We start from the raw sequence: 144,179 nt of genomic DNA, 5'->3' as shown, positions 1-144,179 counted from the left end.
GAATCCTACAAAATATTCAATGTGATTTATGCTTAATCAAAAGAGTTTGGAATAAAAAGGTAAGTCTATTATTCATTCTCCCTACTTCACACGAAAATACCTAGTTTAGCATAAGAGAAATTTTATATAAAACTCTCTAAAAATTTTAGAGAGAATTACATTCTTATTCATCGTATGGATCCCAAATGGCTTGAACTTTCTCAATATTTGCTTGAATGCCTCTGTTTGATACCATAAATCCTAAAAACTTTCCAGCTCCAACGAGAAGGCACATTTGGTGGAATTCAATCTCATGTTGTAACCACAAAGCAATTGAAAATTATTGGATTACCGAAACTCTTATTCCTACTTGTCAAAAGAGCCTTTTTCGGGTAGTTATAAAATTGGGATTTACCTTCCTTTTATTCAAAACTATTTTTGAATGGAAATCAATCACCAATAAAAAAAATAAGATGTATATCTTAAAACAAGATTTTCTCATTTACTTAAGAAAATATCGATTTAATTTAAATCCTACCTTTTTACCTTACCTAGTTTTATTAAATACAATATTTAATGAATTTCAAAAGATAAATTTATAAATTAAAATATGTGAAACATATTTTTACGTTATATTAATTTAATCATCTGTATATATGCACATCAAGTATGTGCAAATATTATGACTAATTTTAACATTGTCAAATTAAATTAATTATTAGAACATTTCTATAATCAATTTAACTTTTATAACATATTATATATAATCCCAACTTCTATTACATTTTGATTGTCCCACCAAAGGGTGTGACCTTATAGGATCTTGTAATGTTGGTAGTAACATTAAAACATTTCTAATGTTACAAGCAGTGAGTGAGATCTAGCAATGCATCACTATTACCCAAGTTGTAGGAAGTAGTGGTTCGACATGGTCTTTTAACGTTATTATGTATTATATCAGTTTTTTCCTTTATATCTAGATTAAACATAAGTCATGGAATAATCGCACTTGTATAGTCCAATATCTTGTTTCTTGATTCCCGAGTAGACTAAGATAAACAAATAGATATCTCATAACAACTAATTTGAGCTTAGTCATGCATTTCTAGTCTCACTCAACCAAGAGGCTTGAGATATTTCTCCCATTATGTAGGTGGGAAAAATCCTATCTTGATCAGTTATATCCTACTACACAGATTGTGGCACACCTATCATTAGTCTTTATAGTACAATCTTTTATGGAAGACGTTTGATTGTGTCAAAGCATACGACTCACAATTTTGGAATAATGATGATATCAAGTCTAAGGATCATACATATAATTATCACAATTAGAAATGTTGTGACTGTGCCATAATAATCCAAAAAAACATTCTCATGGCAGATCAGTCCAATACACTGTTCTCTATCATGTACTTATGCATTAACTTTGACATCATTATGTCAATGACAACAATTTGTCATCAATCAACTACATATCAATATCAATGCATTACTGTGGTCCAAGCCCACAATAATACTTGAATAAAGACATTTAAGAATAATCATATTATTCTTACAACTTTATTATTAAACACTTTATTTAATATATAGAAATAGAAACTAGAATAACAATGACAATGCCTTTTATTAATAAACTAGGTGAACAAGTATGTGATTACAATCATTTCATGATTGGTCTTTGGGCATACTCTAACAAAAACCACTTACTAATCTCACAAATGTTGTTCCATAAAATAAATATGTACTAACATATCATCTATATATGCTTACATGCTTAAATGCTTTGCCCAATCTAATCCTTAAATACTTTGTTAACCAAGTCTTAGTATGTGGCGCCAGTATTCTTAAAGTTAAATGGCATCAGTTGTAGCAAAATAAACCATCTTTAGTGTTAAAAAAATTCTTCTATTGATCTTCTAGAGATATCATGATTTCTTTGTTACCTAAAAGAACATCCATGAAACTTTAATATTTATGTCCAACAAATGCATCTATAAACTTGCGGATTGAGGAAAAAGGAAAACTATCTTTGGGACACATTTTGTTCAAATTGGTGAAGTCCACACATATTCTCCATTTCCCATTAGATTTCTTCACCATAAAAAAATTAGAAATATAATCATGATATGCCACCTCTTAGATAAAGCCTACATCTAACAATTTGTTGAATTCTTGTCTTATTCTTGTACTCTATTTGGGGTAAACCTTTTTTTTCTTATGCTTAATAGGCTTTATAAAAGGATCAATGTTAAAAAAAGTTCATAACTACTGATGAATAAATACCTGGCATGTCTATAGTTGACCCAAAAATTGTTAACATTACCCTTCAACAAACTTAGCACATCTTTTATTTATTGGCAAAACAACGAATATTTGTGTTGCCTTCGTTAGACCATCATAGTATATCTGTAAGTCTTCTATATATTTTTTTGGTTCTTGTTTATACAGATTCATCTTAGCTTTGGTATCTAATCTCTCCAAATTCATCATGCTCTTGTCATTTAAACTAACTCGAGCATCAATCATTTTTGTAATATAGCCTCTAATCTATATTATTTTTTTCCTAAAGGTCCTACTTAACTAGAATCCTTGTTTTTGTTAGTCAATTAGAGATGTAATATGGCATTGCCTTCTTGTTTGCTAATTATATTATATGTAACCAATTCCAATTGGTTCGGGGAATTTTACTTTCATGTAAATGTTTCTAAGGTCATTTCTGTCATGCTCATTATTTATCGACCAAAAATAACTTTATATACTAAATTCTGATAAACAACTAAGAAGCCCACCATCTCTTTGGTAGTTTGTTTCCATCTCCATTTGTAATTAGAAGATTGATTGGGCTTTTAACCTTAACAGGTTGAAGCCAAAAATAAGGCTTGCCTTCTTTAACACAGTTTCCTAAAGGATCATTTTCTTGAAAGCCTCCAAATGCAAGACTTTAATTGTGCTTCTATTATACAGTAGAATTCTTTTCAATTTCTATCCTGCTATAATGAAAATGACCACTAAAGGATCATTACAACTTACATCGATAATTTCATCTTCAACTCCTTCATCAAAATTAACCTACCATTTTTTGATTAGGTCAGATCTTTTTATTGAAGGATTTATTGACATTATACTTTTCAAATGATCCTTCCACCTAGAGGTAGAGGTCACCTACCATCCATTTGTATAAACAATCATATTTATTACTTCCTTAAGAGGTCATGTTCCAAGTGCCTTATCTTGTTTTTCCTTTCATAAAGTTCCATCTTCATTTGATTCTTTCTAACAAGGATTTCATACATTAAGCTATCTAATTTTCCCAAGTTTGATGTCTATTTCACTAGCACCTTTCAAGTAAATACAATATTTTACCAATATCACCATAAAATTAACATTTTTCAAATAACTATCTTTTGTGCTAACTCAACTTCATTAGAAGAGTGATTCAAGAATCCTTTGCCTTTCTAATTCAGTTAAAATGTACGTGAAACATTTGGAATAGTAAAACTATCAAACTTGTTCGTGGGTAGCTTGTCCAAGCTAGGGATTAAGAGGAATGTGAAAATGTTACCCTCCAAGCTTACTCTCATGTTGGGGTTTCATCTTTATTAATCTCTGCTAAAAGGTCACCCCATTTTGGGATGGTTAAATCTATGTTGTATTGAATCTAAATAATCCCTGGAAACTTTTGTACTAGACATCTTTATTTTTTTCACATATCTTTGAGCTTTCTCATAAAATGGTAGCAACTACTTAGGTTTAACACCAGTTAGTGCATATCTCAAATGTTTATGATCAACACAAGAAATAAATGCTTGGATATCCTAGTCATTTTTTATATATTTCTACTCTATTGTTGTTGAATAAAATGACGAATATTATCTCACAACAATTTATATGGTTTTTTCTTTATGGAATGAAGGATATCAAGTATTTATATGTTGTCGTATAACCTAGGAATTAGATAGATAGCTCTTCGAAATTATGAATAAAACCTTTTAGCAAGTTATATACCAATTTCTCACATTTCTTCTTAAAGTCAAAGAAAAAACTCTAGATTTTACTCCATCAATGGCTCCTAAAATTTCTATATATTTTTTAAATTGCATAACATGGTCGATCAAATCTTTGTTCTTATCATAATTTTTTTTATAGTTTGTACATTAGGTGTATGTATTCAACATCTACCTCAAGGGCAAGAGCATTATTTGAATAGGAGGTCCATTCAACATCATCAAACCTAGTTTTTCAAAGCGGTTATAATTCTTTTCTAAATGCCTCATTTGATCTTTAGAGGGAGTATTTGTTGCTAGAGTGGTACCATTTATGGGCAGTACTCTTCATTCACATTAAGGTTTCATGTTAGCCTAATGCAAAAAAGTTGGTTTTCTTATAATAGTTATTGATTTTGGGAAGGGAATTTTGATTCACTCAAAGTTCTTGAATGACCTAAGCATTTTAGTTAAAAAGATCTTATTGTTATTGATAGATTTCATGTTGTTATCGATGTTAGTCTTGCAAAGCCTTCTTTTGTTCTTGCAACTTAGTAAAGTATTAGAATTTGAGTTGGGGTTGTGTCTAGCTTTTGATCTCTAGAGTAAGATAAATATTAACTTTAGTGGTGGTTGTTGGTAATGCAAAATGGGTAATCCCATATTTTTTGAGGAAAGGCTTCTAAGAGGGTTTAAATATAGTCTTGCTTCTTACCCTCATTGAGTAATTGGGGGCTTAAGGCCCAAAACATGCATGTCATTGCTACTGCCTGGCCCAGTCTGTGTTTATGACACATATTGCGCGTGTGTTTTTGAATAAAATTTTTGTTCCTTTTCTCATAAATATGTTTTTGTTTTTAGAATATTTTTTCAACTGCAAAAAATATTCTGGTTGTTGCAGAATATTTTCAATTTAGGAAAATCCTCTCTTATTTTTGGAAACTAATGTTGCTATTTTACCATTTTTCCCTTTCAGAAAACAGTGAAATAGCAAGCCATTCTTCTAATTTTCTCACAACAATAAGCAAACAATAATCTTTTCTCTGCCTTTTTTAGCTCGCTTGTTTTCGGTTCAGAAAACTTTTTTGGTCAAATTTTCGACCAAGTTTCCAACTTTAGTTTCCAGCCTACTTTTTCAAATACTTTTGAGAAGAACAATACCAATTGTGTTCCACCTTCTTTATTCAGGTGTATGAATATTGAAGTATTGTGTTAACCTTGGGGGCGATATCCACTACACAATTACACCGATCAGGGCAAATTTGCTTCCAAGGTAGTGGTTCTTCCACGGCACAATGATTATTTTATTTCTTTATACTCAATTTATTTATCCTGTCAGTGCTAACTATTTTGTTTTACAGTAGTATATTTCCACAATTTAGAAGAGAAATTCTACTACTATTTGAACATGTCAATCGCAATTGTTGTGGTTTTCGAAGTGAACTTGGTTGAGAACAATGTTCAGTGGATTGTAGACATAGGTACTTCCAAACATCTCTGCACTAATAGATAAATGTCTACTGAGTTTGAAAGTATAGTTGAAGGTGAACAAGTCTATATGTGTCACACACGGATTTGTTAAGTCTTAAGTTGTACGGGAGATTTGCAAATTAAATTGAAAAGTTTTATATTCTCATAGGTCCTTTTTGTAAATAAGCGTTTTTAGCGGTTGGTTGAGAAAAAAAGTTAAATTTCAACTTTAGTCTGGTTACATAAGAACTAGATAGCTATTGGTGGGAGACATGATGATTAAAGTATTACCAAGTTGCTGTGAATTGGTTTTGGTGAAAAGAGGTCAGAAGGACTATATATATGTGATAGGCTTTCTTCTCTAGGGGTGATTCTTTTTTTTTTGTTCTTCTGTTCTCTGGTTTTCCATGAAAGAGAGAAAGTTTAAAGAGCATTTGTACCTGGAAGAAGGAATAGAGTTTTGAGACTTAGAAGCTAGGAATCTCGTAAGCTGGTAAGCTTCTTAACCTTTCTGTGTTAACAAATTTGAGAAAAGGAAAGAAGGTTAAGGATTTTAGTTACCCATCAAATTTTTTCTGTTAATTATTTAAATTACCTCTGCATGCAAGCAAAGTATGCTTCTTATGCTGATAAATTATCTTCACTGAAATTCTGACATGGTGGTTGTGTTTGTAAGTTAGAGGCTCGTGTGGCAAGGAGAAGCATAGTGGATGGATTCGACAGCAACTTACAGGTGATTTCTCGGACTCAGGTCTTAAATTGATGTATCTTGTATCCTTAATGTACTAAAATGTTGAATTAGTGTTTTACCAGTGGTGAATCAACTTGTGGCAAAGTGTTGATGTATTGTTTGTGCATGTACTATTGAGTGCAAATACAGTTTGGATGAGTTTGATCATGATTGAATAGATGAGTGGTTTGGTGTGATGTATGTTGTTTAATGAGATGCAATTGTATGACTGTGAGTAAATATGATTATCATGCATAAACGGTATGATTGGCGTACTATATGTCTCATGATAGATAATACATGTTGGCTAAATGTTTGTATATGCATGCATGATATGTATTTGGCTTTATGGAAGTTTGGATGGTCATGCATGGGATTGCATATGCATTCTATCTATGTTGCTTTGAAGGTGGTTTGTTTTGACTAATCCAATAAAGGAGATTTAAATGATACGGAGAACGGTGCACACCAGTATATAGAGCCCTTTAAGGGACGTTTGAGATCCCCTTATGTAGGACGCATGAGAGCCCTTTATGGGACGTATGGAAGACAATGTCCATGGTAATATATGATATGTGGGAAGTTCATCAGGACTATCTAAATGTGCGAAGCCCATCAAAACTGTCTAAATGTAGGAAGTCCTCAAGACGATCTTAAATGTGGAAGTCGTCCAAGACAATCTTAAATGAGGAAGTCCGTCTGAACGATCTTACAATGGAAATTCGTCTGGGCTATATTACAAATGGGATTCCAAAATAAAGGGATTCGTTTGAATGAGTTCGCCAAAAATGAATTTATTCTCTTGTGATCTATTATTGTGAGTAAGCTATCTACTTATGTATGTCGTATATGAGATATGACAGTCAGTTATGACTACCTCATATATATGATTCCACAATTATGGGATTAACTCTTAAGAATCCACCTATATGTTATTTGAGTCAAAGAGAATACCACCAAGAATGGGTTATCTGTTGTTGTGCAATAGAGGCAAGACGAGATTCGTTGTCCAATCTGTCTACTTGATTGAGGTGAGTAAACTTGATTGAGATTGGTTGTCCAATCTATCTTCTTTATGAATCCATTATTGTTTCAAAAAGCATAAATTCGCTTACGTGGGTCTAAAAAAAACTATGAGGTCCATAAAGCGAAACGGAGTTTGTTAGGACATACCGCCAATAACAGTCAGCAACAGGGACTATTCGCCAAGATCGATCTATGTAATGAAAGATTATATGGTTTATGGTCCACAAGTAAAAGTCCATAAAGTTTCCCTCTCATGAAAATAAATACATATCGAATCGAGAAGTCAACTGATGAAGAAAGAATCTGCAAAGGTTAATCCGCCAAGAAATCAATTGCTAATAAGATTGTATCTATGAGATCTTATCAGTGGAAGTTGTAGGTGTGCTAGGTTGTGTATAGTCATACATGAAATCTCTGATTTCAAGTTATTGAAATCAAACAAGTGACAGTATCATTAAGAGTGATGTGACAAATACAAGTAAGCTAATTTGTGTGAGGTAGATAGTATGCCAAAAAGATAGGTGAACTGTCCTATTATAGACTAATCAAAATTGGAATTCAAGCGTAACCGTGTTATGATTAAAAAGGTATGAAAACTCGTTAAGTTCTTTAGAACTTACACATGCATTGTTATGTATTATAGGTACATAGGGGATTTTGAGAGTTCGAGAAAGGATCAGGCCAGAGTTCGTTGCAGAATAACAATTTGTTTCTTAGTTGTAGTATACATATAGTGGGCCGAACCAGAGGCAGAGTCTCAAGGTCTTTGTTGTAAATGAAGTTAGGTGGTCAAAACACAAAAATTTCAATACTAAGTAATTATTTTAATAAGATAAATTTTACTTGGTAAAATTGTTGTATATTAAATTAAAGTTTTAACATCGACATAGATTCTTGAACATTTTGAATTTAACTAGTAGCAATATCAAATATACCGTTTGCTTTCTCCATTTATTGCAGAATATAATATTGAAAGTATTAGTTATGTTTTAAATTAGAATGTAGCATCCAATAGTCTGTACCCTGCGATCGGGTCAGGTATGGGGTGTTACAACATGGGTAATTTTAGTAGTTCAGAAGTACTCGATAAAGGAAATATCTTACTTATACTTACTTCTGGCAAAACATTAGCATTGACTAATGTTCTTTTATGTACCTGCCCTATGTAGAAATTTAATTAGTGATGGATTATTGAATAAGGACGACATTAAAATAGTCTTTGAATCTGATAAACTTGCACTTTCCTGTAATGGAGATTATGTTGGGAAAGGTTATCTGAGTGAAGGTTTATTTGTGATTGAGACCATGTTTCATGATAATAATAAAGCCACCACTTCTACTTATATTGCTGAATCCATTGACATGTGGCATGCTAGATTAAGGTTTATTTGTGATTGAGACCATGTTTAATGATAATAATACAGCCATCACTTCTACTTATATTGCTGAATCCATTGACATGTGGCATGCTAGATTAGGTCATGTGAATATTCATTCTCTAAAAAAAACTCAAAAATGAATCTACTCCCTAATCTAGATTATAGTAGCTTTAATAAATGTGAATTTTTTTGTTGAAGCTAAGCATGCTAGACCTTCTTTAAAAACTCTTACTGATAGGAAGACTGAACTTTTAGAGTTAGTTCATATTGTTCTAGCAAACTTTAGAAACATAGAGACTAAGATTGGAAAACGCTATTTTCTCACCTTTGTAGATGACTACTTTAGATATACAAAGGTTTATCTCCTAGATCAAAAGATGTTGATAAAACTTTTCTTCTTTATAAAGTAGAAGTAGAAAACCAATTCGATAGGAGAATAAAACGTCTTAGATATGATAAAGGTGGTGAATATGACACTAATTTCCTAAAAGAGGTCTATGAGAAATACAACATTATACATGAGCTTTCTACTCCTTATTTCTCACAACAGAATGGCATATCTAAAATAAAAAATAGAACTCTAAAAGAAATGATGAATGTTTTAGTACTTAGTTCTGGTTTACCTGACAGTATATGGGGGGAGGTCATACTTTCTGCAAAACATATTCTTAATAGAGTGCCTTATAAAAAATTAAACTATACCCTGTATGAATTGTGGAAAGGTTATGCCCCTAATCTACAATACTTGAAAGTGTGAGGGTGCTTAGCAAAAGTAAGCTTGCCTGCTTTTAAAAAAGATCATTATCAGATCTAAAATTGTTGATATTGTATTTGTTGGGTATGCTCTAAATAGTTTTTCATATAGATTCATGTCTTTGCATGATCATTCCATATATGAATCTAGAGATGCTTTTTTTCTTTTAGAATATGTTTCCTTTAAAGAAATCTAGCATAGTATTGATATACAGTTAGATGAGCATATTTCTTCCTCTAGTACACACAATAGAGACGTTCTTAATAATGATGTTGAACCCAGAATGAGTAAAAGACAAAGAACTGCCACTAGTTTCGAATCTGATTTCCTTACTTCCTTTGTAACTGAGATTAGTGATTTAGACTTGATAAGTGATTCTATCGCTCATACATTTTTTATAGATGAGGATCCAAAAACCTATGACGAAGCTATAAAATTAATAGATGCTAGGTTTTGGAAAGATGTCATTAATAATGAGCTAGAGTCTATTATGCATAATCACACTTGGGAACTGGTAGATTTGCCTAGAGGTTTTAGACCTATTAGTAATAAATGGGTCTTTAGAAAAAAACTTAGACCAGATAGGTCAATACAGAGATATAAGGCAAGACTAGTTGTAAAAGGATTCACTTAGAATTTTGGAGTAGATTGTTTTGATACATACTATCTTGTGACTAAGATCTCAACCATTCGTGGTTTTATTTTTAGCTTCTATTCAAAATTTGCTGGTACATTAGATGGATGTGAAGACAGCTTTCTTAAATAGTGATTTGGATGAGGAGATCTACATGGAGTAGCCTCCAAGATTAGTAGCACCTGGTATGGAAGATAAAATTTGCAAACTCAAAAAAAAAAATTTATATGGTCTCAAACAAGCTCCAAAATAATGGTACAAGAAATTTCGTAAGACTATTCTTAGTTTTGGTTTTATTGTTAATGGTGCAGATACATGTGTGTATTCTAAGATGTTTGGTTCTGATCGTGTCATCATAAGTCTGTATGTGGATGACATTTTAATTTTTAATACTAATATAAAAGCCATTAACAAAACCAAAAAATTCTCATCTACCAAGTTTGATATGAATGATTTGGGAGAGGTAGATGTAATCTTAGGGGTTAATGTTACTAAATCTAAAAAAGATTTGCTTTAAACCAATCTCACTATATAGATAAAATGTTAAAGAAGTTTAATAGTTTTGATGTAATCCCTATGAAAACTCCTTTTGGTTCTAGCATAAAACTAGTAAAGAACAAAAGAAATAGTGTTTCTCAATCAAAGTATGCTAAAATTATTGAAAGTCTTATGTTTTTTATGAACTACACTCGGTCTAATATTGCTTATGCAGTCAGTAGACTAAGTAGATATACTCATAATCCTAACAATAAGCATTGGAATGCTCTAAAGCATTTGCTTGAATACCTTAAAGGTACTATAACTTGGAAGTTGGAATTTTTTGGATACTCTACAGTTCAAGAGGGATATTGTGGTACAAACTGGGTAACTAATAATGATGAAGTTAGCTCTACAAGTGGGTATGTCTTTACTCTGGGATGAATAGCTATTTCTTGGAAGTATGCTAAACAGACGTGTATTGCTCGCTCCACGATCAAAGTTTATAGCTTTGGACTTAGTCAGGCAAGAGGTCAAGTGGCTTAGGAATCTACTTGTAGAGATTCATTTATAGGAAAAAATCAACACCTCTCGTATCTCTATTATGTGACTTACAAACTGTAATTTGCTTTGCTAAGAGCCAAGCTTACAATGGTAGAAAGAGGCATATCCGAATAAGACATGAATCTATGAAACATTTAATAAAGAATGAAGTACTTGATTTGGAGTATGTGAGGTCTAAAAGGAACCTAGTTGATCCACTAACCAAAATGTTAAGTGGAAAAATGGTTTTTAATTCATTAAGGGGGATGGATCTTAAGCCTAATGGTTGAGGAATACATGGCGGATACCCAACTTAGTTTTCTAAGTTCAATATGGTCAACAAAACCATGGAAAGACTCATAGTGTACATTTTACCTATCCCTATGGCAAATGATGTACATGCATAAGGTTAAGTTCTTACTCTTAATGAATTTAAATCCCAAGGTTTGGATGGTCCTATTCAAATGGACTTGATGAATTCATTGATATGTGAGGTTGAGTTTCTTACTCTTAATGAATTCATATACTAGAGTTTGGGCAGTCCTATTAAGATGAACTTAATGAATTTACCGAATTTAAATTTGAGAGGATGAGCTTAATAAATGCTCTTAATGGTTTTATATTCCTGACTCGGGTAGTATATATTGAGATAGATTTGATGAAATCACCTATGTAAGTGCAAATAACTAGCCATCTTCTATGAAAGACATTGGATAGTCTTTCTAAAGCACTTACCAGCATCCTAATGTGTATTGGCTAAAACTTTTTTATCTATTGTTGAACATCAATTGGATTTGAGATTAGTCGTGTGTCATGAGTTAGCCCCAATCTTAACAAGTTCAAGATTCGTTCACTTGTTAAAGAGAAGAGTCGTTCATTTCACTACATACTAGTTCAAATACACAAGATACTAGTACTTAAGTTGCTAATTTTGTTGTCGCTCTTCTCATGTTTTACATTTTCTCATGTTTACAAAAATTTACAATCTTTTGCATTAGTAGGGGAATGTTGATAATGCAAAGTGGGCAATCTCACATTGTTTGAGGAAAGGCTTCTAAGAGGGTTTAAATATAGTTTTACTTTTTACCCTCATTGAGTAACTGGGGGTTAAAGGCCTTACACACACACGCCACCAGCGTTCGACCCAGTTCGTGTTCGTGTACACGTTAACACGTGTCACACATACCGCGTACGTTTCTTTTTGAATAAATTTTTTGTTCATTTTATCATAAATATTTTTTATTTTCAGAATATTTTTTCAATTGTAGACAATCTTCTAGCTGTTGCAGAATATTTTTTGTTAAGGAAAATCCTCTACTATTTTTGAAAACTGACACTGCTATTTTACCATTTTGCCTCTTCAGAAAACAATATAAATAGTAGGCCAATCTTCTCATTTTTCACAACAAGCAAACAACAATATCTTTTCTGTTTTTCTTAGCTCGCCTGTTTCCTATTTAGAAAACTTTTCCGATCAAATTTTTGACCAAGCTTTCAACTTTAGTTTCCAGTCTACTTTTTCGAATACTTTTGAGAAAAGCAATACCAATTGTGTTCCACCTTCTTTATTCGGGTGTACAACTATTGAAGTATCGTGTTAACCTTGAAGGCGACGTCCACTATACGATTACATCGATCATGATGGATTTACTTCTAAGGCAGTAGTTCTTCTAAAGCATAGTGATTATTTTATTTATTTACTCAGTTTATTTATCCTGCCAGTGCTAACTATTTCATTTTGCAGTAGTATATTTCCAACGGTGATTGTACGAATGGTCATTGGTTTGGATAAGAATTGTAATATCTAGGAAGTGGATAATTTTATTGGTCATGATTCTACTGATGGTAAGGATTATAAGGATCATAATTATCATAAGGTTGCCTGTTATGATTCCCTTGTTCATATCGATTACTTTGACCAGCTTGATATCCTTACTCGTAACCTTGTTTCTTTTGAGTTGTTTAATGTTGGAAATGCTAGTTATATTTGTTTTTTTTTTTTATCTTCAAGAGATTTTCATTGGGATTAGTCATGTTTGGTCAATACTCACCGCACCAATTGTTGATACAATATGGTTTAGTGGTTGGAAATGGTTCACACAATTGTGTCAAGAGTTTTTGAAGGTGGTTTTTGATGAATCAGAGAATAAGGGTGGAGTTTATAGGTAGTTTAGCAGGGTAACAACATGGGAAGTATCTTGTAGTTCCTTGGTCGATAATAGATACTTATAGGTTCATGTGTCTTACGGAAAGTAGGTTGCTGTGCAATGGTGGGCCTTTTACTCATGTGCTTGGAGGCTATGGGAAATCTTGTCTTCATAAATTATCTTAGGTGAATTTTGATGTGACTTGATGAGGTCCATAAACATACAAGAAACAAATGTATGTACCTACGTAAGGCAAGATATTCTTTGTAAGTCAAGTCCTTACTCTTTATTGATCAAAATGATTGACATGACGAAATCTTCCAAACGAAGTAAAAATTCGTGACAAGCCCCCAAGATTTCCTATTCCTTTTTGTCCTTATTTTTTTGGATGATATGCACGTATGTAAAATTAACTAAAAAAATCGGATGAGTTACAAATATGTACATATTACTAGTAATAGCATAAAAAAGTTTTGTTTTTTTAAATCATGTTATATATTTTTAGAATATATTAAAAAGGTTATAATAAAAAACACTAAAAAATTAAGACAGATATATTAAAATTGATGTTTAATTGTATACGTTTTGAAGATATGTGGACTATTTGTACTCGATGGGTTGATAATTTTGACAAAAGTGTTCTCAACATGTATAATTCAATTATTTGGTTTGAACCTATAATCATCCATGAAAAAGATGGGTGAAATTTAGATTTTTGAATTGGAAACTTAAATAATAGTGGGAAATAGCCAAACCTACCCATTCCTTTACAACTCTCTCTCCATCATAATCAACAACACAAAATAATATTAGTAAATAAATAAATAATCCAACACCACACACTCTTATAAAAATAAAAACAAAGTTTCTCAATCAAAACCCCACTTTTCTCTCCTTCTCTCACTTTTAAACCCTTTCATATTTCCATTGTAGTTTTACCCTTTTGCTTCTTCTTCCTCATCTTCTTTCTTTCATCTATGTTTATATGTCTTCAAATGAAAAGAACGATCCACAACACAACTATGATCCTTTCCAAGGATTCAACCGATCCACCACCTTCCCATTCTTTGACGACAACAGCCCTTGCATTTACAACCAATCTGCAGCCGCTCCACCACCGGCCTTTGATCCTTCATATATGACCTTCACTGACTGCTTAAATGGCTCCAACGTCATCGACTACAACTCCTTCTCGAGAGCCTTCGACATGTCTTGTTCTTCATCTGATGTTGTCAGTCCCATGGATGACAATACGGCTACTGACAACTCCAAGAAAATCCCCACTTGTGCAGATAACAATAATAATATTTCTGAAAACCCATCAACCCCCAATTCCTCAGTGTCTTCTTCCTCTAACGAAGATGAAGATTCCAGCAAAGCCAAGAAAGATAAACAGCCAAAAGGGTGTGAAGACCATGGAGATGACAAGTCAAAGAAAGTGTAGGTTTTTATTTTTTCTGGGCTTTTTAGGCAACTTTATTTTCTCATTATTATCTAGTTTGGGGATTATTAATAGCGTTCATACTAGCTAGCTAGCATTTCTGATTTTGGATTTCTACGTTACTGATAAAATTTTCTCAGTAAATTGATTACGCGTTTCTTACTGACTTATAAAAGCCTTTGAAATGACTAATCTACATGGTATTTGTTTTTGGTAACTTTTTTTCTTCTTATTTTTCCTTTATTCTTTGTTCTGTATTTTTTTTCTCAAGCTACCAAAACCCTAATATATGATGATGATAGGACACAATTTGTATTGATTTTTAAAAAGGGTTAATATTGGGTGCAGGAACAAAGCAACAAAAAAGGAGAAACGGCAAAAAGAGCCCAGGTTTGCATTCCTCACAAAGAGTGAGATTGATCATCTTGAAGATGGCTATAGATGGAGGAAGTACGGACAAAAGGCTGTCAAGAACAGCCCTTATCCAAGGTCCATCCTTCTTTCTAATCCCTATGAATGTTTTTGTTTAGAAATGGATACCATTGATAAATGACAATCAAATTAATCCATCTCTCTCTTAACCCTAATTGCAAACATTGTCATTATCTTAAAACGTTTGTGAAACTTTGCAGAAGTTATTACAGATGCACAAGCCCAAAATGTGGTGTCAAGAAGCGAGTTGAGAGATCATTTGAGGACCCATCGGTGGTGATCACAACATATGAAGGAAAGCATAACCATCCCATTCCGGCAACTCTTCGAGGCCATGCTGCAGGGATGTTTTCCCCTCCGATCATGTCGGGGTCGATGGGTCCGACCTTCCCTCATGAATTCCTAACCCATTTCCTTCCATCATCGAGCAATAATCCAGCAGCACACGCCAACTCCATGCACCATCAAACCCAGCAGCAGCAGCTTCAAGTTCCTGATTATGGCTTATTACAAGACTTAGTTTCTTCCTTCACCCGTAGTCAGGCGCCATGAATGAACATTATAGTGATCTTTATACATATATCTAGCTGGAGTTGCTGTATTAATGGAGGGTTAATCCAAGTATGAAGTTAGGGGTCGGGCACTCCACTTCTTTTTGTTGTGCAAATTGCTACTCCTCTGATGCTTATTACCACTCTAGAGATGAAATTGTTGTAGTATTGGAGAGAAGAACATTGATTCTTCCTTAATTTGTCTCTTTTTGTATTATAAAATTTTCATAGTTAGCCTTTAAATTTAAATTCCATATAAACTCATGTGATTATCTGGTGGTTAAAAGTGTTTATCGTACTAGGTGTGACTTTGATTTGAGTCGTACTAATCGCGTTTCGATTTTACCTTTTGTAATTCACTAAAATATATAAAAGAATTTTGGTATTTAAAAATAAATGCTTTCATTTTTATAAGTTATTATTACTTATTTAAATGTCTTTTGTGATTTCTAATTTGTTGAGAGTTACACTTCATTATATTTTATTTGAATTAACTGTATTTTAAATATTATTTTTATTTTATAATCTTTTAAATACTCTAAGTTGTATTTTTAGTTATCTATAAACTCTAAATTGTTGAAACAACAATGATGATATAAACTAAAACTAGTCACCTGGTTTTCTTTTTGGAGTTAATTGAATGATTAATTAGGTGGATGTAAATAATCTAATTTTTTTAGGATTTATATTTGATGTATTATAGTATATAATTTTATGTATTGTTAATGAATTAAATTATGACACATCATCAGATTTTATTTGCCAATAAAATCTTAGCTGGATGATAAAGTTGGAACCTTAAATATTTCAAGATTTCAATTTTCAGTTTCTGGGTGTTAATTAATTAATTAGAGTAATCAAATCAATGCTCATAATTATTTATTTTATTGCAATTGTTGTAACTTCAAGATGATATGATGGTCTTATGAACATATAAAATTTTACAGCTCCATAGTGTTTTTTTTTTCTTTTCACGAAAGTCTTTGTATTAAAAATCGGGATGTATTTTATCTTATTTATTTAATTTGAATATTCATAAATTAACAGTTATGGAAGATTATTTATGCAACTTGAATAGCCTTAATTAATTTAGTGGTATTGATTCTTATATTATAATAATTAAGGCATACAATACTTACTTCTTTGGAGTGAGTAAAACTCGATTCGATTTTAAAAAATTGAAAAAAGAATTTTGAATTTCGACTTAATCGAATCGAGCTATTCGAGTCAACTCAAATAAATAATTCGAGTTTCAAGTTTGAGTCAAGTTGAATTTATAATTCAAATAACTCGAATAATAGATTGGTGTAAACACCCTTTTGGTCTCTGCCAATTTTGAAAATGGCCACATTGGTCTCTCTCTCAACAAATAAAAAATAAAAAATAATTCAAAATAATTTTCAAAAATTCAAAATAATTTTTGAAATTCCAAAATTTATATTTTAAAAAAAATTCTAAATAATATATAAAGAAAGTTAAAATTTTTAAAATTTTCTAAAATAATAATTTTGGAATCTAAATAATTAATTAACGATTCAAGTTTATCATACTAAAATATCTTATTTTTTTATTGTTTTACTTTTAAAAAGTTTTCAAATATATATAGTTTCAAACTTATGTGCTATAACATGGAAGCAGTTATATTATAATAAGATTTTAATTTGACATATTTAATTTTTTTTAATTTAACTCGAACAATTTCACTTGATTTAACTCGACTCAATTTGAAAAAGTTTCAAATCGAGTTAGAATGATAAAATATGACTCGTCAATTCGATTAACTCGAAATTCTTTCATTCGATTCTATCGAACGCTCACCTTAATAACTCCATTTTAAAGATAACTAAGGCTTTATGTTTAGTTTAGCATAAGTATGCTTAAATAATGAATGTATCTATGTATAGCACGCCTAATTCTTTTTATGTCAATTGTCTTTATAGGCTACATTTATAAACCTAGCTATAACAATATAATTTTAAATATGTTAAATTGTGTATTATATATAAACATATATACATGATAATGAAATTCATATTTTCAAAAAATAAAGTTTGAAATTCCACACAAAATATTAATATTTTAATTATGTTGTGAATTTTAAATATTGTTAGTTTGACAATACATAAAGAGATGACACCTTTGTCTATTATATTGAGGGGTGGTGGACTTTTTGGCAGTACTATCTCTTATTTTTTATTTATTTATATGTGAAAGGGGTTGATATACTGCTAATATTTTCCTAAATTCCCTCTATATTCATGTAGATTTAATATACTATTTTTTTAATAAATTATCAATTATTTGTTCGATATAAAAAATTAATTATCGTCGTTTGTGGATCACTCGAATAAATGTAGTAATTCGCTGAGTAGGCATATTCTATTGTTATAGTATAATACACAATCTGTACAAGAAACAGTTGCTTCTGAATCGTAAAATACTCGCACAAATAGCTATTTCAAATAGGTATTGTCTTTATATGATTTCCAACGAGAGATTAAAAAATAAGGAGATCAGAAGGAATCCAACGAAATGCTTTAAATGAAATAGGGCTCCCTAGAGAATGAACTAAGGAACGTAGAGTAAAAATTAATATGATAAAAAAAAAATTTGGATTCTATAAGGTCATCAAAACAAGACGAGCGAATACGCTCAATAAAAAAAAAGATTTTTTTTCTTCCCCAACCGGATTCGATTCTTTTATCTATTTTTTCTTACGACACGACAATTTTGGTTATCAGATTTTTTGACTAAAGCATCCGTCTACGTTTGAATATTTTGAATCAATTGAAGGGTAAGCCGATTTATTTCTGAATCTAAGAGCAGTAGTTTTAATGGTCGACTCACTTCTTTCAAACTATTTCTCATTATTAAAAAAGGATAATGAAGATAAAATACGAGCTTTCATATGTGATTATATTGTTAAATTATTTGGTTAGTTTTCTAAAATATTATTCCTATATAAAATAATAAAAATGTGTCTCTATAAATTCTGTAATGAGAGATTTGTTAAAGTCAAAGGGGGCACCTAACACAAATATAGAAATAAGATTTTTTTAATAAAAAAAAAAGCTTTCATATGCACCCTATTATATGTGTGTATTAAGAACAAAAATTAAGGTTTGGATTAAATTAATTGCATGAGAATCCAAACCAACTTTTAGTTAATGAACCAAACAACAAAAATTCTTAAACTGTTCACACTTTAGCTTGGTCTTGTTTTTGACTACTTCAATTTTATTTTAACTTTTTTTTTGTCATAAAAATTAAAGAAAAAAAAAACATTTTTTTAGGTATGACCTGTTTTGTAACCTGTTGGTGGATGTGGCAAATTCCAAACCCAGAAACTGCCAAATTGCCCTAAGTTAAACATCATAATATATATGGTTGACATTGATTTATATTTATATGAAAATTAATTAATTAACTATACATAGATTAAGTATGACCTTGAGAGTCTAACAATTAATCATACATGTCTATAACTACCATGTATTTAAGTTAATTAATTTGTATACATGCGATGCGTGATGAAGCCGGGAAATGGATCTTTGGTTTTAATAGATTTATAGGGAGTTGTTTTGTATTTAAAGTTGATATGTAAGGCATCTTAGATGGATTGGACATCTTGAGTGACCAAGATTATGATAACGTGCTAGTTTAAACGGATAGTCTTGAAGTGGCTACTGCCATACAAGAGGGACTAACAGGAGGATCAAATTCTGCTTTGGTTAAGAAAATCCTTCAGCGGGTTCCTCGGTTTAATTATTGGAGCATCTATCATATCCCCAGAGAAGTGAACTTGGAAGCTGATAGACTGGTCAAATTGACTCATTTGGATACTCAAGGATTACAAGTATTTGAATTATCCCCATTTGGAGGAATTGGGTTATGTGATGTAATTTGTCCTTTTTATTTTTTTTCTTTGCCACAAAAAAAAATTAAATTAGTTTTAATTGATCGGTAATAATTACACATTTGATATAATAAAATACATAAATGAAAAGTTATGAAATAAACAAATATAATTAGTGTTTTTTTAACACTTTAATATAAAAATAATAGCAAATAGAATTATAGAAATTTTATTTTGAAATGATATATTAAAATATTAATAAGGATTGAATTGAATTGAAATGAAAAATATAACGCTTAAAGTTAAAATAAAGGGTTAAAAGAGAGACATAAAATCAAATTACCAAATAAGTTTTTTTTATACAAGGTCTAAAACAACACATAACATCTTCCCACCCTTAAATAGGAGGATAAACGTGTTTTAGCACACTCAAACTCACATTCTCGAGAAATTATTTTATGATTCGTTTCCACCACATCATTCATTATCTCGTCCAATTAAAAGAAAAACACATCATCTTTTTTTTTCACGTCATATGTATATTTGAACTAAACTTTCAAACCAAAGATGATGTGTCTTCTTTAAATTAGGCGGGATCATAGATGATGTAGTAAAAATGTTTCATAAAATAATTTTTCCAGATCCTCTTACTCTGACAACAATGTTAATACTCAGTCGGCACCAAATAAGTTCTCTTTTGTTTTTTTTTTTTTTGAAAAAAAGTTTTCCTAAATGGGTTGGATGGCTAAAAAGTAACCCTGAAACAGTAAACTTATCCGTCACTTTTTATTGTCGTAGTGTAAGGTTCTCGAATCATCGTATACCACCATTTGTATAAAAAAATTTCTTTGCTTTTTGTTAACAATTAGGGTTTCACATACCCAAAACGAGAGGGGAAAATCCGATGATGGCAACAAAGTCAAGGGTTGATATTCTTCATTTTCTTAATTTTTTATAGAGCTAAAAAATCCATCTTGAGTGATTCTTTTAAAACTCGAAAAATGTTAAATATAACAAAAAAAGAACAAAGGTTGGGCCCTAAAACAAGAGATTCATTTGTAAAAAACAGGGAGATTACAAAGTAAAGGCTGCAGAGATATCTCTAGCATACAGCCAAATACCAATTGTTGCACAATGGACAAAACAAACAAGGCAACGAAGAGAGAAAACTAGCAATGAACATCCAAAAATGAAGAAATTATACAGAACAAGCGAAATTGCATCAAATTACCAGCAAGCAAAGAAAAGGCAGTGTCGATCAATTCCTGCCTTTGCCATTGCATCTGCCAAACAATTAATTTCTCTGTACGCGAAAGTAAATCTAACTTCCCCGATCTCCATGATGAGCCTATCAATAAATTCACGAACATCCCAATACACCCAGGGTTTAGAGCTTGGATCATTCACCCATTGAACAGCATTGGCAGAGTCGGATTTGATAATCAAATTAACTTTGTCAAACCAATCGGTTTTGGTGAATACCTCCAAGGCTGTTTTGATTGCTAATAATTCGGCCAAATTAGAGCAAATAACCTGAAGCGGATAAGAAAATGATGCGATAATAGAATCCTTGTCATTCCTGAGAACACCTCCACATCCGCCAAGCTCGACTGCAATTTTGACAGCTCCATCGACATTAAATTTTAAAGAGCCCGCGGGAGGGGGGCACCAAGCTTATTGCAATCTTGAAGATTTTGAAACCTCTGTCAGTCCGTTGGAATACAATTAATGGGGTATTCCCACCAAATAGCTTCCTAAATTTAAGGGCCAACCCAGTAAATATTTTAGGCCGAAATTAAATTGTATATTTTTACTATCGTAAACATATAAAATTATCATTTTAATAACATATATCTTTATTATTTTTAAAAGACTAAATTATTTTTTTATCATTTTTAGAGGGCAAAAGTATAATTTTATCATTATTAATTTAAAATTTTATAAACTATAAAGGGGTCTAAATGAAAATTTTTTATTTTAGGGGAGTTGATTCGCCACTATCATCTCGCCTTCTTTTGACACCTTCAACTAGTAGATAAATTCTAATTTTACCAAAACAACTCTTCTGAAATTTTTTTTTTTTTTACTTTTGGCTAACTAGAGTGACCATACTGTTGTTGCGCATGCAACCAGCCACCACGATTCATAACGAGTCGAAAGCCAGTGGTGTTGAAAAATGTAATTTCAGGACCCCGTTCACATAAATCGAACCCTTAAATATTTACAGAGTTATATTATAGGTGAATTAAATTTTAGATTGGTAATTTTATCAAATTAGTGATTAATTAAGGATTAGGGACAAATTGTAAAAGTGGTAAAAATTTAATTAATAGTGAATCTTTAATTAGAGTTTGTCAAGGGACTTATGTGGTAATTAAACTATTATAATTTTTATAGTGGACGGTGATGACCAGGGGTTAATGTTTTAAATTATAAAGTTTTATTAATTAAACTTTTAATAAGTAAAAGTTTAAAATATATGTTAGTTTAGTGGAAAGAAAGATAAATTATTTTCTCATCTTCCTCTTCATGCACGAAAACTCCATCGTTGGGGAGAAGAGGTTTGGCCTTGGGTCTTTAATTTTGGAGCTTCAATTTGTTAGTGCAACTTTATTTTTTTTGTTTTTTTGTAATTTTTATGTTTCTGAAATTTCGGGAGCTTAATTTAGTTGACTCGTGAGTTACTTTTTGAAACTATTAAAGTTTTAGATTGATGTCATTGATAAATTCTTGATGTTTTAGGTGTTAAATTGATAGGTTTCAAGCTTAGGAGTAAAAAGAGATTAAATTGTGAAGTTAATTTATAATTTTGTACTATAGGGACTAAAATGCACAAATTTTAAAATTGTGGCAGAATTGAGAAATTAGAGATACTAAATAGACTATAGTGAAAACAGATTGAAAATATGAGTTCTAGATTTAAAGTCATGTAAGTCTCGGATTTATGAACTAAATTGAATAAAATGTGAAATTTGTGTAACTTGACAATTGAATCTGATTTTTTATTGATTAACGATTATATTGTATGTTTATGTCAATCCATAGCTAACATCAACCTGGAATTCTCGAAAGAAAAAGGAAAAGCTAAAGTCGTCGATGAATAGCTCGGAGTTCTCAGTTTGTGTTTCTATATTTTAAACTACTTCGATAGTTGCATTTTTATATTGTTTTGCATGGTAAGACTATGAGGTGAGCTGAATTTGGTAAATTGAGTTGAACTGATACGATTTTGATTTGGTTAGAGATGTAGAGGACTAAATTGAAATGGATGAAAAATATTGATTTTCAATTAAATATATATATGAATGATGATTGGTTGATGAATTGAAATGATGTTGTACAATAAACTACATTCAGAAACTTGATAAATTGTTACTATATTGATTGTTCAGACAAGGTCAAATATAGTTGGCGGTGGATAACTTTAACAACAAACGCGACTAGCGCAACTCGAACTCAAACAACATTTAAGGCGATAAACACCTAAACCATTAGGCCATCACATGAGATTGTTAGGTCTTCTTTATTTTGAATAAAAGTTGATTATGTCATTTTATATCTTCTATAATGTTTTAATTGTTTCTTACAACATTAACTATGGTATGTTTTATGTAAAATAAGAGTTGGAAATCAATTGGAAATAGTTCACCAAATATAATTCCATTACTATAATTTAGAAAGTAGTTAAATGATTAAAAAAATCCGACATATAGTATCCAAATACATATTTCCTAAAATATTTAAAAACCTAAATGTAAATAATATATATGATTAAATTTGATCATGGGTCGGGTCAAATTCTGCTTGGGTTAGGTTGATGCAAAATTTTAGGATCGTTTTTTAGGCTTGGGTTTGGTCTGGCTTGAAAATTTGGCATAAATTCTACACAAGCCAAGCTTAGATTAATAATGCTAAACCTGAACCCAACCCAGTTCACCCGTATTAATTTTTTAGATTATTTTTTATATAAAAATAAATTTTAAAAATATAATACGTCAATTACACTAAAAATATTAAAATAAATGAATCTCAACAAATTGAAAATACATTAAAAAAATCGTTATACTTAGATAACACTAAGATGATTGCAACTTAGCAAGCAAATGCCTTTAAAATAATAGCAAAATTAACTATAAAACAAGAGTTATGTAATATCCAAACAATAACAATAAAATAGTAGCAATATAATAATGAAATGATAGCTAAACAACAATGAAACAATAACAAAATAGCTTATTCGAGTCGAGCCATGCTAGGGCCAAAAAATCCTACTCGAGGCCCGGCCCATTTAGAAAACAAATCTCATTTTTTATTCAAACTTATTTTTTTGGGAATATATTTTTTTCCAAACCCTTCCACTTAGCCCGGCTCATGATCAGGTCTATATATGATTACGTTCAATTAATTATATTTTTAAGTGATTAATCATGTATCATTTTAAAATATTAATCATGTTGATTGAGTCTTAACTCGATTGATATGGGTATTATTGTCAATGTAGGAGCACGTGAGTTCGAGTGCGCTGAAACGCATTATCCTCCTATTTATACGAGTTGGGGAGAGGCTATAGTTAGTTTTAGGCATTGTGTCAAAAAAATATATATGATCAAAACCTATAATGAAATTGTTCAATATATATATTAATCATATCTTAATTACATATATAACGGATTTTATTAGGATATGAATTACATTTATTACAGGAAAATATGCTTTGTGTTTATTTCATGAAACCGTTGCTAAAAATACTCAATTTAACTGCCTCTTGAAAAAAGGTCCAGAAAATAATACATTAGATAAAAAGTATCATAAAAGTTTTTCATTACGAATCATATAGCATTTTGTCTTCTTCACTCAAAATAGGTAAATTAGTTCTTATACATTAGATGAAAGAGTAAATTTATGTTTCTGTTAAAATTTTCATCTATTTATACGGTTAAAAGTTACTTCATATACGTCAAATTGAGGTACACATGACAAGTCACATGTAATTATCTAGTTAGTCGGTTAGTAACACCAGTTTTTAACAATAAAAATTGATAATTTTTTTACTAAAAATAATCAATTTACTCTTTAATCTAATTTATAAAGAATAATTTATTATTTTTTGAATAAAGATGATAAAATAGAGAATAGGAGTTTTACAGTACTTTTACCTATGCTATGCATTGTCATTATAAACGCCAAAAACACTACATAAAGACATCAGTGACGACAACACATTTTCCTGAATTCAATATCGACGACGGAAAAAAAGCAGAAATACTAAAACAACCATCATAACATCCATCCAACTCCAACTAAGATTGAAATTAAACCCAAAATATCATTATTGAATCCGTTACTAATCCAAGAGAAGAAACATGAACTGAGCAGCATCAAACAAACGTTTAGTTTGAACCATATAGCTCAGCAGCTCCGCCGGAACCGGAACATTGGCATACTTCCTAAACGCAAAAACGCATCGAAGCAGGTCCAAATGCGCCATCCTGGCCGAAACATGAGCGTTCTTATAATCCGAAACTTCCATCTTCGTCAATCCATCCCAGAGCGTGTTGGAAGCCGACAACATTGTGTCTCTACACACTCGGTACGTTGTTTTCAGACGGACCGCCGCGGTGTTTTGGTACAGATGATCCGCACATTGATGTGCGTACGTTGTCTGAGAATACATGCAAAAGAGGATTGAATATGTCATGTTGGAAACATTACTAGATTCTCGACCAGTGTCGGATAATATGCAGTTGAGACATACATCTGGTTCTAGGGTTTGGTCGCATAGTTTTCGGACAAACGTCTTATCATCTGCCTTGACTGGTTTAGAGGCTGACAGAAGAAAAACAAGTAAGAAAATCTGAGTAACAATGGTGAAAGTGGTGCCTTTGATATCCATTTTTTAGTTCTCTGTAAAATCTCAATGGTATTCAATTTTTTCTTACTTGGTTATAGCACTAATAAGGAAATAAAGGGTACCAACAAAATCCAATACATTAATTCAAATATAAAAGGGAATTAAATAGTACATTAATTACATTTTTTAAATAAAAATTCAAATTAATCTGATAATTATATCATAACTGTTGAAATTAATTTTTCAGTCAAATAAATAGTTAAGACTTTTTTTTATTTTAATGAATCATTCAACATGTGAATGTGACACTAATTATGGCAATTTAATTATTAAAAAAAAGCTATAAAAATGCATTAAAATTAATTTAAATCTAATTTATTGTAAATGAATTTTATGTATATTATTAATTTTTTCTCTTATTTCAATGGCGACTTGCTTGTTTGCGTCAAATGAGGGATCTGATTTAATGCCAACTTAATAATATCTGCAAATTCCCAATTTAAGTAAAAACACCTTCCAAACCTTTTCCATGCATTTAATGCACAACCAGTTGTCTTGCAATTGGTGGTTTCACGATTGCCATTAGTGAAAATTCATTACATTAATTCAAATATACAATTCGAAAAAAAAAATTTCTCTTGTTGATAATGAAAAACAAGTTCTACCAACACGATAAAAATTTCAGTTTTAGTATCAATAGATAGAACATTACGGGATATTAATAACTGATTTTGTTACAATTCAAGCATGATATATTTGGAGTGATTAGAAGCAATTATCATGATAAGAAAATTAACCCTGGATGCAAAATCGGTAAAGAAATCAAGCATTCACCAAACTGGAAAAGATTGTGAGAAAACTCTTAAAATCACTTGCAAAAGCAAAACTACATGCATAAGCAAGACTAAAAAACTTATAAAAACAAGACAAAAACTTTCAAAAGTAAAGACTTATTAAATAATGGAAAACAAATAAGACAACATATAAAACTTTAAAAAAAAGAATCCAAATCGGCCCATGAAATCATTTATTATTTCAAAACAAAAATAGATTAAGAAGTCAACAAATAGTCACTAATCACTATTTGAGTATCTACGGTCAACCCATTTTTCAAGAAAAACTATTGTTGGCCGGTGAAGGTTCAGCAACGACACCATCATCTGTCCATCATAATTTAGGAAGACAATAAGGATGTTCACAAAATAGACTTGTAAACTGAAAAGAGAGAAGGCACATGAAGTGAGTTGAGGCATAAAATATATTTACAAACTGAAAAGGGAGAATGCACAAAAAGTGAATGAAGAAAAAAATAGAAAATTAGTGGGAGGAAAAAAAACAAAGACTAACACCACCATTGAAAAAGAAGCAAACCCCTTGAAAGTTTTTCAAATAATATCTAACCTTAAAAAATAATTAATCAATGTTTATGTGTTCTAAGGTAAAGCATATACTTTTTTTTTAACTAAAATTGTATAATTGGTATAAACTAATCTTTACATTTTGTGAAAATTGAAAAACTAATCTAATTCTTTATTTATTTATTTCATTTTATGTTGATTTATTTTGAAATAAAAGTATATGTTGATTTTTTACATTAATTGTGATATTGTTATTTAATTCGATTAAGTTATGATATTAATTAAAGTAAGAGAATTACACGAATTAATTTTTCAATTTTCGTAAATTAAAAGAATGAAATTCAGAATTAGATTTTAAAAAATCATTACAAGATAAATTGAGTTAAAAAGAGAAAAATATTTTAACACATTAAATAAAAATAAAAGAAATAAAATTTAAATTTATACATAAATTTAATTCGATGTGTGATGTGATACATATCAATTTTGATTTGGTGTGATTATCCACATAAAACTTTGATTTTAATTCAATATATATATTTTAAAAATAAATATAACAATTTATTTTTTATGTTAAATAAATATAGTTATTTGTGCATGTAATATGTATATTTAAAAACATTACGATGATCATAAAAATGTTAGTGATTTACAAAATTGTATAAAATTGAATATTCATGTATATAACTATCTAAAACGAAAGTTCAGTATTACATTTCATGTTAACTCTAAATTTATGTGTAGTTTTAAAATTACGATAGAGGTTACCCAACTGTGAATTTTTTCTTTTATGATCACCTAACTATGAACCGTTAGAAAATGATCACCCAACTATTATTATTTTTTTATATACCTAAAAATCCAAGATAGATGGGTGATCAAAAAAGATAATTAAATAGTTGAGTGACCATTTTGAAACTTTTCATAGTTAGGTGACAAAAAAAACTTACTAATAGTTAGGTGACCATTTTATACTTTTTCGCAGTTGGTGACTAAAAAAGAAAAAAAAACCATAATTAGGTGACTACTAATGTAATTTACCGTTCAATAAAAAAGTAAGACTAGTACAAACTAAAAGATGGCACTGGGCTACAACCTTTCAAACCTTTTAAAATGGTCATATAAGACATAATCTTTACAAAAGTTCTCGAATAAGTGTTTTTCATGCACTTCAGCCCACTTTATAGTAAAAATTATGTGAATGCAGACAAGTTTGAAATGAAACACATAACAACTAAATCGGATATTGCTTAAAAAGAAAAAAATAAAAAAACATAATTTGAAACAAGATATACGACATATGATAAGCCCTTATTTGAGCACTTTCGAAAAGGTTTGGCCTTTGTTTGACCATTTTTAAATATTTGACTTTTATTTAAGTACTTTTTGTAGTAGTTAGATCCTTATATGATCACTTTAAAAAGTTTAATGTTTATGTGAGCAAACTCTAAAATGTTGAGCCCAAATTGAGCATTATCCTTATTTTTTTTAACGTTTTCATTAAATTTTTTGTGTTTAGTTGGACAAATGTTTATCGAAATTATAAAAAAATTGTTTTACCATATGAGTTTAATTGGTAAGAGTACGACAGAGGCATTTATATTAGAAATCAAATTACATTTTGCCCCCTCTAGTAAAAATAATGGGCAAATTAGTCCATGTACATTAGATAAAATAAGCAAACTAGCTTTTCTGTTAAAAAATTCATAAATTTCTATTATTAAAAATTGATCAATTTTTACCAGGTATGAAGTACACGTGACAGATCATATATAACTGTCTAGCTATTCTACCAACTGCACTAACTTTTAACAATAGAAATAGATGAAATATTTAACCAAAAGAACAAATTTACTTTTTAATTTAACATACAGTGATTAATTTATTCATTTTTTAGGTAAACTCTTAGTACAAATAACTTTATGATAGTTTTAGATAAGATAAGTGAAATAGAAAAGGTAAAAGTAGTGTAAATTATGATTATATATATCCTTATTAAAAATAAAAATAAAAAATACATAGCATCAAAATCTATTTATGAATTTTCTTTATATATTAATAAAATACCCCTAAACCTCTAGAAACTGCAAACGGCGGGTAGACCACTCAACTGAAAAAGTGTTACAAGGCCCGAATTACAAGTCAAACATTATTATTACACTTGACGATAGGAAATTCAGACAACTAATCTAAAACGTAAAATATACACTTAGATGACATTTTACCTGTAACCAACCAACCAAACATTCCATTTCTACTTTTACGTATAATTATGATTACTCTTGTATTTGCAACTTTACACTAGTAGCATGCATGTAGAGATTGTGATTTGGGAAGGTCATATGATGAAATCTGAAACAGGAAACTGATTACTGTGAGCTCTGAGGCGACACTAAATCATGAATCAAAACTGAAAAAGAAAGATTGAATACCCACACATGCAATCATTACAAAGTGCAAATCAAAATGATCATTATCATCCAAAGAACATTAATTGAATCCCCAAGAGGGGGGAAAACAAAGAAAAATATAAATAAAATAAATAATAATCATATCATATAGTAGCATAATAAAAGACAGCCCACCAATCCCAGAGACACACCTGTACAACAAGAACTATTTTATCTCTCTTTTTTTTTCCTTTTTGGATGTTAGCCTTTCATCTGCTTGAAAGCTGCCTTTCATCCCTCTGATTTGCCCAAGAAAACAGCTGATGATGCTCATGCCTGTAATTCAAAACCCCTAACGTGCTTTTTTTTCTTCATGCTGAGAGAGATTCATCTCTTCCAATGCACCAAATTTCTCCAACATACAAACAAACTTTGAGATGTACATGTATCAATGGGTAGCCGAAAAGCTTTAAATACTACACCAATTATTCACCATGTCATTGCTTTTTTGTCAGTAGTCCTATTACTCATGCGTCGTCTTGGTTACGCTGCTCTGTGATTCCCCGGCCTTGCTCTCCGCGTCCGTTGGTTCCTTCAATGATTCGATTTCCATGCTGGCTGTTCGGCTCTTTCTGTTCCTCCGGTCCTGAATGATAAGATTGAAGAAGACTGATATCAGGGTTTTGTCAACGGAGCTTGTAGGGTACAATGATCATGCAAAAACAAGCACAGGTGTAGGACAACATAACCATATATGAATGAAAATAAGTTTAAGGCCAAGTTGAGAATGGTATAAGGAGCTACAAGAAGCAAAACAAACTAGAATGAGATTCAGAAACTACAAAATACCGTTGTTGTAGGGCTAATAGAATTCAAGAAAAACCTCTGGTAAACGACCATCAACAATCGAGTGGTAGGAAGTAGAATGCTAAGACATTGAAAGCACTTTACAGTACTAGCTGTCTGGTTTATAGATGGACACGGGTTTTACAAGCCAAAAGAATAGTATTGTATGTATCGCAAGATAGATGCGCGGTAAGCACTAGGTCATAATGCATGTCATGTAAGAGCATGACAACAAACTTGAGCATCAGAAATTCAAATAATAACATCAAAAATACTTCAGAGACTTCATAATTCGTGATAAGCCTTTATATCGTAGTAATTAAAACAAATTAACTAGCATTGAGACATTCATCGGGATAGGTTTTCTGCCTAGTAGGATTCCCCACTGTTCTTTTCTTTTTCTCAGTGAATCGTTTAGAGTGAAGGAATAGCAGGAGATGCAACGGAGAAATACTCTACCAAAGATACCGAGTATCCGGCTCACTACCAAATATGCTGAAATTTGCAAACCGTAATTCAAAAGAAATGCACTACACCTAGTACATTAATAATTCATGAAAAAAAAAAACCCATACAGCATATACATGAAAATAACATTAAATTCCAAAAAACAGGGAACTTATACCTCACGAAATGGATATTCATCAGCTTCAAGCATTCGCACAACCTGAGTCATTTTGGGTCGCTTATTTGCATCAGGATCAACACACCTAAGTGCCACCAAAAGGGCACGTTTAAGAGCACGTGTGGCAGGTCTAGTTTCAAGATTTGGATCCACAACTTCCTCTGCTCTTCTCGTTCCAACCATCATCTTAAGCCACTCAACAAGGTTAACCTGCAGTAGGCATATGGTTTGCTTATGAGAAATTCTTGAAGAACTTAGCGATATACAATCAAACACAGTGAGGGGGCCAAGAGAGGAGAATTTGATGGAAAAAGTGTTAGCATGTATTAATTATCACCTCATTTGCTGGTCTGCCATAGTCAACAGGGTCTCTTCCAGTGACAGCTTCAAGCAGAAGAACACCGAAGCTGTAAATATCACTCTTCTCATTTAACAAGCCAGTGTTAGCATATTCTGGTGCCACATAACTGCAAGTCACATACAAAATTTTCAATCCGCAGATACTTGGAATTCAAATACGATAATAAATAATTGCTGGAGAGAGCAAGAACTTAAAAAAGAGTTACCCAAATGTCCCCATAACTCTAGTTGTGATATGACTCTCTCCTGAACCCAAGAGCTTGGCCAGTCCAAAATCAGAAACCTTGGCATTGAAATCATCATCAATCAAGATGTTACTTGATTTTATGTCCCGGTGAACAACTTTGGGTTCTATTGCTTCATGCAAATAAGCAAGCCTGCAACCAAAAACACCAGCTTTTTGTTACACTTCAACTTTTTAACTAACAAAAAGTAAACACAACAAGAAGCTTCAAGTTTGAATGGTGACTTACGCCTTGGCAGTACCAATAATAACCTTCATGCGAGCCTCCCAAGTAAGGGTACCATGCTGGCGCATTGCCCCGTGTAGCCATTGTTCCAAGTTACCATTATTCACATATTCGTATACCAGCATCCTATGATAATCAACCAATAATTACAGTTATAATCTCATTTGCAGCTAATCATACTCAAATAACTATGAAGACAGATAGGATGACAAAAGTCTAGCCTGCATTAACATATTAATAAACAATTACGGTTAAAAGTGAATCTGCAAGAAATTGACAAATAAACCGATGAAACATATTTGAGTTCACCTGTGAACTCCTTCTATGCAATAACCCAAAAGCCGCACAAGATTCTTATGACGAACATGACCAATGGCCTCCACTTCCACCCTAAATTCTTTTTCAGCCTGTCCCCTAGACATCCAAATGCGCAATTTAGTACAAAACATCCTTTTTAAGAACCAAGTAATAAAAGAAAATAAAAAGTGTCTCAAATATATCCTTACAGATTATTAAGAATTTTCTTAACTGCTACTTCAGTTCCATTGATCAGTCTACCCTTGTAAACCACCCCATATCCACCCTCTCCAAGCACATTCTCTGCGGCGAAGTGACTTGTGGCGAGATCGAGATCCCTAAGAGTAAACCAGTGACCCCACCCAAGATGTGAAATTTCTGGCAGACCAACTAAGGGAGAGGCCGTCACTAGTCCTCCATATGACAATGAAGACTGTTTTCGAACCGTTCCAGAGCTCCCTTCTTCTCCTGAATGAGAACTAAAACCTCTCTCGTGATGGTAAATTGAGCTGCATTGACTTGCATTATCAGGATCACTCAATTTGCTCATCCCCAGATGAGCTAACATTCTCTCAGAATTCTTATCATTCGATTTATCATTAACAGAAAGGAATAAGCTTTCTGGTTGATCATTGAATCTCTGAACTCCAACCTTGTCAACCTTGATTTCCTTTGAGACATTTGGTATCTGAGAAAGCGAGAACTTGTCTACCGATCGTCTGGATCTTCTCCGAAATGTAACCCAAACAGACAAAATACCAAGAATCAACACTATAAATGCCCCAACAGATATACCAATCAAAACCCAAAGTTTTAGACCCAAAAATGACGTCTTCTTTGATAACTCAGCATTTAAGGCACCCTGAGATGACATCTCTGATCTTCTGGATTTGAAGAGTCAAAAATTATATTCAGCCTCTTGTATACAATATCAGAATCTTAAGATATTCCTACCTGCATACCAGAAACATGTCATATAACACCAGAAATATCAAAATGTGACATGTTTAATCCTTTTAAAGATCCATAGACTCATTTTTGGAGAAATGCTATGGAGAACAAGCTAGATGTGATTGACATTTCATCCATTCTCATAAAACCCATCCTTGCATTCAAATCTAAAGACCCAAAAAAGTAAATAAATCCCATAAGATTCTTGGCTTAATCTTCACCCGCCGAAAAGAACAGAAAAAGATGAAAAGGAAAAGTAAAAAATAATAATAACAGGAGAATCTGATACCACATTTAATGAAGTTCATGAGTGAAAAAGAAAAAAAGAAAAGAAGAAAAAAACCCCACATTTTCTATGAACTTAAACAATCAAGAAAAATCATTCAATAAACAAGTCAGACCAATTAAAATTTTACAATAAACTTATATTCCGTGATTAAATACACCCAAACGAACTCCATTTCTCTTGAAAATGAATAAACTTGTAAAATAAAAACAAAAGAATCACTTATGATCCAAGTAAGAGACAGATAAAGTAAAATAAAAAGAGAAAGAAAGACAGAGCATTTACCTCGATCTTCTTCCTTGAGCATTCAAAGAAGCAAAGAAAAAACAAAACCCTTAAACTTTAGCATCCGAATGAGCAAAAAAGATAAGTCAAGGCAATGCAAAACAAAACAAAACAAAACCCCCCCAAATGCCTGAAAAAGGGTAAATCTGCTGTTGCAAAGGGAAAGAGTAGTTCACAAGTAGAGACCCTTTCTTTTGTTGTTGTAGTTGTTGTTCGCCTTCCAAGTGGGCAAAAAGAAAGAATTCAGCTTCAACCAAAAATGCATATATATTACATATATAAAGAGGGAAAAAGGCTAAATATATAATGAAAAGAAAAAAAAAGGGGGAGGAAAGAAAAGGAGAAGGGGTGGGTAAAATGGTTGGTGGGTCTTGGGTGTTTGAGGGGAAGAGAGGGACCTCAAAGAAAGCTGGAAAGGAAGCTTAGTTTGCAATGGAGGAAACCAGAGAGAGAGACAGAGAGGAAAAAGAAAAGGAAACAGTGAAGGAAAAGCAAAATTGAGGTGAACTCATGGAAGTGGGCACTTATATTTTGGGATAATAAAAAATTCAATCCAATCCTGTGTCAATGGATAATTTATATCATCACAGTTTGAATTTAATTTAATGAACAATTTAATTTCACTCCATAGATTTTGCTCTTTTCTTTTCAATTTTTTTATTAATTTAAATATAAAATATTTATTTTATTTTATAAAAATCCTAATTAATTTTAATTTCAAGTGTCATCTAATTATTAGTAAAATTCCTTAATTTATGAAAAGTTATAATGGTCATTTTCGATTTTTAATTATTTCTATAGAAAAAATAAAATTAAATAGTTAAATGATATTTAAGCAAAATATTCAAATAAAAAGAAAGTCAAACCCAAATCCAGCACCTAAAATCTACGGTTGCCTTCATGTTTACTTATTTAAGTTGTCTAAAATTATTTTTCAATTGAAAGAATTAATTCTTAAATTTCATTTTCAAGGAGTTAGCATGTCTTAATCTCTCATGAAAATGGCTTCGAAGATATGATTCAACCCTCTCATCCATAGACAACTCCACTGTACTTTAAAATAAATTTTATCATTTTTATTTATATAAATATAAATATAAATCTATATTTTTAATATTTTATAATAAAATTGATCGTTCGAGTGAATTGAGTTGAGACCAATTTGAATTTTAAAAAAAATTAGAATCACGATTTGACCTGACACATAACCTCCGCTCATAAAAGAATAATAATGGATATTAATATATTGATTAAAATATTAATTTAATCTCTGTATTATTAAAAGGAATTAAATAAGTCCAGAGAAATAACACGTATTGTCTTGAATTTTTCTTTTTTCAATTCCATACAAAAGATTGCATTTATAAGATTATAAAAACTAAGTCTGCTAAATAATAAGCGATAACGCTATTCCAATTTTACCGTAATTAATTCATTTAATAAAAATGAATGGGTATGTATTTACATATTTAATTCTTATTGATTTCATGCTTTATAAATGGTTGATTAAATTAAAGGAAGGGTGACTATCTTCAACCATTCAACTAAGACATCTTACTAAGATTTGGTAAGCACCCAATTAACCTATGATTGAACAGAAACAGATCACATTACTCACCTTCCTTTTTAAAACAAAACCAACCAATTTCCAAATATTTATGCTTCATGCAATTTCATTTTTATTATATATTATTCATATTTAAATATTTTTAAATTTTAACTAATTCAACTATTAAGTAAAAATTATCGACCCAAAAAAGAGTTTTGAAAATTAATTGATAAAAGTACCATGAAATATTAGGGCCAAATTGCATTTTGCCTCATCAGTTAAGAAAATGGGTAAATTAGTCTTTGTATGTTAAATCAAATAGTAAACTAGTCATTTTGTTAAAAATCTCATCAATTTCTACTATTATAAATTGGTCATTGTATCTCTGCATGAGGTACACGTAGCATGCCACGTGTTACTATTTGGTTATTCTATCAATCGCACATGTTTTAAACAATACAAATAGATTAATATTTTAACAAAAAAAATGACTAATTTTCTCTTTGATTTAACATATAGAAATTAATTTGTCCATCTTTTTAACAGAGAGGGACAAAAAACAATCTAACTCCTAGGACAAGGACCTCCACGATACTTTTATTTATTTATTTTTGCAATGATTCATGGGGGTAATAATGTCAATCAAAATTGGACCAAACATGAATACCTAATCTTGTGTTGATATTTTATTAGTTTTCCTAAGTGTATTGGGGATATAATTATGGGTTTAGGGGAAAAATAAAGCCCCTAATGGGGGAAGTTAATACAGACTTTGATCTGAAGCATAACTTTTTCCATAAAGTTTGTCTCAATTAAATCTAATCTCTTTTCTTTTTCCCCCAAATCTCCTCTTTTTCTTCTATCAGATTTACATTATTGAATTATTACAAAAAATAACAATAATAAAAAAAAGGGGGAAATGTAATAATAATAATGAGTTGCATTTGTCTTCTAGGTTAAGATTAACGAAAGCAGTCTTCTTCTTCTTCTTTTGTAGTTTCATATAATTCTGTCTTTTGTTCTAATGTTTGAAAACGGAACTATCAAGTTTTCATGAGTCTCAACCTTTTCTTTAATTTTCTAATAATTCGATAATATTTTTTAAATAATTATTTTATCTCGTAAATTGAGTTAAAAAGTATCGATTGAGCCTTAGCTCGGTTGACATGTGCATTGTTGTCAATGCAGAAAGACATGAATTCGAATGTATTAAAGCGTATTATCCTCCAATTTATGGGTTGTGGAGAGACTATGAGTAATGGTAAGTATTACATCAAAACCTGTGATAAATTTGTTGAAAAAAAAATACACTCTATAAACAGTATTCGAAAGCTCAAAATGTTATTAAATTTATATTAAAAAATAAAATTTTCATAAACACAATTACAAAGAATACAAGTGTTTAATTTATTTAATTTTTAGATTTTTAATTATGCTTAAAATATATAATTAGGTTGTCTTAATTAAAGGAGTAAATACTTTGCCAATGGACATTTTTCTATCAATTTATTTCGATGTACTGCTTCAAATTTATCATTATTTTTTAAAAAGATTTGATATATATATATATAATAAATATTTACAATTATTTCATGAATTAAATAATAAGATCATCTCATATTATGTATATGACAATCCATTATTCAATAAATTTAAAATAAATAATAAAAAATATATTATATTTTAAAATTCATTTTTTATGGGCAAAATCAACTAGTAAGCACTAGTACAGTTGATACCAATTGGAATTTGCATCAGAGAAAAACCTAAAGTTTATTGTTTCAATTTACTACCAAAAAGATCATTCAAGTCGGTACGGGAACGAAATTGACTACAAACTTTGTTTTTAATGTAATCACAACGTTTTCATTCGTTTTATAGTCTAAGACTACAAACTTGGTTCAAAATTTTGGAGAAGAAATCTGCTTTCACTCCTTCCAACCATTTGTTGATATTGACTCTCATGTTTTTAATCTATCATTGATACATGCGCAGGTGTGCTGAAATTTATTAATTCCAATCACCGAAGCTGTCAATTTTCAAGTTTGAAAAATCAATCAATCAACTTGTGACGACTTTTTAGATGAGATCCAAGCATTTCTAGGTTGAGATGTTTTCATAGCATTCGAAGATCTATCTCTTAGTTTTGAAACACACTTTGAACCACTCAATTTCAAGTTTGGGAGCTCAAGTTATGATCGTTTTAGTAAAGAATGCGCGAGAAAAATTTTTGAACGAGATTATTATGAAAATTACAAGTTTCGATTTTTTAATTCAAGTTTAAATAATATTGGCTTTGATTTTTAAGTTTAATTTTTATTATATATGAGCCCATATTGTATTTATTAGGTTTTACTATTTATTTATTCTGAATTTTAGATTTTTTTTTTACATATTAAAGTTATTTTTTTGTGCAAGATTGTTTTCTTGTGATTTTTAGAAACAAGTTTATTTAAAGAGTTGATTAGAGCCATTAATTGAATTTGTTGGGTTGATTAGATCCATCTTTCACTTTTTATTCTATATTTTCTTTATTTAGATATTATTTCGAACATTTATTCTTTATTCTTAAATTTTTTTTATTTGTTTTCTTAATTCAGGTTAGATCTGAATCTTTATTTATTAAATCGAACAACTTGAGTACGATCTTCTTCTGCTTGCTTGTTTGTCAGCCATTATATATAACAAATAATCCATATTTTAATTACTATTCCTTGAGTTTATATATATTTTTTATAAACCAGAATAAATGTATTTTTAAAAGGAAAAACATACGAAATATGAATAAAGATGATATGAAAATAAGAAAACAAACACAATTAATGGAGCATTTGTAATTAGGAAATTAAAAAAAAGGTGAAAATAGGAGATTAAGGCAAAGTAAAGGATGAATGTGATAATTATAAATCATGTGTGGACAAATCAAAAGTCTAGAATTACTCACATCATATGGGTTGCATGTGTTTTTGTGCATCAGAAACCTCACGAGTCACGTGCAGTGCAACTGAATTTCACTCCCTTTTTCAGTAACTTTTTTTATACATAAAAAGACCCCATACTTTGTAAATGCAACTGAAGTTCGAAATAACTAAAATCCATGAGTTTACTTTTTATTTACCTTTTCATTCCCTTTAATAAAATTTATTAAAGAGTTAGATTGCACCAAAACATTTTCAATTACATAATCTATTCATGCTCTATTTTATGTACTATAAGTATTTTAAAAAAAATGTAAAATACTATAGTTAACAATGGTGTCTATAAAAACATTAAACCCAGATTTTTACATACGTCTCATTTAACAGTTAAGTTAAACAATTTTAGGAAAAAAGTTTGAGGACCAATATTATATATATCGTTTTACAAGTTAATCTCTCCTTAAATACTATTCAATGCAATAATAACAAAGTTAAAACCCATATATCTTAGATCTTTAAATAAAGATCAAAATATTGGTTGTACTATTTTGACTAGTAAAATTGAAAACTTAATTATTGATAATATAAATCATGAAAATACAGGAAAATCAATTAGTAAAGATTTATTTGGATATAAAACAATACGTCCTAATACTCATCATAGGCATAAAAAGTAAAAATACTATAAATTAGTTAAAAGGAAATTAAGTAATAAAAAATTTTCTGGTTATATTAACAGTCGATCTTTTAGACGAAAAACTTCTAAAAAAATTAAAGGTCTTTTAAGTGCTAAGAAAGGTCATATAGTCATAAACTTTTGTTACAAAAGAAAAGATGCTAGAAAAATGATAAAAAAAAGTCTTGAAGAACAAGATTTAGAAATATGTTTTAAAAAGGAAACAAATCCTAATGAAATATCATATGAATTAATATCAGAATCTAAGACTAATATTGATGAAAATATATTTCTAATAGAAAATTCTAGAAACACTAGAATTGGAAAGTTAAAAACAATTATTCAACAAATGAAAATTGGAAAAAATGATATTATTACATTTTCAAATTTCCAACCCAGGAAATATTATACATATATTGAAATTACTTTTCAATTTAGAGAATATAAAAAAACTCTTTACATGCTTTACTTGGCACTGGAGCTACAACTAGTAGTTGTAGAAAAAATGCTATTCCTATAGAAAAATGAGAATTAATGAGAAATCCTATAAATGCTATTGGAATAGATGGTAAAGAAACTATAATCCAATATAAGGCTAGAAATATATCAATCTACATAAATAATGTTAGATTTATGATCCCTAAAATATTATGTTTTCTTGCTATGCATGGAGATATATTATTAAGAAATAATTTTATATATCAACATCTACCATTTTCTATTGATAAAAATTTAGTTATTTTATCTATAGAAAAATCTTCTGCGGAAATTCTACTGGTAGAAAATCATAAGTTTGTATGTGATAAAAACTTTACACCAACAAGAAAGAAACAAATTAAACAACTGAAACAAATCATTCGTTGTTTAAAATCCTTGAAGATAATTTTAATGAAGAACCATTAAAATTATGAAAAAGTAGTCCTAGATATTGTGAAATAAAATTAGTAAATCCTAATAAAACCATTAGGGTTAAACCTATAATCTATACTAAACAAGATATAGATGAATTTGATATACAGATTAAAGAATTATTAGGAAAAGGATTAATAGAAAAAACTAATAGTCTACATTCTAGTCCAGCCTTTTTGGTAAGAAATCATGCTGAAATAAAAAGAAGTATTTTTTATGGATATTTTATTCCTAGAAAAGAAGTTTTGATTAATCAGGCTAAACATGCCGAATATTTTAGTAAGTTTAATTGTAAATCAGATTTTTGGCAAATTATGCTAACCGACGAATCCAAACCATTAACAGCATTTAGTGCTCCTAATGGACATTATCAATGGAAAGTAATGCCATTCAGATTATGTAATGCTCCACAAATTTTTCAAAAATAGATGGATTCTATTTTTAATAAGTATAAAAAATTTTGTGTTGTTTATATTGATGATATTTTAATATTCTCCGATACATTAGAAACTCATAGAAAACATCTAAATATTATTTTTCAGGAATTCCTAAAACATGAAATTATATTAAGCCCTAAAAAGATAGAGCTTGAAAAAATTGAAATAGAATTTTTAGGATTAAAATTATCAGCTGATGGTCTTAAACTACAAAATCATATCATTGTAAAAATAAAAAAAAATTCCTAAAAATATAGAAGATAAAAAAACATCTTCAACAATTTTTAAGAATTATTAATTATGGAAGATCCTTTTTCCCTAAATTATCTAAAAAAATAGGTGTGTTATATGATAAATTAAAAAAGGATAATCATTTTTACTGGTCTAAAAAATATTTAGAAATTATAAAAAATTTAAAAACAGAAATAACTTATAATCCAAAAGTTTATTTACCTAAAACAGGTGATAAACTAATTTTAGAAACAAATGCATCACAAAATCATTGGGGATGTATTTTAAAAGTTAAAACTAATAATAATAAAGAAATAATATGTGGTTATAGTTCAGGAAAAATTAAACCAAATGAGGTTAATTATATCATTTATGAAAAAGAACTTTTAGCTATTAAAAAAGGAATAAAAACTTTCCTTATATATTTAGCACCTGAAAAATTTATCATAAAAACTGATAATTAGGCAATTAAACAATTCTTTACTAACGATAGTTTGAAAATTGTACCAAGAAGAAATAGATGGTATAATGAATTATGTACTTTTGATTTTGAAATTATATATATAAAAAGTACTGAGAATTTTCTTGTTGATTATTTGAGCATGCCTCATGGATAGAAGTAAACAACCTTTAAAAGAAATAGTTGGTGAATGAACTACCGTTCACAAAAAGCCCAACAAATGGATTGCAGCAACAAACTCCAAAAAAAGATTTGTACCTGCAAATATAATATTTTATCCTAATCAGGGATATTATGAACTATATCCAATGGTAAATCAACCGATTGGAACAAATGTTTTAAATCATCCAATGGTAAACCAACCAATTAGAACTACTTTTTTATTAACCCCAAACATGGTGTGTCAATCACCAATGTCCTAAGATCTGTATTTAGCATCACAAACCAGCTATGCTGAAACAATCAAAAGATTCGAAAAGTTGTTGAAAAAACAACAAATTGAAGAAGAAAAAGAAATTTCAAAAATAAATTTTTTTTTATAATCCTAGTATACCACCAAAATTTTATTGTTTTATCAACGAGATATGGAAAACCCATATTTCAAATCAAAAAACCAACTTTAGAAGAGCTCTTACACAGTTTTCATTATTTTTAGTTGAAAAAACAACTAAAGAAAATAAAGCTGAAGATTTATTACTAAAATCCATTTTTTATAAAAAATTGGATGAGTTCCAAATGGAATTCATGGATATTAAGGAGATAAACAATCTTCTTGATACTTTTCAATATTTTATTCGTAAAGGAAAAAATACTCCTATTATGGATAAGGCATTTAGAATATGTTTATATAATAAATCTAGACAAATTTTACCGGTAGAAATATTCAACAAAATAAATGGAATTATATGTAACCAACAGACTCAATTCCAAAAAGCTTTTTCTGAATATTTTCTACAATTTAATGTTTTTATAAATTTCATAGGTGAAAGCATTCCAACTATAAAATATAGATTGGATCATGAACCGTTCAATATAACCAATATTGAATGGGGTTTTATAAGAGAAATAATTGTACAAAAATTTTCTTTTAATCTTTTAAAAAGTTTTGCAGCAATAGTAAAATCTTTATTACAAACTATCATAAACAATGATGATTTTTTCTATTATTTTTATATCTGAATTAGTACTCTTATTGATATTTCTGAAAAAGAAAGATTTTTTCAACCATATCAAATATGGGATATTCACACGATGCTCAGAAGTCCCCGATTATCTGCCTTAAATGAAGATAAAGAATGCTTGACAAAAACAATTGACAAGTGTCAGAATAATTCAAGCTATTATCAAATTCAAGCTGGAATTGATTTAATGGCTAAAGCCAAATATCTTCTCCAACAAAAAGATCATCAATTCAGAACTGATGGTAGAATGATATTGGCATACTATTCTTATCTTATTAAAGAAAAAGATGATGAAAGTATTCAATTGCTAAAAAAGATAGCAGAAATGGACATTGAAGATTTCCCATCCAACATTCTGCAACAAATCAAAATCACGTGGGAAAATTGTCATCAAAATTTATCTACCATTCATCACTATGGTTTAAGTCAAAAAAGATGGCAACCTGAAAGAAAGGAAAACTATATACCAACAACAAAGTTTGGCAACGTAGAGATCATCATGATGCAAACATGGAAATAACCATAAAGTAAGTGGTGATGTAATAATCTAGATGCAATCAACAAATATTGCAATGTTGATTGATGATGACGCAAGCAGTGATGGAAACAACCATTAATGCTAGATAATGGCATCCAGATGCAGACAACAAAGATTTGCAACATAGATCAACCATCAAATCAATGATGGAACAAAACTATGAAACGTGGAAGCAACCATAATCACAGAAGCAAAAAGGCACATGAAATGTAGAAGCAACCACACCCATGAAGAAGTGAATCCTTATCATAACTACTGTTCGGGATTCAAAATACAATTGTATAGAATCTGTAAACTCCTCTTTAAATAGAGAGGAAATATCAATTGTACAGACATCTTAGAATTATCAAATAATATCACCTTGTACATTATCAAAGAATATTCTCTTTTATACTTTTCCTATACTAGAGTCTTATAAAGGATGGTTGAGTTCTATTTTACTAGTCAAAATAGTACAACCAGTTTGATCTTTATCTAAATCTTTAATTAGATAATTATTTGTTTGAATTTCTGACTCTATTTTCCTTTTTTCATAAGGATCTATTTTTTCAGTATCTATAGGATCTGGGATTTCTATATTTTCGTCTTCAGGTGAGTTTTTTCTAGTAAAGGAAAACTATAAAAGAGAATATTCTTTGGTAATGTACAAGATTATATTATTTGGTAATTCTAAGAGGTCTGTACAATTGATCTTTCCTTTCTATTTAAATAGGAGTTTACAAATTCTATACAATGGTATTTTGAATCTCGAACAGTAGTTCTAATAAGGATTCACTTCTTCATGGATGTGGTTGCTTCCACATTTCATACGTCTTTTTGCTTCTATGATTATGGTTGCTTCCACGTTTCAGTCTTGTTCCATCATTGATTTGATGGTTGATCCATGTTGCAAATCTTTGTTGTCTGCATCTTGATATTTTTATCTAGCATTAATGGTTGCTTCCATCACTGCTTGCGTCATCATCAATCCATATTGCAATCTTTGCAGGTTGCATCTAGATTATTATATCACTGCTTACTTCATGGTTATTTCCATGTTTGCATCATGATAACCTCTACGTTGCCAAACTTTGTTGTTGGTATGTAGTTTTCCTTTCTTTCAGGTTGCCATCTTTTTTTACTTCAACCATAGTGATGAATGGTAAATAAATTTTGATGACAAATTTCCCACGTACTTCTGATTTGTTGCAGAATGTTGAATGGAAAATCTTCAATGTCCATTTCTGCTATTTTTTTTAGCAATTGAATACCTTCATCATCTTTTTCTTTAATAAGATAAGAATAGTATGCCAATATCTTTCTACCATCAGTTCTAAATTGATGATCTTTTTGTTGGAGAATATATTTGGCTTTAGCCATTAAATCAATTCCAGCTTAAATTATTCTGACACTTGTCAATTATTTTTGTCAAGCATTCTTTATCTTCATTTAGGGTAGATAATCAAGGACTTCCGAGCATTGTGTGAATGTCCCATATTTGATATGGCTGAAAAAATCTTTTTTTTTTGTAGAAATATCAATAAGAGTACTAATTTGGATATAAAAATAATAGAAAAAATCATCATTGTTTATGATGATTTGTAATAAAGATTTTACTACTGTTGGAAAATCTTTTAAAAGATGAAAAGAGAAATTTTGTACTACTATTTCTCTAACAAATTCCCATTCAATACTTGTTGTATTAAACGGTTCATGATTCAATCTAAAATTTATAGTTGGAATACTATTTCTAATAAAATTGGTAAAAATATAAGATTGGAGAAAATATTCAGAAAAAGCTTTTTGGAATTGAGTCTATTGGTTACAGATAATTCCATTTATTTTGTTGAATATTTCTACCGGTAAAATCTGTCTAGATTTATTATATAAACATATTCTAACTACCTTATTCATAATAAGAATATTTTTTTATTTACGAATAAAATATTAAAAAGTATCAAGATAGTTTATCTCCTTAATATCCATGAATTCCATTTGGAACTCATCCCATTCTTTATATAAAATAGATTTTAATAATAAATATTCAACTTCATTTTCTTTAGTTGTTTTTTCAACTAAAAATAATGAAAACTGTGTAAGAGCTCTTCTAAAGTTGGTTTTTTGATTTAAAATATGAGTTTTCCATATTTCGTTGACAAAACAATAAAATTCTAGTGTTTATTTTTTAAATTTCTTTTTCTTCTTCAATTTGTTATTTTTTCAACAAATTTTCGAATCTTTTGATTGCTTCAGCATAACTAATTTGTGATGCTAAATACAGATCTTGAGACATTGGTGATTGACACATCATGTTTGGGGTTAATGAAAAAATAGTTCCAATTGGTAGGTTTACCATTGGATATGGTTCATCATATCCCTGATTAGGATAAAATGATATATTTGTAAGTACAAATCCTTTTTTGGAGTTTGTTGTTGCAATCCCTTTGTTGGGCTTTTTGTGAACGGTAGTTCATTCACCAACTATTTCTTTTAGAGACTGTTTACCTCTATCCATGAGGCCTGATCAAATAATCAGCAATCATTAGTAATAAATTATAAATATTTATTATCTAACAATTTAATTAGTGTAAAATTTTTATTACAGACTTTTATTATTATCTTCAAGTGGTATTTCTAAAAAATCTTTTTCTACTGATAACTTAATAGAATTTTTATCAATAATAAAAGGTAAATATCTATATATAAAATTATTTCCTAATAATATATCTCCTCGCATATTAGAAAAACATACTATTTTAGAAATAACAAATCTAACATTATTTATATAGATTGGTATATTTCTAACTTTATAATTTATAGTAGTTTTATTATCATCTATTCTCATTATTTTTATGGGTTTTTTCATTAATTCTCATTTTTCTACAGGAACTGCATTTCTTCTACAACTACTAATTATAGCTCCAGTGTCTATCATGGCATTTAGAGAATTTTTACATTTTCTAAATTGGAATGTAACTTTAATATTTATTCCAACTTTTGATTTTTTATCAATTGTTGAAGTTTGAATTTCTTCCATTATAGTTTTTCTAGAATTACTACTGGGTTCAGTAGGGAATATAGAAATTTGAACAATTTTCATTCCTATTGGGTTACTATTTGTACTAATAATATCCTCTTCATCTTCTGGCTGAGAACTAGAGGGCAAAACTAGATTTTCATTTGTATTTGTTATACAATTGTTTTTAAAATACAATCTATTACCAGACGACATATATTCTAAAGCACTTACTGGTTTATAAGTACTATCTTTACTAATTTTTTCTATCATTCAGTCTTTTGGAATTGATAAATCCCTTAAATCTAATAATTTCGGCTATATTTCAGTAGTAAACCTATTTGGTTCAAAGATTTCAATAATTTTGTTATTAATCTATTTTATTTCTACTTCTGTCGTATTCGTATATTTATTAATAGAAGTCCAACTGATTGCTAGATCTTCTGCTAAATCATTTATTTCAGAATTTTTTGTCTGAACTCTAAGGCATAAACAGTTTGCTATTAGAGGGTCTGTCATGGAAATAAACTAATTTGATTTAACTTTAAATCCAATTACACCTGTTTATAGATTAGATTGAATGCCTCCAATAAGTGCTTTTTATTGAATTTTTAAATTTTTTATCTAAAAGAACTATTATAGGAATATCATGACCTCTCCTAAATAAAGCTCTAATAGTAATCATAATTACACCTAAATGTATATATCTAACCTGAGAATATTTCTTTTTTATCCTCTTAATTTTATCTTTAGTAAATAGAGGAATTTCTATTAATCCTCCACGAGTATTTTGAACTTAGATATTTTATATATTTCTTCTTTAAAAATATGGTTTCTATTAATTTTTTTATTATTTCATCAGAAAAGTTTTTTTCTTCTCCAATTAAACAATTAGAAATTTCTTCTAATTGATTATTAGAACTACTTCCTATATTAAACATAAATATATATTCTTCGTTATTATCAGAGTCTGTTTCTGATACTAACTCATATAATATTTCTTCAAGATTTATTTCCTTTTTAAAACATATATCTAAATCTTATTCTTCAATACTTTTTATCCTTTTTCTAATTTTTTTTCTTTTGTTAGAAAAGTTTTTGACTATATGACCTTTCTTAACACTTAAAATACATTAAATTTTTCTAGAAGTTTTTCTTCTAAAAGACTTGCTATTATCAGAAAACTTTTTATTTCTGAATTTTCTTTTGACTAATTTATAATATTTTTTCTTTTTATGCCTATAATGAGTATTAGGACATATTGTTTTATATCCTAATAGATCTTTACTAATTGATTTTCTTGTATTTTCAAGGTTTATATTATCAATAATTAAGTTTTCTATTTTACTAGTCAAAATACTGGTTGTCTTTTGAACTTCATCAAAATCTTTATTAAAAAATCTCAAATAATCATCTTTTTGAATATCTATTTCTATTTGCCTTTTTCCATAAAGATCTGTTGGTTCAGTATCCATAGGTTCTAGAATATCTATATTTTCATCTTCAGATGAAGTGTTTTCTTCATCAAAATTATAACTAGTGACTTTTATGTCTTCATCCTGATCTGTTGAAGTTTTTTCTTCATCAGATTGATTACTAGTAACATTTATGTCTTCTTTCTGATCTGATGAAGTTTTTTCTTCATCAGATTTAAAACTACTACTATCTGTAGAGTTGTATTAAATTATAAATATTTATTATCTAACATTATACATCAACCAATATGGACCTAACTCATTCATTAAATTCTCACACATACCAATTAAGATCACTTGGCTGTGCATGCATATACCATCTTCAACCTAAGACACCGTGAGATCCAATGGACCAAAACTAATAATATCATGGCACCATGACTAGGTAAACCTAAAGCATTGAACCCATCACTTGCTTAGTTTGTGTCTAAAATACAACCTCTAACAGTTAATGCACCATTGTTCAACCAAAAAGAAAAGCAGATGATGTTAGCCAGTAAATTTAAAAGGACATAAATAAAAGCTGATTAAGTTGGTATCCGGCTTTTCAGTCTTACCTTTCACTGTAGTTGTTTATATCTGGATCTTCTTGTTCTTGATAAAATTAGGAAGGGTCATGGATCCAAACATCAGGTAATGAAGATTTGAATATTCGAAGCAGCAGAGATGCCTTTCTGCTACCTAGCCTTTTCATTCCACGGCCCTTGCAGACACCAAGTTCAAGTGCTTCTCGTCCTTCTTCCATTGACCTTTTTCTAATAGCCGCCAGCAGAGATGACCCTTGAGGGCTAATGCCATCCTCTATTTTTCCATTTTGGTCGGGTTTGTCATTAGCCATGTAATCAGGCTCTTCAATAGTTTGATGCTTGTCTTCTCCCTCAGTTTCAGCTCCATCAGCATCACTGACTTCATTACAGTCAGACTTGCTACTGCCCCACCATTTGTTTGTAGTGACCGATAAGCCATCGGATGGGAATCCAAACTTAAATTCATCTGACATTGCCGCTCCCGTCATCAAGCTTTGATGGCTAAAATTCAGGGCCTGCGCTGTTTGTATGTTTCTTATCCCTTGCTGCTGTAAGTTCGGTAATGCTGAGCCACCTTGTAATTTGGGTTGTTCATTGTTTTGGGGTTGAGGTTGAGAGCTGCAGCATGTAGATCCATGAAATACCAGTTATACAATAAGTCTCAAACGATCAACAATAGAAGTGTAAAATTGTGGTTCAACAACAGTAATCATTTGCAAAGAAGCATGAAAAGCATAGGTTTCTCATGAAAGAAAATCTTTACACGATCTTAATGACTGCAAAGCAGTAACCAACTGAAGGTTTGAAGAGCAGTAATCAAGGGTGAAGAATCAACCAAGCAAAGTGATTTCTTTGTTTTTGAAACAATGAATAGCCTTTAAACTTTTAATCTTCCATCTTGAAGCTGGGAGAAGGTCTGCGGGTGAGCGGCCATTCGATCAATATCTAAAAGGTCTTTTTGATTTGGGTAAAATAAAGAGGTGAATGACTCAAATAGCACCATCTTTAACACACACAAAGTGATATTCCTGAGTCTTAACAGAGATGATCTGGTAAGATACTTGTATTATCTCATTTCATCATCTGTTTGAACATTTAATCTACAACATTTAGGGAATCCTATCGAGATCTTTTTGAAGGGAAAACAGGCATGAAATCACAAGGAACCCAACATACTACAAACAAAAACAATATGCACGAAATCTTCTTTTAGAGCTCAACTTCCAAAAAAGCACTAAGATGGAGCCTACTCAAGCAGTATGGCCAAAAATTCCATTTGCAAAAATAACAGGTCTATCCTCGTTTACACTGGATAATTTTCATCGATTTGTTTTCTTAAAGGAAAACTATAAAAAGAAGAAAAAGCTCAAACTTAAAATTTTCTAGGCTCCATGTTTTTCTACTCCTAGCTGGCTATGGCCATGTTGCTCCCACTCTTGATTTTTCTTGAAATACTCATGTCTAACACTAGTAGCCGACACATATCCAAGCATAGGTACAAGAATATGACCCTCCAAGAACCCTTCAATACATAGAAAAACTTAAAAAAATTGAACATAACCGTGTTATAAACATACATCAGACCCTCACCCTAGTCCAAGGAACATAATCATGATATACTTTTTTTCCTATGACAAGATATACAAAAGGCATCGACAGGTTTATTTAGCATTATTTTCAATAGTTTTTGTTAGTATTTAACTAAAGAATTCTCCCTTCTACTTAAATTGATTGATAAAAACAAAAACTCTAAAGCATGCTAGCACTACTTATGGTGAATTATTTGTTTACAAAATTCATAAAAAGCACAAAACACACAGGTTACTATCTCACACAAAAAACACCAACTTGAACCCCAACTAACATAAATACGTCCAAGTTATCCCAAAGACAATCAAATCGAACAACTCTTTTGGGGTTATACCTCTGCCGATGAGCCTTTGAAAGCTCAGCGATTTCCCTTCTTCTTTCTCTAGCTGCATGCCTCTTGATTTCTTCGACGCTCTTTCCAGCTAAAAACTAAACCTCAAATTTAAAAATCACACAAATTGAAACAGAATATCAATTTCAAAAATACAAAATTAAAAGATTTCCCAAACAAAAGGGGAAAATAGAATCAAGAAAAAAACCATGCCCTTTTTAACTGTAGAGAGTGTAAAGCAGGTATAAAGAATCGAAATTTCTTGTTGCATACTAAAAATCTAAACCACCCATCAAAGAAGATGACAATATCTAACGATTCGATGGGAATTTGAGACATGGGATGAAAGACAAGGGACGCAAAAGGATGGAGCGAAGAAAGGGGTAGGAAGGTTACCTTGCGGTGAGGCCATCTGTCGAGACCATTTTCACGGCAGATTTTCTTGAGAACAGAGGTGCAAACGCCTGAGGGATGAAGATTGAATATAGAAATCATAAATTAGAAAACACCAAAGTAACTGAATTGTCCAATAAAATGCTTAGAAATAAAATACCAAGAGTGGAAGCGGCGTCGTCAAGGGGAAGAGAGAAGAAGTCGGCAATGTCATCAAAAGAGAGAGATTGAGCAGCTGCTGCGGAGTTGGAGTTATGGTGATGTTTTAAGCTCATTTTTCCTTTCTATTTCCACTACTCTCGCCCTCCCTTTGGCTTTCAGAGTTTCTTTGTGAAGAATTGGATTGCAGTTCGTTTTTAAAACCACCCCCTCCCTAATAATATATATATATGCCGTAATTCCCTGTGTTTTTAAAATATTTATTCTACTTTCCGTATTTCAAAATTCACATTATTCGGGTTAAAATTATTTTATTAAATTAAAATTTATTATAACATCATTTTTTAGTTATACAATCATCAATGAGTATTTTGTTTTATACTAAAATATATTATAAGTTTTTGTACTTTTCAAAAATATGAAATTTAATCCCTATCTTTTTCTTCTTCAAGAATTTAGTATTTTTATTTTTCAAATTTCAAAATTCAGTTCTAAGTGTTAACATTATTGATTTGTTTTGTTAAATTTATTTGTATAATATTTTGAAATAGAAAAAATACACACTTAGTAGCCATGTAATTAAAAAATGACGTAGTAATTAACTTGCATTTAACAAAAAAAAAACTAGTGTTAACAATTAGACCTGAATCTTGAAACCTAAAAAGTAGAGGAACTAAATTCTTAAAAATAAAAACACAAAAACTAAATTCTAAATTTTTGTAAAGTATAGGAACTTATGGAATATATTAATTTATTTTTTATTTCAAAAGGTCAAACCAACAGATTTAACAAAAAAAATTTAATAATATTAAGCATTAACCTAAATTTTAAAATTTGAAAAGTAACGGGCTAAATTCTTGAAAATAAAAGTATAAAAATTAAATTTTAAATTTATGAAAAGTACATAACTTATTACATATTTTAACAAAAAAAATTACAAAAATCTACATTCACTATAATAATATTCTCTAATGTAAAAACAATAATAATAAAAAAGTCTACTTCTCAATTTCATATATCCACCATTGTGTGTGTTACAATACTAGGCACATATATCCACCATTTTCATTGGTTAGCAGGCAGTAAATGCAGTCTGTTTAGAATTAAGTTTCTGGTTCATCCTTCCATTCATTCAAAACCATCGTATTCAGAAGGTACCTGCATGCAACACTATTGCCATGCCCATATCTCATAATTATATGGCATGAAGATGTTACCCTTCTATGGATGCTGCTCATTATCTCCTAATATTTGTTGGAATAATAATGTCAGATCACAATGTCTCATTCAATACTTTCCAACCTTTCCTTTTCTAATTGTAATTCCCAACTACCCCTCATTTTCACATTTAATATGCTACAATTGTTAACCTTGCATTTGAAAATTGAACTAGTTTCCCATTCATTAATTCAAAAAAATAGGTTGTAGTGAAAAAAGGAATGAAATTGTAGGTAAAAATACTCCAGAACTTGGAATCTCTACACGTGTGCATTTTACAGATTACACGAAAGGTTCTTTTTGATTAATTTATGGAGAACCTAAAGATTTAAAGGACAAAGATCTAATAAATACTAAGTCTGTCATAAGAAATGCTAAAAAGGGGCTCAATGGAGAGCTTACAAAAAGGATAAAAATGGCTGCTGATTAAGGTTGTTAACAGCAAAAGAATTTTCAAGCATACTTAACTGGGGAAGTAATGTCTTTCTCTTTTCTGCCAGCAAGGATCATGGAAATCTGGAGTCCTCTGCTAAATGCTTGGTTGAAGAGCAATCGAGTTTGAAACTCGGATACGAACGGGAACCATGACAAGATAGCCGTGGGCATGAACAATACCAGACCCATGATATACTCATATCCCCTTGCTAGCTCCTTTATTGAGTCCCAGAACTTTAAGCTTTTCAACACTGGCCTCATTGCTTGTCCAATCTAGGGATGCCACAATGGAAAACAAACAAGAAAAACAACATTGGACTTTCATGAGAATAATGCAATTAATCAGTGGCATACTATGTTGCTTGTACTCTTCATTTATTTACGAAAATTATGTTTGACGCATATTAATTAAAGCATTAGTCATACTTGTTCTTCATGAGAGATTCCAAAAGCTTTTTAGTGTTGGTGTCATATATTGAGCATGTTAATTAAAATAATATTAAATGTGCAACATGTAAACTGAGCAGCTGCTACTGTACGCCATGGCAAATAAAAGTGGCAACGTAATATCTCAAGTTTTAAACTTACGAGAAGAATTGCCCATCCAGTCGGCAAGAAGGCAAGGATGGCAGCAAACAAATCCGATATTGTGAGGCCACATACTACAAATAGCACAGTCATGACTGACAAAAACCCAAGGAATAGAAGTGCCTTAAGAATCCTGAACATGAGCTGAAAGTCGGTACCAAATCTTCGCCTACCCATGGATACCATCTATAAACATGAGAATAAATAAGCAGGAAGAGAAAAGGTTAAATACTAATATACATGATACTTGAAAAACATTAGAAAAATATGAGATGAGTAGCCAGTGCCCAGTGGAGCATATATCCAGTTCTTTAAACATGATGCTACTCATAACCATGTTTCTCATTTGTGTTTGAACGAATTTGCTTACAGATTCATTGCATACCTTTAACACCAGCAGCCCCGTTAGCATAACTAGCCAAGAAAGTCCGTAAACCTACAAAAATAAAAGTTAGAAGATAAGGAGATGGAGGTATGAACTGCCAGAACAAAGAAAAATTCCCACGATGATAAACAACTATTCATAGGCAAAAGCAAAGTGTAGGAAAATGAAGTATGAAAATTATACCAAAATCTTCTTGCTATGATGAGCTATATCAAGGTGGTAGACAATCCCATATTGGTAAATAAAGAAGCGAAATACAAGGATAATCTCAATCAGCCTTCCCCTAATATTTGTGAATTTGAGGTGTTCTTGTTCTTCTTCCCACCATGATTCCCAACTTTTATTAGGGTTGATACCGATACCACCGCGATTTCCCATCCACCTCTTCCAATCTGTCCAGTCATCCACTGTTTTTTGCCAGTCAAAACCAGATGGATTGAACACAAAAGGGGCAAACAACCAGGATCCAACAAGGAACCACATGGAGACCGTTATGAACATATAAAGGCTTGAACTGCGATAGGATTGCCCATAAACTTCATAGAGGACCAAGAGAATGAGAAGCTCCAACCCTTTTACAAAATGACTTCTGGAGTACAGTCTGTAGTTATCTGCGAACCTTGCATGAAAAACCACAAAGCCACGACCAGTAGCTCGATATTTAGAACCTCCATGCAAGATAGTTCTTCCATAATAATGTGCTTTTGTACCAAGCTGGAAAGTAAAGAATACAGAGGCAAGCTGTAGCTGCATGATGATAAAGTCACCCAGAGCAGTACGGAACCCTTTTTCCAGGCCAATCTCCATAACCATGGGAAGCACAAGCAACAAGCCCAGCTGGAAGACAGACTGTGTTGCCAAAGCTTCTTCAAGGGCCTTGCTTTGATGTATGGTTGCATTCTCAATAATTTCTTGTTCCAATCCACTCATAACCATGTACAAACGTCCATATAAGAATACATATACGATAAGCACTGTAACCTGAAACATTGTAATTCCCAAAATGCTGTCAGTATTTATCTGCATACCTACATAAAGGACAGCTGGGTGGGTGTTTTCTTTCACAATTAAAGACTAAATTTAATATACTTCCAGTGACTGCTACTTAATTGCCCAAGTAAATTTACGGTGACATGAGCATCCATCCCATGCATTTAAGAGATATATAACTATTCAACAACAAAGTGATCAGACTTCAAATACTACACAAAGAATGTTAAAGCATTTAAGAAACAGAGGTTCATCTTGAAAACTTATTAGGCTATATAAAATTCTTAGCAAAGTAACTTGTCACCAAAATATTTGGAGAACTCCAGTTTACTCTAGGTAACATACCATGCTACTGAAATAGAAGCCCACGGTTGTAAAGTAGAACGATAGCATTCTATAGAAATCAAACCGACGCCCAAGCCGATAAACATCCCGGCTAAGTGTCTGCTCTCCATTTCCATTGGCAACCTTAGCCTCAAAAGCAGATATCTGATTCATACCAACATCACGCCCTTTGCCAACTTGGATATATTCATGATGCGTTACATAACCCCGCGCAAAGTAGAATTGAATCCTGAACAAGATAAAATAATTAACAAGCACACTATAGCTTTAAGTTAGGTTTTTGGCTGACTGAAGATTACCAGCAAATATATCCTCGCTCAAGTTAATAATTTTTGAAGCTTTGCTTATGCCACCTCTTGTTAAATGGAAGATTCTGTCAAATATATCTGGATGACCATAATGGAATCTCACCCTGGAATGATAAGATATAAACAGTTAAAAGAAACTCTTCTGATAAAGCAACACAAATAAGGCAGCTCAAGCTCAACCAAAACCTTGCAAGGCCATAAAATTTGGACTTTGTGCAATCGTGCCATGTTTAATGGCTTAACTGATATCATATATAAAAGACAATCATCAAAAAATAAGTACTAAATACCATACTGAACATATAATATCTCAAGAAAAATTCTCAGTGATTTCTTTCCAATGAATATATTGCAACAGACGGATATTCCCGGCTGCCTTCATTTCTACATTTTTCTACATCTTCCAAAAAAAGCACAATATAAACCCAAGCAGCTCTCAAGTTTTATTCGTATTATTGTTCCTCAGTAACCAACAAATTCTATTGTTATTATTCCTATTTAATACCTATGATATGTAATTCCTCTCTCTTGAAACCTATAAATACGAGTGCCCACAACTCATTTTGGGGGACTTGGCATTTGACAAACTAGATACAGTTATTTCAGCAATTCTCTCCTCAGCCCTATTCTCCGTCATCCATAAATGGAGGACTTATTCTACTATTCAACCTTATTTCACCATCTCTCCACTTCTTACACCTACTGCTATGCTCAGCATTCAAGGTCTACTCCAGTTTTTCTACTGTCTCTCCATAGATCCTGTTTCACTTGTTTGCAATGTTTCTTCCTCTACCAAAAAACCCTGTATATTTAAAACAGTCTCCAATCTTCCTCTTTGTTATCACCCTACCACAACCTGTTTTACTGGTTTTTAATGTTTCCCCATCCCATCAAAAGGAACCATCTACAGCCCCAATTGCTCTTCTTCTCCTGATAATGTTTGCCCCTTCGCACAATTTACTAATGGCAAAATCATTTGATTCATTCCTTTCCAAAACATAAACCCAAGTTCTTTCAGCTTAAGCACCCTTTGATCAGTGAAGATCTTCACTAAATTAACTCTAAATCATATTGATTATGGTCATCAGCAGAAAAGTTGACAACTTGTTCTTTGATTCAACCCAACCTTTTGCCATCAAACCCAATCAATTAACCTTTACTTAATTATCATCCTATATCCGTTCTTCTATTACTTAAATGACTCTAATAAGCCCAAAACCACCTTGAGCCTCCACAGTTCTAACTGAAAGCTGGTGACCACAGTTCTATTTACAGAGGTGTGCCAAAGTTGAGATGAGTGGGCCTCTTCAAATTTCCTGAAGCATATTATATTAGAATCAATATTACAAAGTCAAGTCTGAAACTGACCTCACCCATCCAACCTGACCCCACTAGAACCCCTAACTAGCCATGTAATTGAATTTTTACATGAATTCTTCTGTCTCATTTGGCTCCTTTATTGTATAAATGATACGGATTAAATATGACTGTCAATCATTACATGTAATATCACATAACTTCAAGGATTTAAGGAAGAAAGTTTAGGCCTACCTCAAAGGATTTGCTAGAATGCGTTGCCCAATTGTAACAAAACTAGTCTCTTGATTGGACATGAACCAAGCTAGAGAAGAAACACTGTCAAATAAATAAAAGCGAATACATATATTAATACCATCAAACAGTTATGTGTAACATCTTGTCACATTTTCACCAGCTTAATCGCAGTTATTATTCCCAAACATATCAAGCTCGTTCAACAAGGTAAAGGTATTAGTAAACTCACCTTCCAGTGAATATATGCTCCCTTAAACCCAATATTGATGGCTTTCTCTCCTTGTGGCGAGCTTTTAGAAATTCCTCCAAAACATTTCTCATTTTATAAGCCTCTTCAAAATAATTGTCCTGAGAACAAAGCATGGAAAAACAGTGTGTAATTTTGCTAAGACATCTTTGAAATTGGTAAATGAGGTTAAATTCCTAGAAATTATTTCTCATTTTTGTAGTTATCATCAAAGTAATAAACCCTCTGCAAACATTGAAAAAATGAAAACTTCTGAATGCATCTTAAAATAGGTAAAACAAAAAGCTACCTGATTCATGTCTATCGTCTGAAGGGCTTCTCCACGAGTAAAAATAATTGCATGATTTTGATTTTCAGGCTTTCCTTCACCAATTTCTGTCGGGGGACCTGGCAGTCTGATGCGATATATTTCCTAGGAATATTATCATTTCCCATTTATTTATTAATAACATGATAACAAATGAAGCTAATTACGTAAAAGTTTGAAAGTATTCACTGATTCACAAAGATGAATTCAGGAGCTATTTGAACTTTTTACACAAATAGAGGACTAATTCAGACTAAAATCTTCACCATTTCTAGTGCTCTTTCCTTTTTGATAATTATCAATATTAAAATGGCCACTGTTCAACATCTCTAGTACCTTATTTAACTACATTTCTGTCTTATATTAGACTTGAAGTACTACTAGTAGTGTATAAAACTAGAAAAAGCAGTCCTATTCGCTTTAAAATGTACTCCGTACCTTAAGCTATGGATTTAATAAGATAAAGGAGAAGAAGATCAACGCATGCATATTGCAAGATGACATGCATAAACGGGACATATCACCCATCTAATATAAGCAAATTACATACTCAAACCTTCACTGACATGCTACATTAGCGTGACAATTAGAAACATCCAACCAAATAAAATTTGCATAGAATAGGTTGTTAAAGGTAAAGGTCTAGGGCTGACTATCTGTTAGACAACCCAATAATACAATGGACACAACCCAGGTAATTTCACGCGTTTGAATTCACATGCTTGTAACACCTTGGTAATGACATCACGATCCTCCATCTAATGTAAGTTGGCCAACATAAGGCAAAAGTGACATACATTGACTCCTATTGATTGTATTAATAGGCTACCTTTTTAACACAAATTCAGTTCATCTAACACATTTATACTCTTTCAAAAAATAATAAGCATTTAAAATTAATGTATTTACCGTTTGTTATATTTTAATATATTTACCTAAACATTAATACATTTCATCCAATAAAACAGGCTATTGTCTATGGTATTCCGTGACATTGTTAATTAATGCGAGATGCTGTACCAACTATTCTTTTTGCAATATGCAGAACTTGAAACATGATTAGGTTAAGACAGCTTGAATTCTCATCCTTAAGCACAGTTCACAAAGTTATTTGTATAATAGGATGTGATAAAACACACACTCATATTGTGAGCTAAATCCATATTAGACAAGTGCCGTTTCCTACCTCGTCCAACTTTTCACCTCCCTTGACAAGAACAGAATAATAAACCTTCTGAGATATTCCGTCAACTGTCTCCTCTCTTTCATCGATATAAGCAACACGCAGGGATGGATACCTTTGTAGTTTCCAAATATGTAAAGATGAAATCAGATTTCTATTCTACATGGAGAACTACGAGACTGAAATAGTGAGCACTTACGTTAACATGAGATTTAGAATGTTAAGGTAACAACTGCGGTCTCGCTGATCAGAAGATTTTTTCTGAGCCCCATAGACTTGACAGGAAACAACATAGGTGAACTTCATATTGGCCAGCGCTTGTGCTTGCTCTATGTATCTTGGATCATCCTCAAAGGCCTGGAAGCCTCCCAAAATTTCTACAAGGGAACAAATGAATACTTCGAGATAGTTTCATCATATCATCTTTTAAAAGAAATTAGACGTGCAAAAGATATTTATTTGAAATTGCAATTATCAAAGGGGAAAAACGAACCAGAGTCATCTGAAAACTCTAAACAGTATTGGAGTTCTAGAGCCTGCCTGTAGTACATCATCCCTCTCACTGGCAGAAAGAATGGCATAGCTCAAGTAAGAATCTATGTAGTTAAAGCTAGTGAAAATAAAATGATATTTTTGACGTTTCGAGACCTGTTTTGGAGAGTGTCTGTCCTCTATAAGATACCCACTTTCGGACTTCCTCTTTCAGACGAGCTTCCTCACTCTCATCTTTGTTTTCAGAAGGTTGCACTCGCTCTAGAAAGTTGTTCCACTCATCTAGTTTACAGTTGCAAATGTCCTTTTGGTCATATGTTTTTAATACAGCAAAAGGCATAAAATAGAAAGACATCACAAATTACCTGGATATATTCTTTGCAAGTAAAACAAAATTGATATTCCATCCTCATTTTCCTTCGTGAGTTCCTCGTCTGAATAAAGAACATCCTCTTTGTAGTATGGAGTCAAAACACTGAATCAGAGCAGCAGTATAAGTGACAGTAGAGCATCCATCTAAATAATACATCTTCTAAAAGAGACAACCACAGTGCCCATGTTCATATTAAAAAAAATTGAAATCACAGTAGCTGATCATGACAATACTTAGAAGGAAAAGAAAAAAAATAATGTAGTTTAAACAAGTTAAAAACCTCAGTTATGATCCAATTAAAGCAATAAGCTCCCGCTGCCGGTTGCAAAACTGTTTTTTAGCACACTACCGTCATAGATCATTAAAAGAAAACTTGCCCCTTTCCCAGCCCTTGTTTCAAATAAGTGTGAAAATACCATGTATTATCTTTCCATTTCTTGTATATAACTTGTAAATATCCTGTTCCTAAAGTTTAGGGACTAGATCACTTAGTTCTAGGTAGAGTTTATTTTCCTCCTTTTATCTCTTAAACTTCTAGTCTATAAAATAGATGTCAAACTAAGGGAATAAAACAAGACAGAATTTTTACAACATGGTATCAAACTAATCGATCTTCCTGGAAATTTTTTCTCCTTCCTTCTAAATTCACTGCTATAACAACCTCCTTGTGGCCTTTATTGCTGCTCTTTTTTTCTTCTTCTCCATCAGTTTTTTCCTTGTGCTAGTAACATTTTTTCCAAGGCCTTCCTTCATTGCCACAACACTATTTTTTTTGACAACCATCTTTTTTACCGCAACCCTAATCTCTTTTTCAACAGTAAATCAATCCTTTCCATACAGTTTTTTGGGGTCCTTCATTTTCTACCATTATGTTGGAAACTACTTCTGCCTCTCCTACGCAAACAGAGACTATACAAGAACAGCTTTCTCACCCTACTACTAAGCTCCAAAATATACTAGCAGCCCATCGACTCAATAGTTGAAATTATCTTGAGCAACCTTCTCCAAGTACATGTTCATTGGCTTACTTAGGTACACACCTCTTTGGCTTTCACGTTTCTAACCCCAGCCCATTCCCATTTTGGGTGGAATGGATCTACTAATTCTTTTATTCGAGTTAGTAAAGAGGGATAGGATTACAAATAGGGACATAAAAAATCCTGAAAATTAGGGCCTTGCCATCATGCGAATCTCAGCAATCACTTGTTCTGATTCTACATATAATTTGTTTGTGAATTCATGGATTTTACACTCTGGAGCAACTGATCATATGACCCATACCTCAAACTTGCTTACCACTTACACACCCTATCCTAGTAATAAAAAACGTTATTGTTGCCGATGGTATTGAAACCATCGTAGCTGGCATAGGAAATATTTCTATCACATCCACTCTTGTCCTTCAAAATGTTCCCCATGTTCCTACATTAGCTACTAATCTTGTTTCTATTCACAAATTACAAGACTTACACTGTCATGTTTCGTTTTAACCCTCTTCCTGTGAATTTCAGACCAGGATACTAGGAGAATTGGATGTGCTAGGGCAAAGGATGGATTTTATTTCCTTAAGACATCCACCAACCCCAATGTCACCTAGCCTGCTTTATCTTCATCTTTCCTTTCTTCTATAAATAAGGATGCCATTTGATTGCATCATTCTCGTCTACAACACCTTCTTTTTCCATTTTAGAAACTATGTTTCCATATTTGTTTAAGGGGTTCGATATTACTAATTTCCACTTGATATTTGTGAGTATGTCAAACACACTTGTGTCTCATTTTCCGTTAGCAATAAAAGATCTTTTTTTAAATTCACGATGATATCTGGGGACCATCGCCTATTCAAGACATTTTTGCTTCTAGCTGGTATGTTCTGTTTATTAGCGATTGTACTCGAGTCTCTTGGATTTTCTTGTAAAAAACAAATCCAATGTTAATCATGCCTTTCCCACCTTTCATACCATGATTCAAAATCAATTTGGTACCCAAATAAAGCGGTTTAGATCTGACAATGCCAATGTCTACTTTTAATCAAGTTCTATCTCCCTTCTTCTAAAAAGAGGAAACTATTCATGAGTATTCCTGTGTTAACACACTCCATCAAAATGGTGTTGTTGAGCGAAAAAATTATCATCTCTTAAACTCCACTGGGCCCGTCTTATTTCATCATAACGTACCAAAATAATATTAGGGAGAGACAGTTCTTACTTCTACTTATATTATAAATAGACTTCCTTCAAAGAGTCTAGGGTAAGTCCAATGGACTTACTTTCTACCTTTTTTTCCCAACATTTGTCCCTCTAATGATCTTACTCCTAGGATATTTGGTTGCACTTCCTTTATTCATATCCATAATTGAGGAAAATTAGACCCTAAAGCCATTAAATGTGTGTTTCTTGGTTACTTTCTACTCAAAGGGCTACAAGTATTTTCTTCCACTAACTAGAAAACTGTATGTTTCTGCTGTTGTCACATTTGTAGAAGACAAACCATACGTAGCCTTAACTTCAAGGGGGTTGTCTATTATGGAAGATAAGGATTTCTTTCTACCTGAAATTTTCAATCAATTTGTGTCATAGTCACCACCTAGTCAGTCTCAATCTCAATCACCACTTGGTCAATCTATCGCTCAGTCTAATCTCTTATTATCAACCTAATGTTAGCACCTGAAACTTCGATTGTTGAACCTCTAGTTGACAACCCGATATCTTTCCCAACTATATATCCAATATAGGATAACAAATATGAGGAGTGCTCAAGGAAAAAGGCTCACACTTTGATCTGGCATAGACTCAATCCTCTAACCTGACTTTTGAGATTGAGAAAACACCACCAAACCTGAACCTATTCCACTTTTAATTGTTGAACAACTTCCTAAAACTCAACCTAATAATCATGATTTACCTATAGCTATGAGAAAAAGAATCCAAGAATGTACAAAAAGACCTTTATACCCATTATCCCACTGTGTATCCTTTCAAAGATTCTCACCATCCCATAGGAACTTGCTTACAAGTCTAAACGAAATTGCTATTCCAAACACTTTATTAAAATCATTGTCTAAGAAAGAATGGAAGGAAGCCATGAGAGTTGAAATGGATGCCTTAGAAAAGAATGAGACATGGGAAGTAGTTTATCTACCAAATGAAAAGAGGAAAATTGGGCGTAAATGGGTGTTTTCTTTGAGATTAAAACTGATGGGTCGTTGGAACGTTACAAAGCAAGACTTGTTGCTAAAATGAACATTGAATACAGTGAGAATCTTGTTGTCACCAGTATGATGTAAAGAACGGTTTCTTCATAGACTTTGAGAAAGAAATATATATGAGCATTCCACCTAGGTTTGGAGGAGTCAAAAGGAACAAGGTATGCAAATTAAAGAAAGCCTTATATGGCTTTAAACAATCACCTCTTACTTAGTTTGGAAGGTTTACCAAGGTGATGCTACTCATGCTAGTTATGGGATATAGACAAAACCAAGGAGAGCCAACCCTGTTCATCAAACACTTGACTTCAGGGGGAGTCACGACTTTGATAGTCTATGTAAATGACACTATTGGGACAGGGAATAATGAAAAAGAGAAGAAAATCCTACAACAATGTCAGACCATAAAATTTGAGATCAAGGACTTAGGAAGATTAAAATATTTCCTTGGGATTGAGGCGATTCATTCTAAACAAGGGATCGTTATTTCATAGCAAAAGTATGTCACAGATCTTCTTAAGGAAACAAGAATACTTGAGAGCAACTCTGTTTCAACACGAATCGAGCCTAATCATAAACTTGAAGAGGCTATTGAAGACCAAACCATAGACAAGGAAATGTATCAAATGTTGATTTGAAAAGTCATCTATATTACTCACACTCAACTAGACATAGCCTACACTGTAAGTGTTATAAGTCAATTCATGCATATTTCCGAGAGAATTCATCTTCAAGATGTCTATCTTGTGCTACATTACCGAAAAGCTAATCCTGGAAAAGGAACATTATCCAAGAGAAATTCTAAACTTATCCTAGAAGCCTACACCGATGTAGATTATGCTAGTTCTCCTATAGATCGAAGGTTTGCCTTAGGTCTTTGTATACTTCTTGAGAGCAACTTAGTGACATGGCGGAGTAAGAAACAGAACATTGTGGCTAGATCAAGTGCAAAAGATGAGTTTAGAGCAATGGCAGAAGGCATTTGTGAGTTGTTATGGCTGAAGATTATATTGGAAGATTTGAAGATGGACCAATAAGGTTATATTGTGATAATAAATCAACCATTAGAATTGCACATAACCCAGTGCAACATGATTGGATTAAGAATATTGAGGAAGATAGACATTTTATCCAAGAGAAGCTAGAAAATGGGTTTATTTGTATTCCATATATCCCTTCGAGGGGCAGCTAGCAAATGTCTCTACAAAAGGGCTTGACAATGACACTTTCCATTGACTTATCACCAAGCTAGGAATGGAAGATACCTACTCACCAGCTTGAGGGGGAGTATGAAAAATACCGTGTATTATATTATCTTTCTATTTCTTGTATATATCTTGTTCCTAAAGCTTAAGGATTACAACACTTATTTTTAGGTAGAGTTTATTTCCTTCTTTTATCTCTTGTACTTCTAGTCTACAAAACAGATTGTGTTACTAAGGGAACAAAACAAAACAAGACAAAATTTCAATCTTTACAACAATAAGCAAGCAGTGATATTTCAGTAATTTGATGTTTTCAACGACTGACCTAAAGGAAAGCATGTCCCGAACTTTTGGAGCACTAGGCATATTCATAAATAAGGAATTCGCAAAAAATGTGATGCGTCGCCGAGCCTCCAAATTTGGAGGCACATTTATAGCAGATTCTTTAACAGTCAAAAGCAAATATAGCCTAATGATCTGCAAAAGAGACATATATATATAAGTAGACTAGGAACAAAACATTGGTGTGAAAATTGTTACATGATAAAAAACCAATATGAGTTCATCTAAAATTGACCTTCTCCCTCCACGTCTTCATTTGTATAAGATCAATATTTATCTTTTCGAATCTCTGCTCTTTCTTTTGATCGCCTTCATGATGACGGTGAGCTCTTGCAATGATTCTACAAAGGAAAACTTATAGGTTAGTTTCTCCCAATAAAATTGACACAACATCAACTACAAAGAAGTTTTTATTTTACAGCACTTACCCACTTCCATTGACCATAACATCCTGTGTAATAATTTCCATGATATCCTGTAGGACATTGATTATCTGAGATCTGAATGTATCAACATCTTCTACATTAGAAAGCTGCCACACACAGAGATTTTAGCATGGGAAAAGACCATATTATTAATAAGTTTTATAATACCATAGAGAAGTTAAGAAATGTGAAGAAAGAATCTTACCAAGATCCCTAGAAACTTCTCCAACCTATTACTGAGTGCAGGCAGCCCACTCATCCGAAAGTCGGTCAAAAATCTCCGCTGATGTATGCTCATGTCCACTTCATAACAAATCTCTTTAACAATCCTAAAAGTAAAGAGAAGAGAAAAGAATTTATTAGACTTTTTTTATAGAGAAAAAGGGGATATTTTCATTGCTAAACAAGCCATGATGCTATTTAAGATCATGTTTTAAAAGTAGTTCAAGTTCATGATATGCTGCTTCAGCCTTACAGCCTATCTGCGTCATCATCCAGGAGGTTATATAGTATATCTCTGAGAGTCTCATAACATTCTATCACCGCTGAATGCATATAATCATCTGTCTCTATCTTCTTAAACAACCCTGCATCATCCTTCTTTTTAAAATCTTTTGCCATGTCCAATGCAATAGGAATCTGTCGTGTTATAAACCAGAAAATAAGATACAGGATCCTGCATTGAGATCAAAATTAATATAAAAAACTACATCTACCAACCTTGCTAGCGAGCAAGAAAGGGGGCCACTGAACAACAGAGACATCACTTGATGAAGATGGTACAAGTAGCAAATCTCTATCCCTGGACAATAACGGCAAAAGAATATATCAGAATTCCCTATCTAATGCATTTAAGATTTAATAAGCTTCATTGACAGACAATTTAGCAAGGAATTGCCCAACCTATCGCTGATCAGGTCCTGCATCCGCATAGAATGTATAAACTTATTCCAAACAAGAGAAAAACTCGCAATATTCTTTCTTTCAGTTGCCTCATCCTGGCATGTGGAAATGATCATTTTTAGCAAAGAAACAACAAAATGAAGTACAGGCTCCATAATGTATACATTATGCACAAAAAACTCCAGATATTGGCTTCCTTATGCTCAAAAGAACAACATTTTGACTTTGCTGATAATTGAGACAATCATGAGTAATCACATAAACAGTACTGTATCACTTGAGCACTACCAGATGCCTTTTTCTGTTATGCTGATTTGGTGATGGAACAAGACGACGACAGAAGGCTCTAGGAACAGATTCAAATCTAGACCGCAACATTCCCAATGTCCGTATCTGGAAATGCAAAATGAAGGAAAACAACAGTAAATGATAATCAGTATTGTCTACCCACCAGAAATACAGAAATCAATTCATTTCTTTTCACCAAAATCAAATATAGATCACATAAGGCAACTAAAATTTTTTAGTCAGACATGCCTTGAAGGTACAAGAATAAGTTGGCCACTAACCTCACCCAAATGGCTGAAAGCACCACGAATCCCACCAAAAAGAGTGGAAAATATAGCATACCATATCTGGGCATCCATAAAATATACCTATAGGAAAATAAAACGATAGTAGTTAATTTACAAAGAACCTGTTTAATAATTTTAAGTACCTCACAACAGCATAATTTTTGTCATTCCCAAAAGTTTCTACATGCTAACTTACCAGGACAATTGGAGACCAAATAGCAATAACGACTCCAATGTTGTGAGTTTTTACTGCAGAAGATTAAACATGACTTAGCATGGGCCATAGCCACATAAAGAATAAATAAATAAAACAAAAACAAAGTAAAGAATAGTAGATGCAGAAAGAGGGAAGGGGTGGTTCAAGGTGTTGTTGAAGGTCATACCCTCAGAAAAGAATTCATGCCACTGATAATTATCCACATGCAATTCCATGATTATCTTGGTCGGTTGAACTAGTGGCAGTATCTATCAGCACATAACGTAAAAAACACCCTCAAAAAATTTCACATATCCTTTAGGGAAAGAAAGAAAAAGGCAAAAAGCAACTTCTTTAAATGTGTTAACAAGTACAATATTATGTTAACAATTAACTCAAATTCAAAAAATCCAATATGTTCTTGCTATTGTTGCTGCAGACCTCCACACTCAGATTCCTGTACTTTAAGGTAGTTGAGAAGATTTTAAACTTTTTTAAATTCTTCTAGAAATATGGTAACTAGCATCTTTAAATGTTCAGTCTTGCACAGGGCTGTCAGCACATGCATAAAATACTTTTTTTTTAAATAATGACCGATACAAATGCAGAAAATGCATATGCACATCTAACTCCAAATATATGGGAAAAAACCACAGGCAAAGATAGTAAGAACATTTCAAACATGAAAACATTGAGGCTCCCTTTGGTTGTTGCTCTTCCTACTGCGTTTCCTCTCAAATTTTGCAATGAAGGAAAAGGAATTAAGAAACTTTGAACTCATGCATTTAGCTAAAATGTAAATAACAACTGAATCATAAGGGATGTCATGACAACTTGTGATCTTTAATGAAATCTGACAGCTACGAGTGGGTGATGATATTTTTCATGGGATAGAACTAATGAATTTTCATAAGCCTATCAAATGTATATTTTTGCTAAACAATTAGAGAGTTTTAAGTCACTGAAACTCTATTGTACCTAGTTTAGGAGTCAATATACATACATAAATATGTCTAAGCAAACACATACACCAAAAGTTTTCTCAGGTTCGGGAAGATCAGTTCAAACTGAAATTTGCATTCTTTAAAACACGTGTGTTAAAACAAGTGCTTGATTATTAGCTTTCCACTTTAAGGCAAATTACGCATAAAGTGAAACAGGAGAAATCACCTCCACATAGTAGCTGAATGCTAGTTTGCTGATTAGTAGCAGAATCCAAAACATTGTATACCTGAAAATATGAAAAATGCAATCCATTCATTGGAGAAAAGGCTTGTGCATGTCATAGCACAAATGTATCGATCTTGAATTTTGGAAGAGAAATACAAACATGATTACAAATACAATGACTAGTAAATAGAAAGAAATTATCTCAAAACCTCCCCCCCCCCTCCCCCTTCCAAACCACCTGTTAGAAAGTATTTTCAACAATGAAAAAGGAGGGAAAAGTAAACTCATTATCTTACTTCAGAAGTGAGAAGAAATCCTCATGCATGCCTCTACCAACATACAACTTTGGCTGCATTGTGACACGAATTAGATAAGGAGCTGAACCTTCTAAAAACCAAGTAACTAGGTACAGGAAAAGAGGCATACTGATGTCAACTAGAGAAAGAAATTTGCTGAAAACTAAATATATAAGTTATACTTGCCTGAGCCCACCACATAAAAAGAGTGACTATTCGCCAGTTTGAGCGCTCCATCCTTCTCCGTAAAGGTGGAAGTAGAAATATTATAGCAGCCAGTATATTGGGTATCAAATATATTGCAAGACAATAATTATACAATGACTCGTTCTGCCAATCATTAATCCAACTGCTGAAGAACCTTACAAGACCCGTTGGATTTTGTACAGAGCTAGAATAAGCAAGTGGTAAAACCACTGCCCAGAAAGCCGCTATAGCAAATTTTGCAAGGTACCGGAGTATTTGGGAAAAGTTTAAGCTTCTCCAGGCATTGAAACTAAGAATTATATCCAGAGTAGCTGCATGAAAAGTGATATTGAATCACAAAAATCTTAAATCTGTTACTAAAATAGGAAACATCTGAAACTTCAAACTATAATAGCAATGAGTTATTAATTAACAAATTTCTGAAGCAAAGCAACCACTTGATTATACATCGTTTTGAGGATGATTAACTGCATTTGCTTCTATGTAACCAAATATTAATAAAAAGAAATTCAACTAGCCAAGAACAACCTAGTACCTTGCAGGAAATTGAGAAAAGCAGCAGTAATGAAAATAGTCAACACCTTTCTGAACACATCTTCGTCAAAAAAGCCAAGAAGAGACCCAGAGTTCCATGCAACAATTAGCATAGCCTGAAAACCACAAGATCATGTGATGGAGTAAATTCTTTCAGGCGAATAGAAAGGAACAAAAACTGCATGTTCAGACATTAATTCACCTGAAAAGCCATTATAAAGAATATCCACATTCGATCAAAACTTCTGTAAAGATGCCAAAATGTTCGGGCTTCAACAAAATTCGTTTTGGGCTTTCTCTTTCCAACAGTGATTTGATTATTTGTCTATAAGCAAACAAAAAAAACATCAACTTAGATCTTTACAAAGATGAAAGAACCAAATTCAACAGTAGCCGGCAACAGTAGAATGTGAAAACCTGAAATAGACAACAAAAGAATGTGATGAGATTTAACCCAAATAAAAAGGAGACACAATCATGAAATGAAGGTCTTTCTCTGACTTCTATAGTTTTAAGTAAATTAGGCATAGTGTTTTTGTTACCTGATCAACTCTAGTTTTCTAGTTGTTTACATTTACTGTGCATAATTTGGTAGTCTTGTAACGGATAGTATCATAAGTTGTATGCTCTCTCTCACACACACATAAAAAAAAAAAAAATTGGGGCATTGTCCAGCATCTTCACAATAGAAAATTTGAATAAATCCACCTCAAACCCAATGTCTCTACTTTTGATTGCTGTCTTAGAATCTCAGTAATTAATCTTTTGACTTCCAGACTTGACATCAAAACTCATAAATAATAACCCTAAATCTCTTACTTTTGTAAACTCTAAGCCAACTTCAAGCTTTATAGGCAGATTTGTTATGCATATGCCAAGAAACTAATACAATAATGTTTTTTTCCTCCATATGGAAAATAAATAAAGAAAAACAAATAAATCCTAACCCTTAGAAAGTGATCCAAAGAGTTTCCAAACCTAATCCACTATATTTCTTCACCAGAGAAGCAACAAGAGTTTCCGATAATGGGCACATACAATTTTGTTTTCCTATATCAGCAAAGGTGGCTGAAGTACCTTCTAAAAGACAGCTGAGAGGGTGGGAAGTGGAAAGAAAGAGAAAAAGAAAATAATGCTAAGAATTACATGTGCTGTTTATAAAATTTTCACATTTCCCAAAGACAATGCAGAATAGGAGACTGAATGAAAATTATACAAAGCATTCTCAATATCTAAGAGACAGTTAACAGTACATGACAGTAAAAAATTTTACCAAGTCAAGTACTGTTGAAATTTTTTACTAAGTCATGACTGTTAAAAGTTGGTCAAAAAGAAACATTGCATCTGTTAGCCAAGAATAATGGAATTCAAGTTGTGTTTGCCTAGCACTAAATAATTATGAGAATTGAAGAAAGGTGTTCCGCTCACCTTCTTTTAACATAAAATCAAACCCTGGAGGTGTTGCATAATTACTACAAAACTAACAGAATAGAAATCATTGATGCTGAGAGCAACTTCTTGCAAAACAGTTCTACCGCTAAAACACAATAATGAAAACTTTGTAATCATGTTTGTAAAAGCATCCCTTCTATACATAAATCCTGACAGAGTGAGAAGCCAAATATACTCATAATCGAGGAGCAATTTGTAAACAATAATATGCAACTCGATATCAAGCAGAGATGCAAAACTATAAGCAAAGAATCTTAATGCCTTCAAGTTTCGTGCTTTTTCTAGTCTTCAAGGAACCTCTCATGGGTAAAGCCATAAAATGGGAGGTTTCCTTCTATTCGTTCCCCTTGAATCAAAACCATTCTAGTTTTGACCCAGCAGCACTTTCATCTTTATATAATTCTATGCATTATCCTGACTTGGGGTGGCTTTATTCTCTTGTAAATCCATAACAAACTCCACAATTATTATTCATACATTTTATGTTTGTTTTTAACTCTAGCCACCTTGAAACACTAGACCCCTGCAACAGTTGATCTAACCAAAACATTTTAGCAATAAATCTCTTTGTTTCACTATACTATTTTCACCTAACATCTAGAATTTAATCTGAAAAGACACATCCTAAAACTCTATAGCACACTACAGCTGCAGTAAAAAGAAAAAAGAAAATTGTTGCACACTTGCTGAAGCTGAAAAGGAAGGAAAATTCATAAGCAAAAGGCCCTAAATGTTGAGTGCTCAATGTCAGGGCTGTAAAAGAAGCAAAATTTTAAGCGAAGGAGTTAATTTGTCTGTTTCATTCTTTTTTATTTTTGTTTTTTTCCTCTTACCTTTCTCTTTATCATATGTTCTCTTCATTTACTTCCTTGAGGTCTTGTTCTTGTTCATTCTTTCTAATTTGAATGAACTACATATGTCCATTTCAATTATTAGATGCTTATCAAACACGCTAGCCTTTATTTTATTAAGGGAAAAAATAAAGATAAACAAATAATATTTCAAAGGAAAAAGAATATTGATGCTCTAACCAAATACTTCAACAAAAATTGCCAAAAAAATAAGCAGCAAATACATACCTCATTTGCAAGTGGTGGATCATCCGAGTGCGCAAAAAAATCTGCTTTTACGTTCATAGGCCACTTCAACTGAAAACACTTCCCTGACCTGGAAAAATGAGATTTTATCTATTTGTCCAACTTTATTTAGAAAACCTCCTTTACCACCTAAGAAACTCACCAAAAGTACTCATTTAGGTCATCATAGTTTCTCCATTTTGAGTGGCTTGCCTTGCCTCCTTTGTTTCTCTTGACTTCCTTTTAATTAAAATAAAATCAATTTTCAGCTAGAAAGCTATGAATAAATAACAAAGAAAAGTATGGAGGTGCAACCAAATAATAATTACCCGTTGGAGAACTTTATAAATAGGGGTTATAACATTCCTTAAAAATGCTTCATCATCAGGTGGAGCATTCTCGTATGTGTCCCCACTCACAGGACGTGCATTGCTAAATAGAATTCCATAGACCTCATTTGCCATCTTATAGAATGAGAGAAAAAGATAGATTAAAAATATGCAGTAGCTGACCAATATCAAGTAGGAGGACAACTCATCACAGTCATATCAGTATGATACAGTGTTTTTGTTAGCATTCACAATGTCTAATTTGATTGCCAGATTTAATTGCTGCTTCACTAATTAAACTAAACCAGGATTGTTCTAACAATGAGAAATAACACGAAAACAAAGGAAGTGGAAGATATTTTGCTTAACAGTTATATAATCAGTAAATAATAGTTGCTTAGGTCATTAATGGTATCCAACCTCACACTAATGAGCAATAGATGGAGAGGTCCAAGTCCCTACCTGAATATATAGCCACAACAAACCCCAAACTTAAACAACATGAGGGTGAAACCATTAAACACTTCCCCTCAAGTGGGCTAAAGACTAACAACTGAAACAAACAGGCTTGGCATTGACAACAATCTGGGGTGAGAAACAACAAATAGCAAATCACAAGCCATTTAACCTAGAACCATTCAGCTATAAGTACAAAGACCTAACTTGAACGTCAAATTGGGGTTTCTGGAAATAGCATTTGTCTGATCAGAGGAAATTCCAGGTCTGCATTATTATGCACTATGTGAATCACTTTTTGTCTTCCATAATTAATTTAATCAGCTGAGTAACATGATATAAGCTCAAAGTTTTCACTAGAATGTGTGAATCAGTATTCAAAAGATTATACCTAGTTTGGAGGGGATTGATAGACATTACTCATACGCTAATCAGTTAGATTTTTCTCTTTCCACTTAATGGTTACTTCTTAACAAACCAACACAGTTACTCATCCTTCCTATTAGTTCCTAAACTTTATCTGAATTTTGCAATGATGCACTCGTCATCATCAACTTAACTAGTCAGACAGATAAATGAAAATGACATAAAATAAAATCAACCAGGGAAGAACTTAAAGATGAGAAACTATAAGAATACAATGATTTTTAATGATGTTAAATTGATAAGATCAAGGAGAAAAACATGAAATCCAGTTTTAGTTCACTGAATATAAGAGAGAAAATGTTAAAGGAATAAATGAAAAACTAGCACCATCCACAAATAATAAAATTCCAATCATGGACAATGCTTCCTCAAAATGTAAAGAAAACAGCATACATTATGGAATATGTAGCAAAGGCATTCAGGCATGAATCGGATATTTGAAGCTTCACCCCAGATAAGAAGATAAAGTGAAATGTAGATAAGCTCCAGCTGTTGTCTATTACAACCTTGTTGAAACCTGCAAAGTAAAAAATAATACATGCCCCTTATGTAAAATCTTGGTGTTCAACTACAGTTACGTAGTTACTGATCTGCAATAACTAATAGACTAACCTCAAATGTGACTTGCAACGCAAATAATTGCACCATGAACGATAATTCTTGAAAACTTTATCAACCAACTTCCGTATAGTGTCAGCATTTAACTGTAGTAAACTTCAAGTCAGGCTTGAGCAAATATGACATAAATGAAACTTAGGTCTGCTACTAACGTAGAAGAATCAAATAAGTATAAAGAAGCTCAGGGGAATAAATATTTACCGTGGTGTAACCTTCAAGATTCTCCTTTTTCCTAACATCCATGTTGGCTAGTAACAATATCAAATGCTCTCTTTGATTTGCTACATTTCCTTTCTTCAAATTTAGAAGTGCATACATGTATATAAATGATATCAGTCAGTTTAACAGATTTTCCATGAAGAAATAAGAATAACATGTGATATATAAAAGAGTATGGCTAAACAACATGAAAGAAATATTCCCCCCTAAAATATCTGTGAACTTATGGAGCCAACTAGATACCTGAAGTTGGATGCATAAAACAGATTGAACTATAGTATTTCAGAACATTGCTAAAAATGGTCATTAGAAGTTGGCTAGAGATTTTTGTAATTGATCAGACGAGGCTTTAGAAAGATTATGGCTGTAAAAATACTAGGATATATAGCCTGCCAATATATTCTATTGATAGCTTAACTTATACAGAAAAGTCGCTTAGATCTAAACAAGCTTTTTGGTTAAGCACACAAATTTGAGCCAAACTCTAAAACAAAAAGGTTCAAGGCCTTATTAGTTTTCTTAGACTCCATTGTGAAAGAATTTATAGAAGATGACATTGTTTTAAAAAAAATTAAAAGAAACAAAAACTATTTTCTTTTACAGACTAAGGTTTATAAAAAGGGAAAAAAAAAATCAAACCTATGAGTAAATTTTTCAGGACAGTTGGACCATTGACTGTTGGAGGTTATAGCTTTCATTCCCCCAATCTCATGATTATAACTATTTTCAATCACTTTCATAAAGCTCCATACTTTCATCCTGACCTTAAAAGGTTCTAAATAAATTAAAAATCAAATTTGAGGGATGTGATGGCCTGGTGGAAATAGCAAAATGCCCTTTGGAGATCCAAATCAAAGTCTTGCTCCTTTTAGACATTAAAGTTTTGTGGGTTTAACAAACACAGCCAGCTTCACAACTGGCCAGAACCAGTAGTACAGTGCTGTGCAAAATAAGTGCAATATATTAGTAATTCAGGTTATTACCTGAAATCCAAAGTGGAAAGAAAGCCAATCGAGTACATCATTTACTGGTTTACCCCTCTCTTGACGAGTATCATCAGAAGTGTGTCTGGCCACAGGGAGACCTTCCACATTTTGTATAGCACGAAGTGCTGCTTGAATCTGTAGAATTTTTCAGAGACAATGACCATGGTGAAAATTGACTAAAAAGATTATTCTACACGCAAGTTAACTAATATTATGTATTAATACCATATATTATGTATACAACCTCAGGAAGTTCCATAATAGCTGGTTTAACTCCAACAGCATACAATGGAAGAATGTTATAGTGTTCAAATTGCTCCTTTTTCTTCTCAACCTCATCAGCAAATCTCTGAGTCTGGAATAACAAAATAACTTAAAAGTAAATATACTTCACATGAAACATGTCCTTCATAATTTTGTATTGGAACACAAATAATATACAGATCAAACCTGATCATCAACTCTTCCAACAGGCACAACTGTTCTCAGCACATCAAACAAGACTGAAGCAATTTGATAAATTTTCGCCATCTCCTCCCTTCAAGAGCAAGCAAAAATCAAAAGGCTAAATCAAAATGAATAACAAGCCTAGCTGAAGTGAAACTAAAGATCTCACGGTTTCTTTGTATATTGTCCATCTGCGATGTTTTTCAAATAAAACTGCTGATAATACATCTGAATTTCTCTTGGATCATTTCTCGCAAGCATAGGTTTTGTCTCTTCTTCCTCCTGAAAGAAAGAAAAAATTATTTGCTCTTAATTTTGAAATTTCTAAAATAGAATGTAAATTCTAAAGGGTATGTCCTTGAGGGGACACCCCAATGGTTAGAGATTAAGGCTCGATCTTGGAATTGGTGGACTAAAAGAGGGCTATCTGACGTTGTCTAACCCAATGATTTACATGTACACCAACAGAGAAGTATCTAAAGAAAATATCAGAAAATCTAGTGAATAAATTCATGAACTTCACTTAGAAAGATATCTAGTAGCAGTAAAATAATGTCATAGTAACCTTATCACTGGAAACCTATGATGTAAAGATTATCCCTAAATTTATATTTCACGTTATTTGGAGAAACAGTCAAAGTTGAAAATTGATATAGGCTCATAAGCCATCCATGTAAAAGTTCCCCAATAAAGTGATGAAAATCTTATGAATGGAAAACAACCCCATATCATTTTCTTTCTTCATTATGAAACAAGTCATACTTTAAATATATTTTGTACCCTCATTGGTGATGCAGAGAAAAAATAGAAAGTGCAAGAAGTATTCAGTTTTTGTATCTTAGAATTTCAGGACATACATCTAAGTTTAGCAGGAATATGTATTGCCAGGAAGATATATCCTCAACTTGAGTCACAGAATTCAATTAATTTTGTTCCTTAATTGCTACAGCATTTAGATAAATATGTGCCATGATGATATATCTTCTTTTTCACTGGGTTAAACATGTTAGTCTTGCTATTGTGAAAGGAGCTTACAGAATTCATTGTCTTAACAAGTATCCAAGGAAATCAGTAAACTGTAAAAGCAATAATAAGCGTTAAAGCCTACCCTCTCAAGTCTATGCAACAGATAAGTCTTAAACTGGCGAACACCACGTCCACTTGACGTTGGATCCATTTGGTGAGCCTTCTCGAACGCATGGAAACGGCCTAATCAAATAAAATCGTAAACGAGGGTCACAGCATAGAACATGTAACGACCAATATGATCACTATGGACAGCTCCATTAACCTTATTCTGAACCAACCGAAATTGTATTCTTCAAAGTGACTGACAGTGCATCAATTAGAAATTTTTTTTAAAAAAAAGCAAAGAGAAAGGGGAAGTGGGGAAAGAGAAAGAATTACAGAGATAAGCGACTCTGGGGTTATCCTTTTCTATTTCATTGGCAACACGAAGAATAGGGGCAATGGAAGCCAAGCTGGAAGGGACCAGCTCACTATCAGCAGTGGAGTTATCCTCGTTGGGAATTTCCACCATCATAGTTTGAGCTCGAGACATCCTCTTTGAAGGCGTCCGAGCCAGCCCGCTGGAGCTCGCCATGAACCCCAACCAATAACTTCTTCTTCTTCTTCTTCTTCTTCTTCTTCTTCTTCTTCTTCTTCTTCTTCTTCTTCTTCTTCACTAAACAAAGTTACTGTTTTGTTTTTCTTTTTCTGGGTTTTTTTTCCTTTGGGTAATGGCTGTAGTATCAGTAACAAAGCAAAGCAAACCAAATTTGCTCTCATAATTTCTTCTTTGCTTAAATATTTTTTCCCTTTTATCTGTGGGGATGAAAAAGGGATGCTTTGAGTGCAGGGTGGGGCAAAGGCAGAGAAGTTGCTCTGAGGAGAAGAAAAGAATGATGTGTCGATGAGAAATAAAATTGAGAAATGTGGGTGCTTTTGCTTTATGGGGAAATGGGTTTGGATGATTGGCTTTGTTCCTTTTGTTTTGCTTTTGGTATAAACAAATCAAGGGTAAGCTTTTTGTCGAAAAGAAAGAAGATGAAGAAAACAGCAGTATCTGAGCAACCGTTGGAATTGGAGGCGGGAACTTTACTTTCTGCCATTCAACCCAAATGAAACAATTACATGTTCTTTTTCCACCAATTACAGCTTTACACATGTATACCTTACCTTTTTTTCCCTTTTTCTTCGTCATTAAGTCTGTGAAAGCTAATAGTTAGAGCGAGCAAGCAGCTGAATCAACCCCTCCTCATATGAGCGGTGCCTTTAGTTTCGATAAAATTAAAAATAATATAGGTATTTTTATCCAAATATATTTTAAAAAAAATTTAAATAGCTAAATAGTTTGTCGGCTAAATTAATTATCGAAATGGTATATTTTTTTAATCGCACCTATGTGACAGGTGCGAATCAATTTTTTATATTAATTTTTAAATAAAATATTTTTTTATTTTTATTAAAAATATTTAAATATATATACAGGTAAAAATACAGTCAACGGGTCAAAATACAAGTAAAAAACGAGTCGAGCCTGTCAAATAGGCACGACTAATTGAGCCTGCCAGATAGGCGCTACTAATCGCGCCTGACAAGTAGGCGTGAATGGTGCTATTGCTACCCCCTCCCCCGCTCCATCTGCTAGCAGCTGTTGCTGCTGCTACTGTCCCTTCAGTGGGAAAAAGTTACAAATGAGGGGCCTTATAAGCATAGTCTCCCAAACCCCATCGGAAGAGAGAAAGGAGAAAAAGAAGAAGAAAGAAAAAAAAATTACTGTATTATTTTAGTAAATAATTTTGTTTATAATTTAAAAAGTTTATAATTTTGAATGAATGTAATTTTTTTGCTTTTTATAATTATTTTAAAATTAATTTGTTAGTAATTTAGGATTATGTTATAAATTTTTGTGTTTGTAATCATTTTAAAATTAATTTATTAGTAATTTAGGATAAAGTTATAAATTATTGTGTTTAGTTTAGTATTTGGTGAGTTTAACATAAAAGTTTATAAAAAAATTAAAAATCATTTCATTTTGAAAATGAATTTGGACAAATGATGTTTAAGCTCATTTAATTTTTTTAAAGTTACTATTAAGTATTGGTATGTTAATAGTTGCTATTAACTCATTTAATTTTTTTTATAACAACTTGGATATCAATTTGTCCAAGTTTAATCATAACACCCACAAATATCAATGTTCAAAGTTAAATGCATGTACATGAATTTATTTTATACATGAACATATTATTGGCATAAGTAATTTAAGGGAGAAAAATATGTTATCAACCTTGACAGATTGTGTAAACATTTTTTCAATCTATATTAGTTATGTGTTTTGTGATTTTTTAGTAATGTATTTTTTAAAAATAATTTTATAGTTATTTTGTTAGTAATTTATGATTAGGTTATATAAATTGTTAGTGTTTAGTTTAGTGTTTTGTGATTTTTTTAATGTAATTTTATTTGATTTTTTATTTATTTAACAGTTTTTATTGATTTATTAAAATGTTGATTAAATTTGTTGTTATATAATTTTATAAGTTGTTTGAAATAAACTACCCGGGTATGTATCTATTTTTATTTTTATTTTTTTAATTCGTATGTTTTTATGTTTAGATAGTTTGTAGTAATTTTAATTATATTATTATTGTAATCTAACATAAATTTTTTTATTGTAGGTAAATTATGGGAAATTATTAGATATTTACCGTGTTTTGTTTCTGAAATTTGAAATAATTTATTGTATTTTTTTAAACAAATTAAATAAATTCATTTTTTTAATTGCAGATTTGCAGCAAATGGGTTCTTTGATTAATAATAACAATCACATATCAAGTACTATTAATGAGATGGCAATAAAATTTTTATTTGATATTCATGTTATTTGTTGAATTAAATTATATTGTATTAACTATTTTGCTAATTTAATAATGTCAGGTTTCGCACCGCGTATTGAGGGGCTGTGTTAATAGTGTAGGGTTTCTGCCAGATGAACGCCTAATACCATACTTAGAGTTAGTCGGGTTCAGATCAGCGGCATTGATCCAGACTTTTGATCTGCGATACAACTTGATTTCTGCTTTAGTCGAGCGATGGCTTCCGGAGACCCACACATTTCATTTGCCGTGTGGGGAGTGTACCGTCACTCTAGAGGATGTTGCACTACAGCTCGGGCTTCCCATCGACGAGAATGCGGTCGCGGGCGTAAGTTCAATATTTAGGCCGGCTACCCTTTGCTATGAATTACTTGGACGCTCGCCAAGTGAGGGGAAATTTACCAGTTTGAGATTTTCATGGCTAAAGGTCAATTTTGAGCATTTGTCGAGTACTGCCAATGAATGGAAGGTGATGCAGGCCGTTCGAGCTTATATTATGCACCTTATAGAGGGTGTACTCATGCCAGATGCAAACGGCAGTACGGTCCACTTGATGTACTTACCCTTATTATCCAATTTGCATAACACCCGTTCATACAGTTGGGGGTCCGAAGTTTTAGCCATGCAGTATCGCGAACTTTGTCAGACGACAGATCTTTCTGCAATGGACATAGGTGGATGCCTCATACTGCTGCAGTCGTGGGCACTTTACTGAATGCAATTCTTGGCATCCATTAGTCACCAATCATATATATTTCCACTCGTTAATAGGTAATGAATTTTTACTCGTTATAAAAATTAGTTGACTTTTTTTAGATTATATTGTTCTAACAATTTGTTTTCGTAGATGGAGTACTAATCCGGGTATCGAGAGGTCATACACGGTTTCGATATACCGTTTGATGATTGAGAATTATGCTAGAGAATGGGTAAATTTTTCCAATATAAACTTAATTTGAGACATATGATTTTTCATCTATGTTTTGCACACTCCTACATACGGATGACGAGAACGTTGATCACCGTAATCTCTCGCAACGTGAACGTCGAGCTCCACAAAAATATACCCCAAGAATCATACCATCAAACCATCAATTTTAGGGGGTTTTGTAATATAAATAACTTCATATTTATGTAATGAATTTTTTGGCATTTTATTTATCAATTTTTTTTTGCAATTTAAATAGTCAACTTTGTATTTATATAATGACTTTTTTGCCATCTTATTTATCAATTTTATGGTTTTTTTTTATTTTACAATTTCAATAAATAAACTTTATACTAAATATGTAAGTCAAATTAGATTAACTGCAACAAATTGTAGGTAAATTTGTGATTCAATCCTCTCAATATGTAGTGAACTACATCTCAATTTCTACTCGATTGAGACGATTGTCCAACATGGTAGTTTCGGAGCAGGCATTTACTCCGATTATGACTGGCTAATCTACATACGTCACACAGCTTCCTGTCGGATTTCTCCCTAATGTCCATTTAATTATGGATTCTAGATGATTGCGGACGACCTTTCGGGTTCCTATGCAACCCATTGTCTTGGGACAAGCTCGAAGGTCGTCGGAGGTACCTCCCAAGTAGATAGGTCAGGAAGCACGGGGAGCTCGTTCTCCTATACACGCAACGTGCGTTTGACGGTGTACACTTCATCGATAAATTGTTCTACATTGAGCGAGACTTTAGCATAAGCTGCCACGACATGTGGACATGGATAATGAAGTGTTTGAAACCTCCTGTCGCACCATCTGTTTCGGAGATCAACTCCGTAGGACCTAGATGGTATACCGAGTCGATGACCGATGGTCTCTGTAACCTGAAATATTTCATTACATCATGAATATACTTCTACTGTTATCGACCTCGCTATCCGATAGTTTGCAACCATTGCATCCCTAACATCTTCGACAAACACGTGTTCCGCCTCCATCTGGTTGACTTGTTGCTGACCCATTATTGGCATCAAGGTAGCCAACCTGTAGAACGTAGCCGAGAAGACAGATGAAATCGGAAGATGTCGTGTTTTTAACAACACAGCGTTGATTCCCCCACCAAGTTTGTGGTCATTTAACCATAACGAAAGCTCTCGTCAAAACTTTGAGCCCATTGCCTTGGCTCCATGGTACCCAATCACTGTCGAAAAGATGTGTTCGTTTGACCCTCCATGTCACTCTCAAGTCGGGCTATTATTTGGCGAAAAATGTATGGCTCTGGCTCGTGCGCTGCATATATATTCAGAAAATATAAGTTACAGTATTGCTCTAAAACATTAAAATTTATATTGAAAAGACAAGGTAATTCTTTACCCATTCTCACAACTTGTCTCTTCCAGTCTGCATTCTTATAATCTCACCAGAAGTTAGCCAAAATGTGTCAGATGTAGTAAACGGATCTCTATGGTACACCGGAACGCCTAATGGCTGTAATTAATCATTTTCCTCTATCAGAGATGATGCAAATATTATCGTTGCTAATAGCATACCTCCGCAGGTTGGTAAAGAAGAATTCTTATGATTCCGTGTTCTCCTTATCAACGGTGGCAAATGTTATCGAGAGTACGTTCCTGTTGCCGTCTTGAGCAACCGCAAGAAGTAGGATTTGTGTGTATTTTCCATATAGCCAGGTTCCATCTACTTGCACAAACGGTTTGCAGTGGGGAAATACGCGCGCACATGGATTAAACGTCCAGAACATCTGATGGAAAATTCTTTTTCTCGATTGTAGTTGGTCATCCGGCCCATAATAAGGTCGTGTCTGCAACTCAATGACAGTCCCCGACACGTGTTCCCTCATAGCGGCTATCTATCCCTGTAACTCATTATACGATGCATCAAAATCCCCGTACAATTGCTCAATTGCCATCTGTTTAGCTATCCATGCCTTCTGGTATGATACTCGATACTGGAATCGTGCCTGCATTTTGGCAATCAGTACTGAAACTTTTAATGGTCGACATGTCTTTCACCATTCGCATGATGCATGTTCAGATAGTTTTGGAGTCAAGTTTTCGATGATCTTCTGTCATATGTGTTGAAGTGCATATGTGAGGTCCAACAAATTTTTGTATCTCCCACATCTGCAACTACTGAATAAATGCAGCTCGTATCTGCCAATTGCAGCCTTCTGCTGACTTCCAACTCTCTCTAATATATAATGTTGGTTTAGACACGACGACTTTGTAGTCTATTGATATATTCATGCTATACCGCTTAATGGCAAATACGTATTCTTCCTTACTTTCGAATCTCTGGCTCACAAACAACTCCTCAGGATCAGAATATACGACCATCCGGTGAGCAGGTAGTATTTCAGGGTACTCCAGAAACTCGGCTGCCCGCGCCGCATCGGGGTCTATCCGAGACATTTGCGCCCCAAAATTATTGTGTATCACAATATGACGAATCTGGTTTTCGATTGAAGATACGTTAACGTTTCTATCCTCATTCATGCCTTCGTCGTTAATATCATCCGGGACCTCGTCCACGTCGGGATTACTCTTACTATTGACTTCGTGATCAGCAGGATCACTACTACAGTATACATCATCACCAACCACATCAGTCTATGGTGCATCATTAAGATCAATATCAATCCCGTGTATAGTTGATTGACTATCAACATACGATATCGGAACCACCATACACGGCTCTTGAACTCCATATTCTTCACCTAATGTAGTGGGATCTTCAGTTGCCTCCACACCAGCTAACTCAGCAAATAACTGAATCGGTGCATTTTGGTTGCTTCGAGTCCCACAATAAAGAGCGACCATTGTCTCCACGTCTTCATCGTTTACAAGTTTCGTTTTGGAAAATTTTATTGGATTCGTCGAAACTGGAAACTTGTATAAAATTTTTGATATCCTTCTCCTACAACGTCTATAAATTTTTTCACTAATTTTTTGTTTCATATCATCGAACGAGATATTTCTATTAAATCTCATTGCTACTTGTTTGTGACATTCAAATATACATCCCACGGTTGTTGTCAAAATTTCTCCATCGAAATAAACGCGTACAAAAAACTGATTCTCCATTTTCAATACTAGATCTGTTAAAAAATTTTCGAAATTCTTAAAACAGTTTCGAAATGCAAAAAAATTACATAAAATTTTTAATGCAAAATTTTTCATTCAGAAGCTAAAAAAATTAATAATCTAACAAAATAACTTTCAAATAATAAAATTACTAACAAGACTCTACATTCTATTTAAAAATAAATAAACCAAAATACACTATCATTCTTCTTGTTTTCTTTTTTTCTTCTTCTTCCTATCTTCTTATTTCCGTTCTGCTAAATTTTGTGTCTGTTCATCTGCTAAATTTTATGTCCGTGCTCATTTGATTTTCGAGGGTATATATAGGGGAAAAATAAGCAGTAGTGGGCCCCACTATTCGTGCCTTTGAGTTAGGCTCAACTAGTCGCGCCTGTTAGATAGGCTCAACTAGTCACGCCTCTGAGATAGGCTCAACTAATCGCGTCTATCAAATAGCCGCAACCTGTATTTCGCATTTATACATGTGTTATATGCTGATCTGAGAAAAAAATTAATAATATTTTATTAAACGAAAAAAATTTTAATATAAAAATTGATTCGCACTTGTCAGATAGGCGTGATTAAAGAAAATATACCATTTTGGTAATTAATCTAGCTGACAACCTATTTAGGTATTTAAAATTTTTTAAAAATATATTTGGGTAAAAAACCCTAATGATGGTGATAAAATTACCAACACCTCTTAATATGGACGGTGAGTTTAATTTTGGTAAAATTAAAAATAATGATAGTAATTAAAAATAAATAATGAAAACGATTACTTAATTTCAAGAAAATAAGTGGTTTTTGCGGAATATCCCGATGGAGCAAAATCAAACTGCAGATTACCTAACTAAACAAGTCTTGATCGAAAAAGACAATTTACAAATGTTTGATCTCTCCCCCCACGATGGTTCGCACCTTTATTGATATGGATAAGTCTAAGAGTGATATTTTTGTTGAGAGTGTCACTATGTAATTAGTTTAGCTCTTTTTTTTTTGTCACCAAAAAGAAATTGTATTTATAGACATAAAGAAAGATAAATGATACAAAACTTGTATTTTAATGGACATAAACTTTTATAATAATAGAATATTTATAATACTCTCAATGTCCATCGATAAATAATATACCTCATTAAAATCTTATTAAGATAAAAATCTTATGGAAAAACTCTTAATGGGGAAAAAATAGTACATATATCTATAATACAGAAAACATGTTGCCTCATTAAAAACTTTACAAAAAAAACAGAAAAGGAACACAGCGCAAATTTATTCCCCTCATGACAACGTCACATAAAATCTCATATTAAACATATTCAATCTGGAATACTAGCTTTTCAATAATCACTTGAACGGATTTGTTAAACGTTTATATCATCATTCCTCTAGAAATCATGAATAAGTAATAATTTTGGATAAAGATATTTTGATCTCTTCAAAAATTACAACAATAATCATTACATACTCTGATCATAATCCTTCTCTACATGCACATGTTGGTCATTTTAAAATATTCTTTCAACTATTATTCACTGAGTTAATTCTACGTTCAAATTAATTTGATTTATATAATATTTATTCAAATAAATCGAGCAATTTTCCAACAACTTATATATGTTTCTAGCGTTCTAAATTTTTCAAGGATTTTAATAGAAACTTTAGTATATAGTGATTCTTATAAAAATTGTAACAACAATCATTAGATGCATGTAAAATCTTTCATGATCGGCCATGGCAATAAGATTTTAAAGTTTTATTAGTCTCATTTTAATAGAAAAGTATGAAGATTGAGCACAAAGGTTGATTGATTGATCTTTTAGGCTTGAATTATATCTCTTGTTGTTGTATGATCTTTGGAAGTTAGTATTGATACCCCCTAATTGATTTGCAACCATTATGGTTGTTGGAGATATGAATAGAGTCGTTGGCGATGTGAAAACTAGTGCATTTAATTCACCGCCAATACCAGATAAAATTTATCGATACCATATGAAAAGTATCGATACAGTATTGATACTTAGCTAATTTGTGAAAGACAAAATGTCAATTTGGTATCATTTTTAAAAGGTGTATCAATATTTTAAAAACTATCGATACTTTTTGGCTTGGAGCTATACTGACTTGTTTTAAAAACAGTTTGACTAGTTGAAAGAATTATTACTTGATTAAACTCATTTTAACTTGATTTCAATACTTTTTGGCCTGGAGCTATACTGACTTGTTTTAAAAACAGTTTGACTAGTTGAAATAATTATTACTTGATTAAAATCATTTTAACTTTATTTTAAAGTTGATTCAAAATTTTTCTAAGAGTTCAAAGTAATAATTCAAAATTTTATCTCTTAGACTTCATTTGAGAAATTATTTTGTTTAACTTTAACTTTTATTCAAAAACACTTTAATTTGTTATATCAAAATATATTATCAAATAAAGCTTAGTTTAACAATCTCCCCTTTTTGATATAATAAAACATTTGGTAAATTTATTTTTGAATAAATTACTACCCTTAATGAAAGTCATTTTCAATTTAAGGCCTAAAGAAATTGATATAGAATAATAAAAATTGACATTCATTTTTACTTTGAAAAGAATGATCACATAATTTGCATAAAGTTAATATTTAGCACAATATCAATCAATTTACTTTTACTTTCTCCCCTTTTTGTTATATAAAATAAATCAAATAAAACTTTAGGAGAAAAAGATGGTTAGTTTAAGTTTATATATATAAAGAACAAACTAACATTCACTACAATAAAATAGGCATATTGTGACACTTTTATTTACATAGGTTGACACAAAAAAGGTTGGCATAAGCCCCCCGACAATTCTCTCGACGCTTCCAAAAATGTTGTTCTTAGTGTCGTTAGCATAGGTGTAGGGACGTTTTTGAAAATGCGTTGACATAATTCAACATAGGCCGACTTTTATTGAAGGGTTGTTAAAGTCCTAGTCAAGGTTGACCTTTAAAAAATGTTGCGATAGGAGGAAATAAACAACCCAAAAAAGGTTGAAATAAAGCATTCATATGTCGACTTTTAAATAGTTGAGATAGACCATTCTATGCCAACCTTAAAAAGGTTGGGATAGGCCTTGTCTGTGCCAATACCTTACATAGTTGGCTCAGGTCCCATATTTTTTACAATTTTTTTCTCGACTTTTGAACAACCTATTTTGGCAAAATTTTAGAAAAGTTGTATGTGTTGGGTTTGGACAAACTTGAGACAACATTAATTGAACAATTAATTAACATAAACTGACCATATTAATACAAAATTACCACTAAATAATGCACTTATTAATTTAAATACAAAATCCTAACATAAGCAGTCAACATGTTGACAACATGTTGTCCATTACATCACTAGGTAATTGTAACACCCTATACCTGGCCTGGTCGCCGAGCTCGAGTAATAGGACACTAAACCACCGTCACATATCACTTACATTATAAATCGTCTCATTAGCAAGCAAACAACATTTATTCTACCATTTATTAGAATTTTAAGTCAAGTATATCCTAATAATCATATCAGCATGCTAAACATACATAAGACAAACTTATAACAAGAATTAACCGTGTTTTTAAACCATTGAGCAAAAATTTTGAAGAAATCACGTAGGTATCAATACTGAATCAAAGGTATCGATAATTCTCCTAGATGGTATCGATACCACCTAGAAAATCAATACCAAATTAGCATTATGTTTCTCGTCTAAAATCAAAACCCAAGAAAATATCGATATATTTCAAAAACTATCAATTTTATTACCCAAGAAAATATCAGTACTTTTCAGTCGATTATCATAAGTTTAGTTACAATTTTAAGTAATTTCTCTATTTGAATTATTGTCAGAGTTGACTCGTAGTACCAAATTAGATTTTGGGACACATATGAAGGTTTTTGTTTTTTTTTTTTACATTAAATTTTGATATAAAAAAAAGTTAAGAAGAGAAGAAGAGCGGGAAGTTAAATAACTATACTTAACTAGGCGTGTTCATCAGTTAACCGAACTTTTAAAATTGTTAACTATTAATTGAATCGAAATTTTTTTTTTTAAATTTACCGAACCAAACTTTTTTAGTTAATTGACCGATTAACCGAATTAATTCGGTTCAGTTAGTTAAATCGGTTTTATCTAAAATTTGCACAACCCTATACTTAAGTATAATGAAGTGTATAAGGCTTTTATTACTAAATTGACCCTTTAAGTTATATTCTAATTTTTATATTGATCTTTAAAGTTTGTTTTTATCAAAAGTAGTCCTCAAACTATTAATTTTATCTCAATTAACTTTGAAAAATGATATTAACCAATAAGAATAAGACAAGTGCTACATTCTTGTTGGATGTTGTACTGTTTTTAGGTAAAAAGAGACAAAAATAATAGTCTAGGACTACTTTTGAGCCCAAAAAAACTTAAGAACCAATATGAAATTGGGGTATAGTTTAAGGGCCAATTTACCAATAATTCCTAAATATAAAGATATGTACATACTCACTTATTCTATTGTCATGGTTTTAATTTACTTATTTTTGTAATTTGGCCCTAAACTGGTTAACAAACATCAACTTAGTTTTCTTTAAAAAAAATATCAATTCAGTTTTTTTGGTACATGATATACATTATATATATATTATACTATAGATGATATAGATTTAAGTATATATCTTTTGCTTTATTAGAAAATTGGTCTCTCAACTATATCTCAATCCCCATTATGGTCCTTGAAGTTTTTTTTTTGACGAAAGTGATACTTAAACTATCAATTTTATCTCATTTTACCCAAAAAGTATAGATGTTCAATAAAAACTCGTCACATGTCAATTCTTATTGGTTGATATTTTTTTAATAAAATTTATAGTTTAGGTATTACTCTAAAAAAAACTTTTAAGGACCAAACTAATAATTAAAGTATAATTTAGGGATCAATTTGTGAATAATGTATATTTCTTTTATCAAATAATATTCAATCAGGATAAAATAACATTTAGTCCCTAAACTTTTAACTTTTTTCACATTGGTCCTTGAACTTTTTTTAGTTTATATCAATCTTGGAAGCTGGCAATTTATGATGATATGGTACTATGAAATTGTGCTACATCTTTACCTATTTAAATTTTTTATAATTGTTAATAAATTGTAATATATATATTGTATTCTTTTATATTTTATATAATTTTTTAACTTTTCAGGTGACCAAATCACTCATCGGGATTAAAATTAGAAAAATACTTAAATTCAGGACTAATGTGGACCAAGAAATAATTCAAAAACTAAATTGGAAAGGTTGACAAATTTGAGGATTAAATGTTGGTTTATCCCCATTTTATCAAACAAATACTAAAAATAAAAAATAAAAAATAAAAGATCGAAGTAAATTAAATTATGAAAAGAAGGGTTACCTTAATATAGAGCATAAACCCTTACTCCGTTTCTGTGCAATTCTAAAACCCTAACTGAACCCCATTTCTTTTCCCTTTCTCCAAACCCTTTACTGTTAGAAACAACATATTTTCAAAAAACGAAAATATGATGAACACCGTCTTCAAACGCACAACTTCCTTAGCCTCCAGGCGGATCCTCGCCGCCTCTGCTCAAACTCTCCTTCATCACTTCCACTCTACTGCAACAGTTGCAGCAGCCGCCAGAGATGCTGAGACTTGCTTTATTAACAGATTCAAACCCTTCCCTGGCTTTCCGGCGTCTGCAGCGAAGGGATTTCACACCAAATCAGGGCCGTTGTATTTCAGGGCATCGACGAGCTTACAGGCAGAGTATGCCGTCGAGGATTATGTCGAAGAGAAGGGAAGTGAAGCACTTGAGATCTCTAATCTGGGGATTGCTCCCGAAATTGTTTCTGCTTTGAAGAATAGGGGCATCACCAAATTATTTCCAATCCAGGTATATACGTGTATATATATATTGTTAGGCTCTTTGCATTTAATGATATATATTGGAAAATAAGATGTAAAATTTCCCTTTATTTTTGACTGTAGAGGGCGGTGTTGGAACCAGCAATGCAAGGAAGGGACATGATTGGAAGGGCAAAGACAGGGACAGGCAAAACGCTTGCCTTCGGGATTCCTATCATGGACAAAATCATTCGATACAATGCTAAACATGGGTTTGTTGAATTTTTTTCCCTTTTATCTTACTTAAGTTTACCGATGCTTTTGCTACTTGCTTTATTTCAATTCCTAAATGGAAAGGTAAAAAAAAAATCCATGTTTTTGGGTTTATTATGAATAATCAAGCTATCTCAATTTGTTTTATGTCTTGTCTATTTTTTTCATTTTTAACTAAATTATAATAAAATGATAATGATGCTACTTTAATTTTGCTTTTTTAACGTTTACTTTTAGAAACTTTTAACAACTAATATAACAAGTGAACAACCAAAGAGACCATATTGGTTTATATTTTGATTCTTTTTTGTGCATGTGAAAGATAAACTGTTGTATGGGTAATCTTTGTCATCATTTTTAATCAAGAAGACATGTTTTGTGTGAATATGTAGCCGTGGGAGAAACCCTATGTGCTTGGTTTTGGCACCAACAAGGGAACTTGCTAAACAAGTTGAGAAGGAATTTCATGAGTCTGCTCCCAACTTGGATACAATATGTGTTTATGGTGGTACTCCAATTTCTCGTCAAATGAGGCAGCTTGATTATGGTGTTGATGTAGCTGTTGGTACACCGGGTCGCATTATTGATCTGCTTAAGAGAGGTGCTCTTAACTTATCAGAGGTTCAATTTCTTGTTCTTGATGAAGCTGATCAGATGCTTCAAGTTGGATTTGCTGAAGATGTTGAAACCATACTGGAGAGGCTGCCTGCAAATCGTCAAAGTATGATGTTTTCAGCAACCATGCCTAATTGGATTAGAAGCCTTACCCAAAAGCACTTAAAAAACCCATTAACGATTGATCTGGTTAGCCTGCCTATCTTCTTTTTCCAATCTGCTATGTTATGTTATGATTTCTGGCTTACAGTTATTGGTTCATCCTTGTTTTTGTTTTCTGCAAATTATTTAATGTTGCATTGATGCTGGTTACATATGGAAAAGATTTCACAGAACTAAAAATGAATGCTTAGTATGATGAAAGTTTTACCATCATAATCCATATTCCTGTGAACACCACTTATTTCTTGTGGCTTATGTGCACCTTTAGGTTGGAGAAAATGATCAAAAGTTGGCAGAAGGAATTTCCTTGTATTCGATTGCAGCAGATATGCGTGGGAAAGCAGGAATTCTTGGTCCACTAATAACAGTAAGGGTCATGCCCTTATGGTTTGTTTGTTTTCCTGCTTGGCATTTTTATTTTTTGTTCTTTTCATTTTAATTTCAGTTCTGTACACATTTCAAATGTCTTACATTTTTTTTTCTCAATAATTATTGCTTTCATTGTCAAATTCTTTTTTAGGAGCATGCAAAAGGAGGAAAGTGTATTGTTTTCACTCAAACAAAGCGTGATGCAGATCGGTTGGCATATGCCATGGCAAGAAACTTTAAATGTGAGGCTTTGCATGGTGATATATCTCAAAGCCAGAGGGAAAGAACTCTCTCAGGATTCCGAGATGGGCATTTTAATATTTTAGTTGCTACTGATGTTGCTGCTCGTGGCCTTGATATACCTAGTGTTGACCTGGTAAGGTTTACATATTATTCTCTGGGTTTTTTTGGAAATTAATGTTTTCTTATGGATATTTATTTTTTATTTTCGACTTGTGATGCCAGACTTGTCTTGTTAGATATTTTATTAGTCATGTTATCACTTTAAGGAAAACCTACTTCTTATAGGTCTGTTCAATGTGACGTCCTAGAAGAATCTGTATGACTTGTGTGTGAATTTCCTAACACTGTTGCAAAAGTTTATCTTACGGTTCATTTTTTTAGGTTTCAATATTCTGCTTTTTCTATTTCCAATTAATTGGTTGCCTACTACTTAGGCCACTTTTGGAGTAGTGGGCATAGTTTCTAATTGTTAAAACAATAGAAACTGTGCAGGCATCGTTAGAAAATTCTGCATGTTGCCTATTACTTAGGCCACTTTTGGAGTAGTGGGCATAGTTTCTAATTGTTAAAACAATAGAAACTGTGCAGGCATCGTTAGAAAATTCTGCATGTTGAAATAGGAATTTATGGAAGAAAAAAATCGTACTGTAAATTTTTGCTGAACTCCTAATTGCTACTGATGAATTTTCTCAGGCATTTGGGAACCTGTCATTATTTTATAGTGCATGTGTTTGTATATGGTAGCATTGTTTTGAAGAAAGTTTCTGCATGAGTTGATATCGTGAATTAAAAAATTGCGGCAAATTGATACTTTTGTTCCCTCTTCAATTCTTCTGTTCAGTATCTAAGCCTACATTTTCTCATAGGCTTATAGAATTCAAATCCTTGATGTTCAGTAGTTAATATGGTGATTGTTCTGAGCTCTTTCCAAAGCCAGTAACTTGTTCTCCTTACTCTAGTTTTGTATGTTCTGTGATTGATCTTGTATTCTTAAATAGGTAATACATTATGAGCTTCCAAATACGTCTGAAACTTTTGTCCATCGAACTGGCCGAACTGGTCGTGCTGGAAGGAAAGGAAGTGCAATTCTTATCTATACTCAGGACCAGAGTAGGGCTGTTAAGGTTATTGAGCGAGAAGTAGGCTGTAGATTTTCTGAGGTAATATCCTGTATCCCTTTGATGTTCATGCTTGTTTTTCCTTTCCTTTTCCCTTTCTTTTTCAGGGATCTTTAACAACTTTGATACTACTATATTGAGGATTTTGAGCATTAATAATAGGGATGTCAAAGAAAATTTTAAAAGCTAAAGTGAAGGATTTTGAAATGGGGCTAGCAAAAGTCTAAAGTTTTGACATTGATGCTCTTTTAGCCTTTTGGAGCTGGAGCTGGCAAAAACATTAAAGCTATTTCAGCCTTTTATCTTATGAAATCAAAACTAATTTTTTAGCCCTGTTTTCATCTGGTTTGGTTGTCAGCCATTACTGGTCGTTAATAATATTCTTTGAGCCAAAGACCTAACTGGTTGTAGGTCAAACTGGCCTGTTTTGATTTGTAAAGCACTTCTCGACAATTTCATGCTAAATTTCTAACCCTAAGTCCTAACTCTTTAGTAGTTAAGCTTCAAATAATGTTTCTACATGTCATTTTTCTATTCAGATCTGAAAATTCCAATGTAATTAAAGTGTGTGGTGTGAGATTGTCAGCCTTTGTTCCTATGGAAATGTAATGAGTGCCTATTATTGGTTCAGGTGATTTATTGTCTCTTCTTGAACTTTGTGAGATTTAAAAATCATTTCCTAAGATAGAAATTTAACTAAATTTAACATGCAACTATAAGATCCCATTAACCAGACCCTTGTTTCTTTCCACCAATGAGACCCACTATTCTCCATTTGAAAAACAAATTTAAAGAATTATAAAATAGTATCATACAGTCCAAGAATATTAAGAATGGTGTCATTTCGATTTTGCATGTAAGATTTTATAACATGAGGTACGGAAAGATGGGGGGAAAAGACAAGAACGACTATTATAACACACAAAAATATCTAATTCAAATCATTAAACCAAAGTTATGCATAAATGAATAATTGTACTTGAAAGATATACATGAAGTTTTACATTGATTGCTATGTTATTGTATGTTCTCATGGATAGAACTTATAGACTGATTACACTTTAACTTGTTGTAGCTTCCTAGGATTGAAGTTGATGGTGGGAGCACTGGCATGTTTAATGATATTGGTGCTGGTGGTCGATTTGGAGGTCCACGAGATCGTGGATATGGTGATATGGGTTTTGGTCGTTCTGGTCGGCAAGCGGAATATGGATTTGGCCGTTCTGGAGGCAATAGGGGTACTGGATTTGGTCGTAGTGGCAGTCAGTTTTCTGATGAGATGGGTGGTTATGGAGGTCGTTTTGGTTCTAATAACCGGTCTGGAAATTTTGGTGGTTCTGCATCCAGTCGTTCTAGTGGCTTTGGTAGTTTTGGTTCTAGACGTACTAGTGGATTTGGGGACTTCGGTTCAGGTAATCCAGGTGGATTTAATGACAATCGTTCTGGTCAAACTGCTGGTGGCTTTGGCGGCTTTGGTTCTGGTGGATTTGGTGACAAGCATTCACGCCAAAGTAGTGTGAGCAATGGTGATTCTCGATCTAGTCGATTTAGCCGCTTTGGGGTCTCCGATGTTGATACTGATCAGAGCACTGGAAGAACACCCTTCTAAATTCTTTGAGGTAAGCACGATATGGCAAACACCACTAGGAGCTCTCCCTCTCTTTTTCTTGTTACCTTTTGCTATTAATTTGAAATAAACATTTCTTTTGCAAATCTTGATTCATTTTCATTTTTGCAAGATTGCCTGGTGCTACCTAGTTCTCTATGCATTCTTAATGCTTATTGTCTTCCCTTGGGTTTGTGTGGAATTAGTTTTCTCTGGTAAAGCCTTCAAAATTGTAGTGGATTGGATTTAATGCAAATATAATAGAGATACCATTTTTCTTTATTCTGTTCTTGGTTTATTCCTTGTAGAAGTGGAAACTTGACGCTGTATTATACAATGTAAAGGTGATGGTAGGGTGCATGCTACAATTCTTATGCAAACTTGTAGCTTGTGGACAAGCTCACAATATATGTGTTAACCGAATATGCTTGGCTGATTATATTGAAATAAACAAGTCTTTATTTGGCTGTCACCAGCTCTCTCAAAAATCAATTATTTTCAATGATAATCACAAAAGCAAATACAAATATACCATCTAGATTTTAGTTATGTTTTGATTTGGGGTTTTGGTTATAATTTGGTAGTGGGTAATGTGTTCTCTTTGTGAGTATGGTGGTCAGAGGAAGAGATGGTCAGCACAGGTGCAACTGGAGGATCTCTTTAGTGACAGGTTACCGAGTTGGTGATGCAGAAGAAATGGTTTTTTTTTTCTTCAAAGAGGAGTGATGACTAAAAGTTGTTTACCTCCATTATTTTCCATTGATCTTCCTTTTTCCGTGCCTTCCAAAAGCCAAAGATTTGAAAAATGCACAAAATGATTTCTCATGAATGGAGCACACAAATTCTTGGCTGATCTTATGTTTGCTTTTTACGATCTTATCTTCATTTTTTGCTCTATCACATGATGTTGATGACAAAAAGGGCATTCACCGCATAAACCTGATTCTTTTATTTGGCTGCAAACAAGTGCTTACTCCATCCTCTGCCCATTTGCTAGGATTTGATTGACTAGTTGTTTGTGGCCGACGAATACATTTGTTCTCATTTGCATTTATTTTATAATGGCAGGGAAGAAGGCAGCAATCTCGATGACAGCTTTCAGTGGGAAACAGAAATTGGGAAACAAGGATTTTTTGTTTTGGTACGTGATAAGTTTTGTTGGGAAGAAAGAAAGGATATATAACCCTAATCGCTTTCCTCTCCCCTCGCCGGTTAGTGCTTAAGTTAACTAATATATATACTAGTTACTCAGATGGGAATGTTTTAAGATGCTGACTATTAATATTGAAATTGATTCTATGTGAAGAGAAAATATAATAAAAAAAACATCCAGTACGATCATGTATTACGATTTAAGTTATCATAGTATATTTCATTATGGGAAAGTGGCCTGATCTTTGGTGACTTCTTTAGTGGTCAGAAACAGAGGCAAGAGAGGGCTTGCAACGGCCTTGCTCCTCTCGGAAAATGATAGAAAAAACCTGTTCCCCGCAAACCCCGAAGTTCCCTGAACATAAAGTTCTTGGCTTCATCCTTTCTATACATGTACATATCGTATTTTATTTCTAGCATGTAAAATTTATATTTGAAACGTTATGATAGTATAGTGTAGCCAAAGCCAAGCATGCTTTTATTTTCCATAAGGTCGCTCACTAACAGTAACCGAAGATGCTAAATATCATCTATTCTTCTTAGTATACACAACTGTATAAGATCGAGGGTTTTTTGGATCCAGAAATCATATCTGATATAAGCAAAGTTTATCACAACTAGAAACTCGAGTTATGGACTTATCAGAAAATTAATTGAAAATCATATTTGACCCCTAAAATGTGAAACCATTATGTTTTGCTCCATAATCCATTGTTTAGGCTACTAGCAGAATCACGTGGCTTATTATAAAAAGTTTGTTCGATTTTTAATATACAAAATATAATGAGAAGAAATTAAAATAATTATTTTTATTTAATGCATGACACTGTTTTTTACTGAATTGGTGTAATAATTAATCTGCAGGGCATTAATTTAATTATGAAATTATTAAAATATTCTTATATATTTTATCTTTATTTTTATATAATAGATTTGATCTCGAAACATCATACATAATAAACATTTAAAAAGATTCTGATTCAGTAACAACCGGAAAGCCAGCCCAAAACAGTGCGTTATGCCGCAATCGTATTTACCTGTGCTACATTGCAAGTAGAGTGCTTCAGCACTAACAAGTTCAGATATCAAATTTGAACAAGACCGTCATATGCGTCCCGAAACTCCGCCTCAAACACCGAGCAAATACCACACTTCTTGAGAATCCTTCACTGTCTCGTGTTAGTCCTCTGGCCACTGCCACATTGTCGACAAGGCGAACAACTCCATCAATGTTAACCTTGCACCATCCCACTGGTTGGCACTGCTATGCCACAAGTTGTCTTTTAGGTCTTCGCCGATTCTGGAGACCATTCATTCCATTGCCCCTGCTAACCCAAACAGCTTTACCCCTCAGCCTTGTATTCCGTTCCAACTCTCCTCCAATATCTCTAAAATGTTCATAAAAAAGAATCAGCTTATTTCTTCTTTGCTAAGGATTCCAAAAAATTGCTCCAAATAGCAGGTCTCAATTCTCGGTCTCCTTAGTTAAGTGCCCAAAGTACTCTTAAGTTGATAAATATCCAATCCTTAATATCAATTGAAAGGAAGTCATCCAACTTACATGGTTTAACAAGTGATGCCTAGAATGACATAGCCAGAACGCACTGACGTAATACATGACAGGTGTCCTCGACCATACTGTCATAAAATTGACAGTTGAGATTCAACACAATATGTTTGCAAACTCCTTCCACATTTGTCAAAATCTTACCACTACCAGCAGCCAGAGAAAGACTAATGCTTTTAAAGACCATGCGACTTCCAAATCCAGTGCTATTTTTTATCAACACCTTCCTCGGCAACGTTAGAATATCATATGCCGAGCTGACTGAGAACCTGGGTTTATTATCCCATATCCACACTGGAGAATCGACAACATCCTGCGCTCGAAGCCAAACCTATTACTAATCTTTATCTGAACCTGCAACGACACGTTCTTGGAAAAATAAACGCGAGTTTTCTGGTTGCTAACCTGATGCGCTAAGCATTGACATAATTTGGCCAAAAGCTACTTAATAACAACCATTTGCCCCCTTAAAGCCCCAGCAAATAAAACCAAGTCATCAGCAAAGAATAAATGGGATATGTTTGGACCATTCCTTACTAACTTAATTGGATGCCAACTGCCTCCTCCGTTAACTTCCATCATAGTAGCCTGAGCCAATCTCTCCATGCATAAGATGAACAGATAGGGAGAGGATTTCCTTGTCGAATTCCCCTCGACAGATGAGAAGTTTCAACCATGGACTCATTCCGTAGAATATGTGTCGACTCTGAACTCACATAATGACATGGTATCTTTCTGCAAATCCTTAATAAAGTTCCACTTCAATCTATCATAAGCCTTTTATAAGTCACCTTTTATTGTCGGTCACTCTTTGTAACTTTTTTTTTTTTTTGCATAGAATGAATAGTTTTTGCAGCAATGATAATGGTATCCATAATACTCTTTTCTGAATAAAGGCTAGTTTCACAATGCTTTTGAAAAGTATTTTTGAGAAGTGTTTTTGAAAAGTTTGATTTAAAATTTAAATGTTTAGCATTGCTGTCAAAAAGTGCTTTTGAGAAATAAAATGTTCATTTTAGACATGTTATTATCAAGTAACAAATATGGATTTAAATAATATTTAAATTAGTTAATATTATTATATTTTAGTAAGAATATAAAAAAATTTATTATAACTTGTTGTTAATATTTTAATATATGAAATATAAATTTTAAATATTTTTAAGAAATAAATATTAATTATTTATAAAATTTAATTAGAATATATAAACTATATTTTAAATGTTTAAATATAACCATTAAGTATTTGTAATTAATATTTAAAAAAAATATTTTTTTATTATTAATTAATGATTTTAACACATTTGTAATTAAGCTCCAAGAAAAAAAAAAGAAAGTATTATGTTATTAGATGGGTGAAAAAGTAATTAAACACTAAAAATATTTTTCAGAGAGGAAAAACTAAAATTTTTAGTACTTTTTTAAGCAAAGAAAAACAGGCCCAAAGTTTGATTGATTAGAGAGAACCCAACTTAATTACAACATGTATCAATTCATCAAAGTTTTCAACTTTTCTATTAGTGAAAACAATAAAACATCTTTTTAATTTTCTATTTTTTCTCATATTTTTATTTTTTAAAAATCATTTTTAAAAATTCAAATCAAATTCTTTATTGATTTTCTGTTTCATTAAATGAAAACTAAAATAAAATTATATTTCTTTCTTAAAATCAATTGGAGCTTAAATTTTATCATTTCAACCAAAATTCTATTTATTTTTATATAATTTAATTTTTATAACAAATTTCAAAATCTAATTAATAATTATTTTTAATATATCTCTAATTTAATTTTAAAATTTTTGTAATATTAACTAGGTTTAAATTGGTTGAAGGTGTCTGTAGTTTTTTAAAATAAAATTTAATCATTATATTTAACTTTTAACAATTACATTTTTTATCAATTTTATCTTTACTCTTTAAAAATCTTAAAAACTAGTTTATTCAGTTATAATGCTTTTTTATTATTATAAAAATTGATTTTTAACTTGGTTCAATCAGTCCATATAAGTCAATAGGTTTTTTACATCATTGGATTGATACCTTATCCGTTTTTGGTCTTAGTGGTCGATATTGTTTGGTATAGATAAAATTAAATTTTGATTTTTTTATATTTTGAAAATCAATATTTTTTATATTTTGAATTTTAAAGAGTTTTTAATTTTTCTTAATTTTTATTTTTAAATAATATATTTTTTTTAAATTATGTTCTTTTAAAGGTAACAACTAAATTGACAAAAATTATAAAAATTGAGGGTTAAAAAATTATTTTACCTTTGAAACCATTAACTTTAATGGTAGCAGAGATAGATAAATAGTGCCTCAATGTTTTAAAATTAAAAAATTAAAGTATAGGAAAATTAAATTTAAAAAGAGTACAGGATGTTTGGCACATTTAAACTAAAAAAGAAAGAGGGAAAAATGGAAAAAAGGAGAGAAAAACGACTGATTTTTACCAAAGCGTTAAATGAGGAAAAGGTATATTGCCGTTGGAGTTTACTGCCAACGGAAATCCAGATACAGTTACAGCAAAAAGAGCTCCTATCTTCCTGATTTGGTATATGTTTTCTTTTTACAGCTATTTTGATTTATTGTTTCCTCTTTCTTCTCCGATCTCTAACAATAATTTCAGTTGTCCTCCTTCCTCAATTCATTTTATGTTTCGATTCGAAGTCTAATTCTTCCTTCCGTTTTAATCTCTTATAGGTTTGAATAGCGACATTTTGTTTAAATCCATTTTTTTTTCAATATTTTAGATTTCAATTTAGTTCTTATATAAATATTTGCAGAGGAAATTGATAAAAAGGAGGAAGATGGGCCTGAAGCAAACTATAAGAAGCCTGGATGCGTTTCCTCGTACGGAGGAACATTTGTTGCAGAAGACGCAATCGGGAGCACTTGGTGAGTTATCCTTTCTTTTTATTTATTTATTTATTTCAATTTAATCCAAAAATAATGCTTCTTATTCATTAAAAGCATTGCTAATTTCATCTCTCTCTCTCTCTTTGGGGGGGGGGGTAAAATTCTGTATTATAGTCTCGGTTGTTGGTTTAGTGATAATGGCCACGCTGTTTATTCACGAGCTTACGTATTACCTAACAACATACACCGTTCACGAGGTTTGCATTTTTTTTTTCTAATTTTCATCAGTTTTGCTACCTGTTTTTGTAGATTAATTGTTGGGATGGAATGATGGCATTGTTATTTTGTTGAATTTCTTAATATTTTGTAGAAGCAACAACTCAAATTAACATGTTTAGAATTAGACCTTCTGGGTCCTAATCTTCTGTTTCTTGCCGAAGTGTGTCATAGAGGCTTAATGTTCCAAGGACAAAAGTGAAACTTGTCTTATGGTGAAATGTGCTCATATACTAGCCTGGAAGAATGATAGGCAAAAATCTGGGGGATGTAAATTATGTGGCCACAGATTACGTATTGTTCTTGTGTAGTTGTAGCTCTAGTGATGTGATGGTTCTTTTATATTTGGGTTGTGCGTGCATTATGTTTATGAACAGAGTTATGTTTATTTTCTCTCTGGCAATCTTTGTTTTATCTTGGTCTGCTTAGTGGCATCCAAGTCGTTTGCTAGTTTGTTGGATAATCTTTTGTGTAGGAAGCCTTCTTCAAGATAATGAATTCTTTCATCTTGTGCTTTCTTTTTTCATTTAAATTTTTTTAAATGCTTTTATTGCTGTCTTCTTATATCTTTGCAAATCAAATCTATATCTTTCCCTAAACTACTTAAACTTACTGATTTGTCTAATATTAGTCACGCCAAAGTCTGTTTACAATGTTTCCACATCTTTTGGATACAGTTATTATCTGATAACTGTTTTAAATGAACCGCCACCTTTTTGAAATATAAACCTCGAACCCTTCTGCTGTTCTACGGCTTTCATTATCAGAATCCCATTACTTCCAAGCCTGACTCACCTCCAGTGCCATGAAGGCAGCTTTCTATAAACTCTTCTGTATTAATAAGAGCACCCAAGCACCTTAAGTTCTTAAACAAGTTGATTTCCTCTCCTACCTTTCTGAGTTAACTATGTGAGTGAATTCTGTTGCCAATGATGTGATGCCATTTGTAGTTTTAGACTGTCGGTTGAGATGATCTAACTGAACAAATATTCAGCAGATGTCTGTAGACTTGAAACGTGGAGAAACGCTTCCAATTCACATTAACATGACATTTCCTTCATTGCCTTGTGATGGTTTGTACATGCCTTTTGTGAAAATCTTCCTTTTATTTGTAGATTCTGTTTTTATCTCATATTTGGAATATTGACTGTTGGTTGTTGCTCTATCATATTAATCTTGCAGTTGCAAGTATAGATGCCATTGACTTGTCAGGAAAGCACGAAGTGGATCTTGATACTAACATATGGAAAGTAAGACAATTGCTTCTTTTGAGCATTCTTTATTAGCTTCATGATAGTTGTGTACTACTGAATGCAATATTCTTCTTAAAAGAACCCCGCTCTTCCCCCTTTAGAGATGAGCGTTGGATTTGTGGTTGGATTTCCTTGTTTGATATCTGGCTAACTGTGTTAAACTTCCTGCAGCTTCGCCTGAACAGTCATGGTCATATCATTGGCACTAAATATTTGTCTGACCTTGTGGAAAAGCAGCATACCACTCGCAATCATGGTATTGTCCTTTGTGTTATCCACCTCATGGTTTTAATTTAGTTTATTTTTTTTGAGAGCTGCATCCTTGTTCAAAATACCTGGTTATGTTATCTGGAGTTGTTATTTTTGTCAAGTAAACAACTAAACACCAATATTTGCTCCTTGTTGTTGGTAATCAATACTCTGCCTTTTTCTCTTTTCCTTTTATTTGGGGTTGAATTGAGCTGATTGGGTGGGGGGGGGGAATAAGTGGGGAGATAAAACACAACCAAAGGATCGGATTCTTATAAACTCACCTTTGTTTCGAAAAATGGAAACAGTCAGGTTTCTTCCTCAAGATGCTTTAATGCAAAAAGAGCTACCTTAGTAGTTGGGCTTTCACCTCCAAACTAATGTACTGGGAACTCTCCTCTTGAATTCTTTTTCTTAATTAACTAGATGTAGAAGGATTTTGTTCACCAAGTCTCTGTCAAGGGTTGCCATCTACTATTATCAGACATCTTTTAAAGTCTCCTTGGAATGAGTCATGTACTTAGGCTGTCAACTATAGCTGGGCGAGTGTTAGTTTTCGATAGACATTTACAGAGGGTCCTTTCTTATAGGTAAATTGGGTTGGGTTCAATCTAGAGGTCACTTGGCTTATTAATTAACTGAATTTGAGTGATGCAAAAGATCAAACTTTTCCTCTGTTGCTGTTTTCATCCTCACCCAGATGTTCTTATTGCTGTTTTTGAGAAGGTCTTCTGGTCAAAGGTGGAAAATTTGATTTTATAAGCTATATGTATAGATGGCATGGGATGCTAAAGGGATCATGCTTGGCTCCTTCAACAAAAGATATGAGTCACTTTGAAAATGAAGAATAGGCATGTTCTGTGATTTATTAAGTTAAATATTTGTGACTTGTGCTTAAGCCTCTTTTCAAGTTTTAGATTTTTTATTGTTTCTCTTTTCGGGAATTACCTGATTGCTCAGCAGCTTTTGTTTAGGATACATATTGGGTTTCCTTGCTTTCTGTTAGGCTACATTAAAGTTTAAATTTATGGATATAGAATTGTCATTACTTTGTTTTGTTTATTTTCAGTTAATGTTTTATATGTATAAAGAAAAATAGAGATAGTACTCATGTTATGTTTCTCCAAGGCATAAGTCAGTAATTCAAATAATAAATTTCTTGGAATGAATGTAACCAGATGATAAGGAGCATCATGATGGTTCTGCTAAGAAGCCTCACAAATTCAGTTTTGATAAAGATGCAGAAAATATGATCAATAAGGTGAAGAAAGCATTAGAAAATGGAGAAGGATGCCGGGTATTTATCCCTTGGAGTTTTCTTAATTAAATTTATCAGCTCTTTAATTAATCGATTAGTGTTTAACTTTTTATTTTTGGGGCCATCAGAGTGTCAAACAAAACCATATAAAGGAAAACTAATCAATTAATGTAACTTTTGCTACAGGTTTATGGGGTATTAGATGTCCAGAGGGTGGCAGGAAACTTTCACATTTCAGTTCATGCGTTAAACATTTATGTTGCTCAAATGGTTAATAATTTTTTCTCTCAGCATTGTAACTTCGTCTCACATCCTAACTCCTAAGTTATTGAAGACTGGTTGTTTTACATGTTTGGTCTTGATTGATCTTTTTTGAACTATTATAAGACTAATACTCTATTTTTCTCTTTTAACGAAGAAAATATATGAATATCTTTTATCACATAAGACTGTAAATTACTGTATATCCACTGATAAAAAACCATCAAAACTCAAATTATGAAGAGGTAAAATAAAATCACTATCATTACTTTCATTTGATTGATTTCCTTTTTCTTTTTCTTTTGTAGTCTAAGGTTCTCTTATTTTTTTATGCAGTTAAGATTTATTTGACATATGAATCGAATTTAACTCAACCAGCTCTTTTAAAATGTAGTTGGTAAATTATGTGGTGCCAATTATTAATTGTGAAAAAGAATAAGCTTTTTAAGTCAGAATCATAGATCAACTTATTGCAGTTCAAGGGGGGATTGAAGGTCAGAAGGAAACAAACTCAGGTCAAAATAAGTATTTAGTTACATTAGACTGACTTGGTAGATTTAAAACTTTTTCCATGTGAAACGTTGTCCACTTTAGCCCTATGGAGATGTAGATATCAATGCCCTAAACCTGTTGAAAGCCTGACCTTGTTGGGCATTGTGTACTTGATATGTTAATGGTCATATTTCAATTCTGAATTTATTATACGAATTTCCAGACTCTTGGATGTGGTTTGGAATTTATTTCGCCTCAGGCTAAAATATGATGTGTTGACTTTTTAAATCTATTGTATTCAGTGTTATTAAGCTGATAGAAGTACTTTTGGTCTTCGGAAGATCTTTTTTCCATAAATTTATAGGGAACTATCCCTAGAGTTAGTGCACTATCCATCTGATCTCCAGCTATGCTCATGTGTTGGGCTCTGCTTAGTTTTAGGTCGAATATTTTCCATTAATTCAGAGAAAAAGGGCATTGAATGACTTTAATTAGAGGTCTTAGTTATATTTGTTCAAATGTAAGTACCTCATCCTGATCTTAAGACCTGTCAAGCTTGAGAGAAAGTTCTTGGCCTCGAAGATAATTTTCTCCTAAGGTTTGAAATTTTAATTAGAGTAAGGAATTTAAACGTCTTTATATAGTTTGAAAGAATGTACTAGGCTTTCATACTATGTTTTCTCTCTTAGTTTCTTGACACTAGAATCTTGAGGATTCTAGAACACTATCATATTTTGTTCCTTTTCTGCATTGCTTTTTCTTTTGTCATCAGCAAATTAAGTAGAAATCCTCGTTTCTTTGCTGACAGATCTTTGGAGGAGCAAAACATGTCAATGTGAGTCATATGATTCATGATTTATCATTTGGGCCAAAATATCCAGGACTTCACAACCCACTTGATGATACAGTGCGGATTTTGCATGACACAAGTGGAACATTCAAGTATTATATAAAGGTTTGAATTTTGATTATTCTCTTGATTGACCAAATATTTATGGCAACCTCTGCCTTTTCAAGTAACTTGCATATGCTATGGCAAATATCTCATAGAACCATGCACTGCAAAACTTCTATAAATCGTGTACAAATTGATGATCCATGTTTTCTGTATTAAATTGATCTTTTGCTTTTTGCGATGTACTTGGGGATCTAGTTAGTATAGTGGCCCAATCTGCATTGTAGCTATCCTGAGTGTCTGTACTTATTATAAAACCCTGATTTAGTTTGTGTCACAGGTTAACCCATTTCTTTTAAACAATAACTAATATTATTATGAATGTGCTTTTATCTTTTCATACTTTTATATAATCTTTAAATAGAAAAATTAAAAACCACATATCCAATGATTGAACGCATGTTTAATAAGATTTATATACAAGTTCTTTACCACTCCACCTATAACTATTGTTGAATAAATTTTAAAAGAAAATATTTTTTTTACATAAAATGTTTTCTTTACCCACATCATGGGTGTGATATAATCTAGTGTTTGTAAATAGAGTTAAAACCTTCTTAGTATTCTCTCTCACTCTTCCATTTAGTGCTTTAGCCAAAATAGTAATGGTCATCTAGCATGTAACTGTCTGAGTTGCGTATCATTTTTTATTGTGTCATTGTATGATTGGTTGGGAAGAGAGCCAGCATAAAGCTTTTAAGGAGACTCCACTCAAACATAGGTTGGTTCACTTTATCCAAAGCAGTTGGAGTATCTATTATATTGGTGATTGTTTTTATCCTTCACACAAGGATACCGCACTTCATGTTCTCATACCTATCTTCACTCTTCTTTTGCGGCATTCTGTAAACATTGCCAGGTCTTCCTCTGGTACATGCCACTTCTCTACCTCTAGGCTCCACGCTCTCAACCCTTATAAAGCTATAGTTTCAATAGCATATTCTTCCAGTTGCTCTCCTTCCCTATAGATATGGCGTTAGCTTTAGAATAGCTCCCAGATCCATAAAATAATAACAAGCTGTTAAGTTTTGTCATCTCTATTCATCCAAATGTTCTCTTAGGGTGCTTGCAGATAGTTCCTACTGAGTACAGATATATCTCGAAGGAAGTTTTGCCAACAAATCAATTCTCTGTCTCGGAATATTTTTCACCGATGAATGAGTTTGATAGGACATGGCCAGGTTGGTTGGAAGTGTGATTTTGTAAACATCAGAACTATCTACTTTTGGTTGCTGATTACTAACTGCTTCACCCTTTTTTTTCCAGCTGTTTACTTTTTGTATGATCTGTCACCAATCACTGTAACAATAAAAGAAGAGTGCCGGAGCTTTCTCCATTTCATCACTCGACTCTCTGCAGTTCTGGGCGGTACATTTGCATTAACAGGTTTGCTACCTCTTCTCTTTCTGTAAATCATCCAAAGTTACTGATAAACTGCTTAAACTTTACAAATTAGGCACAATTGCAGAATCTAGGTGCTAAATGTGAATTTTAGCATGGTTTTTAGCAGTTACCTTAGTTCTTTATACAAAGTTAAAAATTATGGTTTTGGTTGTGACTTAGACCTTTGGGTACCGTTCACTTCAGGTTAAGACCTTATCATAAATCTTATGATTTCTCCACATTTTTGGGTTCATTTATTTGAATGCTTTAGAATTTCATGTGGAAACAATGCTCTGGTTCACACATTTACCGGTTAGAAAACTTATACCATTTGTATATGCTTATATCCTCGATCTTATTTCAGTTAACAAAGGATGGTTTTGGATCAGGAATGCTAGATCGTTGGATGTATAGACTTATCAAAGCACTGACTACACCAAGCGCTAGGGGTGCATATCGGTAGATTGGAATTTGGAGTGCAAGAGAACAACATAAACTCACATGTGCACCTCCTCAGAGGAATCCCCAATTTTGTGGAAACACTGCCTTCTGAACATAGCCTGACCTTAGTATGCAAAGAGTTGAGGATGGAAGAATATATAAACACAGACACACACGCACATATATATATGTCTGTGACTTCATAATTTATTCCATGCAGCCTTGTTTGTTGTTTCCCCTTGCACTCAAGATTTAGATGCCTAGGTGGTTTTCTCATTTTTGAAATGCTATTTTTATTCAAGCAATGGGCAACTTAGGGCTTCCTATTTTTGTAATGCTATTTATTACTGATCCATGGGGGTTGGTTTTTGGACAGAATTTCGATTGTTAAACGATACTCTTGAAGTGCTCTATGTCTTGCATATATTCAGACATGAGTAGGAAGAAATCATATTCCAAGAGACAAGATTTGCAGCTCTCATGACTTTTCGAGTTTATAAAGAAAAAGATTTGGGAGTGCTTTTTCATGCTTGATCGTATGCACAAAATGTCTATTGATCTTAAGTCGGTCTCATAAACTCCACGGCAAGAGGGAGCAAGCAATTCAAACTAATTCTTATAATTAAATCCATATTTTACCCTCTCTTTTCTTTTTTGTGTGAAGTCCCATTGCAACTATTAAATACCCTTCGTGTGTGTGTGTGTGTGTGTGTGTAAGTGAAGTTAGCTATTAGCTATTGTATGGTGTTAACACAATTTGTATTTTCTATTTATTTTTAGACATATTCATTTTTTTTAAAAGGCATCTTATTCAATTTTACAAAAAAAAAATGCTTCTTAATAAGTTTTTATATTTTAAAACTTTTATTATTTTCACCAATTTTCATTTTTTTAGTAAAAAAACACTTTTTAACTTTAAACTCCAACCAAAATCACCACAAATAGTTGCACAAGTGCTACTATCTTTAAGAGTACCCCAATCGACATTCACTAAAAAATTTTAGAAATAAGCTAAATATAAATCATCTTAATCAATTGTTAATAATGCATATTAGCCTATTATCGTCAAATCGTTATGATGATATATTTTGATTAATTAATTGGACACAATAAATAGTCTATCTTCTTTCTCATCTCTCACATACCCAAACTTCACTCTCAATATTATATTGCTCAATTTTGACAAAATCCTCCAATAATGATTTCTAACCAGCCTAGCTACGCACACTACATTGGTAATTTTAGCATTTACAATCGAAAAGTCAAGTAAAGACAAAAACTAACCAAAAAAAGAAAAGAAAAGAAGCTAATACGATTTTTAGAGAAAATAGAACATATTTTAAATAAAAAAATGAAGGCAAAAATAATAGAGGAAGAGATGGTGAATTGGATAGAGAGTCCTAATTGAAAATCTTTGTATGGATAATTCTCCCTTTTATTAACTTCCGAGATAAATTTGAAGAAATTATAAAGTTGAAACAAATTAATACAAGTTGGATGTCTTGTAATATAAATTTTCTTTTTTCTTTTTGGTTTATCTATTTATATTAAAATAGAGATGGATATATCCCAAATTTCATGTTTCCCTCAAAATATCTAACCATTTTTATGTAGAGATTTGAACGTTTGTACTTCTATCTTTGTTCCACCTCTTTAGTCGACGAGCAGTAATGGAGGCATCCCATTCTTCTTCTTCTTCTATATATGGCTCCGGGCTTCACCAAAACTTGTTCAGACGCTCGCCACTGGTTTCCGCCATGCCCCTGAATTCCCGACTTTCATTTCCCACAACTCTTGTGGCAAACCCTCTTCCACCAAAGCTTTATTTCTCTACTAAACATGCAATTCTTAGAGTTGGACAATCCCCAAGGTCCTTTTTTTTTCTCATTTTAATCACTACCCATTTCTTTTCTTTTACTTTACTTGCCATTCCATTTGTTGTAATGCCTTGTTTTTCATTTGGGTTGAACTCTTCTGTGGGGGTATTTTTTAACAGGTTGCTCAAAATAGATGGTAATAATCCTTTAGTTGGAGTAATCTCAATGGGAATGTTGGCTCCAAGAAAGTTTTTTAAGAAGAGGAAGAAAGTGGAACATTTCAAAGATGCAGCTGATGAAGCTAAACAGAAGAGCTGGAGGAGACTAATGCAGGAAATTGAGGACACAGGTTCTGCTTCTACAGTACTTAGACGCCAACGGACTAATGACCAATCTCTTTCTAAAGACTTGGTTTTAGGCACTTCGGTTAGATTTAAGCAGATGAAAAAATGGCACTATGTTAGTGAGGTATCTTTCATTAGTTATGTGTATGCATGTATGGATGTTATGAGCCTTATCTGCTTTAGCTTTAACATTAGCTAATTATTATGTTCCTTTTTCCAATAAATAGGCTCTAGGTTTTGGGGTAGTTTTGGCTATCTATTTAACATATGCTTCTCACCTGATATGGCTCAAATGGAAAACAAAGGAAAAACCATTGAATTTTGTTTTACCAGCCCTCATGGATTATTTTGTTGATAGCTAGTAAATTTTAAGTAGTCCCAGTATGATAGTCTTGTCATTTTAGTACAAAAATGCACACATTTTATCTGATGAAGAGGTGAACATGTAAAAACTATAGCCAAAATTTAAGGCATAAATAAATGCATTCATGAATAGGTTGGTTCAACAATGTGACATTTGTTAACTAGATCTAGAACTGTTATGGTCGTTTGTACTTTTAGAAAATTTTCCCAAGTTGCACTTGGTCCAAATTATTATTTTTTTATTGCTGTTCTTCTGATCAAAGTAGAAACAATCACACAGGGATGAAGAGGGTAAAGAACAAGGATAATATACCAGAAACTTGTATCATACAGAAAGGCAACCACAAACTTTTGAAAACTAACTGAACCTTGGGATTTTTGCAGACTGTTTTATGTTCTTAGTTTGTAACAAAGAGAAAATAATATTTTTTAAAAAGGTTTTTGTTTAAAAGTAGACTAGATCTTTTGAATTATAACTTGTGTACATATGGGAATTCTGTGTTATTTTTATGTTATAATTGCTCATTACATGATATGCTAACCATTTTGATCCTATAGATTCTTGAGTGGCTTCGAGACCAGAGCTGGTGGGACTTCAGTGAAATGGACTTCCTGATGCTTATAACAGCATACGGAAAGCAAGGGGACTTTAACAAGGCTGAGAAAATTTTGAGCTTTATGAATAAAAAGTGTTTTGTACCAAGTGTTGTATCACATACTGCTCTTATGGAGGCTTATGGGAAAGGAGGTCGATACAATAATGCTGAAGCCATTTTTAGAAGGATGCAGTCTTCAGGCCCTGAACCTTCTGCTGTGACATATCAAATAATACTTAAAATACTAGTTGAGGTAGTCTGATTCCTCAAAACCTTGTTCTGTCTTTTATAAAATTTTCTTTCTTAACAACATTAATATAGAGATCATTAAATGATCATCCACTTGATGCTATTGGTAGAGAGACTTTTTTTATTTCTGGTAGAGGTTGGCTTTGTCCTTGTTTTCATTAAATTATAAAATTTTCTTGGCTTTTATCTGAGTATTGATCTTTCAATATCTTATTAGGGGAACAAATTTAAGGAAGCCGAAGAAGTTTTTGAGACACTTTTGGATAAGGAAAAATCTCCTTTGAAGCCTGACCAAAAAATGTTTCACATGATGATTTATATGTATAAGAAGGCTGGGAGTTATGAGAAGGCCCGTAAACTATTTGCGCTGATGGCTGAACGAGGAGTTAAGCAATCCACAGTCACTTACAATAGTCTTATGTCATTTGAAACTAATTACAAGGAAGTGTCAAAGATATATGATCAGGTACAATTTTAGGCATTGTCTGACCTATACTTTTCATGTTTATGCATTATAGCAGGTGATTGTGGTCATACTGTTTTGGAAAGAAATCTTTTATAGGAACACATAAGTTGCACTGATTCTAATATCATAAAGTAACTCTAGTTTTATTTTCCATATCATTCTGCTTTGTTCACCATATTCTTGAGTACATGGAAGAGTTTTTCAGTGTGGTCTCAATTGAGGGTAGTATATAGATCTTGTTTTGATCATCTTGACTGATACTTGCGTTTAATCATCAGTCCCATGGTAACATTTCCTTGCACGAAAGTGGTTTTATCCCACATCTGTTAAGTATTGGATTTCATGTGGTCTTATGTTAAGTTGGCCCCTTCATTTATTGCTTATCATGGTATCAAAATCCAGGTTCTGCTATGTTGGTCTTCATGTCTAACCTCAAGTGTAGTTGACAATCGCTAATGAGGTTGTCCGTATATTAAGTCCTATGAACTGCAAAGGGAGTGTTAAGTGGTGTTATCCCACATCTATTAAGTATTGGGTTTCCCATGGTCTTATCTTAAAGTTGGACCCTCCATTTATTGCCAATTGGTTTAGGTGTTGGATGCTTAACATTGTACTTTAACTAAATTTGTAGTCTAAATGTAGAAACTAAAAACTGAATTGCACGTAAACAAATGAAGGCCATTACAAATGTTTAGAATTTTTGCAATAAAGCATTATTTAAAGCAGAGTCTATGTTGGAATCATTTTTCATTTCTCTCTATTCAGTCTAAAGTCCCTAACCAAGACCTATGTGCATCTCTTAAAAGGATTGTCTGATTTTTTTTGGTGGTTCTATTTATTTGAGGTAGGAAAGCTCCTATGTGCATCTGATCTTATTAGGTCTATGTTAGGTTACTAAATTTTGAGGTTGTTATAACCTACAATTTCCTTTAGTTGGTAAAGTTCTTGTCACCATACTTTTGTCTTGGAATAAGATAGATTCACTTGGAGCTTACATGAATTCTTTCCAATGGATTATCCTGTAAAGAGTACACATTTTAGGGTTTGAATTGTGGAATAAGGTGTCTAGGGTGGCTGTCAAGGTTGAATATTTTTGAGAAAGCATTGGAAGATGTAATATTTATCGGAGCAAATATATTGGGGTTTGAGTGTGTAGCTTGCTAGGGGTAGAAACGGATGCTAGTTTCTTACATTAACTTTAAGAGGTATTAGTGGAATAATTAGACCTGGTTGTGCAATTAGTAATTACACTAGTTATTCAAATTAAAAATCATTTCAATTAATTATTGATTTTTTTTATGTTCAATATACTGCAAATTAATACCTGAAAGATTAGTTGTTTATTCCCTCTAGTGAAGTAGGTAAATTTTGCTTCGTTCTCTCTTAAAATGCTGTCAACAGCTAATCTTATCATTTTGTACATCTTATAACTTGTGTTTACATGCAACAGAAAATATTTGTTTTTAGAAGTGGCACATGTTCCTTTATTTTTTTTTGTTGATTTTGCATTCATATATTTGTGTGTTGATGTATAAAAAATCTATAGCCCTTTCTAAGTGCCTGTGTTGGCAATCACATTTCTAAGACATGTTTGGTTTGCGTCACATCTATTTCGAATGCATTCTGTAAAAGTCCCATACATCTTTATGTGAAAAAAACAACTTATTCTTCAGTAAGCATTCACAAGAAGCATGCGTGCTAACAGACACCAAACTGTTTCATGTTGTCATACAGTCAAACCAGCGTTTGATTTTTTAGCTTCTTGCTGTCTCTCTCTGAATATTTTGATGATAATAATTATGTAACAGTTTGTAGTAACTTTATTTTAGATGCAAAGAGCTGGTCTTCACCCTGACGTGGTGAGTTATGCCTTGCTCATTAATGCTTATGGCAAAGCCAGGAGGGAAGAGGAAGCATTGGCTGTTTTTGAGGAAATGTTGGATGCTGGAATCAGGTGTGTAAGTTCAACTTGTATATTCAATTTGAAGCCACAGTGGTTAGAAATTAATGCAGTTAGTTAAGCTTTCTTGCCCTCTCCATTGTAGAGTTAATGTTTCTCATCAGCTATGGTAACCTGAAAAATAGAACGGAAAGTAAATTCAGCAAAGACGCAGATTAATTTTCTTTTTTGACATCTGATATCTAAAATTATGTCATGTCCAAACATTTTGGCCAATTAATAGATGAACATGACTTATTTGGTTGTTAACCTACCATGGGAGGATTTAAGGTCTAAATCCAACTCACCCCTACATCTTAGCCATGTCCACTTGCACCAAAATACATTTTGACCCCTTAAAACAGTTGACACAAAGTAGTTGCTTTCATCTGGTTATTAAGTGTTCCGGGTAGTTCATTGGGCTGTTAGATTCTACCTGGATGGTTGAATTAGTAATTAGATGTGACACAAACCAAACGTCTTGTTTTGTGACTTAAATCTAGGGCAACATTTTACCAATGGCCTAGGTGATCATCTATTCTTGCTTATCCCAGCTTTACCCCTGATAGGATAGTTTTGTCATCAATTTTTATAGTTTATATTGCTCGGGCTTCATGCTAGCTTCATATATTTGATGGATTCAGTGGACATCCTCCTGAATATGGGTAGGCGAGTGAATGGAATAAAGCTGATGTAGGTGGTGCATAATGCTGACTTGTAATGGAAAATCATTAATCATTTTTTGTGGTTTAATTTAGATATAACAGTTTTCTGGGTTTTCCTTCATTAATTGACTGTGGAGTTTGTGGCTAGCTATTTGGAAGCTGTATATTCATTCTGCCAAAGTTGATGGTAATTGTTATCGCGGATATCTTAGTGCTATCCTATTGTCCCCTTTCAGGCCTACCCATAAGTCTTATAATATTTTGCTTGATGCATTTGCAATCTCGGGAATGGTGGAGCAAGCTCGGACTGTTTTCAAAAGCATGAGAAGAGACAGGTAAAGTGTTATAATTTGAAAATCAAGCAGCTACTATGACTTTTCCTAATGAATGGTCTCTGGTTAGTGTCTACGTATCTTATTTCAGTTCATTCCGTTGAAGCTCTATTTGTTTCATGCAAAAAGGAAAGAAAGTTACTTTAGACCCTAGCTTTAGGAATGAGATTTTAGATTATCTTTCTAATTGACATAGTTTACTAGGATTACCGAGTTTAAGATGGTTTACTCGTGGCTTTTATCCTTTCAAAGCAGTAACATGTATAATTGATTCAGTGCTGAAACATCGACATTAACTTTTTCTTTGCAGATATACCCCTGACATTTGTTCTTATACAACTATGCTATCAGCTTATGTCAATGCATCTGATATGGAGGGTGCTGAAAAATTCTTCACAAGACTGAAACGAGATGGACTTAAACCCAATATTGTCACATACGGGACGCTGATGAAAGGGTATTCTAAGGTAAATAATCTCGAGAAGATGATGGAGACATATGAAGAAATGCGATTAAGCGGTATCAAAGCGAATCAAACCATCTTCACAACTCTCATGGATGCATACGGAAAGAATAGGGATTTTGGTAGTGCTGTTGTTTGGTACAAAGAAATGGATCTTATGGTGTTCCACCCGATCAGAAAGCGAAAAACATCCTTTTGTCTTTGGCAACAACTGCAGATGAACAAAAGGAGGCAAAACAACTTGTAGGGTGCATGGAGACTAAGGTGAATGGATTTTCGAGGCTTCTTGATGAAGAAGATTACAATGATGATATAGAGGAGGCCATATTGTATGAAAAAACGGGTCGATTATAGTTTCTTAATTAGTGATTGTTATCAAGAAAAGCAAGCAATTTATACATACTGGAATACTCGTTGATATGTAAAGCCTGGAATTTTGTCTACTGGTAGTATACTCAGCCATGAAAATATATATCACAGTTAATGTAGAATTTTTGGCCGAATATCAGAGTTGTTATACGTAGCAAGTTATAATTATTTGATTGTATCTCTATTGTTCTTGACTTCAATTTCATCAGGGTTTTCGTTTTCCAATTCCAGCTGGAATTATTTATATTTGGCAGATGCTTCAATCCCCTGCCCTTCAAGATAAAAGAAAAAAATTGGAGCCTAAAATTGGTTTTCTTGGTCCCTTTTAATCAAAGATCCAGTAAAAAAAGTGGAAAATCAACTCAAATTAAAGTGATTGGACGGTTTATAGAATGTTAATTCAAATATTGTGATAATTTGAAACCGAATTAAAATTTATTTTTATTTAGTTTATAATTACGTTGCTAAATAATATCCCAAAATTATAAAGAAAAATTAATTTTATTAAAATAAATTTAAAAACCCAAAATAAAAAAATTAATATAAAAAATCGAGAACTGATTTGAACTAAATTATGATGAACAGTTCAAAAAATTCCTATTAAACTAAACCGATACTATGATTACTTTTAATCCTTCAATCTTAACCCATTGCCATGTTTACCAAAGGTTGCTCCTCATGGCCAAAGAGAGTGTTTAACTTATAGTAAATTCTTCATTTGATTTTTGGACTTTACCAGATTTAAAAATAAATAAATAAAATTCAAATTTTAAATGAAAAAATGGGATCCAACAAAAATATTAAATCTATATAACTGAATCAAAAGTTATATAAATAAAAAAACCTGTTATATATGAATATATATATATATGAACATAACATGAATACAAAAATATCAGATGACAAGATGAAAAAAAAAAAAGAAGAAGAAGAAGAAAATTGCTGAACAATCCCTCCCTAATAAAGCCTTTGTTGTTTCATTTACGTGGTATTGTAATGTAAGTTGCAGATGTTTGATGTTATAATTTAGGCTGGTATTATGATACCCATGCTTCAGCTTAATATCAAGCTAGCCATGCCAATGCAATATGCAAAGGCATATATTTCTCTGGCTACCCCAAAAAATAAAGGTTAAGGTTTCAACACAATTCTAACAATTCATAATAGTAGCATAGGACAGGCTACACCAACATGCTATCGCACCAAATTTGGTTCCCAACTTTTGGTATTATATGATGCAAATTCCATTGCCACAACTTCTCAAGCCATACATCTAACAATGGTTGGTGCTATTGATGGTGGTGGTGGCCGCGGCCGCGATGAATTCTTTTTAATTGTTAAATGATTGACATGACTTAAAGCAACTAATATTAATGAAATCCTACTTAACTTGGCCTTAAAGAAAAAAATAGAGTCAACAAACTCATATCCACTATCAGAAGGAAATAACCCACAATCCCATTGCCTACATTCAATCTTATTTGCACACTCACACATGGTTCACTCACATATAAGTTTGATGTGACTTTATTTAATGATCAGACAAATTAAAATTCAATAAGCTTATTTACTATAATTAAATTACCATTTTTTTTTATAAAAAATTAATTACCACTAAAAATAATTAACCACTTTTAACTTTTTAAAATCTTAATTTATCCTTTTATTTTTAATAAATGTTATTATTTTAAAAAATTGTTTTTAACCCACAAATTGGGTGAGATGAATTCTCGTTATTATTATCATTATTTTTTTTTAAAAATTGCTATTAATAAATCTTGTATTAGGTTTAAATTACAAATTTATTCATTGTGATTTGTACTCTAAATTTGATATTTTTAATTTTCATATCATTCTATATATAAAATTTTGTTACTAATTCCTGTAACGTGTCTTAAGGTACAAATTTAGTCCTTGTACTCTATTTTGATATTTTTAATTCTTATATTTTTCGAATTTTAAAATTTCAAATCCTAATCAAATAATAGCGTTAAATACGTTAGTTAAGTTAAAATTTGTTATTTCCAAAATCTTATGTGGCAATATTATCATGTGAATAATAATGTCAATTTACTATTTCCACGTAATGCTAAAAAAACCGTCATTTTACTTGGTGAATTTATTTGGTACCAACTTAGTGGATTTATTTGGTACCATTTGAATCGAAAAGTATATGAACTAAAAATGATCAAATTAGAAAATGTAAACTAAATCAACAACTTTGGCATAGTACAATACTAATAACATAACTTCACCTAACAATTTTATCTATTATTGTTTAGATAAATACTGAAATTCTAAAATTCAAAAAGCACAAAAACTAAAAAGACCAAATTATAGTATAAAAACAAATGCATAATAAAAATACTAATAACGTAATTTAACCTATTTTTTAAAGATTGCCCAAGTTTAAATCCTAAGACCTGGCTTTAACAAGATTTTAAACATTGCAAGTCAGTTTATCACTATACCAGTCGCTAGTTGACTGCAACAAAAAATCTTGCAATGTTTAAATTTTGAGATAAGAGGGTTTTATATGAGACTCACAAATAGCCATTGCATTTCAAACAATTGAAATTCCCATAGAAACAAATCATTGGCTTCATCTTTAGCCATTGCAGCGCATGAATCCACTGCTCCTCTATAATTTTATATTTATATAGTTTTACACCTCACATGGAATAGCAGCTGTTATACAGAGTAGCTATCAGATTCCTGAAATCAACAACGAAATCTACCGTATGCCAGCATACTCGTACAATGCCTAATGCTACTACACCAGGAAAATACGTATATGCTTAATGCCCTTAATCACTTATAGTCTCTAGTGTCCCTTTCAGTTTATTCTTCTTGCTGTACAGTTGAATTCTGAATTATGAATGATCATCTTCTGTATGCTTCTTGAACACATTCTTTCATGAATTCATTCAACGCTAGCAAAGCTGCTCCAACTGCAGGCTCCACCTGAAATGCATACAAGAAAAACAGTTAAAAGGTAGGTTGTGGTATTTGTAAAACGATGTAATTATTTAGCATTTGCGTAAAGAATGCTAGTGACGATAACCACTCAGCATTAAACCAGGAGGACCTCCATCCTACCCATTCCTTGCATTAAAGAACTACCATTTGCCAGCCTGTCATCTATGATATTTAGGGACACTCTTCTAAAGACAATAGACCTACGTTACTTGGCCTCAGGTGTGAATGTTGAATCACGGGTGTCAGACAAAGGTACTTCAAGCAAACTGAAAAGTCGAAGCAAAATAGCATTAGACTATAGGATAGGTCGAAAGGATTAATATGAATAGAGCAATGACTCAAAGGGAGACGGATTGTCTTGGGATCAGCATATAATCGATCTGTGTAGGATGAAAAGTTATATGCAGGCAGACCAGCCTAAACCTGCCCCATCCCAAAACCATGTCAGGGCATAACAAATAAGACTGTACTTGCCATGGACAATTAGTTATCAGACAAAAGTAGTAGTCTGAAGGTGTAGGCCAGCCAATAGACCCACTCATGCAGGAGCATTTTTCCATTCATTTATCTTATCTTCTCGTATGTTTTGATGTCATGTTCCAATCATAACTCTGATATTTATTCCTAAACATCAGTTTTCGCATTTTGCATCTCCTTTTGATTTCCACTCTGCTAAGTTTAGTAGCAAGAACATGTGGTTATTTTTGTCAATGAAGTGACCAAAAAGAAAATAACAGTGGTTCAAATATAAGAATGTGGAAGGCAATTGTATCAAGCACTTGGACTATATTAAATTATTCTTACCTTAGGCCTAATAGGATGGGCCCCAGGATAGTCTTTGGAGATAAAGTCCATGACTTCTCTTCCTATGTCCCACCTCTGGTTTGCTTCAAGAACACCACCAACCATAACAAGAGGGAAGGAATTTTTTCTATCTGCAAGGGTAGATGCATAGAAATACGGAAATTCAGCAGCCATAATCTAATCAATCTGTGGCAAAGCTATCAAGGAACAGATATCTAAGTTATACATTATTGCTCAAAAAGTAAAGTCCATAATCTGCTGTTTGCAAGAACAAATTAGCTCTAACGATCCTGATACTAGCAAGTAGTAAGCATAAGAATGGACCACATATTTGTTTAAATGCTTATTCAAACAAGCAAAACAATTTATGCCATAGAAATAAAAGGAATTAAATAAAAAGAAAAAGAATATTACTTTTTAATGTTATGACTTGGAATCACATGAAGTGAGCAAAGTAGATTAACATTCAACAACTATATAAATGGCCCATAAAATTTAAGAAGATGCTTCGCAGTGTCAAAATGATCTTGTAAAAGATTGTGATCTAAAAGTGTGGTCATTACAAGGTTATAATCAAAAGAAAGCAGATACTAGAGCTTCAAGTTGCAGTTGAACACTTTTAAGCACAAGATGAGCATTGGATGATGGCCCTTGTAAAATAAACTAATCAAATATTCTATTCAAAGACCAATCATTTTTGTCAAGGGGATAGAATAGATCCTTTATTTTGTGTTACATAATAACTGCATGATATCTCATTGAGGCCTAAAAAGTTTAATCTAATTTGACTATGTCTAAAAGGTATAGCAAATAATCCTATGTTCTCCATATATTTAGATTTTCTGCAAGAGTAAAATATCTTTGCGCTAAATTTAAGCAATACTGCACTATCTGACACTACAAAGAATTCTTTGCTTCTAAATATAAGAATAGTCCAAAAAAAGGTCTCTATTTTGGATTTTGCTTGATATGCCAACCTGCACCGCACAGGCCAAGTCTCTGAACAACAGCTTTCACACTTAAAGCTAACTCTTGAACTGCCTCTTTCAAAATCTTATTTGCAACTTCATCACCAGCCTCTGCACAAGAGACAACAACTGGGACAAGTGCGGCGATGCGAGCCCAGGATGGATCTGCATAGGTCCACCTAAAACAATAACAGAATAACAAATGAAATTCAACATTTATTGATAACAAGACCATGAAACTTAATTATATCAATCTATCCCAGTCTTTAGTTGATGTAACAAGTTTGTGACACTAACTATTTCTCAAGTTTCAGAACTTGTGAGAAGGGAAAATAAGTTTGCCACATGATAATCTAGTGCTGAGAGAATATTGAAAGGTCTTATACAAGAATTAAATAGGACAACTGAATCCATCATTTATGAACTTTTAAAACTAGTTCCATTTCATCCATGGCCTTTTAGGTGAAATAGCACCCAATAACCTTCTATAATAATATCATCCTTCTATTATTAGCCATTAGAAAGTTGACAAAAATGGCCCTATATGCAACCGTGTGAAAGAAAAAAGGGTGTAGCCAATGCACGAGGCTTACACTATAAGTAGGGTTTGGGGAAGGTCCTGATGTTTGCAGTCTTGTTTGTACTGAGAGGTTGTTTTCAAGGTTTGACCCGTGACCAAGCAGATAACAAGTAAATACTAGACCATTGCCCCAAGCATAACCTTCAACCGTGACTCTTTTTGCAGTTTCATTTCATCAATCATTTTCCAATTTAAAAAATATTGGGGTAAATTACACTAGTTATTAATGACTCTTTTTCAGTTCCATTTCAACAGTTTCCAATTGCAGGTATGCACGGTTCAATGCAACTCACCTGACTGACTGCATTAGAAATTGTAAGGAAGTTTCCCTTGGGAAAAAACGCTTATGATAACATTCGTGGCAAGTGACCCAAAAAAAATGGCCAGAGAAAAGACAAATCTAGATTATTAACATGCATCCCTTTATCATAACAACTGTTCAAAAAAAAAAAGAAGTTTATCATAACAAAAATATGCGTTTTAAAGTCCTGGAAGGAATCTTGGAGATTTAAGTAAAAGTGATGGAGCATGGAGAAAGATAGCAGAAAAATGAATATGATGAAAAAATAATAATAATAATGAAAATGAAATTCTGTGGAAGATCACGGACTGATAAGTGCTATTTACATAATTTTTTTCCTGACAAAAATTTGCTATACAGCATGACTCATCTAGGTCTTTTTGTTGACTTCTTACTTTTAACTAATGAAAGGATGATATTGACACACATAAGAAAGGTCGTGAAGTATAATGTTAAATTTAAAAGGTTATGGATGAAATATAAACCAAAAGGAGACAACTGAATAGTGCAATTTCCCAAAATAATAAGATCCTTGGGAACCAGTTTTCAGATTTATTTGAATCCTTTAATTTTCATCCCAAACAGCAAAGACATTCTAGGAGGCAATTATTAGCCATATCTTCAAGCATTAAGCCATACATAATGAAGGGAAATAATTTCTCAAAATAAGTAACCGTTTCCATCAATTAGAAAAAATACCCAATTAGTTCATCAGCGGAACAGAGACCAAGTGTCTGCAGAATGGTAGATGTAAGCATCGTATGTGGTCCACGACCGTCATGAGCTCTAATTACAGCAGTTAGTGCCAGCGCAGCTATTCCATATCCACTGCATGTAAAGAAATGAGCACATAAGGAAAAGTACACCAGTAACAAGTCATACAAGAAGGCAAAAAAGAAAAAAAGAAAAAATTAGCAACATATCGTCCAACAACGCCAGTAACAAGATTGAACAAAGTTTCTACTAGATTCCTTTAAAGGCTGAACCTCTTTCTTCTTATCAAGAGATTTATCTTGAACTCGGTGTTCCCCTCCAATAACACAAAACTCAAGAAAGCATCTTTGTTGCCTTTATCATTGTTCATTTAGTTTTAAAAAAAAAGTGTAGGAAAATAATAGCATTAACATTGTTGCACAAATAAGAAAAGTGAAGTAGACCCGACTGTTTTCATTTGGTTCCATGTTAATAAAAGAAATATTTATTTTTGAAATAACAATACTTGAATAATGTTTTTGGTAAAGCTGAGTTTATTTCTATAGGAAATGAAAGCGCAATATTTTTGATAGAATAGAGTTTCCTTTGCTAAAGGAATTAGAATCGTAATATCAATTTCAATAAATCTAATGTGTCAGCTTCAATTCAAATCCAATTTGTAAGCCATTAGCCATTTAATGATATAAATAATGTACTTGAACTAGTTTAAAATTATGTATTCCAATACTGAATATAGCCAAAACAATGAATTTTAGACTCAAAACTTTAAGCTCCAAATTTAAGTTCCCAAAAAAGACCTTACACCTTAAGCTTTGTGTCACTTTACATCAATAAAATTTATATAAAAAATGGTCCCATATGGTAGAAACCAAACGTCTTGAATTGAATATTACAGCAAAATAAACAATAAAATAGGAGGCTTATCTTTTTCTTCTTTTTTCTAAAAAAAAGTCACAATAATGTACCTTCCCCAATCACCTAGGACAGGTCCAGCGCCAGCTGCTCGAGCTTCTCTGCCATCTTCTGTGAATCCATAGGCAATGGTTCCAGTACCAGCAATTAGTACACAACCATGTAGCTTACCCATTGTCCCACTAGCTAAAGCTGCCACAGCATCATTTCGCACATAGAGCTTTACTTGGGTGGGGAATATGTCTCTGTACAAGTCATCAAATCGCAGATTCATGACAATGTTGGTTGCATATTCATATGTAGAACAAACTTCAGATAAAAAGAGAAGCAAAAGGGTTATACGATTATCACATCAAAAGTTGAATATTTTGGGTGAGAATCATACAGATGAAGCATTTGCCAAACTTTTACGTGTAAATTATCCATAACTCATTTAAGTGTACATATTGTCATATTGCAATAATTCTGGCATAAAAAATGAATCAATATCTAAAGACAGTTCTCATTTAACAAACATCTAAGATATTGTACATTAAAGCAATCACATGGGTTTTCCTGAAATTTCTATTAATTTAATCAGAATCTCCATTTCATTTAAAATGCATGTTGTTTTCTCCTCGGAGTCTAAAGACAGTTCTCATTTATATGTTCCAAGTTAATGACAGTTTTCACATTAGTTCTGGCATCTTTTCAATTATGTTGAGCTATAAACAAAATGCCAGTCTCAAATCTTCTGCAATACTCAAGCTGCAAGATTACAAATAGAGAGCAAACCTAAGCCAGGTTAATATTCTTTGTTGGTCTGTAGGATGGTTAACCCCAGATACTGCTAAACAAACAGCTCGAACTGCAGATCGATTAGAACCAGATTTTGAAAGTGCATCTGCCATAACTTGCTCTAATGTTTCCCTGGCCGCAGTTTCTGTAATATACAGAAAATTGACATCCAAAACAATGGCATGAACTAACAGTACGTCTATTTTAGAGCCAAAAACAGAAGAAATAAACATCAAAAACTAGATGGTGAAGTGCTGCTTTGATCTTATCCAGCAAATGAATGATAATTCGTGTAACCACAATCAAGTATCACAACGCATTTCATGCACTATCTAATCCTCCCTTTCACTAGTTCTTTAGAAGTTTCCAACGCATTTCTTTGAGAATGAAGAGACAACTTCAATGTTTTCACATAATCAAACATAAGTGCTGCAAATAAAAGCAAAATACTGCCTTTGTTTTTTTTTTCTTCACAAAATGTTAATCTTCATTGCTTTAATTATTCAAATATGCAACTATTTGCTGTTAAATGCATGAAAACTTTCTTGTCTTTGGCTTCCAACTAAGAAAAATAAAAATGAGAACCCAAAGCTTAAAAACAACAATAAATAAATAAAAATTCAGAGAGAGGGGGTGAAATTACCGCCAACGCTGTTATGATTGGAGCAGCCGGCGACGGCACGGGCGAGAACGGGAAGAGGGTCGGGAAGGGCGTCGGAGAAAGGCATAATTGGCATACAAATGCAGACAGTAGAAGTGGTTCCACCATCCAATCCTAAAATAACCGGCCGGTTCGTCGCCACCGCCACCTCGTGCTCGAAGTCCCAGATTTCCCCATTCCTATATCTCTTCATTCCTTTTTGATGACTCTAACTACCAAAAATTTCAAACAGGGGAAATCAGAAATGCAGTAACAAAGCCAAAAAAAAAAATTACACCAATTTCTTCTTCAGGTTTTTTATTTTTCAAAGCGTTTTACTTGGGCGAAATGGATTTGGTAGATTCGGCATTTTTATGTTGTTCTGAGGTTTGGCATTTTGAGACATCATATTGTTTTTTTTTTTTCTTCTTCAACAAAAAATTTCTAATTGAGGTGATAAAAAATTTACTGAAATTTCATAAAAAGTCTCTTTTTAGAAAGGTAATAAATATTAATATAATATTGTTTTTAAATTATATGGCATTTTTAAATAAAATAAATATCTAAAATTAAGTGCAAGATTGAAGCGCTTTTTTTGGGTTGAGGAGTATCTATTAGTAATTATAGACATTTAGGGTTAAAATCAAAAAAAATTTTACAAAAATTAAAATTAAATGATAATTTTTATGATACAAAATATAATTTTACTATTCTAATAGACTATATTTTTATAATTTTTAAAAGATTAAATCAAATTTTTATATTTTTAAAGAAGTTAAAATGTAATTTTACTTTTACTAGTTTAAAATTTTCAAGAGGACGTATAAAAAAAATTCATTTTAAAGGGGTCAAACCCCTGCCAATAACTCTAATTTCGTTAGAATTTATCATTTTATTATAGTAACAAATAAAAAATAAATATCTCACTAATAATTCAATCATATTATAATAATGGGAGTGATATTTATAAAAAAGAAAATACGAAAAGCATAGAAAATGAGGGACTTGATTCGGACGGCTAATGCGCCAAACGCTAAATTACGGTAGCCTTGGATCATCATTTTGGGTTTAGCATTATTTTAAAGATTGGGTTGAATTCTGTGTTTTTATTGTAATTAACTATGATGCGCCCATATTTTTATTGTATTTCACTCACATCATTTTCTTATATAAAATTTTGGATCCATAATTCTACCCTTCCACTTCCATTACCTTAATTCTTAGTATTCACTCCCTCCCTTTCAAAACTATCTTTATAAAACCCAATGCATTAAATAAAATACTCAATTTTATATAAAAAAAATTACTATAATTTTTTTATCTTTTTTTAGTCATTATATTTGTATTATTTATCAAATCACCTAAAAATTTTATTAACTTTACTAATTTGGAATCCAAGTGGCAACCCACTTGTATGCCATGCATGTATGTCAACTTTTCCATCTATTTTGGATTCCCAAATCACTTAGCATAATTGTGTTTTGAAAGTTTGGAAAATTAGCAAACTTAGTGATGAAATTTTGGATGAGATCCAAGCATATCTAAGTAGATTCATCAACTTGGATGTGTAGGGTTGTTTCTTATCTTTTCAACGCAATTTGAAATGTGTCAATTTGACTTTTGAAACTTAAGTTATGATTGTTTTATTGAAGTAGCAAAAAGCTCTATACATTTTAATTTTGGAATGACAAGTTTTTTAGTTTTAGATCAACTTTGGACAATGCTTTATTTAATTGGGTTATGTTAGAACCTCAATTAGATCTCTATTTAATTTGATGTTCAAACAAATTTTTAGATAGATGTTTGAACAGAGGGTAGGACAGAACAGTTTAAACACATCAATATAGAAAGCAAAGCAATAAGAGAAATAAACACAAATCTAAAATGTGAGTCAAAAAGATAAGCAAAGAGAAAATCATCACACAATAATCGTTAACGCGATTCGAGGATTCATCAATTCTACATCTGCGGAGCCTTGTTTAGAGAATGATTTTATTCAACAATTCATATGGTACAACTATTGGCTAAAACTCCCTAAAGTTGATTTAAAATTGTTACATCACTCTACCCAAATATCTTTCCATACAAATCCCTAAACAAGTAGTGTCTAAATACATCTCCAAATGACTAATGAGGAAGTCAATCAGCAGCCTATTTATAGGCTTTAAGCTCTAATAATACAAGAGTCTCTTCAATGGCGTTTTGTTAAACTTTAAGCTCTCGTTTAAAAGTTAAAAATACCTCTTTAATTATTTTTAATAACTATCTCATAAAAGCCTTCATATCCAAGTAAAACATGCAGTTAGGGCTTCAAGTAAAAAGATCATCATCTGATTAGTTCGTCAATTTATTTTAACGGTCAACATGATCAATGACGAAAATCATTAACAAATGAACTTAATTTATTTTAATTATTTTAACAAATGACAACATGGTCAATTTATTTTAATCCTTGACAAACTCCCTAAAATGAAAAAATTTCTATTTAAGTTATTTTATAATTTATAAAATTTTTAATTAATAATAATATTACACTTTAATTTTCAATAAAAAAATTAATTTAATTCTTAAAAAAATATAAAAATATAAACTATTAAATAATAAAATTATATATTTTTTATAGCATTAATTTTTCAAACTTCGCCTAACCTCCGCCCATCACTCGTTGAGCGTAATGGAGCAGGATGTTATTTTTGTTGTCCTTTTCAGCTATGAGAACCAAGACAAATTTTCTCTCTCTCTACTGCAGTTGGTGGATTTGTTTCCAAATGGCCATGCCTTTGATACACCCAGGGTCACCAACTTTCATACTTGTGTCAGCCACAACTTTCCCAGCCAAACCAGATTTTTTTTTAATTCACTTTTATTAAAAAATTCAACAACATATTAAAAAAAAATCTTTCAGTCTAATTATCACTAGTGACGATAATTGGACCAAGCAAACATACATTGTAAGGCTCAGAAGTAGAAGACAAGAATTTTATTTATTTATTTTTTAATTTGGAAAATAAATTTTTGTTTACTAATTTGACAGTTTTTTAAAAAAGTAAAATTTATAAACCAAGAAATATATCATTTCTTAAAAATTTTGAAATTCATATCGTAATTTGTTATTATTGTACCTTTCAGAAATAATAAATTGGAAATCTGATTGACATAGCTTTGACTTCTTAAAAAGCATTCAAGGATGACTTTTTTTGGGTTTGAGAGATCAAATTATTTGTTTGATTTAAAGAAATGCATTGCCTAAAACATTATATTCAGTGTTGGATTCAATTTTTATTTAATTAAAAAAAAACTTGGGAAATGAGTTTAGCTAGCTTAAGCTATTCCATGGCTGCTTATGAATCTTCAATATGCTAAAGCTTATAGATTTGTACCATACCATAAACAGCTCATGGTTTTGCTCTTCAGAATTGGAGACAAATGTGTCCTTCTTAAACTTTAATTGATTTTTTAAGTTATACATTATAATAAATGGTAAGGCTTCTAGGATTGAATTTCTTTGAATGGACTGCCACAAAGATATACATACATTACATGGTACTATTACAAACAGGGTGGGGAGAGAAAGAGGAACCATTACTCTCTCTTTTTTTTTCTTTTTTCTTTTTTTTTTTGTAGAAATCATTGCCCCACACACCATTAGTAGACAATTCCCATTATCTGATCCCATAAATTGGGCATCAGAATGAACACCCAAACGATGAGGCTCAAAGGAACCAATACTAGAATATGAGTTATTCATTCTATGTTTAACATTCAAGAATTAAATCAACCTGAATCGGAGCAAAAAGAATTACAGCTTCTCCACAGGAAAACCGGTAACAGGACTTATCTCCGATGCCAGTGACCGTAGCTCATCCACTTCTTCGTTGCTTAGTCTCCAGCCAAGGGCACCTACAAATTCCTTAGCTTGTGCAGCATTTTTGGCTCCTGGGATTGGCACAACATTCTCCTGTGCTATTAACCAGTTCAGCACCACCTGTAGTAAAAAAAGCTCATTTCATAAAAGATCTCAGCACATTTTAAAAATACCCCATCGAGTAGTTGCAACTCGAGATGAAAAAGTATGAGAAGAAAACAGCCTGTTTCCACCTATTTGTGACAACTTCCAGATGTGTATCTAAAAAGTTACAGGGGAGATGATACATAGATACCAAATTAGGATAATGCCATCAAAGAGGACTTAAAGCACTTGCGAAGCTTTGTGGTTTTTTCTCATCTCATTGTGATCTTAGTGCATGACAGCATATGCTGTTTGGTCAAGGAATGGGTCATGGAAATCAAATATACCTTAAAGAAGACAACTTCTGTACCAATTATTTCACCAACTTGAGCCAAGATTTTCCCAGCTGGTGTAGGCCATGATTATGAGGTTGTTGTAGACGGACTAGTGTCCATGGTTGTAATTAAGCTGAGTCACATATTGTGCAATGAAAAGAAAACGCCATCAAAGCCTAATGCCTAAAGATGTTGGGTGTCCAATGGGCAGCACATGAAATATCGAGTTTCTAATGCACTTGTCTTTTTGCTAGGTGCTGTTAATATGACCATAATATTGAAGCAGCAGATCTATCAACAGATTTAAGCATATATATATATATATATACAAGCAAAAGAACAAGAACAAACCTGTGTTGGAGTTTTCCCATAGTTCCCTCCTATTTCCTTAATTCTGATAAGGAGAGGTTGGAGCTGTATATTTAAAAAGACCTTAGCAATCAAGTCTGAAATTAAAATTGGGATACGAAATACTCAAGAGACATACCTTAGTTAAAAACTCCGGAGTGTAAATCCGGCCTCTAGGTCCAGATGGCGGATTTTCTGGTTTATATTTCCCGGTAAGGGCACCTGAAACAAAGATATGGCACCCTACTTGTGTTAAAAAGAATATATATGCCAGACTCAGTTTATGCATTTGACATTAGTTCTTGTTTCCAAACTCTGATTATTTGACTTTGTGTACTACATCATCCCATTTTGGTGGATAATCGACCTTGCACATGCAAAAGTGTTGTTTAAAATGAATGCTAGTAGTTCCAAATCCACACACCCTAACGTGCTCGATTTTATATTTATTATTGTTAATTCTTTACATCAGTATCATGGCAGACAACAAAAGACTCGCACTTAAATGAATATAAACAAGCAACTAAAAAAAGAAAAAAGACGGACATGACCTTGTGCAATAGGAGAATAAGCAATCAACGTGACCCCAAGCTCATCACAAGCAGCTTTTACTCCATTCTGCTCAGGTAACCTGTATATGAGACTGTAATTCACTTGGTTCGAAGCTAGAGGAATTCCTCTCTTCTTGAGCCTTTCATAAGCATCACGAAGTCGCTTCTCTGAAGCAAGGAGTTTTTACATTATGATAGTTACAATGTGTATGAGGAGGAACACGAACTGTGGCAATCAGTAATTCACAACAGAAACATTACCACTGTAATTTGATACACCAACCGCCTTCACTAGGCCCTGTTCAACAGCATCGCCAAGACCATCAATATACCCTGAAAAATCATTTTTCAGTGAACTCAGCTTCTATTCAACATGATTGGGCAGCTTAAACATCCAATTGTACTAGCTTATATAAAGTCTGATTCTTCAATGAAATAGTGGGTGTTGCATTGCGAACAACCTTCATTTCCCCATATACCAGGCCTGAAATGCAATAGAAGAAAAATTGTGATGAATTACTAAGAAATACAATCAATAAATCCTATAAAGCATTATGACTACGGACCAATGGAGTTGATAAAGGTCTACTGATGAAAGGCCAAGCCGATTAAGGGAATCCTTGAGTGCACTGATGACACTTTGACGACCAAACCTCCAAGGCAAAGCTGCAAACTTCGTTGCAACAACAACCTCTTCACCGGGATTATCATTTTCTCTTTCCTTTATAAATCTTTAAATAAACAATGTATTTTGTTAGAAGAGTAAGCCAGCAGATAACTAAACTAGAGCAAGCTAATTCCACCTTCGGTGAGATTTTAAAGTAACACCGTTGTCCTCAATGAAATTCAAGACACATACCTTCCCAGTAGAGTTTCAGAATTTTCAGCACCTAAGGCGAGCTGTGAAAAAGGAATCATCAACGGTATTCTTCCATAAATAAAGTAAATAAATTGATTTATAGATGATCTCGTGTTTTACCGGAGAGCCATAAACTTCAGCTGTATCGAAAAACGTAATTCCGCAATCAAGACTTCCATTGAAAGCAGCCTTAGCAGCCTTCAATTTCTGATCTGCTTCCACAGCAAGTACAAATCAATCAGATATGCAGAAAGCATAAGCAACAAATGCAGACCAAGAGTTCCACATAGAACATTCTCAACACATCACTTTGTGGCAGTTGTACAAATCAAATCTAACACTAAACCTAGTAATTGGAAGAAAACAATAAATCAATAGTTCTAATCCAAGAACCTGCCAGTATACAAGGGATACAAATATATAAACTTAATTAGAGAGAAAAAAAAGAGTAAAATAATCCAAAATCTAGATATCAAACAACCTTTTAACTTTTGAACCATACAAACACGTTACACAAGCAAGAAAACGCTGAATTACATTAAAATATGGGGGGGGAAGAGAAGACGAAAAAACCCATTATTCTGTTATTTTCATTTTATGAAATTACTTACACAAAACACCATAAAAATAAGCAAAAAATCAAAGAAAAATGAGCTGAAAAATGTAAAAGTTTACCATCCCATTGAAAGTTGTTCCAGTAACTGGTGTCACCCCAAGACCAAGCTCCAATTCCGAGCCTTGTCACTTTGAGCTCCGATCCGCCTAACTTCAATTTGTCTTCTGTATCTGTTTTGAGAGCAGCGGTAGTGGCAAAATCCTCAGAAGCAACCGCTCTTATTCGGTTGGGTTTCTTGCAACTCAAAACTGAGAAACAGGCACTGCTGACATTCATGGCCATTGATGATATTCCTTTGGAACTCAAGGGCAAATTCTGTACATGCAATTCCTAACACAAATAAGATTTTATTTTACTTTTCAAAACAAAATATAATTATTTATTTTTGCTGAAAACTTTTTATATCCAGTGGAAAGTAAAGTATCCACAGAAAAATTTCAAGACACGTACGTAGTTTAGCAAGCATCCACAGGAATGTTAAATACTTAATTGACTCTTAGCCCAGTATTGATATTTGTATTATTCTTTTAAACGAGTTCAAGAATAATGATTCATGTATTACCTTAAAAACGTATGGGGTTTTGATTGTTAACTAATTTGTTCCATATATTTTGCTTTTATATATTAAATATTTATTTTCTCCCCTTATTTATATTGTGGGTATAATGATTTTTAATATTATAAAATTAAGTATTTCAAATATCATTATTATTTTTATATGTAAAATATTTTAAATATTATTTTTTATCTAGAATATGGTAAATTTTAATATTATAAAATAAAAATAAATTATATATATAAATAAATGAGTTATTAATTAAAAATATTTTTAACATAATGATATACTTTTATTATATAATTACATATTTAGTAATTTTTTTATATAAATAAAAGAATTATTAATTAAAAAGAAAAATATTTATTAATTAAAAACATTAATTAAAAATTAAAAAAATTTAAAACAACATAAAATAAAAAAATACAAACATGTATAAGAGAGGAATCAAACTTGAGACTAAAAGATAAAATTACTAACATTTAACCATCCAACCAAATGAATTGATACATTAAATTATTAAAGAAAACGTATTTTTAGACATGTCAACAGAAAATGCTTCTTGCAGCGTATTTTTTGTTTCTCTCGCCAAAATCGACATATTTCTTTAAATATGAAAAAAAAGCCTAAATCATTAATTAACTTTTTTTTCTAATTTACCCAATATGTGACTAGAATATTTAAAATTAAAATAAATTTCGAGTTAAATAATTTAGTATATTAAATTTATTTAAATAATTTGAATAATAATTAAGTATTATTTTATTTTATTTTCGTGTATCATATAATATAATTAATTATTAGAAGTAAGGTGCACCAAATGTTAAAAAAAATGTTTGTTGGACAAATTTAGTCATTTTTTTAAAAATCTTTCATTTTAGAAAATTCTAATTTTGGCAAAAGTTTTCATTTTCGAAAAACTTGTATGTTTGGGATTTTTAAGGTTAATGTATATTTTGTCTCTTGAACTTGTATTTCATTACATAATTTGGTATCTACACACTAACATAGTTAATTTATGCTCACGTGATACTGATAGTCAATTCAATGGTGACACATGACGGCCTATTAGTGTGGTACTTGAAAAACATAAATAAAAATTTTAAAACTTTTGAAAAATATATAAATTATATTTTTTCACATTAAGAATGAACCTGGGCAAATGGTTGTGTATATACATTTAAATCTAAACAACCAATTGTCTAATTTCATTTCAGATTTGTTTTTTTAGTAATTACATATATTTTTTTAAATAAAATATTAGATTATTTATATTATTATTTTAAAATTTTAAAAATTAAAATGTATAAATCAATCAAAATGTATACAAAAGTTTTCACATCAAGAATGAGCCTAGAAAGATTGTTGTCTAGATTCAAATACATCAAGATAATAATTTATTAAGATTCATTCTAAATGTGTTTTTTAATTAATTTTATATATCTTTATAAATTTATAAATTATATATTTTTAAAAATCTGATAGGTTTTTATATTTTTTATATATTTTAAAACAATAATAACCTAAAAATTGATATTTTATGATTATATAATATTATTAAAACACATCTGGATGAATCTAGACAAATGATTGTCTAAATTTAGATCTATCTAGATGCCAGTTTGTCCATGTTCATACTTAATTTGAAAAAAATATTATTATTTTATATATAATTAAATTTTTTTTCTATTTATGTTTGTCATAGTACATACTAAGAGGTTGTCACGTTAATACAAATTAACAATGTTAGTGCAAAGATATCAAATTGGTGACAGAATACAATTTCAATTACCAAGAATGTATCAATTAAATATAAATGAACAAATTCAATGAGCAAAATATATATATATTAACTTTAATTTTTATATTTGGAACTTTATATTTTAGTAACTTTGTTTTTGAAAACTTTTCATTCAAGCTTTCAGTGCACGATTATAAATTTTGTTATCTATAAAATTTTAAATTTCAAATCATTGCGTAATTACTATAGGTTTGAAAATTTTAATAACTAACCTTGGCTTCTGAGCATTGATCTAACAATAGCTCCGGTAGTTCCACAAAATTCGACTCATGGTTCCACCTACTCAAACAATATGTTAATTCAAACATATAATAAATAAATAACGTTTACTATGGTAACTATATATTATTATCAAATGAATTTTACCTTGTCATCAACGAGAATGTATAAAGGGCATCCACTCGGGGACATAAAAATGGTAACCGCCACCATGCCCATGACTGCACCAAGAGCAGACAACCACCAATTTACATCTTATCCAGTTCTGTCATCCGGCACAACTCCCTATACAATGTGGCCAACATGACTGATCCTCAACTCAGTTGACCGCATTCTTTGTAGTCAACCAGGTGTAGTATTCACCTTATGTGTACCAAATTTTGAGATTTATCGGGAATTAGAATGCCCTCGATTAACCTCATGATGAATTCTCAAGTATATTGTTCCTTGACAACGTCAATCACGTTAGGAGGAAACCATCTCATCTCTATCCGACTACCTTAAAAATTGTTCGACACCTTCCCTTAAAATGCCTCACAAAGGTCCTATTTACCGAGAACGATCACTGCCCTCGTAATGACTAGCCCATCCACAGGTAAACGGAGTTGTAAAGTTACGTCCTCAAGTGTGATTGTACACTTACGTCATGGAAGATGAAATGTGTGTGTCTCGAGTATTTATTTTTCCACCAACACGTTGATAAGTATAGGGTCCAATTTACAGCCATTGAGCATACGAGACGCATGTAAGAATCTCACATCTTGCAAATAACCATGAATTTCATTTGGTGCGCTTTTTGATAAATTGTGTATGAACCTCCCCAAAACATGATCATCTACCTATTTATATCAACAAAATAAATTTTTTTAAAAATAAAAACTTTAAAATTAACTTAATTGAAAATAACAAAATTTAAATTTTTTCCTTACCATTATCGATTGAGCGGCGGAAATGTGCTTACTGTCGAAACGAATAAAAGAACTTGCCATTCATGAAAAATTAATCGAAATGAATAATCTATGAGATAATAAAATAAAACTATAATATTTTTATACAAATTTATTGGAAAATTTCGAACAAACCTTGAAAGAATTGAGGGTTTAGAAAGAATAGAGAAAGTTGGATTTGAGTGAAAAAAATGGAAAATGGCCTAAGTATTTATAGGAAATTAGAATTATTGTTGGGCTATTTCAAAATTTTATCGTTGGCACGTTTGAATTTTTACCATTGGAGAAATGACCTTTAGCAAAATAATTAAATTTTGCCTCTATTGTTCCTTCATTTCAGATGAGAACTTCATATTTTCATTGGAAAGTATATAATTTTTCAGATTTCAACATCAAATCCTAAATTTTGACAGGCCATTTTTACATTTTTAAAACTTGATTTTGATTTTGTGTAATTCTTGATTCAAAACTCAAGTACCATTTTCTCAAAATAATTTTTTTCTTATTTTCTTTTAAATATCGAATAAAAATCCGAACTTTAAAATTGTTTTAGAAGGGATGATAGTATAAATTACCTTTATACTTTATCAAATCTTTCAATGTAGTACTTGTACTTTTTTTTGTTTATCATTATGGTACTCTAATCAAATGGTACTAATTTCTAACATTGACACGTAACCCATTAAAAGAACGAAAAAAGTTAAATAATCAGCAAATGACTTGAAAAAAGTTTTCCCTTTCCTTTCTTTTTCGGTAAAAAAATATTAAAAACTATAAATACAAATTTTCTTCTCCCTCTTTTTACTAATATGGTGGTGGAAACCTTAACTCCATCCATCCATGCTCCATTGTTGACTAAACGCAAACACAATACCTAGAGGGATACAAAGTATTTTTTTTTTTTTTTTTTGCATTTGTAAAGTTGAGTGATATGATTTCACTTCAACACCTTCAATGTGGCTAAGGGTTATAGATTTCACTTTTCCAATCTTTCGCACCAACTTATAAAAAATCAAACATATTATATAACAAGTACTAAGTTTTTGATACAAATCATAACACTCAAGTCTCGCCTTATAAGGATAAAACTTCTCCACTTATTTTTTTATTTCTCTTTCTTTCTTTTCTTTTTTCTTTTTAATTTTTTCTTCCCAATTTTGCAAGTCTAAAATCACTAGATTTGGAGTCCCCCCCCTCTTTCTTTTTGAAGATTGGTTGTTGTTACTGAATTTATTGGTTGAATTTTGATTGTGTTCTCAGTATTGGTTTTAGGTGAGGCTTTACCAATATTGGAGCTTGAAGATAGAGTCAGATAATAGGTCAGGGAACTACAGTGGTGGTTATGGGAATGGAGTGGTGCTTAGAGGTTTGTGTGGTTAGTGTAATGGTGGAAGGCAGTGAAAGTTGTAGTGTTGTCGGCGTGAAAGTTGTGTGGGAGTCAAGAGAAGTGTAATAACCCGAAAGTCTGTAGTGTCGAAAAATATAGTTCCTGAACCCCAATGCTATAAATTGGACTTGTAAATATTTAATAAATTATAATTAGAAGAGAATTGAATTGAATCTTAGAGCTTAATTTTTCTAAGCTTAAATTAGTTAGTGCAATTTAGTCATTTTCTCATAATTTTTATATTTTCGGAATCCCGATACTATAAGCTAGCTGACCCATGTCCTATTTTTCAATACTGTTAAAAATTGAAGGTGCTACTATTGTTGAATAGTTAAAGTTTTAGGGACCAATTTGATAGATTTTTAGGTTAGAAGTGAAAAAGGATTAAATTGTAAAGTCAATTGTTGATTTTGTGCAATAGGGACCATATTGAAAAATTTTAAAAATTTTAAGGTATAAATGAGAAATAGGGAGTTAAATTTGGCTTAGAGTGAAATTGTTATAAAAATTTGAGGTTAAATGTGGAAGTTATGTTAGTCCTAGTTTATGGACTAAATTGAATAAAATGCAAAAGTTTCATATATTAGCAATTGAATGTGAAATTTTTTGTGTATTGGCGAATTGTGTTGTTCGTTTTATCCCATAGCTAACATCGACCCATATTCCTTAAAAAAGAAAGGAAAAGATAAAGTCGTCGACAAATAGCTTGGAGTTTACGATTTGTGTTTCTATAATCTGAACTAATTATAAATTGATGTATATTGATTTGTTCATTCATGGTAAGATATGAGGTGAGAATTCTTGCTCACTTGGATGATTTGAATCGAATAACGATTATGAGGATTGAAATGAATATGTTTGATAAATGTGTGTATTTTTATTAACTATGAAAATTCAGCATGAATTAAGATAATTATGGCTACTATATATGTTGAATAAATGTTTTCTTGATTAAAATAACTATGGAATTGAGACATTGGTTGGTTATGAAATGAAAACCCCTATTAATTGTTTAGGTAGTGTAACACCCCTAACCCGAATCCGTAGCCGAAACAGGGTTACGGAGCATTACCAAAATTTACAAGTTAATTTTCAGACATTTCATTTCATCTAGAATTCATATTTGAAACCAACCAAAATCAAAATATTAATGAGCCAACGTTGGCTAAATTAACTTATACATGCCATTATAACTAGAATCAAATCATCCAAAATTACCGATAAAACCAATGGATAGTGTGATATATCTCCGACAAGTTTCCAACCCAATCGAGCTTCCGATAATCTGTAGGGTAAATAAAAAAACAAATACGTAAGCAATGAATGCTTAGTAAGCTCGTGCAGTCTTTAATCATATTAGTTCTTTTAAAATATGAAATCTATACATATCAAGGATAACCCAATATTGATACCACAATACCCATGAAGCTATATTCATCAACTTACAAGGTGAATAAATCCACAGTATCACTTAAACATATTATCCCAAGCTTAGTAGGATTTTATATAACTTTAACTCTTGATAATTTCTTTATTTTCATTTGCATTTCTTTATTTTCCACGCTTGTTCCATATGCATGTTACACAAGTCATAAACATATCATTCAACCATGGTCACAAGCTAGTGCATTTACCCAAAGCCTTTCCCGAATTGATCACATGATAAGTCATTTCATAAGAAAATTGCTTAATTTAAACCTTAATACTTTTTCATGAGCAATAGCATATTTTCACTTAAATACTTACCAATTCAATGCATCATATAAATAATTATATTACCATTCAAGACAACTCCCGGTATTTTACCTTTCGAAGAACAACTTACGGATATGAGTACATCGTTTTCAGAAGCTCAAAGGCTGAACTTAAGCTCATGAGAGCTAAACAGATAGTAAACACGAAAGTCCGCAACAAATGCTAAACCTCAGTTTACTTGGGAAATTTACCGTCAATTCATCCTTTGGCACAGAACGATTGTACTCAATCTCGCGTTCAATCCAAATTGGGTATTAAATTCAATAATATATTTCCAATAATAATTAAATTCCATGTTTTCTATTACCCTTATTATTTTTCATATTTATCCCGTTGAATTTCTCGGAAATTTCGATGGATTTTTAGAGGTACACTTTTAGTGTACAAATCCGGGTCTGTCAATTCATATTCATGTGCGCACATTTCCATTTCAGGGAGCACACTCCCGCGAACCTCATCCTTACAGCGGGATTACCAGTCCAGGCTAAATCCCCTGCAATGACAATTACTTTAATGAGCTTGGATCTAAATTATCAGTTCAGGCTAAATTCAGACCCTAATTCGGATTACCCGTCTGGGCTAAATCTATTTTTCACATATTCTTCGGGAGGGCTATATCAGGATAGGATCACCTGTCCGGGCTAGATCCTTTTTACAGTCAATTCCTTTTCAGAGATCCATCAAATTTTCCTTCCATTCAACCGGGATTTCTTCCCCTTTTTATCAAATATATCAATGTTTCATCAATTTTCATACAATGAACATTCAAATCATATTCACATCAATAACATACATTTCAAGCATTTAAGAATATAATTCAAGTTACACGAACTTACCGAGCTAAATTGCAGAAATACCAAAATTCTAGGACATTTTAGTAATTTTTCATTTTCCTCGAATTTTACCCAATCTTGATCTAAATTAATATTTCATTCAATTTATTAATTTAAATAATAAAACAATTCATTTCATGCAATTTGGTCATTTTTGACATTTTTATAAAATTACCCTTAAAATTTACTTTTATTCAATTTAGTCCTTAAATCTAAAACATGTAAATTAGCTATTTTAAAATAAACTCATATTAGCTGAATATTCACATATATTTTTCCTCCTCCTCCACTCCATTCCGCATCCTTGATATATACATAATACCACTATTTACTTGTTTACTCATAACAAGCTATTCACTTGAGTTATAGTCACTAAATTAATTATATCTTAAGCTACAGAACTCCGAATTGAGATCCGAAAGTTTTCTCTGAAACTAGACTCACATATATTCTTACCATAAAATTTTAAGAATTTTTAGTTTTGCCAATATGTATAGTTTATTCTTTAAAAATTTCCCTATTTCATTGTTTGATAGTTTCGAACCCTCTTCACTAAAAATTAATTATCTCTTTGTACAGAATTCGGATGATGTTCCCGTTTGTTTTTATTGAAAATAGACTCATTCAGGATTTTAAAAATAAAATTTAAGCCTCTAATTATTTTTATTAAATTTTTTATGATATTCCAAAAATCAGAATAGGGTAACCCCAAATTCATTCTGACCTTGTCTCACAAAATTTATTATATCTCATTATTTACAATTTCATTACTTACACCATTTCTTCTATGAGAAACTACACTTAATAAGCTTTAATTCAATATTTTTTCATCCTCTAATTAAATTTCCATAATTTATGGTGATTTTTCAAAGTTATCCTACTGTTGCTGTCTAAAACTGTTTTAGTGCAATATGTTTATTACCATGTTTATAACACCCTTTTTTTCTTTCTCTACACTATTTCTCATTACTTTCTCTTATTTTCTTTTCACTAACATATCAAGAACATAGTTCCATATATACGAGAACTTTACATTAGCATCATTTCCATACTTTTTCAATAATATCAAACTTAAAAATATATTAAAATCTTGATGTTCTTACCTTGTCATATTGATTTCAATCTTTAACTTGATTTTCTCTCTCCTCCATCTTCTATTTCTTGAATCTAACTTGATATTCTAGCATCCCATAGTCTCCTTGTTATCTTTCTCTCTTGATGAATATGGAAATTCTTTTGATTTCTAGATGAAATGGTGAATTTTTTGTGGAAGGACCAAATTGTAAAGAAAGCAAAACTTTCTTTCTTTCTCTATTTTTCTTACATTGGTGCATGTGAAAAATGGTGGGTTGGATGATTCTTCATCTTCCTTTTCTTATATATATACTAAATAAAATAACAATAAAATAATAAAATATCATTTAAAAATCAAATTAAAATATTAATAAACTAATATTTATTTAATTAATCGAAAATATCTCCAACATCATCATTATCTTCTAGAGTTATCTCTCTTCTAATTGACCATTTTTCTCTTTATGGTCTTTTAAAATTTCATCCTTGAGTCATCACTTAATTTGGTAAAATTACGATTTAGTCCCTCAAAATTCTTCACCTTTTTCAATTTGGTCCTAATTCATCCATTTTTCTTAGTTTCTAGATCATTCCACCCTTAAAATATTTACACCATTGGTCCTTTAAATTTTTCTTATTTACACTTTAACCCTTTAAATTTTGAATATTTACTCTTGGGCAACAAAACTTTTCTCACTTTTGCGATTTAATCCTTTCTTGAACTAATATGTCATAATATACTTCCCAATACTGACATAACTCCAAAATTTCCCCTTTTTGTCGCTTTATTTCCTTATTTTATTATATAAAAAATAATATCTTACTATAAAAATTTGTAGGGTATTACAGGTAGAGTCAAATATAGTTGGCATGCCATATGATAAGAAGAGTTTAAGGATTTCTTTGACTACGAGTTGATAAGGCATTGGGTGCCAATTTGCTTCTGTTTAAATGATGGGACATTGAGTGTCAATATATTTGATAGCGTTGAGAGCAACTATTTGCTTCGAATTTATCCGATGAGGCACTAGGTGCCAAACTGGTATATTGGTTGGATCCGTGTATCAGTTCGAGTCTGAATCGTGTTAATAGGGATATAAAAGAACAAAATGGTTTATATTATTTTGATATGGCAAAAATAATAAGAAATAAAATTAGAAATGGAAAATGAAATGTGAATTGTGGATTGTGGATTGTGGATTGAATTGGGATCATTAATATGTTATGTTCCATGAAATCATGAAGTTGGATTTTGAGTTGAAATGTATCTTACATGAATTATATGATTATTAACTTGCAAAATGAGATAGGTTTAAGTTTATATAAGAGAAATAAGATGGTTTTGAGTACATGATTATGTGAAATAGCATATTTGGCTTGATGATTTGCATGATATTTTCATTTTAAGTTTATGCTATTTTATGTTTCATATTATACTTATCGTTTGAATTATAGAAATACCATTGAGTTATACTAAGCATATGTTTTTGTTTGTCCGTGCGCAGGTTAGGTACTATTCATTTTGTATGTCGGTTCAACATCTAGCAACAATCCCGAACTCAAGTGTTAGTGATGCTCTTATTTTGGTTTTGGCATGTACCTAGGAAGTCTTATGTTTGAAATGTTGATTTTGCAGTTGATGGTATTTTGGATCTTGTTGGTTTTGTAGGTTATGTAAATAAGTATAGCATAATGGCAATGGTCACTTTGTTGATAGCTTGATGGTTGCTTTGGTTATTTGTTAAATGTTTTCATGGATGAAATGGTTAATAAAAATGGTTATTTGTTGATAGTTTATATTTTCAAGTTTTTAAATTTATATTCTTTTAATTTTAAAATTTGGACTAAATTAATAAAAATGTGCAAATATTGAAGGTTAAATTTATTGAATTTTTTAGAACTAGAACAAATTTGATAGAATGTGCAAAGTGTTGAAGGCTAAATTTGTTATTATACCAATCAAAAGATTGCCACGTCAGAATTTTGTTTGGTGACCAAAGGCATTTAACAGTAGAGTGACTAAATTGGACAACTTATCTAACGAGGTGACTAAAATTGACAACTTATCTAATAAGGGTGACTAAATTATATTCTATATTGAATAAGGTATAAATACTTTACTTATAATTTAAAATATTATTATTTATTTAATAAATAAATTTATATTTTTTGATTATATTCAACAATTTGAATAAAAGTTAAAAATCAATTCAAGTGACATTAAAAACTAGTATATATAATCAATGAGTTTGGAGAAACTTTTGAACTGACCAATATAATTATTTTTTTGTTCAGTATATTATTGAATTCACCATTTTAAATAGTTGTTATTACATTTTTAAATAAGAATTTTAATTTACTAAAATGTTTCATCTAAAATTACGTATGGTATGGAGTCTACGGAGCAAGAGAATAGCGAAGGAATAGGAGTTGATAATCGATCGACTAAGAAAGTAAGAATCAAGGATACAAAGGGTGATAAGGATGTCGTCATGGAGGCGATTTTGACTTCAGCGATTCCTCGATCCTGGAAGGAATGTCTGGTGGGGACGAGACTTCGGGTCGAAAGGAAAGCAGCGACAATGGACAGTTTTGATGATGATGAAGATTTTGAGTTACTGGATGTGGACGCCGTGTGGTCTTCGGTTAACGTGTAACACCTCTTACCCGTATTCGACACCAAAATAGGGTACGAGGCATTACCAGAACGCATACACTTATAAACGTATTTAACCGAGTTATAAAACTTCATCTAAATTAAAACTTTCACATTATTAACATGATTTTATAATTCTTCATAATATATGTTCAAAATATTATATTCATAATAAATAGGACCTACGAGACTCGATACATATTCATGCAATTCACAAGTCTTAATAATTCAATGCTTCATTTCCATTTCATTCAATTCACAAATTTCTTATGTTCACAATTCAAATCATTAAGTTTAATACTAATACGTATTTATCATTTAACTCAACGTTTATTGATTATACCATTCATTAACACATTTATGAAATTCTCAAGTTTGCAATGAAAATATCACTTTAGATTAAATAACAATATCAACTCAACTCATCATCCTGGTATAAATTCACTACCACTTATCCATTTACTATAATTCTTTTGGGCTCATTTGTCACTTACCATCCTTAATCAAATTAGGGAATGGTTATGGAAAATTGAGTACTTCACTTCCACTTTGCCATAGTATAACTATGGTCTTGCGTATGATCACTTAGCACTTTCCGAAGCCATAGCTCTGCCATGGTCTTACACGGATCACATTTATCACTTGTCACTTGTCCCAGATCAGATAAGTGTAGCTAAAGCTACCACTCATCACTTGTCACTGATCAGATAAGTGTAGTTAAAGTTACCACTTATCACTTGTCACTTGTCACTTGTCACTGATTAGATAAGTGTAGCTAAAGCTATCACTTATCACTTGTCACTGATCAGATAAGTGTAGCTAAAGCTACCACTTATCACTTGTCACTGATTAGAAGTACTCAAATCTGACGTTTCGCTCAATTTGATCATTTATTCGATTTCCGCATTGTTATTTTATTCTCAAATCATCAACAAATATATCTCATCATACATTATATAATTCATGAAATTAACATTTAATCATTAAATTTCAGCCATATGAACTTACTATTTCATTATCTTTCCACACTCGTTTCCTATGCACATCACACAAGATATAAACATATCATTCAACCATAGTCGCAAGCTAGTGTATTTAAACATAACTCTTTTTGAAACTAACCATATGATAAACTATTTCACTAAAGATTACATAATTTAAACCTTACCACCCTTTTCATGATCACAAGCATATTTCCAATTAGGCACTTACCATTTCAATGCATAACTTATAAATTAACGTGGCATAATCCAACCACTACTTGGCCAAAGCCTAAGCATATACACCAAATATGTTAGCCAAATACACATATAGCATAAGCATTATAAGCATGGATGAGCACAACATTTATTCATGTATCACGCTTACCAACATATGTTAATTCATAAACCATTCATGACATTATTTCATGCCAAATCATATACCGAATATACCATATACACATACTATGAAACTTTATTTTCACACATGAGCTTAAACCATGACCAATAATGCACAAATATAAACATCATTTCTATTTCATCGTTTATCAATTATAATCAATCATATGACCAATTATACACAAATCATTCATGTATTTCCAAATTTTCCTCCTCCTCCTCTCCATTCCACATCCTTAATGTGTACAACACATTTAAACAACATTATTCATACTATCACTATTTTCCTGTATGTAAATTCAAGCTGTCTGTCTGAGTTAGAGTCACTAATTTATTTATATCTTGAGCTAGAGAGCTCCAAATTAAGATCCATTAATTTTTCCTAAAACTAGACTCACATATATTCTTACCATAAAAATTTCAGAATTTTTGGTTTAGCCAATAAGTACAGTTTATTCTTTAAAGTTTCCCCTAATTCACTGTTTGACAGTTTTGACCCCTCTTCACTAAAAATTAATTATCTCTTTGTATAGAATTCGGATGATGTCCCTGTTTGTTTCTATTGAAAATAGACTCATTAAGGATTTTAAATATATAAACTATAACCCAATTATTTTTATACAATTTTTAATGATTTTTCCAAATCAGAACAGGGGAAACCAAATTCATTCTGACTTTATCTAACAAAATTCATTATATCTCATGATTTACAATTCCATTACTTACACCGTTTCTTCTATGAGAAACTAGACTCAATAAGATTTAATTTTATATTTTTTTCATCCTCTAATTAGATTTCCACGATTTATGGTATTTTTCAAAGTTAACCTACTGTTGCTGTCCAAAACTGTTTTAGTGCAAGATGTTGATAATCAAATTTATAACACCCTCATTTCCTTTCTCTACAATATTTTCTATCAATTTCTCTTGTTTCCCTTCACTAACATATCAAGAACATAGAACCTTATATAATAAATCCCTACATTAACATCAATTCCCTACTTTTTCAATAATATCAAACTCAAAAATATATTAAAATCTTGATGTTCTTACCTTGCTCTATTGATTTCAATGTTTAACTTGATTTTCTCTCTCCTCCAGCTTCTATTTCTCGAATCTAACTTGATATTCTAGCTCTCCATAGTCTCCTTAACATTTTTATCTCTTGGTAGCTATGAAAATTCTTTTGATTTCTAGGTGAAAATAGTAAATTTTTGGTGGAAGGACCAAATTGTAAAGAAAGAAAAACTTTCTTTCTTCTCTTCTCTTCTAACGTGAAATGCATGGGAAAGGAAGATGATTCTTCATCTTTTTTTCCACACATATATATACTAAATAAAATAATAAAATGATAAAATGTCATTTAAAAATCAAATTAAAATATTAATAAACTAATATTTATTTATTTATTTGATATAAAATATCTCCAACATCATCATTATTTTCTAGATTTCTCTTTCTTCTAATTGACTATTTTACCCTTTAGATCATTTAAAATTCCATCCTTAAAATATTTACACTATTTGTCCTTCAACTTTTTCATATTTACACTTTAACCCCTCAATTTTGAGTATTTACTCTTGGATAATAAAAATTTTCTCACTTTTGCAATTTAATCCTTTCTTTAATTAATATGTCATAATATACTTCCCAATGTTTTCATAACTCAAAATTCTCCTTTTTGTCACTTTATTTCCTTACTATATCAAATATAAAATCTTACTGTAAAAATTTTCGGGGTATTACATCACGGCATCCCGTCAATCGATTTTTCTGAACGGGTAAATCAAATACTCATTAAGGACATAGAGTATACAGTAGTAATTAAACTTCTAGGAAGAAACACTGGATACTCCGCACTCCAAAACAAAATTTATTTGTTATGGAGACCATCTCAGACGTTTCGATTAATGGATATCGAAAACGACTATTACCTGACAAAATTTCAAAACCCTAAAGATTTTGAGAAGGTGCTATGCCAGAGACCTTGGATAGTTTACAAGCAATATTTAACGGTGCAACCATGGAGTAGGGAGTTTAAATGCTTTAATTATGATTTAAAATATTATTATTTATTTAATAAAAAATATTATTATTATAAAATATTTAATTAAAAACTAAATATATAAAATTATGTGAAATGCAAGTGACATTAAAAATTAGTCTATATAAAACATGAGTTTGAAGAAACTTTTGAACTAACCAATATAAACTTTTTTATTCAGTATATCATTGAATTTGCCATTTTAAATAGTTGTTATTACAATTTTTAAATAAAAAATTTAATTTTACTAAGATGTTTCGTCTAAAAATTACTTGATTATAAATAATAAGTATTAAGATCAATTTATTGACTATTAAAAAATAAAAATTAATAGTGAAAAGTTTAATTTATGATATATTTTTTTCTAGTTTTTGTTTTTCAGATATTTCATGTTTGAAGCAGTCTTTTTCAAACCTACATCTTTTATTGAAAATGTAATGCGTCTACTACTACGCGCAACTCTTCTTAATATTTAGTATTTAGTATATTTTAGTTATTTTTAATAGTAATTATGGTTAAATTAGCTAAAAATGTTAGTAAAGTTTGTTAATTGGCCATATAGGTTGATTTTTTTGAAACTTGTGAGAAATAAGCCGTTTTTGGAGAAAGTATGTGAAAGCGCGTCTAGCTTTTGTTGACATGTTAAGGAAAGTACGCCTAACTGAAAATATTTTTTGAAAATTCCAAAGAAAATGCGTTCAACTGGACGCGATTCCTCTAACATGTCAACAAAAAGCTCATCCAATTAGACGAAGTTTCAGGCACACTTTCTAAAAATAACATATTTCCCTAAATATTTAAAAATCCAAACTATTTAACCACTTTTCCCCGACATATAAGACTAATTTAGGTAGTAATTACTTGCGTTAACATGAAATAAAAATATTTTATTAAATAAAAAAATAAAACATATATATAAATTATTATAGTCGTATGTGTTGGTTCATACCCATTCAAAATGAAATCTGACGTGGACATAGGGAAGAGTTAGAAAGGTGACGTGGCACGAATAAGAGCCTCAACAGCCTTATCCCGACATCCATGATCCAATCCTCCTTCCTCATCCAATATCCAGACACACACTACCCCCAATTCCCTTCACATATCTAAAACATCCAAATCCTCTCACACTCATTTTATTTTTTCCAACCAGCCTAGAGAGCATTAGCATTAGCACTAGCACTAGTAGCAACCATGGCTTCCGCCGCATGTTTCTTGCACCACCACGCACTCACCACCAATGGCAGATCATCATCATTACCGCCGTCGCTGCGCCAGGTTTCAAACATGAAGCCTAACCAGCAGGTGGTGTGCAAGGCTCAGAAGCAGGAAGATGATGGAAGCCTTGTGTCCCGTAGGTTGGCTCTCACTGTACTCATTGGTGCTGCCGCTGTTGGCTCTAAGGTTTCTCCTGCTGATGCTGCCTATGGTGAAGCTGGTAATTATCTTCCTTTTTCTTTTTCTTGTTCTTTATCAGCCGTACGTTTAGGCCTCATGAACCCTAGCTAGCATGAAGAGATAATGATATTAATTAAGTGAATGAAAATGAATGGGTTGATTTGGATGCAGCAAATGTATTTGGAAAGCCAAAAACAGACACAGAATTCATGCCATACAATGGGGATGGATTCAAGCTGTCGATACCATCGAAATGGAACCCAAGCAAAGAGGTGGAGTTCCCAGGTCAAGTGCTGAGGTATGAGGACAACTTCGACACCACCAGCAATTTGAGCGTCATGATCACTCCCACCGACAAGAAGTCCATCACCGACTACGGTTCCCCTGAGGAGTTCCTCTCTTCGGTATTCCATTTTCCCACCAGCTTAAATATTTTATCAATATTTAATCTTTGCTCATCCATTTGCTTCTCATTGAATCTTTGCAGGTGGATTATCTTCTTGGAAAACAAGCTTACTTTGGTAAAACCGATTCTGAGGTGATTCACTAACAGATGCATATAATATATAACATATGTAATAGCTATCATAGACTTCATTTTTGGTACCTCCCATTCCCTTGTTTTTCGAATTTAAAGCAACCATTTACATACGTGGTTTGAGTACATACATGTGTGTGCGCGCGCGCATATGCAGGGTGGTTTTGACTCCGGTGCGGTGGCGACCGCAAACATATTGGAGAGTTCAAGTTCAACAGTCGGCGGGAAGCCGTACTACTTCTTGTCAGTGTTGACAAGAACCGCCGACGGAGACGAAGGTGGGAAGCACCAGCTAATAACAGCCACCGTCAACAACGGCAAGCTTTACATTTGCAAGGCACAAGCTGGGGACAAGAGGTGGTTCAAGGGAGCTAGAAAGTTTGTGGAGAGTGCTGCTAGTTCCTTCAGTGTTGCTTAAACAAAGCTTAAACATGGAAGAGGGATTTTATGTAAATCTTATTAATTTACGAGTTATGATTTTGTTGGATTTGAATTTGCTGGCTATTTTATCGTCCAAACCTTCTTGTCTTTATTTCTTCTTTTTGTCTTTAACAGGGAAACTTGTGGATGTTGAATATTAACTTCTGGTCGGACCAATCATTCTCAAAATAATGCCTCATGTTTTGATTTTAATTATTAATATTAAGGTTTTTTTTGTTTACTAGAAAAAAAGTAATTACATAAATTAATTGAAGGCAACTTCGGTTTAAAAATATATGGTTGCGATTTTAATTTGATTGGTATAGACATTGTTGTTAATGGGAGTATGTGGATTTGAGTGTACTGAAGCATATTATCCTCTTATTTATGGGTTGAAAAGGGGCTATGAATAATTAAAAATATTATGACTAATTCAATATCAAATTCTATCGGTGAAAATACCAAAAAAATCCAACTTTATGCAATTAAGAAATATTATTAAGGGGTATTTTTTTTTATTTTCATACATAGAGTTAATTGCATCAAACATCCCTAATCTATGACCCTCATTCTAAATTGGTCCCTAAACTTCAAAACATTCTAATTACATCCTTAAACTATCGATGTTATATCAATTAGGTTATTTTGTTATTAAAATTATTAATTTAATTGTTAAATGGCACGTTAGAGCTTATGTGACATAATTTAAAATGAAAATTTTAAGAAAATGAATATTGTAAAAATAGATGTTTTAAAAATCGTAATTTTAAGATTTTTGAAACTTTTACATAAGTTTTATCGTTCACTATTTTTTTCAGTTTTACTTTATTTTTAGCTTTTATTTTTAAAAGTTACACGATAATGTTCTATTTATTCATTTTAAATTTAACTATATAAGATTTCATGTATCATTTTATCAATTT

General features: G+C 31.9%; 11 protein-coding genes across 20 annotated transcripts; 6 read left to right on the top strand and 5 right to left on the bottom strand.

The window, feature by feature from the left end:
- The first annotated feature begins 13,980 nt into the window (after window positions 1–13,980).
- Window positions 13,981–15,792, top strand: LOC107959731 (WRKY transcription factor 71). The gene is made up of 3 exons (XM_016895861.2): window positions 13,981–14,565; window positions 14,915–15,055; window positions 15,199–15,792. The coding sequence occupies exons 1-3, from the start codon at window positions 14,111–14,113 to the stop codon at window positions 15,548–15,550; spliced, it is 948 nt and encodes a 315-aa protein (XP_016751350.1). The 5' UTR covers window positions 13,981–14,110; the 3' UTR covers window positions 15,551–15,792.
- Window positions 15,793–29,025: 13,233 nt separating this feature from the next.
- LOC107959732 (probable receptor-like protein kinase At2g42960) lies at window positions 29,026–33,669 on the bottom strand. The gene is made up of 8 exons (XM_016895862.2): window positions 33,125–33,669; window positions 31,812–32,556; window positions 31,615–31,719; window positions 31,309–31,431; window positions 31,042–31,212; window positions 30,813–30,942; window positions 30,476–30,685; window positions 29,026–29,650 (listed from the first exon to the last, which is right to left on the bottom strand). Exons 2-8 carry the CDS (start codon window positions 32,474–32,476, stop codon window positions 29,528–29,530), a joined length of 1,527 nt encoding a protein of 508 aa, XP_016751351.2. The 5' UTR covers window positions 32,477–32,556; window positions 33,125–33,669; the 3' UTR covers window positions 29,026–29,527.
- Window positions 33,670–38,608: 4,939 nt separating this feature from the next.
- Window positions 38,609–49,695, bottom strand: LOC107959733 (uncharacterized). The gene is made up of 5 exons (XM_016895863.2): window positions 49,495–49,695; window positions 49,338–49,405; window positions 48,945–49,039; window positions 47,051–47,638; window positions 38,609–38,781 (listed from the first exon to the last, which is right to left on the bottom strand). Exons 1-4 carry the CDS (start codon window positions 49,607–49,609, stop codon window positions 47,098–47,100), a joined length of 819 nt encoding a protein of 272 aa, XP_016751352.1. The 5' UTR covers window positions 49,610–49,695; the 3' UTR covers window positions 38,609–38,781; window positions 47,051–47,097.
- A 1,238-nt stretch (window positions 49,696–50,933) lies between these two features.
- On the bottom strand, window positions 50,934–75,085 carry LOC107959734 (callose synthase 7-like). The gene is given in 43 exon segments (XM_016895864.2): window positions 50,934–51,419; window positions 51,735–51,920; window positions 52,120–52,170; window positions 52,303–53,100; window positions 53,455–53,663; window positions 53,666–53,683; window positions 53,754–53,866; window positions 55,314–55,397; window positions 55,546–55,664; window positions 55,853–55,975; window positions 57,057–57,168; window positions 57,253–57,430; window positions 57,547–57,615; window positions 57,702–57,827; window positions 57,911–58,020; window positions 62,654–62,805; window positions 62,906–63,011; window positions 63,099–63,202; window positions 63,301–63,424; window positions 63,571–63,734; window positions 63,816–63,897; window positions 63,999–64,093; window positions 64,287–64,391; window positions 64,568–64,654; window positions 64,770–64,822; window positions 64,957–65,038; window positions 65,940–66,000; window positions 66,236–66,288; window positions 66,422–66,753; window positions 66,978–67,092; window positions 67,179–67,301; window positions 69,508–69,595; window positions 69,668–69,744; window positions 69,834–69,968; window positions 71,109–71,232; window positions 71,328–71,419; window positions 71,535–71,627; window positions 72,536–72,673; window positions 72,783–72,893; window positions 72,989–73,076; window positions 73,155–73,267; window positions 74,094–74,194; window positions 74,393–75,085. Coding segments are annotated over 43 exon segments (5,745 nt in total). The 5' UTR covers window positions 74,589–75,085; the 3' UTR covers window positions 50,934–51,164.
- Window positions 75,086–75,595: 510 nt separating this feature from the next.
- LOC107960948 (protein MAINTENANCE OF MERISTEMS-like) lies at window positions 75,596–77,581 on the top strand. Its single transcript, XM_016897197.1, has 2 exons — window positions 75,596–75,664; window positions 76,928–77,581. The coding sequence occupies exons 1-2, from the start codon at window positions 75,596–75,598 to the stop codon at window positions 77,579–77,581; spliced, it is 723 nt and encodes a 240-aa protein (XP_016752686.1).
- An 8,726-nt stretch (window positions 77,582–86,307) lies between these two features.
- Window positions 86,308–92,543, top strand: LOC107959735 (DEAD-box ATP-dependent RNA helicase 53, mitochondrial). The gene is made up of 8 exons (XM_016895865.2): window positions 86,308–86,828; window positions 86,924–87,051; window positions 87,445–87,856; window positions 88,098–88,196; window positions 88,350–88,574; window positions 89,440–89,601; window positions 90,635–91,178; window positions 92,234–92,543. Exons 1-7 carry the CDS (start codon window positions 86,457–86,459, stop codon window positions 91,166–91,168), a joined length of 1,932 nt encoding a protein of 643 aa, XP_016751354.2. The 5' UTR covers window positions 86,308–86,456; the 3' UTR covers window positions 91,169–91,178; window positions 92,234–92,543.
- Window positions 92,544–96,274: 3,731 nt separating this feature from the next.
- LOC107959737 (endoplasmic reticulum-Golgi intermediate compartment protein 3) lies at window positions 96,275–103,790 on the top strand. 7 transcript variants are annotated; one of them, XM_016895867.2, is made up of 12 exons: window positions 96,275–96,440; window positions 96,673–96,784; window positions 96,920–97,002; window positions 98,019–98,094; window positions 98,204–98,271; window positions 98,446–98,530; window positions 99,702–99,820; window positions 99,968–100,051; window positions 101,343–101,489; window positions 102,562–102,670; window positions 102,756–102,875; window positions 103,237–103,790. In XM_016895867.2, exons 1-12 carry the CDS (start codon window positions 96,351–96,353, stop codon window positions 103,284–103,286), a joined length of 1,143 nt encoding a protein of 380 aa, XP_016751356.1. In that variant the 5' UTR covers window positions 96,275–96,350; the 3' UTR covers window positions 103,287–103,790. The 7 variants fall into 7 exon arrangements, with proteins under 7 accessions (XP_016751356.1, XP_016751357.1, XP_016751358.1 ...); XM_016895868.2 differs by having other exon boundaries at window positions 96,279–96,440; window positions 99,702–99,784; window positions 103,262–103,790; XM_016895866.2 differs by having other exon boundaries at window positions 96,280–96,440; window positions 103,262–103,790.
- An 897-nt stretch (window positions 103,791–104,687) lies between these two features.
- On the top strand, window positions 104,688–111,050 carry LOC107959738 (pentatricopeptide repeat-containing protein At3g59040). The gene is given in 8 exon segments (XM_016895874.2): window positions 104,688–105,183; window positions 105,310–105,598; window positions 106,396–106,686; window positions 106,900–107,148; window positions 108,978–109,102; window positions 109,989–110,087; window positions 110,395–110,702; window positions 110,705–111,050. Coding segments are annotated over 8 exon segments (1,758 nt in total). The 5' UTR covers window positions 104,688–104,983; the 3' UTR covers window positions 110,902–111,050.
- A 2,396-nt stretch (window positions 111,051–113,446) lies between these two features.
- LOC107959739 (N-acetyl-D-glucosamine kinase) lies at window positions 113,447–120,070 on the bottom strand. Of its 3 annotated transcripts, none has more exons than XM_016895875.2 (7): window positions 119,595–120,070; window positions 118,949–119,096; window positions 118,228–118,419; window positions 117,248–117,376; window positions 115,677–115,846; window positions 114,700–114,830; window positions 113,447–113,880 (listed from the first exon to the last, which is right to left on the bottom strand). In XM_016895875.2, exons 1-7 carry the CDS (start codon window positions 119,803–119,805, stop codon window positions 113,800–113,802), a joined length of 1,062 nt encoding a protein of 353 aa, XP_016751364.2. In that variant the 5' UTR covers window positions 119,806–120,070; the 3' UTR covers window positions 113,447–113,799. The 3 variants fall into 3 exon arrangements, with proteins under 3 accessions (XP_016751364.2, XP_040947712.1, XP_040947713.1); XM_041091778.1 differs by lacking the exon at window positions 113,447–113,880 and adding an exon at window positions 114,021–114,564 and having other exon boundaries at window positions 119,595–120,036; XM_041091779.1 differs by lacking the exon at window positions 113,447–113,880 and adding an exon at window positions 114,021–114,161 and having other exon boundaries at window positions 119,595–120,036.
- A 3,011-nt stretch (window positions 120,071–123,081) lies between these two features.
- LOC107960949 (uncharacterized oxidoreductase At1g06690, chloroplastic) lies at window positions 123,082–126,719 on the bottom strand. The gene is made up of 11 exons (XM_041091777.1): window positions 126,700–126,719; window positions 126,309–126,564; window positions 125,754–125,845; window positions 125,634–125,674; window positions 125,341–125,505; window positions 125,236–125,258; window positions 125,036–125,107; window positions 124,775–124,942; window positions 124,363–124,445; window positions 124,227–124,289; window positions 123,082–123,576 (listed from the first exon to the last, which is right to left on the bottom strand). Exons 2-11 carry the CDS (start codon window positions 126,529–126,531, stop codon window positions 123,391–123,393), a joined length of 1,116 nt encoding a protein of 371 aa, XP_040947711.1. The 5' UTR covers window positions 126,532–126,564; window positions 126,700–126,719; the 3' UTR covers window positions 123,082–123,390.
- A 15,035-nt stretch (window positions 126,720–141,754) lies between these two features.
- LOC107959740 (oxygen-evolving enhancer protein 2, chloroplastic) lies at window positions 141,755–143,445 on the top strand. 2 transcript variants are annotated; one of them, XM_041091776.1, is made up of 5 exons: window positions 141,846–142,338; window positions 142,470–142,702; window positions 142,786–142,836; window positions 142,994–143,285; window positions 143,392–143,445. In XM_041091776.1, the coding sequence occupies exons 1-4, from the start codon at window positions 142,095–142,097 to the stop codon at window positions 143,252–143,254; spliced, it is 789 nt and encodes a 262-aa protein (XP_040947710.1). In that variant the 5' UTR covers window positions 141,846–142,094; the 3' UTR covers window positions 143,255–143,285; window positions 143,392–143,445. The 2 variants fall into 2 exon arrangements, with proteins under 2 accessions (XP_040947709.1, XP_040947710.1); XM_041091775.1 differs by lacking the exon at window positions 143,392–143,445 and having other exon boundaries at window positions 141,755–142,338; window positions 142,994–143,329.
- Window positions 143,446–144,179: the final 734 nt, after the last annotated feature.

Source organism: Gossypium hirsutum, chromosome D04, assembly GCF_007990345.1.
Source record: "Gossypium hirsutum isolate 1008001.06 chromosome D04, Gossypium_hirsutum_v2.1, whole genome shotgun sequence".
In the NCBI taxonomy this organism is placed as follows: Eukaryota; Viridiplantae; Streptophyta; class Magnoliopsida; order Malvales; family Malvaceae; genus Gossypium; species Gossypium hirsutum.
The sequence above is the reverse complement of the archived record's forward strand: the minus strand, read 5'-3'. Positions and strand labels throughout refer to the sequence as shown.

Coding starts and splice junctions, on each gene's coding strand:
- LOC107959731 (XM_016895861.2), top strand. CDS start 14,111: ATGTCTTCAAATGAAAAGAACGATCCACAACACAACTATGATCCTTTC. Junction 14,566..14,914: donor GATGACAAGTCAAAGAAAGT/GTAGGTTTTTAT, acceptor TATTGGGTGCAG/GAACAAAGCAACAAAAAAGG. Junction 15,056..15,198: donor AAGAACAGCCCTTATCCAAG/GTCCATCCTTCT, acceptor GAAACTTTGCAG/AAGTTATTACAGATGCACAA.
- LOC107959732 (XM_016895862.2), bottom strand. CDS start 32,476: ATGTCATCTCAGGGTGCCTTAAATGCTGAGTTATCAAAGAAGACGTCA. Junction 30,686..30,812: donor ATGGCAGACCAGCAAATGAG/GTGATAATTAAT, acceptor TGCCTACTGCAG/GTTAACCTTGTTGAGTGGCT. Junction 29,651..30,475: donor ATGAATATCCATTTCGTGAG/GTATAAGTTCCC, acceptor CTTATCATTCAG/GACCGGAGGAACAGAAAGAG.
- LOC107959733 (XM_016895863.2), bottom strand. CDS start 49,609: ATGAGCTTAAAACATCACCATAACTCCAACTCCGCAGCAGCTGCTCAA. Junction 49,406..49,494: donor CGACGCCGCTTCCACTCTTG/GTATTTTATTTC, acceptor TTCATCCCTCAG/GCGTTTGCACCTCTGTTCTC. Junction 49,040..49,337: donor ACAGATGGCCTCACCGCAAG/GTAACCTTCCTA, acceptor TTTGAGGTTTAG/TTTTTAGCTGGAAAGAGCGT.
- LOC107960948 (XM_016897197.1), top strand. CDS start 75,596: ATGGTGCTATTGCTACCCCCTCCCCCGCTCCATCTGCTAGCAGCTGTT. Junction 75,665..76,927: donor CTGCTGCTACTGTCCCTTCA/GTGGGAAAAAGT, acceptor TAATAATGTCAG/GTTTCGCACCGCGTATTGAG.
- LOC107959735 (XM_016895865.2), top strand. CDS start 86,457: ATGATGAACACCGTCTTCAAACGCACAACTTCCTTAGCCTCCAGGCGG. Junction 86,829..86,923: donor CCAAATTATTTCCAATCCAG/GTATATACGTGT, acceptor TTTTGACTGTAG/AGGGCGGTGTTGGAACCAGC. Junction 89,602..90,634: donor TAGGCTGTAGATTTTCTGAG/GTAATATCCTGT, acceptor AACTTGTTGTAG/CTTCCTAGGATTGAAGTTGA.
- LOC107959737 (XM_016895866.2), top strand. CDS start 96,351: ATGAGGAAAAGGTATATTGCCGTTGGAGTTTACTGCCAACGGAAATCC. Junction 98,531..99,701: donor GCATACCACTCGCAATCATG/GTATTGTCCTTT, acceptor GAATGTAACCAG/ATGATAAGGAGCATCATGAT. Junction 101,490..102,561: donor CATTCAAGTATTATATAAAG/GTTTGAATTTTG, acceptor GGGTGCTTGCAG/ATAGTTCCTACTGAGTACAG.
- LOC107959739 (XM_016895875.2), bottom strand. CDS start 119,805: ATGAAGAGATATAGGAATGGGGAAATCTGGGACTTCGAGCACGAGGTG. Junction 118,420..118,948: donor AGAATATTAACCTGGCTTAG/GTTTGCTCTCTA, acceptor TGACTTGTACAG/AGACATATTCCCCACCCAAG. Junction 117,377..118,227: donor GTCCTAGGTGATTGGGGAAG/GTACATTATTGT, acceptor CTTTACATGCAG/TGGATATGGAATAGCTGCGC.
- LOC107960949 (XM_041091777.1), bottom strand. CDS start 126,531: ATGGCCATGAATGTCAGCAGTGCCTGTTTCTCAGTTTTGAGTTGCAAG. Junction 125,506..125,633: donor TCTGAAACTCTACTGGGAAG/GTATGTGTCTTG, acceptor GTTTATTTAAAG/ATTTATAAAGGAAAGAGAAA. Junction 125,259..125,340: donor GACCTTTATCAACTCCATTG/GTCCGTAGTCAT, acceptor ATTGCATTTCAG/GCCTGGTATATGGGGAAATG.
- LOC107959740 (XM_041091776.1), top strand. CDS start 142,095: ATGGCTTCCGCCGCATGTTTCTTGCACCACCACGCACTCACCACCAAT. Junction 142,339..142,469: donor TGCTGCCTATGGTGAAGCTG/GTAATTATCTTC, acceptor ATTTGGATGCAG/CAAATGTATTTGGAAAGCCA. Junction 142,837..142,993: donor TTGGTAAAACCGATTCTGAG/GTGATTCACTAA, acceptor GCGCATATGCAG/GGTGGTTTTGACTCCGGTGC.